Source organism: Pyrgilauda ruficollis, unplaced genomic scaffold (assembly GCF_017590135.1).
Source record: "Pyrgilauda ruficollis isolate IOZ18807 unplaced genomic scaffold, ASM1759013v1 scaffold109, whole genome shotgun sequence".
NCBI lineage: Eukaryota > Metazoa > Chordata > Aves > Passeriformes > Passeridae > Pyrgilauda > Pyrgilauda ruficollis.
Window position 1 is genome coordinate 363,212 of NW_024509099.1, and position 129,510 is coordinate 492,721.

Below are 129,510 nucleotides of genomic sequence, written 5' to 3' on the forward strand. Positions count from 1 at the left end.
CTTCCCTTACTCGGGTCTGGGCGCCTCGCCCCGGGCTCGTTCCCGCTTGGCGGCCTCGGGAAACCCGCGGGGGGCGGCCGGGAGCCGCGCTGGAATGGAGTCAGGAAGGCGGTCTGGCTTTGTTAGCCCCGGCCCTTTCCTCTCTCCCCCATGCGCTCCGGTGTGTGACCGCTCCGCTGGGCTACAGCAGCTCATCAGCGAAGTTCATAGGGAGCTGCCTCCCCCATTCCTTCTGTCCACAGGGACCCGCCTCCCCTATTCCTTCGCTGGTAGCGCCCGGCCGGAGGGGTCCCTCAGCCGCTTCCCGCTGCCCCGCAGCGAGGCGCCGGCCATGGGCGCTCCCCGCCAGGCCCGCTTGTGCTGGAGAGGGAGCGGGAGAAGGAGGGAGGTGATTTCTCCTCCGCTTCACCTTCCCTCACACCTCTCTTGGCGTGAAAGCGACGCGCCAGAACTGGCATTACTTTTGTGCTCAACTTTGCTTCACAGATCTCCTCGAGAAAAGTGACACTAAACTTCAGGCATATCAGCTGCGCTGCAGCAACTTCAGCTAAGCAGACTGCTTTGATTGCTTGTTCTTCGGTCTCTTTTTAAAAATAAAATGCTAACTCGAGAGCAAGAAAACAATTCTTAATTTAGGATGTGTGAGACTCATGGAAGTGACTAGCAGGGTGCGAAGGATTAAAATCTATGGACAATACGGCTCTTAAAAGTTGTCGTAAGTCGTGTTTGCTGACTGATGTGGAGCTAGTAAAATACTACCTTCATTTCCTGCTTGTGGTGCATATAACTGATGCAAATCAACAACCAGATTTGCACAGATAAGCATAATTTGCTTACCTATGTAGTCCTATGACAGTCAGTAAGAGTATTTGTATGAGTTACTATGAAACAACTGAATTCAAGGTTAAAAAGTATCCATTGAAACTCAAGGTTGTGAGACTATCATGAACATTCTGCTTGAATTCTGTAAGATGTGAGGTGTTTGTGAGCTCAGGTCAGTGACTTGTTTAATTGCCTAGGTTATTTGAGGTCAGAGTGTGCCCTGATTGCATTCACATTTTTATATCCCAGGCATTTATAGAGTTAGATACTTTCCTTTAGTCTCATCCAAGGTTCATATGCCTCCTTACATGTCTGATCAACCTCAGTTTCTGGCATGCCAGGACCATTTCAGGAGATGATGACTCTAATCAGAGTTGCAGAAAGATTTTTTTTTTTTCAAATATAAAGTTTGGCTTTTTCATTTATAAATAGAATGATTTATGTTTTTATTAAGTGTTTTAGATTAGAACTGTTTGTTTTACAATTATGATTACAGGTTATCAGTGGTATAACAAAGCTAAGAATTGCTTCAAGTGGATCACATGAAACCTTATGGGTTTTAATTTTTGCTTGTAAAACCAATATTGTTGATATGAAAAATACAAATTACTTTCTAGGTTGGCAGTGGTGTTCAATCAAAGAAAGAAAATTAAACAAGTAATAAAATGCTAACTTTTTTTTTTTTTTTTTTTTACAACGTAGAGGGTTTCTTCTCCTAGACGAACTCTTGTAAGTTTAGCAACCTAGTTAAAAAAGGAAATAAGAGAGAGCAAGAAAGGCACTGATGGGGAAAGTTCTTCTTCATGTATGTGTGTGTTACCTTCTTCTTGGGCCTCCTTTTCCTTGGCATACAAGCATTTGAGCAAGTAATTATTTTCAGGATCCTGCTGGCATTCGTGCTTGACACATATATGTAGTATTAACTTAAGCTGGTTTAGTATTAACTTTTCAGCAGCAGCAGTATGTGAAGAAGCCAACTAGGCTTAAAATGTTTGTCCTTCATTTTGCTTTCAGGGAGCTTTTACCATAGGCAACCTTTGCAGTCATCTACATTGCATGTGAGATGAATGTTTTAAATTGTCTTAGAAATCTTATTCTGCAGTCTCCCAAACTATTAAAAAAGCTGTTGAGTCTGGATGATGAGGTTTTCCAGCCCATGTGTTAACCAAAGGTTTCCATGTGCTTGAAACTGCCCCCTTGTTGGTCTTATGAATCAAAGGACTTAGCTTTTTGGAGAAATGGGGACTGATAGACAACAGGAAGTTTGAAGAAAAGTAATGCAAAACATTTGGTAGCTTTTTCCCCCGTGTCTTCCATACCTTAACATTCTTCTCAGTAGGGATGATGTTAAATATGGTTTAAATTAGCATCACTACTCTAAGTACTCACCTTTCTCATTTTCTCTCCATCTCCTTCTCCCCTCCTGCCCATGCACACCCCTCACTTTTTTCATGGTGGCTCCAGGCCTCATTGGTTCTCTCTAAGCCAGCTCAGGTGGCAAAATCTCTTGAGGTCCATTTTTCTAACAATAAATTGTGATGTAAAGAAGAACCAATGCCTTATTTCTCACATCTCATTCTTTTCCATAGGCTACCAGTGTGCTCTCAGCTTGTCTCAGCTTAACGTAGAGCTTCAGGTTTAGGATAGACTTTTTCCCATCCAAATGTGGCAGCAGGCAGCTGTATCCCAGTGAAAGCAACAGTTTATCACCAAGTCTGAACTCACGTAAGTGTGCTACTATGTTGCATCTTGGATGGCAGACAAGAAGAATGCAAGTGGGATCACTCAGATCAGTTTTTCTTGGCTTAAAAACACACATTGAACTAAATTTGGGCTGTTTGTACACTCATGCATCTTGTTTTGATGTTCTCCGTATGTATGACCTACCAGACTTGCCTCACAGTTGCTATTTTTTTTAAATGACAAGAATTAGAAATTTGGTCTTAGTAATAGGAAATCCAAATTTTTCCTATTTCCTTATTTCCTGATTTCCTTATATTTGGGGGTTTCTAAAATCAGTTTTCTACACCCAGTTTTAATGACTTTTGGGTTGCATGTTGGTGTGTTCTCTATTTTGATATACTTATGCCTTTTTCACATTATACTTAAAAGTACAATGAAATAATGAAAGTATAATGAAATAATGATTTCATTATTTTTGAGATCAAACTGTGTATATACAAATCTGTAGTTCAGAGGGATAGGTCAGAAATCTAAATTATGAGTGTTCATTGACAACAAAGCTAATAGTTATGTCCATTATATCTATTTCTTTCTTATTGCTACCTACCTGCCTGGCATAGGCTATCATCACCTTGTAACAACTTCCCTGGCCCTGGCTCTTTGGCCTGAATTGTGGTGGGAGGTTAGTGTCTTTGTCTTATTGTTCTTGCAGGCATATAATTGTGATTTTATTTTAAGGACCCAAATGCCTTCTTTTCCTGTTCTGTTCAGTATATTTCAGAAGGGGAATTTGTTGTCATTTTACTAATATGTTTAAATTATTCTAATGCTTTACAGGAACTTGATGTTTTAGATTGTAAGTGTTCAGATTGCCTTGAAAATATATATTCTTTTAAGGAAAGCCATATATCCAAAATCACTAAATTGCTGGTCATTTTTGTAACTGTGGCCTAATTTTCTGGTTTTTTAATTCTTGTACTCCTTTTTTATTATGTGAATTTATGTATTCCTTTATTTGTGTTTTTAGATAATATTGTATATTTATATTCCTATGTTATAATATGTATTAGAAGTACTTAAATATCACATCATCATATACGGTTTTTAGACATTGTAGGTTGTTTGTTCCACTTCATTTTCTCTTAGGTTCTTTCACATTTTCTGTTGATAAATTCCATTTCTATTATAAAAGTTAATTTATGTAAATATTTTCAAAGTGTTTTTTTTTTTTTTTCTTAATTTTTGGAGAGACTTCCCCCTCCACCCAGTTTAATAGTATTGTTACAAAAATAACCCCACCAAAATGAGGTGAAGTATACAGGAAGTTCTTTCACACAGACAAACCTTTTGTCTCAGATTGGAGTTAAATTGGCATTATTTACTGACACTGCTGAAATTAAAGGTACAGATGGCATTAAGACCTCTTACAGCTACTAAAGAACTATCATACATAAAAATGATGTGCTACATTTTAATCAGAGTACTGCTATTGCTTCTGCTTCTTGCTGTTGTTATGTCATGATATGCTATATCTCTTATGATTATGGATAAAAACCAAGTCCTTACTCACTTGGGTGTTTTTCAAAATGCACCAGTTTTGAGTGCCACTCCCACATCTTTAATTTAATGTCATTTTAAGATGAAATATAGTTCAAAATTATTGAGGAGCACTTCTGAAATTAAGATCCTTGCATTCATTATGAAGCCTTCTGCTGATGATAGAGTTTGTTCATTTTTTTAGCAGGAGTGCAGCTCAATATTTACTTTTACTTTCAAAGTTTTCGAACAATTATATTACAGTAGAAAACAGTGTAAAACAAAATGACATCTCTAGTAACAGCACAAGAGGACTAACTTCTAATCTGTTGAGTAAAGGAGAAAGGGAGGGGACATTTTAATTTTTTATGTACCAAAACCAGAATGGTCGGGTAAATTGAGCCTCAAAAATTGATTTCTGTTATTGTCAGAGAAATAAAATACCACTTTTCTTGTTGACAAAGATGCATAGTAAATCATGACTATAGCTCGCTGCAAATAGCTCTATACAGTGAGGTTAGCCAATGTATCTTATTCATTGATTGCCCATATTGCCTGTACAGTCACTTGTAATCTGCATTGAGTCACGTAGATGTGGAGATTCAGAACAAAAGGCAAGGTGGAGAACTCTTCCCAGCTCAGACCTCATCTGTCTAATCACTGATGACACAAACAGTCTGAATCTCTCGGCCCCGAGGACTTTGCCCTGGAGCAGGACACTAAAACAATATATATGAAGCTAACAAAAACAATATATATGAAGCCTATACTCTCAAAGCCAATGCATTGGTGCACATATGCATTGTTTCATCTGCTTTCCCATATTACTTCATCAAAATAATATATATAAAAAGCCACAGTCATGTATTTCTCTTATAACAGTCAAGCAGAAACTTCGCAGAGACTTCCTTCTTCAATTTGTAGTGTTTCTTCTGTTAAAATGTAAAGCATGTATCCAGTAAGAATGTATGTATCCATTTTTATGGCTACTGGTGTCGTGCCTTTTTTTTTTTTTTTCTTTTTTCTTTTTTTTTTAAGAAAAAAGAATTGTTTTTAGAACATTATATTCTCCCCTGTAGCCAGATTTATTATATTCAATTCCTTTAATGTTCTTTACAATGCAGCTCATAAGCTTGGCTTTTTAGGCTTTACTTCAGTATTCACAGCTGGCCCAAAGAGTACACCTAAAGACAATCATTTTGGAAAGCAAATGCCAAAAACAAATCAAAACAAATCCAAGTATCACTTTACTATACTTAAACACTCTGAGCTTTGGGTCATGGTTTTGCCATAGGTCTGGAGAATCAAATGAAATTTGTGGGATTTGACTGAGATTGTGACAAGGGTGTGTGTTGCTCAGTTTTCTGGTTTCTCTTTTTGAGGAAGTGAAACTGGTCCAGAAAATGTTGAACTTGTACTGCTTTTTCAGAGTAGAGTTCATGACAAATATGAGTCCCAAAATTTTCAAATCTAAAACTGGTAATTTAAAAATAAGCAATTTTATTTTTCAGAAGTTTATTGTCTTTAAGCAGGACTACTTAAAAGGAAAATAAGCTGTTGGTTTTTTTTGTCATCTTTAAGGGGAAATAGAGGAAGGAATAAAAAAGGGAAAAATATTTAGAAGATGACTTACTCTTTCCTTTTACAGGCATAAATATTTTTTTAAACTTATGAGGTAATATTATTTTTGCATTTTTTCTTCAGCCTGGTCCTGTTAGAATTATATGTGGACTAAGCATACAGCTGCAGCTAGAATTTTATTGAAAAATCTAAATATAAAAGTTTGTTGACATCATCATACTTACTTCATTAAACCATACAAAAGGACGCAAAGTGTAGATGCTGGCTCAGAATGCTCACAACAGAAGATTGTATTAAATTTGAAAATGTCTGAAAACCCTAGTAGCAGGTGTGCCTTGAAATTAATGTTCCACTTGCTGTGTAACAACTAATTGTTCCTTTTGGCTTTGAGTGTTGCAGCCATTTCCTTAGTTATGAAAAAAGAAGGTCAAAAGGGTTCTTTTCCGTCCTACTCTTAAGAACATCCTTTTTAAAACATGCATAAGAGCACAATAAATACTCAGTTCATGGGCAGAAGCATATTAAAAACCAACAAACAAACAAGCCTGTCCCTAAAATGGAGGTAGAGTTGCAGGAAGTCATTTCACAATACCAGCTGAGCAGTTCTTCTTGAGTCTTGATTGTCCTTCCCTTCCACTTCACAGAAGAGATCCACATTTATCCCAACACTGCAAAGCTCTGCCTGTGATGCCACGAGCAGTTTCCCTTGATTTCTGAACTCCTTCTGAATTCACCTAGATCCATGGCTCCTCCAGTATTCTCATTTCTCAGGTGCTTATCCTTCCACTCTTAGGTTAAGAATGACTCTGATATTTTTGTTTCTCAAGGTCTTATCATTAGAGGGTGTACCTGCAGCTGCAAGTTTTGACATAGTTTCTAAATTATTTTAATCCCTATTTTTTATATTTATAAAGCAAAGTAAAATAAATTTTAAAAGAAGAAAACTTTGGGCCGTATCAATCAAGCAATAAAATTCACAGCATTCTGGAAAAAAAATTACTATTGTTGAAGAAACAATGTTTAAATCTAGATGGCTTACAGAGGTACATATGGAACTTCTCACATTTAGGTCACAAGTTCAAACATGGTCTTCATTAGCTGCAAATTAAAACGATCAATAACTGACATCTGTTACATAGCCAATATGGAATGAGTTGCTTTCTGAAGTGGATGGCTCAAAAGACATAATTGGTGAACTTGTTTCTAAATGCACTCTAAACATGCACATTTAAAGATGTTTGTTCTCAAAAATTAGTAATTTTATCTCTCAGGAAGGAGTCAACAGTACCAACCTCTACAATTTGGCACAACACATTTGTTACTTCTGTAATTGCAACAAGTAAAATACTGATGTTAAGAGCTCTGTTGTACCTGCAATCTACTTTCTCAATGAAGTCAAAGTTTTCAATTACAGTTCTTTACATATGTGCTGATCTCTCAGTAGAAGTGAAGCAGATTGGCAATGCAGGGTGGAAAAACCCCTTGCCTGCACTAGGGGTCTATTTTCTATAGACCTCGGTCCCAAGTCAGATCACTATGAAATCCTGAAATGGCATTGTGTGCATTAGGAAACAGCCTACTGTGCTTCTACGTATAATTTTCAAAAACATCCCAAGAACATTTATGAAGATGTCTATGCAAGTATAGACCACACTGAGCCAGGTGAAATTTGGGCTATTTTACAGAAGTAAGTTTGTCAAATTCACCACATAAAGCACACTGAACATTTGAAAAATATGAGAACAAGATTCAGAAAAGGTGAAAAATTCTCATACAATGATTGGGTGTCTAGGTTGTTTTCAGTATGTAAAACAGTCAGGAAATACTCTGTGAGCTGATCTGCCTGCTACTTAGTGACCCAAGACAGAGTTGCAGTAGTAAGTGTATGATCTTTTGTATAATCCTTCTTTTCCACAAAAGCTTTTTGGATCCCTTAAGGATTTCACTGCTTTTTATTTATGAAGCAGTAAATTTTGTTAATGTTGATTATAGTGTAGCAAAACTCTTTTCAGTCATAATATTCTGTTCTACGTTAATGTAACTGGAGGCATCTTTTGGAAAACAATTGAAAGAAAGAATCAGTGACTTGGACATGCTGAAGATCATATCACAGCTTCCTTTCATGCAGGAACTTTCTAAAAGAAAAGAGCAGCGCTGCATATGCAGTGTGCTCTTCTAAAGCTGGAAATTATTACTGATGTAAATAACACAGCAGCATCTTCTTTCCACTGCATATGTAGTATACTTTAATGTGCATCTTACTACATGACAAAAATCAATGTTGGTAAACCGACCTCAAAGAATGACAGAATCCTAAACTCCAGGATTGAATTATTTCAGCTGAAACTGATAATTAAGGCTATTTTTTTAGGAAAAAAAGGAGGCCAATATGTTGGCTAAAAATGCTCATGATAGTGAATACACAAACACAGTCTCTTTTGTGGGTAAAAATCAGATTTTAGCTGGCTATCAAATTTTGCTGCAGAAAAGAAAATGCTTTGATGGAAGAAATGGCATTCTACTAAATAGCATGCATTTAGGGCAAATTCTCAAAGACGTGAAGGGCACTTAGATACATCAGTTAGGTGCCTCATGGATCTTCATGCCTTTGAAAAAACATCCTCTCTTGCTCTGTTAGGATTTTCTTAATGCAGAATTTCTTTTATGACTCATCTCTATCATTTCTTTGCTGTAAATAAAACATGGTCTTGGGTTTATAAATTTGTTGATAGGCAGCATGGAAAACATTAATTATTGTAAAGCTGAAGGATACTTAGCAAAAGTGAAGTGCATGAATTGAGAAATTTTGTTTGTAATTTGTTTGATTGATTTGTAAATTGTATTCAATGGCTGCAAAAAGTTCTATGCAATCTCACTATTTTCACACCAGAAAGGCCATTTTACCATACAGGAAAAATAACAAAATTTCTATTTTTCTCATCTGAAAAAAAAGAAAAAGACAGCGAAACAAAGATATTTAAGAACATATTATTTAGCACTAATATTAAGAAGTTATAGAACACATTGACAAATATAGAATACGACCTTTTTCATAATGATACCTATTTTTCATAAAAATAAGAAAATGCTTTAATACTGGTAACATGTAAGTATATACCTAGTGGGAGCAATTTTCATATGTAGATAAGATAGATCTTTACATATCAATCAGAATTTAATTTTTTATAGGTAAAAATTTGAAACCAAATCTTTATTCTGTGTGAATCCTTAGCAAAGTTGGTGCTCACTTCAGCATGACTGTGACTTCCTCACTCCTTGTTTAAATGCTAACTAGAATGGCAGTTTTATGTAAACTACTGAATGCTAAATAATTCCTGTAGCAATATGAAGACAAAATAATTGGGATTTCACTTTAAAACTTTTCAGCTTCAGATTCAGAAGTCACACTACTTCTCTTTTCTGTTATTAAAAACAAAATTAAAAACCAAAATTAGCTAAATGAAACATCAAAAGCAGATTAACAGAAGTGACTATTTTGGTTGTATTAGAAGAGGAAATCTCTCAAAATTGCTCTTGTAAAAGTGGTCTCTAAATTTTTGAGAACTGTTTTAATATTACTGATCATTACATCAAGTTATTGTTGGCTGTTGCTCATTCTTTGTTGTAGTGGTATCTATAAATATGTATTGTACAATTCTGCTTTTTCGTCCACAGCATTCAGGTTCAACACTGTAAGAGAAAAACTGACCTAAAATGTATAATTTGAATGGGATTTAATATACTCATTATCACCACGTTTTCTTTTAAGTGTATCTAATCTTAATCAAAGGCTTTTTTAGAACAGTATTATTACATTAATACTATTTTGCTTAGCAGGCAAACTTGAGATGCAAAAAAAGTTCAGTTAGTTTGATGAGACCCATGTGTCATTAAGATGTTTGGCAATTGACCACATTTCTCTCTTTTTAGTCTTCATTATCAAAACCCAGGCTAGTAATTTTCTACAATTTTTTTTCCAGTCTTACTGAATACAGAGAGAAGCTGTGTCTGATAATATGCAACATGTATGGCAGTCAGAAAGGGGAAACTTTTCAGATTTCTGTTAGTGATGAAGGCAGAATTTTAGGATTATCTGTTTAAGTGAAATGAAATGTAATTTTTTTTTATATTTTACAAAAATACTATTGTAACTGTGCCTTTATGGTGGAGTCTGTGGTGTAGAGTCTGCAGCACCTTCTTGAGCTTGCACTTGTCAGGCTGGGAGGAGGTCACGCTTCAGCCCTACATCAGGAGATGTGGTTAATTTAACTTCCAGCCCAATCCATCCTTTGTGTAATGCAAATCCAAGACCCATAAGCAAGGCTGTAATTTTGAAACTAGTTAGAATGCTGGGTGTGATTTGTCAAATACATTTCAATTGGTCAAATCCACAAACATCTCTTCATCCTCCATGCCAGGTATCAAGTCCCTGATACTTCCCTTGCACATAGTCAGATTATGCTGCTGCAGCATAATTGATTCTGCTGCTGCAGGATCAGCTCAATCCTTTATCCATACTTAGAGCCTGTCAGGGAAGGAGATGGGATAGTTTTTCAACAGTTCAACAAGCTGATCCAGCTCATAATGATGTATTTCCTAGGTCCAATACAAGGTTGAGAAGGAAAAGGCAAGTGCAGGACCACTGTACCCCAAAAGTCCATAGTCACACCAGGTCAGTGTGAGCTAAAACCACATCTTTAGTGCATGAGACCCCTGATTTACTGATACTACAATGTGAATAGGTAAGACAGCCGGAGGATGAGTGGAAGGCTTTGTGCTTTGACCAAAATTCAGTAGGACTGAAGCAGCAGCAGACAGCTTTTCAGAGTATTTTTTCAGCTGACTGTTGTTCTGGTTCTTGAACATATCTTCAGTTAAGAGCCCTAAAATATTTACAAGAAAAATCATACAAAGATTCTAGAAGGAAGGTCATTCATAAATATCAAAGTAATTACTCTAGATGACTCACTTTATGCCAGATGAAGATCCTCCTGGGAATGCCCAGTGATTTCAGATTTTCCAGTCTACTTGTGGCTGATCTTTGATGAAAAAAATGGATTAATTTCAGTGAAATTACAGTAATTGGTACTACCAAAAAGTCTGTTTCTAGCCAATCATTTACTAATTACTCACTGGTGCAACAGAAAGTGAAAGTATGCCTTGCCATGAAAACTTTCAGGTTACTGGCACACAAGATAATCACTATGGTGACTTTATTTCTGTGTAGCAATTCATACCGCTTTGCATATCACCACCCTGTGAGTAACTAGATTCTTCCGTACCATATTGTGACTATTTATATGCAGAGAGTTCTCACCAGCTCTCTAAGGACCCTCTTCATATCAAAGTTTAATTGGTATATGATAATTCACTGTTAGGTCTCTTAGCAAGATTGCCCTAAGCAAATAGGCAATGCATCTGAAAAGGGTCATTTTTCTCAAAGAAATTTAATAGAACATTACTTAGACTTTAACATTCATCTGATAATCAAGACATATTTCATTCTTCTTATTTTTAGATATCATTAATTCAAAGGGGAAACTTGGATGTTTTCTCCAGTCTGTAACTCTCTTACACAGATTCAAAAGACAAAAGCTGTATTGTCTGTTTCTAAGGAAAAACTGCTGGAGGCAGTTCTTTTGTTTTTCTAATGAACACCATATGAAAACAGGCATAGAATAACTATTTACTTACATGTAGTGGTCTTCTAGGATCTCTTACATGATCTACTTTCCTCATCATGACACTGGTCAATCTATTTACAAGACTAGTCTCTTTTTCCCTATTTTTTGCAATGTAGCAATTTGTTTATTATTTTGACTTGAGTTTTTAATGAGGCTGCTCTATTTAAGGGTGAATGATATTAAGTATAGTTTACCAGACTTGAGCACATCAAAGCACAATAGTATTTAGTTTTAAATGTTACGGAGTCAGTCTTGCTCATTTCCTTATTTCAAAGTTCAGATTTACTGTTCAATAACACCACAACTTTTATTGTTCCTGCTGCTAGAAGTTTCTCATTTGTCTGGTTAAGGATGATTTGGAGGGCATGTTGGAAGAGAAATTGATGTTTTTATAGGCTTTCCTGTATTAAACATTGATGGCTGGATGTGGTTTTGGTGATCAGCTATAATGATTTACATATTTGCTTTCCAGCCCAGCATTTTCTGCTGCATCAGTTCCATACCAGGCAGTTTGTGTATTTTCCTAAGCCTACTGACATAACAGCACCGGCCACGTTGTGAAATGTGTCGGACCTTGGCCTCCACCGCTCTGCTGCCAAACGGAGGGAAACAGTAGCTGTACACTGCGATACTGTTGGATGGGGTTTTTATCCCCTCCCCTGTGTATGCAGATACACACAATGAGTTGGATACAGCACTCTAAATAACAGCATTTCTTTGCAAACACAGTACAGGTACAGACATATATATTTCCCACATATATTAATTAAAATATTAAAATTAATATTTCCCTGTACAAATTATTTTCTTCTTGCTGCATCATTAATTTTCTCAGAGAAGAAAACCTGATCTACTCATTTTAGCAACTATAACTGTGTTTTATAATGAAAAGTAACTTTTAGAAAATATTTAGCTAATAAAATAGTTCCCTATATTAAACCTTGAGAAATAAGAATGCACAGTCCAGAAGAGACAGGCTGAACAAAAGCAAAAGTATAGAAACTGACTTGCAATTTTCCAGTTTCTCTGAAAGTTTCAGAGCAGCTAAATACTACTAAAGATATATAGCATTCATTCAGTGAAGAATGACCTGTAGAAAACATGCATCAAAAGCCAATAAAGCGAGGCAATGATTTATGTGCATCCCAGTATCAAAAGTGACTTTCAAAGGTAAGAGAGGTGTTCTGAAAAAATTATTGCCCCTGCTTGGAAAAAAAATATAAAAAAGCTTTTTTTGGAACCGATTATATTAAAGTGAAATGGATAACAAATATATCTGAAAGTAATTGCACAAATATTCAGTTCAAAGAAATCATAGGTCACTGGTAGGATCTGATGTGGTCAAAGGCTTTTTTCTTGTGAAAAGCTTTGTAATTAAAACCACAGTTTGTATGGGATAAATATCCTACAGGGTTTTTCAACTATAAATTGAGTTAAATACTTAATTTCTGTTAAATAAAAATACTGAGACACACCTAACACTATGAAATAAGAAATAGCACATTGTTGGAAGAGCATTGGCAGAAAAAACATTACAAGAAAGTTATTTTAAGTCTTGTTTCTCCCTACTTATACCTATTCTGTCTAAAACTGTAACTAATGGTGTGACATCTGGCAACCACATTACCTCAGGCTGTGACCTTGCCAGTTCTTACAAAATTGTGGGAAGTTTCACAGAGTAGGCATCAGGTTTGGATATTTTTTAACTGTCTAGAAGCACAGAATAAAATATAGATACAAGCTACTCAGATCTTTCATTTCTAAATAGCTATACCTGCTTGTGAGATCTCAACACATCACTGTGGATGTGCAGAGACACCAGGGGAGCCCCTGGGAGGCTCAGAGACCCTAGAATGCAGCCAAAAGAGTTTGGTAGTTAGATTTCGATCCATCAAAAAGAGAAGAACCTATGAAAAAAGAAATGAGAGCTTCTTGAGTGTGAATGATACATTTATAGAAAAAAATATAAATTTTAGAAAAATAGGTACAGGGGGGTCATGAAAGCAAAATAGAAAATTCAGAGCGTAGTCCTGTGTTCTTCTTTCTTCTTCATGTCTTCCATTTTCTGTGGTGATGTTAGCACTTGGAGATTAGTTCATAGTGAAAGTACACTTGTCTATAAAAGTAAATAGTATTAAGAAATAAAAGTAAATATGTTACACGTAATTTTTACTATAAAAGACACAGCCGCCCTGTGGGCGGGGGAGAGTGCACTTGACTGTCTTGCTGAGCAGACCTCAGCTGGACAGAGAGAAAACTTTGTAGATAAGAGATAATAAACAAGACTGAAAACCAAGAATCTGAGAGTCCAGACTCATCCTTTGCGATCGCAGCCGCTCAAAACCACCTTTCCCCGTGTCGGAGCAGAAACACATAACAGCAAACCCCAACACCTGCTTTCCTCACAACAGATTTCTTTCAGCTTTTGGTCAGAGCAGTTCTTAAGTCATTACAGGAAGACTACATTTTCCCAAATTAATTTATATCATCCAACTTAAAGAAATATATAGCAAAAGAGAGAGATGATTCTGCAAAATTGTAAAGTATTATCACAAAATTTTGTAGCCAGGAAACTTTGCAAAGTTGTGCATTTTTTCTATCTGTTTGAAAAGGATGCTGTTTTCATTACTAAAATGGTAATATTAAGAATTTAGGTGCATTGTTATCTGACCATGTTAAAAATCATATTTGTAGTTATAATCACAAATATTTTCTTTTCCACCTGCTGTCAAGATAGTAATGAAAAGAAGATAAACCAACATCCTCAGTCTACTTTCTGGCAGTGGTCACTTTCTGCTAGAATCTGATGCTCTTACAGAGTGAGTTTCTTTGTTCAGTCCCTGGAGAGCTTGTCACAGTATTTCCTCATTGCATGGAAATGATCACTGCAGAGCAGTTTTTCATTTCAGAGACCATCATGTTGCATTAAGCACTGTGAGGAGTAGTGTCTGGAGAAAGTCCATCAGTGTAAAAATGAAAGTTAGGAGGAACATTAACGTCAGACATGAGTAAGAAATCATTGGTTCCACAGAAAAAGGAAAGAAGTCTTGGCTGAGTTGGTAATCTCCAGCTACCCAGAGGCCATTTGTTCTCTCTGTTTATCAGATGGCCATTTCACAGGTTTGGTTGTTGTTTTTTTTTTGTTTTTGTTTTGTTTTTTTTAACAGAACTTCTCATGGCTTCTTTAAAATTGCCAGAGAAAATAGTTCTTTTGCTGAAGAAGCTTTCTTAATTTCTTGTTTGCCCCACTGATAAATCCTGTACCTCTGTACTTCCTCCAGTGTTGAGAACACAGCACCATGTTTTTTCTTCTGAAAATTTGTATAAGTAATTTAAGTAATATAAGTCTGTACTATGTTTGTCCTTTATCAAAGACATTATCTAAATGTTTAATCCTTCTACTCACATCATCACCCATTTTATTGAAAATTTCTGCCACAAACTGAAATTTTCAGTGCCCTTGTGTTTTTCTTTATATAAATTGGGTGAGAATAAACACTGAAACAAATAAAGCATTTCTCTTTGCTCCTTAGGATCACATATACAGGGAAGATAAGTCTTTAACAGAATTTACAATTCTCCATATTCAGAAAACCCACAGTTTCATCCAAGCATCCTTTTGGTAATGACTTTAATGTTCGGAAGCTACCAAAAAGCTTCCTCTATTTTTTGATATCTAAAAGCCCATTTAAGCTCTACATGCTACTTTTGCTGTAATCATAGGTCTGGGTTAAGAAGTTCTACACATTATGAAAGATGCAAGTTACTGAAATAATGTTCATATTTTGAAAGAATGTTCCACTTTCAGGTAATGCAAAAAAAGCATCAGAAATATGTGCACCTAGAAGCTGCATATTTCTTCAGAAGGCATGTATCTTAGCACAGAAGTTACCTTATATCTAGAACCATAAGCCATTCCTGGATCTATGGGATAATTGTACAAGATACGCAGAGAATGCTAGCACTGTGGCACTCCAGAAAAAACTACAGTGGCAAAGTAATATTCAGCATTCCTGCAAAAAATAGTTCTTAAATGAAAGTTAATAAGATGAGTTACTGTGGATACAGACTTCTCTGACTGCTGTGGTGGCTTGACCTTGGCAAGCTGCTCCGTGCCCATCAGCTCCTTTCTCACTCCCTCTCCTGGAGAGCACAGGAAGAGAAAATTAAATTAAAAAGTTTGTGGGCTGAGGAAAACACAGGGAGATTGCTTACCAATTACTGCTATGAGCAAAATAGACACAACTTGGTTATTATCAATTTCTTTTATTGCCTTATACCAATAGAGTAGAATTTTGAGAAAGAAAGACAAAATGAAAAACATCTACCCCTACCCCTTCCCCCTTCTTCCCAGGCTCAATTCCTTAAGTCCTCATTCCTCTAAGTCCTCCCCTGTTGCCAGAGGGGAGATCAGTACATGACAGCTCCTCGGCTGCTCCTCCTTCCTCCCACTCTTTCCCAGTTCCAGCATGGGTTCCCCATCATGTGACATAGTCCTTCAGGAGTTTCTGCAGCATGGGTCCTCTCCAATCTTCAGGAAGATATTGCTCCAGCATGGGTCCCCTACCCATGCTGCAGTTCCTGACAGGAGCCTGATGCTGTGTGGGATCTCTCAGCATCCTTCAGGGTATGGCTGTCTTCTGATGGGGGACATTATCCACGGGCTGCAGGAGGACAATCTGCATCACCACGGTATTCTTGGACTGCAGGGAATCTGACCTGGCACCTGGGACACATCTTCCCCTCCTTTTCTGACCTTGGTGTCTGCAGGGTTCTTTCTCTCACATTTTCTCTTCTCTCTCTCACAGCTGCTGTACAGCATCTTTAACTTTTCATTAAACACGCTTTCCTGGAGGAGTCACTGTCATGGCTGTGGGACTGAGCTGTGCCCTGTGGTGGGTGGGCTGCAGCCAGCTGCAACTGTGTGTGGTGTGGGGCAGCTCATGTTGTGTTCTCACAGAGGCTACCCCTGCAGCCCCCCAGCTGCCAAAACATGGGGACCTAAACCCAACATGATGCTTCAGTGCTCCCTTAGCTGAAAGCAAGCACAAGCTGGGGCCTGATGCACATGGGGGTCAGTGGCACACAAGTGAACAGGTCAGCAGTATGACTGAAACCTGAGGAGCACAGCCATTGGTGGTGTCAGCTCTGCAGGTCTCACATGAGTAATGAAAGCATGATACTTGATAAGGGACTCCTCAGTTTGGGCATGACCACCTTGGAATTTGGATAGTACTTGTGACCAGATTTGGAGGCATCTCTGAGCATCTCAGGTGAAAACAAGAGGAAGGACATGCAGATGTTCAACACCTGAAATTCAGACACAGGGAAAGTCAGGATAACCACTCACACTCGCTTTCATTTGGAGGTACTTACAAAAATATTGCCCTGGAAGAGGTGAAAAACAGCAACAGGAAAAAGGTTCAAGTCATAACACATCCATGGCTCCTGTAGGCCTCTTTGGGGTGGCAGAGAAGCAGCCAAAGGCTCATTCAGTCCAAGCTAGAGCATGAGCCAGCCTTTTGCCTCTAATCAGCTTGTTTTTCGTTCTGCATGTGTGAAATAACTCATGTCCCTCACCTGCCTCTCAGCACTATGGTGCAACTTTAATAAAAAGGACAACAAATTCATCCTGTGTGTCACACCCCTCACTATGATGCAAGTGCTCAAGTACCTGCTGGAAAACCTTGCCAAGGGAATCAGCGCCTGTGGTCCAGGTATCATTTCCATTATTAAACACTGATTTATTTAATGTCAGTATCAAATAGGATGCTAATAGCCAAAATTTGTCCAGTCATATTTAACATATTAAACAGAGGTAAGCTTCCCTGTTGTTATACTTAAATCCAAAGGATTAATCCATAAATTCAAAGTAAACGTAAAAGATTCTCAGAAAAATCAGCTTTCATATTGAGGGATCTAAATGCTGAACAGACTGGAGAAGTCCTCTCTCCCTTTGTCCAATCTACATTCTCTGTAAGAAAACAGGAAAAAAAAGGAATGCCCACATACCTTAGCAAATATAATAGAAAAAGCTAAGTCAAAGACCATGGCAAAATCTTTGTAATAGTAATGTACAAAATAAAGTCCAACACTATCCATGTGAAATAGAGATATCTGAATTTATTATATTAAATCAAAGATCTAATCTATATAATCATACAGATGATAAACAAAATGGTATTCTATTTCACTTATACAGGAAAAATAAGGACTTGATCAATCAAGTTACAATATATATATATGCAATCTAACAAGCCTTGATATTCAAACTTAATTTTTTATAACTGGTGATTCTTAACTAAATTTAGAATAATGGCCTGTAAAATCTTTAGGTTAAGCCAAAAAATTCTTGAAAAAAATTTCACCTATTTCAAGATACCTTAAAGGCAATGTATGAAAATGAAACAACGTTTTTTCTTCTATCAGCAAATCAAAAACCATAAATTCAGTGCAGTTCACCAACAAATCCACAAATTTTTGAAAATCCAAATAATCTTTAGATTTGTTCTAAATTTTAAGTGACTCAGTCAAATTTGGTGCTAAGTAGATTAAAATTTTCTTTTCCTCAGTATTGATACGCTTTGATAATTACGGTTATGTCACTGACTATTTCCTCTGATGTTCAAATTCTATAAACTGCAACCAGCTGGCTATGCTTTCAGTAATAGTGTTTCAATTAATATCAATTCAAACTAAAAAGTATTTTCCCAAAACTGGTCTGTAGAAGTTCCTATAACAATTTTGTCCCTTTTTTTTTTGTTGTTTCCTATTTTAAAATCTCAGTTGAGACAGAGGTTCCAAGTTAGAGCAGATCTTGGTTGCAACTTGCACCAATGTAACCAAGTTTTGAGAAAATGGCTTACAGAACAAACAAAGATATAAAGAATCAAGTGTTCTCCATGTAACAGTGGTCTAACAATAGTTTCACTTTATGTGTAGAGCTTTTGTTTCTGTATCTGGGAACAGCATATGGGCAATTCCTCTTACCCTCGGAGGTCAGATTCCATTATATCTGACCTCCACATTACAAATTAGCAAACAAAGCCATTTGTGAGCCTTCACTGCTTGTTACTGTTATTCATGCAAATCTGCTGCAATGTGCCATTTAGGACAGTCCTTGTTGTAGCCCAACAACACCACGATCTATGCCAATGGCCAGCAGACTGAGATACAAAGAAAGAAACAAGAAGTTAGCATTGATTTTTTCCAGCTGTCCGCACCTGCTGGTGTTAACAGCAGAAGTATCTAAAAATAAAAGAGCCAGTCGTTGGTGAAGGAATGAGGGTCTTGCCCCCAAGAAACAACAGAGAGAGGCCTGCAGAGAAAAAGGAGGAAAAGGTGTGAATTCAGTTTATCAGGAGGTTCAGAGCTGTTAAAGCCCCAGGTTGGGGGGGAAGAAAAGAAAAAAGATAAGTTGACATTGAGAAGCAGGTATATTTCAATTCATCCTTCTTAGATGCTAATTCATGTTGTTTTTTTTTTTTTTTTTTTTTTGTAAGGCATACTTAAAGACAATTACATATGATCAAAATAACAGCATTGATTGCTTTTTATTTAGAGTATCTTATTTTAGGTATTTTTGGTTCAAATGCTGTAAAATCCCAGGATCTTCAGAAAAGGTATGTGCTATGCCATGAAGATGCCCATTTAAGCTATATTAAATTGGGGTAAGCATGTAGGGGGATGCTAGTTGTTTTGGAGTTAACCTGAAATAGCAAAATTTTAAGCATGGTTATTATATCCAATTAAATGGAAAATCTGTAGTAGGGGGAGTCAGACTACATTAACTCCTCTTTTTGATGATAACAAAGTGGCCTTTACTAGAGAGTGTAAAAAACAGTCACGTAACAGCCAAGAGATGGGTTGTTTGATCTTGCAAATTCCTTCTGTACAAAATTTACATAATTTTCTGTGACTCAGCAGTTGTTTATCAAATAGCTTTCATTACATAGAACTTCATAAATTCTGAGCCAAGCATCTTTGTAGTATTTATCCCTTCAAGTTTGACTTTAAATTATGGACATTTCCATGTAAAAGAAAAATTAATCTATTTTATGTTGTTAATCATAAAGAGAAAAATTCCAAAATTTGATGGCACTTTGGTGTGTGTGTGTGGGACATGGACTATTTTTACATAACAAATCAGTTACATAATCTGTAAGGAAACAAAGGAAGATAACCACATTTCTGTTTTCCTGGCTGTTCCTGTCCCCAAGTTTTAATGTTTTTCTCTATATGTGTTTGGGAATTACTATATGTAATATGTAGCACCAGTTTCCTTACTGCCAGTGTTTTTATGTCTTCTTCTTCTTTGCTGGAAAAGTTTAAGGTAAAAATCAATGGGAACTTTTTCCTGTTTCAGTTATATAAATGTAGTTCAGTATAGTCCTTGGGATTTACTATTTAGGACCTTCCTGTGTATTTAGGATTTCCAATGGAGATTTTACAAATCATAAAACTACAGGAATTTTAGAGTATTTATTTCTATGTAAAAAAATAAGAAAAGGAAGAACAAACACTGGGACTTCTGATTTTTAAAATATGTAATAAACAATTAGTAATATACGGAAGTATATTATTATAAATATGATTGATCATATATTTATCTCCTTTTCCTCTTTCTTATGTTTAATGGCCAGCCCTTCCAGTGTTTCAAGTCACAGACCCAGTAATTTCAGTGACGCATGGGGATAAACCCATCCACACAACTGTAAACCTGCCTCAGTGTTTTGGCAAAATATATGTCTATAAAAGTATTGTATTTCACACCTGCATTGAGGGCCTCTATCCCAGCCAAGGGTCAGACCTTCTTTAAAAATTTTACCTTCTTTAAAAATTTGATCTGTATGCAAATAAAATAGCAATTTAGGCACGGACATTGTTTATCTGTTTTAGTTGTAATTAGATAGCCCACAATTCCTAAGAGGATATTTTATTTTTTCTCTAATTGTGATAATATTATAGCCAAACTACAAGTTATAATTGTGTAACTTACTACTATACAATATAGTATATCTGAAAATCCAAAGTACCTTGTTGTATCTTTTTACATTTTACAAGACTTTTTTCCAGGCCATTTGCCAGGAACAAGCACTAAAATGCATCCTGAAATGCTGCACTGTTCATTGTAGCCGTTCTGATACACTGCTGAGCTAAACGATCTCTAATATCAATACCTTTTCTTTCCAAAACTAGTCACATCCGGGCACCTAAGAGTGTTTACTTCATCTGGGCCAGTATTTTTTTTTTTTTTTTGAAGTTATGAACGATTTTCTCAAACAAGGAAGTTCTATTAATATAAGTTTACAGGCAAGAAGCCCATGTCTATGTTCTTCTCTGACTCATCTGTTATCAAAAGAATGAGCGTCAGCTTTAGAAAACTCTATTTTACAACTGCAGCCTGAAACTTCAAAACTGTTTAGAATCTTTCAAAGTCAAAAATTTGCAATGTTAACAACTCAGATTAAACAAAGACTAACACAGAGAGAAAAATCCACTAGCTGTATTTGTGTCATGGAAAGACACAAAGACAGGATTTATCATACCTGATCAATATCCATGTGAACACCCTATCTAAACCTGGTAATCTATTTAAAGCTTTGCCCAGTGTGGGATGCTTCATCTAAAGAGGAAGTCTCACTACTCTCTCAAATTCCAAGTGAATTGTGTAATGCTGTTGAAAGCTTAGGAGATGCAAGTATTTCCTAAATTGACCAAATACTGAGCTGAGCCCTGAGGCTTCCCTTAAAGCTCAGGAGTCTGCCTGAGACCATAGTCAGGATGTGGTTCCCTGGCAGGCCCTCAGTACTTGCTCCCTGTCAAATACACAGCCAACACCTGTATTTGACTCTTCTCAACCAACTTAAAGCAGAGGGAACTACTAAAACAATTCCTTTAAAAAAGTAAAAACTAGAGACAGGAAGCTTTTAATGAAAAGCCAGACCTAAGGCTGGAGGACAAGCAGAGTGCTGCTAGTATAAAGCACCTGTGACTCTGTGTCTGCACACTGAAAGTTTTACTTAAATGTCTTTCACACTTGAGGATAAAGTCTGTTCTAGAAAGGGACATTTTAGTGCTGCTGGATGAGATAGCTTGCTGTGCTAACTATGAAAACTGTCACATCCATAACAAATAACTTGTGATGAAATATTTAAGTAACAGGATCGTTTTGGATTTCTAGTGGCACTCTTTCAGAGAGCACACAAGGATGCATAGATAAAAAAGTCAGTGGAATTTCTTCAGTAGTGAATTACTGTTCATTTTCTCAGAAAGAATTGTAAATGTAGCTGTATATTTTATTGTAATATATCATTTTATCTTAGAAGTAGCAGAACAGCTGGGGTTATCCCAGTGTCACCCTATTTAGCTCTACTTTTTGAAGCTGCTGATTGTCAAACAATTTCAGCATGAATGTTTATCATATAAGGCCTCAGATCTGGAGAACATTTTCTAAATGAATTGTAAAATATTGCTTAAATTATTTCTGACTTGATCTGAATAAAATATAAACCAGAAATATTTTGGGACTGAGTTGTACTGAGGGATATTTTTCTCCCTCTGTTCTGAGTCCTAGCATTTTGATATGAGGATTTGACAGTTTTATTTTTCTGAAAGGCCAGCAAAATGATAAAGAGGAAAACTGAGATCCTAAGAACAAAAAACTAGGTTCTTTTTGAAAAATAACCAATATACACCTTAGGCTGGTAAGCGATTTGCAATGATGTAAGTGGGCTTGCATTTTTATGTACTACAGCTTGAAAAGCACCTTGATTAATCCTGATTTTCTTTAGAGACAGAAAAGCTTTTAGAAACTGATGTTTTAAGAAAATGAATAAAAAGGGATACATATAGAAATTGCACAGGGGAAGAAGGTTTGAGACAAACAACATGTTACCCAGTGATAAATATATAGAGGGTGTTAGAATCAGAGTCTGTTGTCTGTCAGGAATGAAAATGTAAGCATGTAAAACGGAATGCAGAGAAAAAGATTTATCTTTACTAAGAATATAAAAAGTAAAAAAAAAAATTATTTCAGAATATTTACAGAAGTCAAACAGTTGAAATAGGCTAAATAAAACCTTCATAAATACTAGAGAGTACATTTTTCTCTTTAATGCAAAAACGATCTGGAAGACTTTCTAGACTTTAATTCATTTGTAATTTGTAGATGTGGATATTGAAAAACTGCCTAGCAACACTGAGTGTCCAGTCCCTTATTTTTAACAGGATTGAAACATCTAGCTCTGTTAACTTATGAACCCTCTGAGCCCTAATCCATCATATGGTGTTTAAAACGTGGCTGTGTGATAAGACATCTATTAACCAAATAAAGGTTGATAATGATCCCTTTGTTTCTGAGTATCTTCAGATGTGACTGTGTGTTTAAAATGCGGCTGTGTGATAAGACATCTATAACCAAATAGAGGTTGATAATGATCCCTTTGTTTCTGAGTATCTTCAGATGTGACTGCTAAATCATGTTTCTACCTTTGCACACCTGAGTCTCCCATTTTCCCAAGTTGTGCTTCTGCTGTACTTCAGTCCTCAGCGCAAAGAAAAGCAGTCTTGTCCTGCCTTGAAAGTCCTTTGTGTAGTGGCTTGGTTGCCCAGAGGGGTGCCTTACATCTCTCAGTTTTTAGAACATTACCTTTAAAAAACATAACCAACAAGATAAAATGAAACAAAAAATTAAATTTTTTTAATTAAAGCCTGTTTTCATTAGTTGGCATGCACTGAAAACCACATGTCAGCTGGTGGGTGTGTATAAACACAGTGGTGAGGCTGCAGCTGGTCTTCAGACAGAAATAATGCTGCTGCTGAAGCAGAGCAGGATCATGTCATTTTGGAGTGTACAACCTATCAAGCAGTAATTTGGGGCTAGATTGCAGTTTTGACCTCATGCTAGCAGTGAGGAAGATGAGTTGTATGCTAATAGCAGTTCCTAGCACTGCTCCCTGTTGTGCTGGGAGTGCACACACAGCAGCTGCTGCTGCCCTCCCCAGAGCTGTGCACATCCTGTCCCACACCAGCCCATCTCTGCTGACATCTGGGTACAAACAGCATCATTGCTTGAACCGTGTCGAGGCTGCCGCCTGCCATTAATCAAATTTCTGTCATCACTTTTGTCAGGTCCTGATGAAACAGATGAAGTTCTGAACAGAGCAAAATAAGGAAACAGAAGAATATGCTATCCTTCTTCATTCCTCTGCATATATTTTTGGAGAAATGCTAGCCAACAGCTTGTCATTTCACTGAGACATAGCTGTGCAGTGATACAGCTTTCAGACAGTTAAATGGGCAGCTTGCATCTAAAACAGAATTCTGGGAAGAACAATCTGAAACCAAACCTCTCACTTTGAAGCATCACCACCTAAGTGTTATTTAATCCATAAATAGTGAGGTGATATGAACGCACAGCCATCCTTCTACTAAAGTGAGAGCCAGCAATAGACCCCTGACTTGTGAGAATTACAAGACCGAGATGAGATCTAAGAAAGTGTGGCTCATATTGGACAAACAATTATCTAGCACTAGTCCCAGAGAATCTACACTCTGCTTTCTGAAAGGGTCACACAGCTAAAATGGATTCTTAGTGAAATTAGTTATTTTGTAATTGTAGAGCTAATTAATTTGTAAAGAGAGACCTGTTGGCACTGGAAACAATATTCACATTCATCAGATACAGCCTTCTTATTAAAAGAGCTGTTGAAGTACTTTAGGCTGGCTGAACCTCTCTACACCTGCCTAATCCAGGTGTCTTCCATTGTCTATGGAAAATATTTGCCTAGCGGAAACGAGATAATTTCAAGGCATGTTTTTTTGACAAATGTCTCTCTTAGAGATAAGTATACATCTGCTTCCTTCTGCTGATGCCTTAATTTTAGCTTTTATATTTTTCAGATTCTGTACTGCTTTAGTGCATAGTTCTGAGCTTCATATTAAGGGACAGTAAGCTCTCTTCATAGAGTTGGTAGACAAAATAATTCCTTTTCTAGCTTGGGACCAAGGACAACTGACCCAAATCTCAGGCCCAAGAGCATAAACAATGTAGACTGAAGAGAGAAAAAAAGGAAGGATGGGACTTCATAAGCTAAAGCTATAATTGGACAATTAACTCCAATATGCTAATGGACCAGAACTTATAAAAGTCTGAGGCCTCATGACTGGTTGTCCATTTTGTGACCATTTTGGTTCATCTTGGGTGTAGCCCTGGCTGGGGTCTTGTACTGCCCAAGGTGTATCCATTGAGGTCTTTTAATAAATACCTACTTTAACTCTGTCTAGTCTCTGTTCCAGGTCAGCCTTCACAAGGCATCACAGGCAGTGAACAAAGCAATAGAAAAATACTGGGATACTCTTTCATCTGCTCCTGACATTAGCAATGGGAAGGTATATATAGCTAGGTGGCCCTTCTGCTACATCCTAAATTCAATATACAGGAATTAAATCACTAAAAAAACCACAACCAAGAAAAAACCCAAACCAAAAACCAAATTAAAACTAAAAAACAATGAGACAAAAAACCTTCAAAAATATCATCATGTAATAAAATGCAGATTTCTGTTTCATAAAGTGAAGAAGAGAAACATTGTCTAACATAAACAGTGCTAGCTCTCCCAGCAGCCACCATTACATTATTCATTAAAATGTCAGTGTATTCTTCCTCACTAAATATAGGGGTTTGGAACATTTAAATACTACCTGTAAACATAATGACTTTTCTATGAAAAAATTAAAGTTAAAACATCATATAGTTTTATCACTGTTTCATCCCAATATGCATATTTTACATGAAATTTGCTACTAGTTATAGACGAATGTGTGAACTAAGATGGTAAAGAATTCAGTACTGAATAAAAATATTTTTAGCCCAGCATGTGTCATATAGCTCGTATCTTTAGGATACTATTAATAAAGTGTTCCTATATGAAACAAAAAAAGGCATTGGTAAAGACTGAAAAAACATTTTTTTTTTTCATTTACACTTTGAAAACCAATTCATTGATAATAGCAGAAAGCTTTCCACATTTTCCTGCTCATGAATACTTCAGATTATTAAGATCCCTTAAAAGTGCCTATATTTGAAAAGAAATCCTTGGGCGATGCATGCCATCAGACAATTGACTCCTTTAGGCAGCCCTTGCAAAATTAGAGTTAAAAGAAGGTGCAAATCAGAGACAGGTGAAGACAGACTTAGTGGAAATATTTTCCTTATATTACTTATACAGACATGTACACACAAATAATAATAAAATTAAAATAAATATATGTATAAGCCTATAGGGCTGATGAAACACAAGTGCGAGGTTAGTTTTGCCTTTTTAAGCAGCATTGATAACAAAGCTTCAGTGTTCTAACATATGACCTCTTCTTCACTCAGTGCAACTGAAGTTTCTGTGGTTTACATTTGTCATGTTAACCTGGTGAAATTATGATCAGAAAAAAAGTAAAAATGACAGGTTGGCAGCTCTGCTGGCTGTCATTCTATCAATGTCTCATTTATTCTCTCAGGCTACACATGCCAGTACAGTAACAGAGTGCATTCAGCTACCTGCAAATGAGCCCATTTCCCCCCTGCTCCCTGTCATTCATTGCCTACTGCCACTGAAGACTGCAGACACTTCCTCTTGCTAATAATCAGCTCTGTGGCTAATTCTGGAGGCAGAATACAGTCCATCCAGCTCATTGCTTGGCAGCTATTCTGACTTAGCTGTGTGACATTAGCTAAAACTTATTTTTGTCAGTTCACTAAGAAAATATCACTAGGTGAAGGCATACATATGGTACATTTTCAAACTGACTTCTGAAAAACATTCTCTGGATATTTGGAAAAATGCCTGTTTTAAAGACAGAACTGAAGATTAGTACAGAAAATAGGTTTTCTGCATACACTCTACAAGTGCTGCAGGTGAACTTGAGTATGATGCTTTTGCAAAAGTGCTTGCAGGATCAAAAAAAAAAATCTAAGAGTTGCCACTCAAAACATGCAAGAAGACAGTCTTCAATTTTAGCAATTCAAAGGGAGATATGAGGCTGAGTAGGAAAACATGTACCGAATACAACTGAATGACAATTATATAAAACAAAGTAGATCAATTTACAGATGAAATCATCAGCAACAAATATCTTTAAGATCTGTAGTCATTAAAAAATGTACATATTTTTCCAAGACTGTTTAGTTGTCTTAACAAGCTCTGAAAGCTTGCCAAGAAATTGAGAAGTCTCACATTGTTCATCTTACTGTCCAAGAACATTCAGGCAATTACAGCTCTTGCAGATGTCATGATGTCAGATTTGTGGGCAATGACAAGCCACGTGATTTTCTGCTGCCTTCACAAACACCAACTGATCAACGTGCAGTATTAATCTCCAAAAGTTACTGTGCCTATATAAAAGCATGCAGTAACAAATGAAACAGCAACAATACTTAGAGTCTGTCAAAGAATGGTATTGCAATATATCTAGAGTCCAAGAACCAGTTTCAAAGCCTAGGAAAATCACATGAGAAATTTAGAAATCAAATCTGTGTTAGGGAAAATATTTATAAGTCTATAAAAAGTTCTTAAAAATAAGTGTAAATCTGCAATCTGTGCATATACCACTTCAAAACAGTGTTTAAGATAGAAATACAAATATTTTTATAATTTTCATGATCTTGATTTTTTGCAGAAATTTTTTGCAGTATATTTATTTTGAATTGATCAAGAGATGAGAGCATCCAACTCCACTGTCAAATATTTCAACAGATAACTATTTTGTTTTCAACAGTTTTTCAACAGCTAGAAAAGTTGAGAACACAAAGTACATAAATTCAATTGCATCTTCAGTCACTGCTGTTTAAGTATTACTTTTGAGAAATTGTATCCTACTCAAGCCAAGACACAATTTACACTACAATAGTTGCTTCAGTAATTTTCTCCTTCTTGTCATTTCTGCCTGATGTGAATCTACAGTGTTTGAAGCATGCAAGCCCCATGCATGTAGAGAAGGCCACCACTCTTGTGTGATGAGAAGCATAATTTTAAGAAATGTGGTAGATTCTTGAAAAGACAAAAATTTGGTGGAAACAGAATCTCATTTCCTCTTTCTTTGGCACCATTTTTGGTTATTTATTAGCTCTAAAGGAAGAAAACATTGGAGAAAAGCAATAAATGTGATGGCACTCTTTTTCTTCTGAAGTTAAAAACACAGAATAATAGCCAAGCTTGTGAAAATGACTAGGTGGCTGTGATGTGTAGGGTAATGACATGAGTTTGCAAAACTCACTTTCTGAAGTAAATAGAGAGTATTACTTATCTTGCGGATACTATTATTGCTAATTAACAGTGACAACATTCAAAATTATATTGAGCTTTATTAATGTCAACCAAAGCTTTTACAAATCCATAAATTAATGATACAAAATGACTCCATAAGTATTTTAAGAAATTATTTCCTGTTTTGACTGAGTCTTGGTAATTTAATTACAGTTACATCAGAATAAAAACAAAATGTCATAATGTGGGCTAAAATGTGAATATCTTCCAAATCCAAAACCTTATTACTTAAATGTTTTTATCCTTTGCAATGATGTACAGCATTAGTATTAGTAGAAAAGAGTAACCTCCATGAAAACTTTAGTTCTCAAGAATATACTGTTTCCCAGAACAGTAGAGCATCTTCAGATGTTTAATATTTTCCAAACAATAAACTACAGAAGCAGGTCCCTTTAGAATAAACTGTCTTTATGAACAAGTGCAGTAAACCATGTGGTAAACTACATAAAAGTAGTAGAGAAGTGCCCTGATACAAACTAAAATGTTAGATGTTTTAATAACATCAAATATTTTATCAGCTGTTTATTAATTTCAAATGACATAACCATAAACTTGTCCATAAAAAGGAAAATATATGCGGCATTTATGTGCCCTGAACCAAAAATCCTGTGCAATGCACTGTGCCCTCAAGTGAAGCAAAGAAGTTATGTACACTAGGCATTGCATGGCCAGCTCTTTCTGTGAAGTGGATGCAGATTCAATTCATGGCTGTTTAATCCAGCCTTTTAATTTTGGGGAAAAAAACCCCAAACCCAAAACATGCCCATGTGCGGTTTAATTTGGCTTTATATTTTGGAGGGAACATACCTACTACCTGTGAAAAGGTAATTAAAAATCAGATGAGAGTAAGAAATGCCTTTCCAGGGGGCACTGATCTTGTTGCCCCCGGGTGATGACCACAGCCACTGCTGGGGTAGAGCTGCTTTCTCCTGTCTGAGTGCCCTGTCCTGCCCAAAGATCACAACCCCTGCCTTGGTGGGTCAGTGGGCACATCCCTGCCTGTGCTTCCCAAGTCCATGGGCCTGTTCTCCGTTAATTTGCCTAATCTGTTGTTTTTGGCTTTCCTGTTATTATCTGCATTGACAACCTCCTCTGCCAACAAATTCTGCAAGTTCATCACCTGTAAAAATATGTTTTTATAGGTTTTAAACAAACACCATGGAAGAAAGATTTTCTCACTTAGGTTTCTTGAAGGCCTTTTGTTTTGCAGTTCATGGTAGACATTTACATTGATATTGACTGATTCACCAAATACAATAATCTGTATTAAAATAAATTATCTAGCTATTATTTAGATGCAACTGTTTTTTCTGCAGTTCTCTATAAGTCAATTGCATATCTGCATATGCAATTTAGCACAGAAGATATATCCAGTTAAACGGAAAATTAAATAGGAAAACAGAGAAATTAGAAAGTCTCACTAGGGAAGAAAATATAAACAATAAATTAATAATATCATTAATGAGCTTCCAAATTTGCATCTGCTCTGCTGTAAATACAAACATTTGTGACACATATTTTGGTTTGGTATTTTGTACCTGATTTAGAAGCAGTGAAAATCAGAAATTTACATTAAAGTACCTGTTGAGATCATGTCACAAACTTTAAGATAATGCAATAATTACATGCTATTCCTGGCTGCAGAAAGCACACACAAAAAAAAAAATAAATGGTTTATATATGCGTCTTCACTGGCATTAAAAGAAAATCTTTACAAAATTGCTATCATCCTACTGATTTAGAATACAAATTTCAGGAACGTGGTAGTCAGTTAAAGCAATAAACACACAGCTACTTGTATATGTGCAGGCTGTCTTTACTGTGCATGTGCAATAGGTCCACTACAGCCTGCACAGATAGATAACTAATAGTTGGGGGTTTGTTTGTTTGTTTGTGCTTTTCTTGTTGGGGTTTTTTATGTGGTTTTTTTTTTTTTTAATTTCAGTTACTGATGTATTTTTTTGCCAACAGTAGGTAGTGAACAGAAAAGGATGAGAAAGCTTGGGTATGAGCAAGCAAGGTAGGCCTTCAGGGCAAGAAAGGATACTTTTAAATGGACTCAAACAAACTGAGTCAGATGAAGAAAAGATGAACATACAAGGATAATTTTCTTATGTGGGGAAGATCTCAACTCTCTTGTCCATTTCTATCTCCTTTCATTCCCAATACTCTGATCTCTGCTTTCTCTCCTTCCTTTTGGCAATCTTCTTTCAGCTGGCACGTCACAAGGTTAATTTTAACTATAGCAGTCAGTGATGTTCGGGCATCGTAGTCCCTATTTAGAGTTACTATCAGAGAGGTACTGGGAATTTATGGGTTTTTTTTGCATCTGACATGCCCTGATGTTTCTTTGACTGGTTGCTGCTCCTTGAGATAGGTGAATAGCCAGACAGCAGGAAATTCCCAGAGAATTGGAAGTTGCAACAGTTAAGCTCACAAGTACAATAAAGATATTATCACTAATGGTATCGAGGCCCTGTCAGATAGATAGAGTCTTTGATATGTTGATCTTCAGAGAACTTTTGGAATGTAAAAGGACAGAAGTCAGAGCAGTAAAGAAGGAAAAATATGTTATGAATAGACAGCTTTGAAAAAAGGATGTAGAGATAATAAGACTTCATCCTGTAATGAATGAGTCACAGAAATAATAAATAAAAAGAAGACTAAAACCTTCTTAAAAAAAAACTCAGAAAAAGTTTTTTCAAGCTCCTCTCTCTGTATGACATTTGAAATAAGGGAAATTTAAAATTACAGCACATCTTGTATTGAAAGTGCTAAGAGATAGCTTTTGTAAAATAACCTCTACAAAACTGTGAGAATTACAAAACCGTCTTCATTTGTGCACCTGCAGTTACATGCTAAAATGCCATGCACATAGACACACAGCAATATCCACTGCTTGTCCACCTTTCATCAGTTTATTGGGATGGAACCCACCTAACACACAGGATATAAAAAAGAAAAAAAAAAGTTATTTGAATTATAGAAACCAAGCTTGTGAGGAGTCAGGAGTAGGCAGCTCTTTAAAGTTCATCTTATTCAGAGTGCAGTAAGGAAGGAACAAGGGACAATGTAAATGAGATCAGTGACTAATTTTCCCAGTGGTGGAACTCCTACACATTTTAACTGCAGATCGGTAAGAATATACTTGGAAGAAAAGATACCCATGTTAAATAATGCCAATGGAGAGGAAAAAGTCCAACTGGCTTCAGAAGCAGCCATGGGAATATACAAGCTAAAGGGAACAAGCAAGTAAGATGGAAAGCAGAACTGCTCGCGTTAGTCCAAAACAAGAGATGCAGACACAGAGGGAGTCAGTGCTCCCAGTAATGAGAGACTAATCTTCCCCTTTAGGTTGTCTTATAATGCCAGCAATAATTATTGAGCCCATACACCACTTCTTTTCGTTTTTAATATACAGTAAACTTTTTTGTCTCCACGTGTGTTTTAGTTAGTATTTTATGGAGACATACACTTTTCCCTTAATATATCACTCTTCTATTTCTAAAAATTAAAATATTCAAATTGAATATAAGTCTTGAGCCATGATAGCATAAAATGTATTGCACCAGCTGATGCAGCAGTCCCCTGGATCAGTTTTGGGTAAACAATCATCTCTTTTCTGGTCTAAAACAAGAGCAGCGGAACTGAAGCTGCTTTTCAAGGTTAGGAATACTTCTTAAACATTAACCTAATTAGGCCATCATTTAAGAAAATCTGACCAAAATGGACACAATTAGAGTGCAGAAGTATATTGGCAATGGAGAGTGTATGTCTCTTCCATGAAACGCTTCTGTAGCCACTAACACCAACACTGAAGACAGGGTAAGAAAACTTTTGTTCAATATAGATTGACCATATTTAAAGAGGTGAGAAGGACTCAGATTGAACACTCCCATAAAGGTGAACGATGTAGCTTCTCCTCCTGAAGAATTTTTTTTTTTATTTTGGGAAATGCCTGCTTCCTTAATTCTTTCTTCTTGCTGCAGAAATGAGATACAAATCCACTTTATTATTATCACAAGTATCACACGGGGTCACATAAAGTTCCCACCAGTCCTATTTGGGGAAATGTGAGTAGCCTAGTGTGCATCTGGTTAGAGCTCTTAATTTTTCATTGAACAAGTGTATCATGCACAGCTAAAAGGAATTTTTACTCAGTAAGTGACGCTTCTCATGTAATTGCTCTTGATAGATCCATGCGAGTTCAGCCTCCTGTGCTAAACAAACCCCTGTTGCAGCAACAACAGTACATTTGTAATTAGTTCAATAAACCTTTGTTATACTGTTCTACAGACAGAAATACTGTCCTGCAAAATGATGGACGGTTTTGAGTTGCAATTAAGAATTTAGCAAAATCTTGATAGGGCAGATGGAGGACATTAATATGAATTTACTGTGAAAGAGTAGCACAGTGATGGCGACCACATAGAGAAAGAATTAGCCATAAACTGAGCTGGCAGTGATACATATCCTTTGGAAAGCATTTGCATGTGCTGCACTGCACCTTTACATTTTTATTGGGTGGTGGTAAAAATGTAGCTTCTTGTGCAATACATGGTATAACTCCTCCCTGGTAACTATTATAAGGCCATCTTCTTTTGTGAACCTGCAGTTATGTGCAAAAAAATTCACCAGCAAAAAAATTCACACAACATGTATCATTTGTCCAGCTATCATCAATTTATTTTTTCCACTTATGATGGCAAGCACGAATTTTCAAAAATTTTATCTACCCTCAGATCAGGTGACCAACAATGTACCATCCATCTTTAGTATGTGCTTAAGAAACTCCTTGTGAAATAGCCTCGCATTATAGACAAAGCAATGTAGTCCTAGAGTCTAGGTTACATACAAAACAAAACCCAAACCCTCCTACTTCACCCCCTCATTGCTTTGCTTTTACTATTTCCAGAGTGCTGGCAGACATATCAAAGTGACATCAGCAAACACTCCATTATCACTATAAATGTAAATTGTAAAACAGAACAATGATTTGGGTTGGAGGGGACCTTAAATACCATCTAGTCCCAACCCCACTGCCATGGGCAGGGCACCTTCTGCTAGAACAGGTTCCTCAAAGCCCCATCCAGCCTGTCCTGGAACATTTCCAGGGATGGGACATCCACATCATCTCCGGGCAACCTGTTCCAGTGTCTCACCACCCTCACAGTAAAGAATTCCTTCCTCACATTTAATATAAACCCACCATCTTTCAGTTTGAAGTCATTCTCCCTTTTCCCGTCACTACACGCCCTTGCAAAAAGTCCCTCGCCACCTTTCTAGTTGTCTCCCTTCCGTACTGGGATGAATAAATCATCCCCTGGCGGAGCTCCAGGCTGTCCTCTCATCCTGTCACTCGTTAGTCGCCTGAGAGCAGAGGCCGATCCCACCTGACTGCACTCCCGCAGGAAGGCGCAGATACTCGGAACTTTAGGTCCTGCTGCCGCCCCCCGCCGCCATCCCGGCCCGCGGGCGCGGCGCGGGGCTTCATGGGAGCTGTAGTTCTCTGTGCTCCCGCCGGCGGGCCACTGGGCGATGAGAGTTCCCGGCGTGCTTCGCGCGCAGCGCCGGGCGGCGGGCTCCGGGCGGAAGTGGGCGGACTACATTTCCCGAGGTGCTCCGCGGGCGCCTCCAGCCGGGCGGGCGGCGGGTCGGCGCGGCGGTTGAATGCGGCGGGCGGAGCGGCGCGATGGAGCTGTCGGCGCTCGTCAGGAAGCTCGGTAATGGCTCCGCTCCCTCCCGGGCCCGCAGCCTTCGTGGAAAGCGAAACTGTGGCACGGCACCGCTCTGCGGGAGCCCGGCCGCGCCTGCCCGGCCTCCGCCGCCCCTCTGCCTGCTGCTGTTCCTCTTCGCCCCCCGCGGCAGGCGTGGAGGGGGCGGCGGCGCTGCCCTAGGGGGGCATGCTTCCATAAGGAAATGCCAAGGGCTTCCCCTTCAGACACGGTCCTCTCGATTCAGTGCGCTTGGGTGGTTTTTTGTTCTGTTGGAGCTTTCCGTACCCACAACATAACTCTGGTAGGGGTTCCGGTACCAGGTTAGATCAGTAGAGGCGCGTTTGGCACCGGATTGTAGCAGTGTACCTTATAATGTCTCACCGCTTTATAATCACGCGAACACACTTGATGAGGTTGTTGTTGGTGAGTGCTAATCGTATTTGTCTTCCTGGTAGGCATAATTCTGGCAGCTTGTAAACCGGCTTTCTTTCACTGCATCTCTGGCAGCATTAAGTTTCTCCAAATAAGAAAAAAGTTACGTCAAATAATTTTATTGGTTTCTTAATCACTTTTTTTTTTTTTTTTTTGGGCAGGTCATGAACTGACAGAGATAAGAGAGCGATCTTTGAAGACTATTCTGTTTAAACTAGACCACAACTTGATTTCCTATGCTGATCTGATCCACGAAAAAGCGCTTTTTCGGAACCTTTTGGAGTGGTTCAATTTCCCAGTTGTACCAATAAAAGAGGAAGTACTAAATTTTGTCAACAGTTTGATCAAGGTATGACATATTAGCATTCATTTATTTTTAAACTGTATGTTTTTAGAAGGCTGAAGCTAAATAAAGCTGAATAATACTTGACTTTGTAGCTCCACGTAACGAGATTTTTAGAGTATTTTACAAAGACAGGAATAATAAAGCCATTGTGTGTATACCAAAAGTAAAACAATTTCAGTGACTTCAAATGGGTGAGAGAGCTGAGAAAAATCTTTTTTTCTAGGTTTCTGCTTCAGTTTCTCAGCTTCTTCAGTTTCTCCTCTAGTGCTTCCTTTTTAACTTGGAGCGTGATTTGCAGCTAAGTATTTGCATTGTTCCTGGAAAGTAAAGATTTGAACATTGTTGCAACTAATTTGAGAAAATGTTACAGAAACTTCAGATAGCTCAGATTTTTACATTCTCGTGTTCTAATCACTGAACTGCAACTATGCAGAGCTAAAAAACAACCCATTCTTGATACTGAAGGATGGATGTCAGGGTTTAACTCCAGCCAGCAGCCAAGCTCCACACAGCTGCTTGCTTACACTTTACCAGTGACATTGGGGAGAGAATGGGATTGGTGAAAGGCAGAAGACTCATGGATTGAGACAAAGGTGGTTTCATATGAAAAGCAAAAGCTGCATGCACAAGCAAAGCAAAACAAGAGATTAATTCACCACTTCCCATGAGCAGGCGGGTGTTCAGCCATCTCCACGAGAGCACGGCACCCTCACATGTAATAGTGACTTAAGAAGTGACTCCAAATGTCCCCCCTTCCTCTTCATTTCACTCCCTTTACAGACTGAGCATGCTGTTGGAACTAGATGATCTTTAAGGTTGCTTCCAACCCAGGTCTTTATGTGATTCTGTGATATGGAATATCCCTCTGGTTGGTAGGGATCACCTGTCCTGGCTGTGTCTCCTCCCAAACTCCCCTGTACTCCCAGATCCCTTGCCAGGACAGCAGAAGAGCCTTTGGTTCTGTGTAAGCCTTGCTTAGCAGTAACAAAAATATCTCTTTATTATCAACCCTGGGTTCAGCACAAGTCCAAAACACATCCCTGTGCCAGCCACTGGGAAGAAAATGAACTCTACCTCAGCACAATGGTTTAAACAAATAAAGGCAAACTATAACTTAAGAATTTCAATTATTTTCTTTCTTCCCCCTGCTGCTCTCTATTCCCTGCCCCCATCCAGAGACCTTAAGACTCTTCAAACTAACTGTCAGTTATTTGTCTTAATGTAGCATCCACCTGCTGCCCAGAAAATGATTGGAATTGGTGCAGTGGAATTCTTCTCTCAGCTCCGCTCTGACGTCGATCCAAATTTGCAGGCCATAATTGATGGGATTGTGGATAGACTGTTCTTTCTTTCTTCTGAACTCCCTTCTACTTCTTCAGTGTGTTATCAAGCTCAGTCTCAGCCTTCAGCAGATCAACCAGGTAAATTACCTCTTTTGAACTGTATTTTATTTTATATTAAAATAAAGCAAATGAAAAGGCTATGAGAAGCTGATGTTTTCTGGCATAGTAGGTGAATTATTCCTGAGAGATCAGTGAAGTGTGTTTTAATCAGATTCTGCCAGAGACAGTGTGACCTTAGCTAAATCACCTGGCGGCATTCCTGTATTGGAATTCTGTATCCATTTCCTCAGTGTATACTATCTGTTTTCTATAATGTACAAAGAGCATGACACAACTTCCAAGGACAGCTTTATGGCAGCAAGTGTGTAGCAACTTCAAATAAATCTGTAATTTAGCCAGTATGCTATGCTGCTATTCTTTGTATAGTAGTCTCTATCTTTGGAAAGCAATTCAAATCCTGTGAGAAGAAAAAAGAAAAAGAAGAACCAATAGTTGATCCTAATAGAATGATTTTTGAAACTACAGTAGCTGTATGCTCTATGTACTTAGTATTGGATAACCATTTGTCGTAGAAGAATACCTAAACTTCCTTTAAAATGCCGCATTATGTGTGAAGTGTGCAGCGGCGGCGGCTGACCTTAAGGAACGTCCCGGCTAGCTGCGGCCAGCACCGCCGGCAGCACGGGGGCACTCTCCCGATCCGGGGCTCGGGAACAAACCAAATCGGCATATAACATAACAGACACAATATAACAGAAGTGCTATTGCTTGCATCTGTTACCTAGCTCATTACCTGTCTGTTACAATGATTTACATTTCCTCCTAGATGTGGTCTGACCCATTTGGTTCTCCTCTTCTGCCTTAAAAATTTTGGAAGAGAGATTGGAGGAGAAAATTACATATCATATTACATTACCTCCTGCTTATTGTGGGAAAGACAGTGCTGTTACACAGTGTGTGTAGCACTAATGACCACACCTCTGTCACCCATGCTGTGCAGTCACAGAGATAAAAGTAATTTTTTGGTGGTTTCTGCCACCTCTCTAATGCTTGGAGATTTAGTTCACTAGAACTATGTGCCTGGTGATTAATTTTTAATATTTTTCCTTCCTATGCCCACACAGGGGCAGATTTTTACTTAATGTTTCTACTGTATGGAGAATAATAGTCTTCTACATGTGCATTCTTAAATTATATCTTTCTGAAACTACTCAGTTGAAGTTATTTATACTGTAAATTGTATGCATGTATGGATGGAATAATCCTAATGCTTTCTAGCAGGAGTGTTGTATTTTTCTTTCTGTTTCAACTTCAGTTGCTGGAAAAAATTACTGTAAACTAATAACTTGGCATTATCTAGTTTGATCCTTTGAACCATATGTTATGGTCTGGAGAGATTGCTTTTCATGTTAACATTTCTTGTGTATCTTTTTATATACAAGAGTTTGCATATGAATGATACGGGGCAAAATACATTTATACAAGATGGCAACTTTCTAGGTGACCTAAGAAGACAGCTGTTAGGTAGAAAAAGTTTTTAAGTAATTAATTAAAAAAGTTAATTTTATTACTACAGAGGTAGATTAAAGGAAAGCCATTTATTTGGCTGCCAGTCCTCCATCAGGCAATACATTTTGTGTAATTGTTTTTGCTATTGTTTGGATGGTATGCTAGTTAGTGTGAAAAAATGGAGAAAAATGCACCCTTTACAGTTGCAGAATATGGTTATAAAAAAATAAACACTGTCACACTGTTTTTGCTCCATTTTTCTGATCATCTGAGACTCTTTTATCCTATTAAGGAAACTGATTTAAAACTCAAGGGCAAGAGAGAGGTAGTTAAGGAAAAGCATGAAAATAAATTGAGGGATTCTTTTGTGTGCATGCATTTTTTAAACTTACCCCTTTTTTCATTTTAGTTCTGCCTCAAGAGGAATTATTCACTGGATATTTTTGTCAAAGTAGAAGTCATCTGCCGCAGTTAGAAATATCTCCCAAAAGAACAGTTGGTATGTGTAGTTATAAAAGAATATGTTAATTACAGAAAGAGCTTAGAGTAGTAATTTAGATGGAATTCCATTACAAATATGGATGGCAAAATGGGCTCTTTTTCCTTTTGTTATTCCGTGAAATCTAACACTATACAAGGTACAATTATAATGCTTATAAAAATTACATTCATCTTAATAGATATTTCCCTTTTCTAGTAAATAGTGTAGCTCTTTGGAATATCTAAAGTACATTGGAAAGTGGTGCAATTTTAACAATAATTTAAATTGCCACTGTTTTCCAGATGATCTGCGTTTCATAATCAGAAGTGGCTTAAAGGATTAAGTACCTTTCATTTCAACAAAACATAGTCTGAAGTATCTTTCTACTTTTTAGAAACTGGTTTAGGTGCTAGGGGAATCTTTGCTTTGTATTTAAATGAAAACCAGTGTTATGCTTTGATTTTTTTTTTTTTTTTGTCAAATGATATGAAGTGTTTCACTGACAACCACAGACCAATAATATTTTGGCAAGTCTTTGCCTGTACCAGTATACTAGTAGCAGTTCACAGGAGAATTTCTTATTTAAAATACAGTATGGTGCTGAGATCTAGATTTTAAAATATGACTTTGCAGTTATTGTAGGTGAATCATCAGTTAAATTTTTAGAAGCGTATCAACTATCTTAGGAATTGCACAATAATTATTACAAACTTTTAAGTTAGCAATAGCTTTAAAGTTATTTTCTTTAAAAAGTTATTATGTGTCATAATTTTGTAAGAACAATAATTTCTACTGCTTGAAGAGTAAAACCATGAAGTGAATTTTCCATTTTTAGACATCATGGTAATGGATAAAATATTCTTTAGCAGCAGATAAAAAATTATAATTTGATTGAAAGCATGATGTGGCAGTTTAAGTATTCTTCCACTAATGCTGTGTTCATTATTTTCTAAAGGTTTCTTCCATAAACATATTTCATTTGGATTTGATATGACCTTAGTGGTGTTTTGGTATTTCTGAAAATTCTAAAAGCATTTGAGTTTGTGCAAGCCTATATTTACTAAAAGATATTTTGGTATAAGATAATATATATACTGTTTATAAGTTTTTTACTTTGCCTTAAATGTGTACAATATAATATTTCTATAAAATATATTCCAAGACATCCTCTCTGGTTTTTTTGCAGTGAAATGCTTGAAATTTTCCACCTTTCCTTGGCTAACTCTGACTTCCACAGATAGACATGTTCTTTCATCAAATGAAAGGTGCAGTAATAGAAACATTACAATTTCCTTGTAGTTTTTCATTTTCAGGAATAGTGGCTGTAAATTTCTGTCCCTCTGCATCATGAGGTTGTTCTTGTAAATGAACAATAATAAACCCGATGAGCTAGCTTTGATAAATGAACTGGGCTGAAGCTGGGCACCGTCACTCTCCATTTTTTCTGTTTAAATCAGTGTCTTTGGGTCTTTTGTTCATGATACTTTAGTCTGTATTTTGAATTTCTTAAGTGGATCAAAGATTTCTTTCAGCTAATAATAGAACAAGCTGAAATAAAATCGTTATTTACTTTACCCCCATGACCAGTTGGTAGGAAAATCCCCACTATCAGTAGCAGCTTTAGGCCAGTAAGTTCAGGTACAGGGCCTTATCCAGGCATTGAGTCATTCCAACTGTCTTTCTCCAGTGACTTTTTTTTTATTTTTAATTTAGAAAAAGTGCCCCAAGGGACAATTCTGTAGTTGGGATTCCTTATGAGTTGTTACAGAGCTCTGATAGATTTCTAGCATAGTTGTGTTTTTTTTTTTTTTTTGGGTTTTTTTTTTTTTGTGTGTTTATTTTTTCCTTTTGAAAGATTTCTGAAGCTGGAGAACCTGTTTAATGTTTAATTTCCTTTATGCCAGAGTAGAGAAGAGGAACACAGATTTGTAACACTGGACATATTTGATTTTTTACAGTGGTTTCAGAAACAGTGGTTTCTGAAACAATTGGAAAAAATGAAATAGCATATCCTAAAGATTCTTATAATTTACTAATATTCATCTTAGAGAATTATTATTACTAATATTCATCTTAGAGAATAAATTTCTCCCTTTTATGGAATTTCCCTCTTATGTAATGCAAGTGCTTTTAAGTTATACATGAACCTTAGTAATGAAAAAAACTTTCTTACTGGTATGAGTTATATTACTTGCTATATACCACTGAGATAATCACTAGCTTCACAGGGAATTTCCAGTACTTCTTATTTTAGTTTCAAATTCAGAATCAATAGTTATTTCTCTTTTGTAATCAAATTTTACTTGTGGGAATTGAGTTTGTTCTTTATTGTGTATAGGATTCATATAGCTAAGGAATAATTCAACTGAAAAAATGATATGACAATAGAATTACAGGGATTTCTTTTTCTTTGGATTCTTCAGTATTGTGATTATAACTTTCTTGTAAAGACTTGTTCAGGCTAATAATTGCTTGTTGGTTTTTATTTCATTTTAATACATATTTAAATATGAACTTGTAGCTCTTTGAGAAGTAACAACCAAAGTTTAATTTGGAGTACATGTGAGCTTCTTCAGGATGTGATTATGCAAGATTTTCCTGCAGAGATCTTCCTTCAAAGGCCAAAGATTGTACAGGCAAGAATTCACATAAAGTTTAAAATTTTTATTTGTATAAACTTTGCCAAGGATGAATTGATGCAAATGATTCAATTTGTTTCTAAGCAAAATAGTTAAACAGAAGTACCTTCATGCTAACTCCAGGTGCATAGGAAAGGGGACATTGGCTATGTATTGCGGTTTTAAAGTTTTTTGCTTGTAACAATATATATTGCTAATCACTAATGAAGTGTTTTCTGAAGTAATACTTTGTTTCTTCTGAATTAGATAAATTTGTGTGGCTGTTGTCTGCACACCCTCTAATGGGCTCCCATAATGAAAGTGGTGACTTTATTGGAAATATTATGTGAAACTTGGCTTCTTCTTTAGGCCTGGTGGTCTTGCATTCAGTAATGAAACAGTAATTGAGCCTATTTATTCTTTGCTGTGATTTTGAAAAACACTTGGAAACACTTTTGAACTATATTTAGTGTAAGACTTGGTGGCATGGTTGTTCATGACAATTATTAATATTGAGGTCTTGATGTTGGTGGTTTTGTCTTTTCAGAGCCTTTTGTCTCTTCTAAACTTGGCTTTTGGAGGAGATGGGAGACACCAGCTGGCTTTGCAGGCTGTGTCATGCTTGCAACAGCTCTGCATCTTTTTGAGAAGTAGGCTTAACTTCCATAGAGATCCAAGTTTTTCTTCCTCAGAGCAAGGTAGGTGTTTTTAAGTATTTGAGATACTGTTGTTTTTACTACAGATAAGATTGCCTAAAATGGCAGAAAAAAACCCAAACCAGAACCTTATAGCAAATGTGATCTTGTGAAATTGTTTTGGTGTTCAGTGCTATTAATATTAATTAAAAAAAAAATTTGAGTACTTGCATTGTTTTAAAGTACTTATTCAATTTTACTTTCATGTGATTCCCCATTCATCAACTTTTCCCAGAATCCAATTGTTTGTATGTCAGCAGGGAAGGGATTTTTAACTAAAATGAAATTAAATCTGTAAAATAAAAGTGGGCAAAGTTTCAAAAAAGCTTTCAAGCTATTAGTACTTAACAGTGTAGTTACTAATTTCATGAGCTATGTGAACTTGCTTTTTTTTTTCTTATGCTGATGGCTAAAAATAGTTTAATCATTGTTTTGAATTTTGCAGTCATGAGGTCTTCTTCACAATGCTCTTAATGCTTAACTGTTGTAGCTTTAATGGTCTAGATTACTTATAATGGTCTTCTTTTTTCTATTTTGTCATCTGAATTGAGTCAAAGCTTTGTTTCCATAAATTGGTAGTCTGGTTCTCTTCATAAGATTGCCCCTATATTTGGTGTCTTAATAAATGGTACTGGCTGCTAATTCAGTTATAACATCAAGTCCAATAGCCTTATCCAGACACTGTGTTTCCATTTTTAAAACTCAAGATTTATGATTCAGCTAGAATCTTCTGTGGTGTTTGCCTTGGAATTTGATTTCCGAACTCTGCTATTTGCCAGTGATCAGTTGTTCTAGGCCATCAGTATTTACATGGTGTTTTTTTCCATATCCTGCCTTAGTTACTTTTACTGTTTACTATGTAGTATCTTTCAGAATAATGGGATACTTCTAAGGGAAAATATGTTCTTTGTGTTACATAAAGGCACAGCTTCCCAGAATTCATCTATATCTTACTGTCAAGAAGCAAGAGGTGCTCCTCGTTCTCAGAATCCGTCACCTGGAAGCAGTAGTCCTCGGCCCTCTGTAATTGGACGGACGGTTCAGCGTCCTAGAGGAGATGGTCAAGATTGGGATGCAGTATCTTCTAGGTGAATGAAACAGGAAATAACTTACCCTTCAGTTAAAAACATTTTAATATAAGATTACATTATCAGCTCCTTTGTCAGTGTGTGGATTGTTGCAATGGTTTTGGTAACTTGTGAAGATTCAAATCATGTTTATGAATTAAACCTTTCATGAAGTGGTGTTCAGAATACATAAAAACACTGCTATGTTTTGTACCCAACCACCATTTTAAACAAATTCCTATCAACTGTTGTTGCTCGTGCATGTATTTGTAAGACACAGAAAAGCATTTATTCAGTCTATTGCTGGAAAGTCAGGGATTTTTCTTTTTTTCAGCAGATGACCTCATAAGTTCTTTTAAGTGGAATGGCCATCCTATAGGTAACAGTATTTAGTATTGTCAAAAATGCTATGCTATATAAAGATTTCTATTGAAGTCTTTAAAATTTGTTGTTAAACGTGACAACAAATTTCAGTTCTATAACATGTAAATATTTGACTCTTACATGAAATTATAAATTATCTGTGTACCCTCAAAATGTAGTTTTTGTGTGTGGTTTTGTGACTTGTCTTGGCCCAACTTAAAGACTTAAAGGTGCTGTTCAAAGTACCAATGTCTTCTAGAATGTGGGATTTTAAAAGTCCCTGTAAATCTGTGTGCTTGTTGGTAGTTCATTTGAGTCCCTGTGATGTATGGGCTTAGTGACTGAGTACCTCCTAGGTATTTAAATAGACTGTGATGAGAATAGCTCAATTGTAAATACATCTTGACAGTCATATTAAGAAGTTATTTTTATTGAAGCGTAATATATTAATTTTTATCATGTATCTAATATGGCACTGTCAATGAATTCCAGGCTTTATGCCTTCTAGACCCTGGCCATTTTCTGAAGCGGAACAGTTAACAGCTTAACAGCAGCTGGTGCATATTGTGCAAGAGAGAGTGATGGCCTGGCTGTCAGTCTAGAAATGAAAGCTGCATAAGAATAAGTACCTGTTCAGGCAGTGATGAGACTTCTAGAAACCAGGGAGTGCTAATAGGGTCATTTTATGAGCTGCTTATGACTGTACACCTTTATCTTCTTGCATCCTGTGTGCTACAGTAGAGCTGCTCACTGCCCACAAATCTCATTTCTTAACAAAAATTTAATTTAGCCATGTGGTAGCATAAAGAACAACATGATGTTGAATGGAAGATATGATAGAGAGAAATGACAGTAGTGTTGCTCTGACATTTCTGATTGTGATAAGGAAGAGCTTCTTTTAGTGAATCTTGTCTTTTTCTATGTAATTGTAATGTAAATTTGTTTATTTATTTGTATATTGTTATTCTATATGTAACTCTTCTTTTCCTTCTTCTTTAATCTTGAGACTCTTCAATCTGTCTGTTTGTCTGTTTCAAATTCTGCCTGGAAACTTAACCTTTCCTCTTCTGAATTGTTTTTGTGATTGATACCTCTCCTTCCTTTTCCTCTGGTAAGTGCAGCCAAACCCAAACTACATATTGGTGAACTCTTGTGTTTTGCTTGTAGTTTTCTGTTGACTTTCTTAATCAGTCAGCATTTAACTTCTTATAGACAGACATCTTTTACATTTAATTGGACAATAGAATGTAACACAGTCATGCCACAATTCAGTTTCTTCAGCTTGTTTAATGATAAAAAAGGGAACCAATCAAAAGCCACTTACAAGTCATACAGGTTTTTAAAGGAAATCAAGATTGCTAAACATTGTTTGGGATAAGAAAACTTTAAAAATATGTTCTGATTTTTATTAATTATAATGCTGATAGTGGAATTAGATTATTGTTGAAAACTAAAACAGTTATGAACTATATATTGTTCATAATATATGAACCATATATACTATATTTAATGATATATTCATATATCATAGATAAAGCATTTAATAATTTTAAAAATGTCTTTAATAGCATTCTGTATACTTTGTTGTATATACTTGATTACATTTAAGGGTTTCTTGGACAAGGAAATACTTCGTACTTTACAGTGGATAAGGTAGCCCTAAGGAGTAAACAGAGCTCATGCTTCATAATTTTCCTTCTAAGGATTCTAGAATGGTTTCAATATAGTGAGTATAATTCAGGCTGAAATTTGATTTATTAAGTTGTGTTGCTTCAAGCCACTGATAGATTTTTGTTCATCAAGAAAAAAAAAAAAGAATTTCAAATCAACTGATATTTCTCATGCAATATTGTGTCTGTTGAATGTGTATTTCTTCCAGTACAGAGTGCTAAGGGATTTTGAAGATGATTGTCAAAATATTTGGCATTCACTTGTGATGCTACCTATTCTGACATTTAAAAAAAACCAGCTAAACAAAATCTCCCTCTTCTTGCAACACTGGAAGATAGCAGAGAAAGTTTGGGATGGGAGGAAGGATATGCTTAAGGCAGGAGTAATGAAAATACTTAATGCTGTTTTTAACATCTCTACATATGTGTTTTCTCTTTGCAAGACTTAATTATATTTCTTTATTTTTTAATTTTTGTTTTAAGTGGAAACAGTACTCAAGCAAATGCAAACTCCAGAATCTCACTGCATTCCCCATTTGATGTAGGACATATTGACCTACCAGATACTGAAAATGAGGATACTTTGGAATTACAGATGAAGCAGCTTAGCCTTCCTCAGTTCTGTGTTTCCATCTTGGAAAATGCAATACCTCTTCTAAGAATAGGTGAGAAATTTTTGAGTTAAGTATTTAACTTGCATATCTTTCCCATCTTTAATACAAGATACTCTTAAAAAGTTGGTCAATGAGGTGACTACCTCAAACAAATAAGGCACAGATGACTACTGATGTACTGTGGCTAGTTGCAACAGGTCTTTACTAGGGACTTTGTTCAGGTCACAAAGCTTGAATCTTCTGACTGATTTCCACAATTGCTGCAGAAATTTTAAGTGTTTTTTACTGACAGTGGCAGGAAGTCAGTATATGGTGGAAAAAATGGTGTGTCAGGATAAAATGGCATTCAGGAAGATGGAAAAATAACCACTCTTAACCAAAGATGTTCTCCAAAGGATCTGTTCAAGCATAGAGTTTTCCTCCTGCTCAAGAAATAATAAACAAACATTCTAGTGAAAGGCTTGTTTTTATTCTTACAAATGCAGTAAAAAATGGTTTAAGGAACATAAGTAATGATAGTCTAATTGCAAATTTTAATTTATAGAGGTTCTAAATTGCAAAGCCCTTTTGGAGGACAATCTTTTTGCTCTGAGGTTGTCTAAAATCGTATTTAGCTGTAAAATGTAATATAATTGAAAAAAGGTATTGGTAAATGTGGTGAAGGTTTTAAATATAGGAGCTGGAAATGTGCATCTATGTATGACTAGGATACTAAAAGTTAGAGGCTTCTACTTATAAAAATTCTATGAAATGTGTATGAAAATTATTCAATTCTTTTTTTGTTATAAACCAACGAAAATGAATTAGAGTTTGGTTTCTCCCTTTCATAATAATGGTATTTAAATATTAATTAGTCACAAGCACATTCATGACTTCTAGCATCTTTTATTTATAATGTAAAACTGCAGAAAATATATTTTCTATCTTTTCCATTTCTGGTGCCTGTCATTTCAAATCTGCAGAGTTAAAAGTTTTTCTACATTTCAAGGTTCTTTCAATCTTATCATAGAATTACAATAGTTTTACTTTCTGGAAAGGTGGACCTGTCTTTGTTTATCTTCCCCTTAGGTTTTTTACACTTCTTTAACTCTCCTTGGTGATAGTTCTTCATTCTTCCACTGTGCTGTAATGAGGCACAGATTGTAAGGAAACTAATATTTTTATCCTGTTCCTGTTGATCTGAAAGCCTGTGATCTGAAGGCACACTGTGAGACAGTGTGATATTGTGAGACAGTAACACACAGTTTCTCATGTGGTTATATTTTTGGTTGTTATCTTTAGTAAAATCAACAGACATTTTAATGAACATTATTATCGACTTATATGGTATAGTGTAAATTTTAATCTAGATGTTTAAATTACTGGGTAAAGAAAAAAAACAGTAAGCTTCCTTTTCTTCCTTCCTTTTCTTTTGCAATATGATGTGTATTTTAGTTAAGCTTCAATTCTATTCTTTGTGGAATTGTTCATTGGAATTTTTCTTCCTTTGTGCTGATCTGCCTTGTAAGCAAAGTGATTGCAGAAATCAGTAGTGGTGTGGACTTGTTTTGGTTTTGTGGGGGTTGTTTTGGGGGTATTTTTTTTTTTGTTGTTAAAATTGAGAGATTTATTAATTTAAATTGGCCTAAAACCAATGGAAAACAGAACTTCTGTGAGATAAGTAAAACCAAGCTTTCAAAAAGGCTTTGTGCCATTTTCTGTCATTTCTCACCCAAAACAGATCACTGAAGCTACAAATTGCAAAAGCTGTGGTCATTATCACTACACATCTAGGCACATAGAGAGATAAAATTTTTTTCCTCTAGTTTATCAACAAGGCTTCTGCAGTGTGTAAAATTTACAAGAGATAGAAAAATCCACAAAGAAATAATTGTTTAATTATAACAAACAAGTACAGCTTTATCTTCTTTAAACAGATTTTGTTTAGAGGATTTTGAGGCATGCAGAATTTTTATCTTAGTTAAAAGATACATTGAAAATTCAATGCTGTTGTGTGAAATCCATCTATGACTTTAAATAGAAACATACCATCAACAAGTAACTAAGCCAACAGTTGCACTACATTGATTATTTAAGGGAAACTGTCACCGTATGGTTCCTTAAGATGTCAGACAGTTTTGGCATCTTCACTTGTGTGAGGTTGAAAATATTTGGTCTGGCTCCAGATATTCTGCCTTGTTCTTCACAAAACCTTCTAACTCCTCTGTTTTCTCATTATCTGGGTACATTAGGAGGAGGTTTATATTTGTAGTAAATGTAGGCTGTAGATTTCTAAGCTCAGGCCAAGTTTCTTTGTGGCCACATATTCAAGCTTAAAATTTTACAAAGCATAAAAGTTACTAATGGACCAGATTAGCCTTGTTATTAAGAGACATTCAGAAGAAGAAATGAAAATTAATAAATACCAGCCTACAAGCAAAGGGGAAACTGTTACAGAGAATTGTGCAAGTAGCTCAAGTGGGTATTCATCTCTATGTCTTTTAAAAGATCTCAAACAAAATAATCGGTGAAGAAAGGCACTCCTATACCAAAAATGCAGGTCAATGGGAATAGGTAATATATACAGAAGATTTGTAACACTGCTGTCTGGCTGGGGGCAATTAGTGACTTTATTATGAACTTCAAAAAAGTCTGTAATCAGATTTACAGCTGTAGTAAAGTTCATGATTATTTTCTTAAATAATTTTGCTATAGGTTTTAAGGAAGTTCAGGTTTTTTCTAAGTATACAATTGCTTTAATCTATTGTGCCTTTTGCTGGTTGTTGTCTTCTCTGATTCAGAGCTATTAGTTGTTGAGGACAGTTAGCATTAGTTTTGTAGAAGCATACAGGAAAATTAAAATACCAGAATTTTGTATGAGTAATAATCTCTTGTTTATTTGCAGTGGTGTCTTCTGAATATCAAAACATAATATTTTGTCTATATTTGAATTTATCCTTTCATTTGTGTTTGTAGGCAGTAGAAGAGTGACAATGGAAGTTCTTGAATTGCTTCTGGAAGACATGTCCCTTATTGGTGATGCTATTTCTGAAAATGTTTGGGAAGATGACAGCCTTTTTGCATTGGAATTGGTAAGATTCTTCAGGTTTTGATCAGCCATATTTGTCTCCTTTGTTAAGCTTCTGACATTTTCTGCGATGATTTGTATATCTAAGCTTCTGCTGAGCTGTGTATTTGAAAATTTTAAGTAGTTTATTACTAGTTCTATTGATGACATTTTTTAAAATGTAAGTTCTTTTACCAGACAATATGTGGAGTTTCACTTCAAGCAGCCATTGAGAGAAACATGTAGGGGAGGGAAACTGAGGGAAAAGCAGTGACTACAAATGCTGGACACCAATTTGATGTACATAACAACTTTCCCTTTCTTTACTCCTTATAAACTATCTGTTTAAAATTAGAGAGATGTTCAGATCCAAGACTGGAATTCTAAGATACGTGCTATCCATTTCTTACAAAGGAGCTATAGATCCCTGCACAAATTTCAGGTATCTTAAAAATGTTGCTTAGCTGGGAAAGAAAGGAGAGGCCTTTTTGGCCCAGTGGAGATTCAAAGTATTAAGGTTCTGTTGACTAAATATTTTAAGTTGCTGAGCACAGCTGAGAGTTGTTATATACATTAATTATAAAACTAGTGAAAACAGATAAAATTATTATCACTTGCTTTTTTGAAGACGAGTGAAAGGTGAAGCATAAGCTAGCATGGCTCAGTCATGTAACAAACACACCAGAGTTGCAGACTGAAAATTGTCTAAAGACTTGAATTAAATGTACTGTTAAACGCACTTGGCTTGTTAGAATTCATGAAAATACTACTGAATAAGAAACAATAACAGCTGCAATATTAATTAATTAAAATATTGCTTTAGGCTTTCGTATTCTCTATTTTATAATTGTTAGTATTTAAATTTATAGGACCTATTAGTGAATGAGATTTTTTTTCTTTTATTTTAATCTTCCAATCTGTGAAAATCTGTTATAATTGATCAACATCACATCAGTGCTGAGGATTCCTTGCAGAACATTTAATCTCAGAAGCTTAATATCTCTTCATCTACTTGTTTTATGATCTGAATCAGTATATTTCATTACTTATGAACATGTCAAACTACAGTAGAATATATTATATATATACCATACTGATTATTATTAGTAGGATAATGTTTGTTTCCAGGCTACTAATAAACAAACCCCTGCAAATAAGGTAGGTAATGGTGCACAGTTATATTGATTTTTTTTTTTTTTTTAATGGGGGGGAGGAAGAAAAAAGTTTTGCTTTTTCCTTTGAAAATCAGTGGGGATAAAAAACTCTTTGATGTTTTCAAAGCTACTGTGAATTGGTTTGGGGAGGTTTTTTTTTTTGTTTGTTTTTTTTTTTTTTTTTTTTTGTTTTTTTTTTGAATTTTAAGGTAAAGCTTTATTAGCGGGTTCAAACCAGGACTTAATATTTCCTTATTAAGACTGAACTTCAGGTAAAATTTCAGAAGGTAAAATGTGTAGTGAGCAGAAGTAAAGGTGGTGGGGGAAGAGAGAAAAGTGGGAGAGAAAAGGGAAAGGAGCAACCAGAAATGGGTAATTACTGGCCAAAGTATTGAGAACTAACAGTGAAAGTAGACTGAGGTCTAGGACTAATGCGTAGGTGACAAAAACTTTGCTATGTATTTTGCAGCATTTATGCAATTTTAGCTTATGTGGCATAATTGTGCTGATGATACTGCAGGTGCTGTGTAAACACTGTAAATAAACAGTGATGATTCATTTTTTTCTAATTATTGTATTTCTGATTTTGTTTTCAGAAAGACAAATTGCTTCTGGTCTTGGGTTTGCTTGGAGAAACTATATTATATCACAAAAGCAATATAAGTGCAGAACAGCCCAAGGTGATGCTGGTGCATCACAGAATGGCATTTATTAGTATTTCACTCTTCACTGTTAGATTGCTCCAAGTACTTCTCCCTGTAGAAAAGGTATGTCATCACTAATTATGAGTGATTGTCTCTTGATTTTGCATTTTAAGAGGGCAGCAAGAGATACATCTCAGGGATGAATACTGAGAAAATAGGCCCTTGAACAGAAAAATAAATCCAATTTGCACTGGGTGATGTATGATCACAGATGGCAATTTTGTCTGTTCTTCATTTACCAGTGTATTCTGCAGATTACAAATCTTAAAAAAAAAAAAAAACCAAAAAAAAACGCCAGAGCATTTTTAATGCAGTTTTTAAATGAAATTTGAAATTCAGTATTCTTTTTCTTCCTGTAGTGTTTTTTTTCTGATATGATGTATGGTTTGCAAGGCTCTGCTGCCCCCTGCTTGTTTGTAGCATGCATGCAAGTAAGAGTAGGATTATGTAACAGGTAAAATAATCACTCTTATTCTAATGGAATGTAGTAATCAATTACATTTTGTAAATTGGAGTGATTTTAGTCGTTCTTTGCTTCCAGTACTCTTTTAAAATTCTGTTGTACCTCTTGGGGTTTCGGTTTTTTTTTTTTTTTTTTTGGTTGTTTTTTTTTGGTTTTGTTTTGTTTTAGTGTGGAGGGGATTTTTTTGTTTATTTCAGTTGGGAAGGTCTGATGAAGTTTTTGTGTGATGGAAAGTGTTAGATGTTTAAACCTGAATCGGTTTTAATTTTGGACCAGTTTTTAGTGGAATGTAGCTTTTCCTAAATATTAGTCCATTGGATTAGAACATTTCAGTTACTGGGGGTTTGTCACAAATATTAAGTCTTGTACCTGAAAATAAGTGTAGATGTACTAATCTAATGACTTTTCACGGTTTTTGTCTTTTATGTTCTTGTGTGCCTAATGCAAAGTTTCCATTCTGTGTAGAACAAAGTTACTGTGTTTGAGGTCAAAATTTAAGTTGGAAGCATGTTCACTTTTAATTAAAAATAAAAGAAAAAACCCAAAGCAACAAGAAAAATCCCAATCCTTAGTTTGTAATATGACCATGTTGAATTGTGGACAGCTTTTTAAATACAGAAATAATTGTGGTTTGTGTACTCTCTGCCATCTCGTGGTCAGACAGTGAATTGACTCTGGGCAGCAGTGTGCCGTGCCTGGATCATACACAACTTCCGTGACTGGTTGCAGGTCTGATATTAGGAGTGACAGCTAAATAACTATCACTTTTAATGAAGAAAAAATAATTCTTCATATAAAACTCATTTAATGAAATGTGTTTTCTAAATTTTCAGTAGCAGCAGTAATGATTGTATTTGTTGAGTGACTGCAAGTGGTATTGTTGGTTTTACTGTATTTTCAGGCTGTTATTCTGACAGTTGCTTTCTTTTTCAAAGGCGAGTAAAGTTACACAAAAGAGTTTGCTGAATGCTTTGTTCCTTCTCTCACTGGATATGTCATTCTCCTTGGAATACCCAAGCGTACACGAATCCGTTGCAGCCTATCTGGAGCAGATGAGTACTGAGAACTACAGTATTTATAAACAAGTTTCAGAAGCTGCATATTCAATTGAATGCACTTGTAGCTTTATGGTTGAAGCTCATAAGGAGGTGTGAAACTTTATTATATAAAATATTTCCTCTAGGCAAATTTCTTTCCTCACTTTCTTTTCTCTCTAGTAAAAATTAAAGTCTAACATAGCAGAGGAAGTTCCCCAATATGAGTATTCTGTATGATACTAGGTGTAGTTAATTTATATTTGTTTTCATTAATACTAGTCATGATGTTGGTAAAAAATCTTATCTGAAGTAAAAACAAAGAAATAAACAATTAGAAATTGGAAGAAGGCACAGGACCTCTTATGAGCAAAGAAAGGAGCAGCAAATACTCTGCTTATTATATACATATACCTGTATATCAATATATATCTTTATATATAATATGTATTTATATATTCATTATTTTATATCTATTAAAATATATACTGTGGGTTCATGTGTGTTGTTCAGGAGTTAAATATATAGTTCAGAAAATTTTAAATCCCCACTACTTTGGCAATTGCAGCTTTAGTAAACAACTACTAGACTGGCTGAGGTTTGTGTTTTTCTTTGTTATGAAGACAACGGCTTTATTAAGAGATTCTAGCACAGTACTGAAATATACTTCTCAATTATCCAAATGGATAAGCAATTTTGCACAATGCTGGTTCTATTGATACTAATATAGGTGAATATCATACAGAATAAAAATATAGTGCTGTCTTAAATCAGAGTTAATCTATCCTTTGTCTAGTCAAGTTCTGAAGTTAATAGAAGCATTACTTTGCTCATAAAATGCTCTTTACAATGAAATTAACTCCATCAAATTTAAATGGCTCATGTTTAATGTATTTCGTTACCAAATATGATGAAGACATATGCACTTAAATTTTTAAAAAAATCTAACTTGCTTATTAATAGTGATATGTTAAAAGTTTAATAGTTAAATCTTTTATTATATTCTTCTCACATAAAATGCATATTGATAAAAAAATATTGATTTGAATAGTGTTAAAGTGTTCATGCTTTAGACACATTATTCCTACTGAGTTTAATTGAAGTTTATTGGGACTCAGCAGCTGAAGGGCTTTCAGCTCCCCAGAACAGGTTGTAAATTTTTTTTTTTGTTGAAATGTTTTGGATTAGTTAATTATAAACTCTGGGAAAGACTGGACAAAAACCTACTTAGTATTCAATTATGATAAATTTGAAAATATTATGCAGTAATATTTGATACTTTAAATTTTACTAATTTTGTTAGTTTCATTCTTTTTCTTCATTTTATTTCACAGGGGGACAAGAATCTTTCTGAATTACTAGAACTGGCAGATCAGGCTTTGAGTAGTCTACCCTTCCACCTACACTTTCCCTTGCTTCAAGAATGCATTCACATATGCTCGAATATGTAAGTATATTACTATTTAAAACTCTGCTTGAGAAAATGTTTTTTTTTTTTTTTTTTTTGTGGAAAAGGTTTCTCAAGTAGGAACTCATTTCTTTATTCCTTGTAGGAACAATTATTTTCTTTTAGCCGTTGAACAGACCGCTTTGTGCCATTCTGTGGATTTCTTGAAAACTGAATTTTAGTTCCGAAAAAGTTAACTATATTCTATGTGATTTATAAGGAAGCAGTCTTAAACACTTAGACTTGCCTTTCAGATTTCTTGAAAATCCTTTGTCCTGAGTATATGTGTATAATTGACTTTTATTTTTCTTTCGGAAATCCTAAAGGACTTTCTTTATTCAAGATGCTTTATATTACAACATGGCATCTAATTTATTAAATAGCATATTTTTATTGCTTTTACGATTTTTCCATGTCTCTAGTTAGAGAATAAGTTACTTTATGGTGCCTGAAAAAGTTATTGAAGAACAAAAATTTAATTATATACTGATTCAGAACTTGACTTTAGGGATGTTTTTCAAAGGAGACTACATTTAAGAGCTTTCATTTAATTGTTCTAAATGATGAAATGTAAAAATGTTTTTCAATGTTCTAATGCTTTTAGAATTTATCATCGTTTGGTTGATGTTTCAGGCAATAGGAAATTCAATTTTTAACTAATACCAATTCCCATCATGATAGTGAGATGGACTTTAACCTCTATAATGAAAAAATTCTAAAAGCACAGGTGTTTTTTATAATCATATATATGATCAAAGGTATCTACTGAAACTCAATAGAATTTTATGTTTTCAGATGGACATCAATTTTTTTAGGCTCTTAATTTTGATCAGAGAGTTTTGAAAAACTATGGTCTTTGATTACCTACACGTTTAAAAGAATAAAAATATACAAACACAAAGATCGATACTATGATTTTGGCAAATGTGTTGTCATCTCTGAACTTTTTACTGTTTTCCAGAATGTATACCATTACAGGAAGTATTTTTCAGAGATTATCCTGAAATTTAACAAGAAAATTTTTGTAGGAATCTTTAGGTACTGTAAAATAAATTGGTTTAATTAACTATTTTTTATTTTTAGTTGGAAGTCTGCTGAAGCCAACTCATTGCTTCAGGTGGAGGGTCAGAAGTTGCTTCTCCATCTATTGTCTCATCCTTTGTTGAATATAAAAGCTGAAGCCTATCACTGCTGTTTGGAAGTGGTTAAGGTTTGAATTAATGCTTACTTAACACTCTTGGTGTTGCACTCAATAATGGATGTTGTATGGTTTTGTCATTAGAAGCATTTTTAATACAAATTCTCTTTACTGTGCTATATGCTGAAAAATCAGCATAGGCCTGGGCTTGCAGTTTGCTGTTACATTCTTGATATTAAATCTACTTGGTTAGGTTAGACTTCAGGTACTGCACTTAAAAATGATACGTAAAGAACAGGTAAATCCTTTTATATACTAAAATACTCCTAATGTTGTTTGTATTTTGTTTTCTTTGGATTTTTTTCCCTGTTGTGGAGCCGTGTTGTGTGTGTTTTGGGTTTTTTTACATGGGTGTTTTGTCATGGCCTTAGTTTTTTGTAATGATAGCCCAAGGGATAAAGAGCATGAACTTCCTGAAAGTATGGCTGTACTCTGTGCTGGGAAATGGCAGTGTCATATTTATCGGGTCATTTTAGGTATTCAGTAATATTGGCTCAAAAAATAAAAATAATTTTTGTATTTTCATATAATACTTGATTGGAACTTTTATTTTTTATTATGGACATAATCTGTACCTGGTGTGCTTGTAGCACAATCCACTAATGTATTGATATGCTGGAACTAGTCTCTCTGAAAAAAACCCTTATCTCTGCTGAATGACACTTGTCTCTTTTTGCAAGATTTTTACCAGCCTGTTTTAGGTTTTTCTTATTGTAATGTAATGCCAAACATTGTCTTATTTAGTGCAATATACAAGTTTTAAAATTTATTTTCATAATTATTCAAAATAAAGCCAAAATTATTTTCTATTTCTTAGTCTTGTGTAGTAACAGGAATTTTCAATCAGTGATCCAAACAGATTGTGTTTTTTCCAGGGCTGTCATGTTTAGCTTTCAAAACTAGTCCTCCAAAGGGCATGGAAAAAGTGTTTTACTGCATGACAACTTTGGTCTGTCTATAAAACAAGATGTGGTAGTGGAGACTGACTTGAATTTTTAAACTAACCAACTTTATTTTCACTGAAGGACTGTCTAGGTATCCATAATATTGCGAAGCCCGTGCCTTCAGTCTGCCAGGGAGTACATTTTCTTCTGCACCCTAAAGTGTTGTATGAAATCTGCACATTTGGCCTTCAGGAAGATAAGAATGAGGTACGGTGTTTGCTAGCTGCATTTGTAAGTTGGTGTGCATGCAGAGTAGGTGTTGATATTCTCCATAGTGGTCTAATGCTTACTTGAAGTTTTGACCAAATATGGTTTCTTGCATACAGGAAAGCTATGCAAATAGTAAGGTTGTAGTAAATGGAAGGATTTTTTATACAATTAATTCAGAGACAAGATAATACTATGTGCATAGGATGCTAGTAACTGTAATAAAGACTAATGAAAAATGAAATAAGATACCTTTTTTTTTACTTTTTTTTCCTGTAATATTGAGCCCTAGTAAAATGTATGTATGATGAAAAAGTATGTATGGTACTTCACATTTACGGGAAACATGAACTTTGAAGTCTCAAGTTTTGTAAAAGTGGGGTAACCTCTGAACTGGCTGAGGAACAAAAAGACACTTTAAATCTGCAAGTCTTTGCTATATAATTGTATTTCACCACCACAAACATCTGTGTTTAAATATAGTTACCGGAGTATTACAGAATTGTTCTATAATGTAGGATAGGACCAAATTTCCATTGGGTTAACTTATATGTATGACTGCTTAACATGTGTCCACTAGCCTATAGAGCTAAGTAGGGAGTTGTGAGAGGACATAAAGTTACTTGTGTTTTTCATAACACCTCCTTTATAGCTGATCAATAACATCCCTACAGTCAGCAAGGACACTGACTAACAAATTATTTATATATTTTTAGCTTCTCTTCTGGAATGAGACTTTTCTTTAAATTCAGTATTAGGCACAGTTCCATTTAAAAGTGATTTTTTTAGATGTGAGCATTTTAAAGAGAGAAATAAAATGTCTTTGAGAATGTGCTATATGTTTATGCCTTGAATGTAATTTATCTTTTGCAAGGAAAGCATTTATTTTGGCTACTCTATTGGATATGTTATTAAAAAGACTGAGAGTTTTCTGTATTAGTGGTTGTTCAAGCAAAAGAAATAGATTTCAATTGATGCAGAATTTAAGAAATCAGAGATAGTGCCTATTTACAAATTTGTCACATTCTGTTTCCTACCTTATAGTGCATTTTTATTATATTTCTAACAAAATAGATGAAGGACATTGTATCCAAGTATCTTTTTAATTTATATTACTTCTTGCTGTATAACTGCTGCTTAAGTGTTCATAAAGTATCAGTTTAATCTTTTAGGCATGTGACATTGAGAAAAAAATTGACAAAAACCTTGTATTTCAAGTTTGGCTTGATATTTGCTATATGGTTCTGTAAAGCCAGTCTTTCTCTAAAGATAGGCTAGAGTGATATTATTAAAGGCTGTCCTTGTTGCCTGGGGTGAGAGCTTTTTTAGCTCTGGCATAAAATGTAGGGTTTTAGCTGCTGAAGATAGGTGTTTTCACACTATGTAGGGAAGAGTTAATTATGATAAGCTGGGCTTTTTTCCTATGTTCCCATTGCATTAATAATTTTAGCTTGTAAATACTCTAATATTACATGTTATGTAGATTATATACTGGATACGTTAATGCAGTGTAAGTGCTGTATCATACAGCTTTTTTGGTTTTGATAGAGAACTTTAGATTAATTATGATACAGCTTGAAATATTCGGTAGCCTCCTTAGTTTGACTCTTTGCCTCAGGAAAGTGAAATGGCCACATAACACATAACTTAAAGCCACATAATGGCTTTAAGTCTCTTGTCTTTCTGTACCTTCAGAAGCATATAATAGACCAGGAATAAAATGCCTCAGAAAGGCAAGGTCAGGAAAGAAGAGAAACAGAATTGCTTTTACCTGCAGGATAGAGGGACCAACAGGTGTAGAAGTTTTAAGTAATGATTTATTTTATTTCAGAAAATACAAACCAGAGTTCTAAGGAGAAAATAATTATGTGCTGTTGAGGCAGAACTATTTGTGTGTTTTCTCTTGGAGGCTTTTCAAACAACTTAATATGTAGTTGAACTGGCAATTAAGTGTAGTATTCTGCAGTAAACATTTTTTGTCTTTGAGATGTTTTTGTATAACATTTCCAATTACAGCATTGACAAATTGACTTAGACACATTGGTGGTTGCATTAGTGGATTGGTTTTTTTCTTATTGAGCAGGTGAACTCTACAGCCAAGGCCATTCTGATACATCTGTTGCAAGGACGGTTAATGATGGAAGTAATGACTTGGAACAAGTTTATTGAGGCCCTCTGTCCTGTAATTCCTGTTTTACAGGTACTTCTAAGTGTTTTAATCTGAATTTGATGTATGCAATCACATATATCAGGTTAAATAACAGATAGAAGTAGCAGATGGAAAATAGATAAACAGTAGCATACATACAGATTTGTTCTATCAGGTGTCAATTGGAGAAATATTTTATAGGTGTCCTAGCCTGGTATTACTTGTGCATGAAATTTGAAATATTGTAGCACAAATAGCCAGTACTGACTGGGGTTTAAAAGTTTTGAAGATATAAGTGGATAATGCAATGACAGATTAAAGCATTCATAATTACTGGAATGTCTCCCATGTCTTAAATTTGAAAACTGTAGCTCCTCTGTAATAGTTTTCTGATCAAATACACACTCAAAAAATAGCAATCAGCCTAAACTATTTTTTTATTGGTTTTTGATGTTTTTTTTCCAATATTATAGAAGTATCCCTTGAACCTTAGTTTTCATGTTTCCAACAGCGTACAAATTTAATTTTCATTATTTTTATTCTCAGCTTGATCTGAATGGAACTTTTACCTTTCTCAGTTGGATTTTCAGCGTGATTACTTCATCTGGATTCTTTACTGTTCTTTTACTAGTACTTGAAATTTCCTTAGTGTGGTCTGCTCTTAGTCTTCCAGATTAGATATTTTGCTGCATTTGCTTGGTATCTGTTTTTTTGCTTTATTTCTCTCTTAGCTAATAAATTCAAGTATACCTTTTGTCTTCATTTTCTCCAAAAAATCACACTCAATATTTATACCTCCTTACTTGTTTCCCTGCTGTGTGTTCATTAATTGCCTGCGCCTCGGTATTGCCCTATTTTGCAAAGGTAGCTTATATAACTTTTCTCTGTATGCAAGTTGCACAAAAATCAAGGCAAAAATGAGGAGAAATTGCAAATAAGATGGGCCGTGAAATAGATGGCTAAGAAAGAAAAATATGTAGAGGAAATACACTGAGAACTTAAAGGAGAAGGGAGAAGGGTTATTTCAGAGCTTTCTCAACCAGTCATTAGAACTTTTTTATGTTACCTGCATATATATTTTACATGTGATTGACATTCAAGATTAAATAGTTGGGGATATAATATAAGATGTAGGCTAAACATGTGAGAAATGTTTGTGAGTAGAATTTCCCTCTATTCTGTAGCCTGTAGTGGCTTTGTACAATAGATACCACAGTAGGGTATACCAGAGGTCTGTGTTTACCAGATGCATATAAAATGCATTGTATTTTGCTCTACTTTTAAAACGTTTGTAATATCACTACTTGATATAGCTGATTCCCTTTTGTCTGTGTGCGAAAACGCTTTGATCAAGATCTGAAAATAGGTAGAATTTAATGTTTTAAAATAATTTTCTTGTAGGGACTAAATTTTATTTATGGGAATGGAAACTGGCTTTATAGAGCAGAATCATGTTAACAGCTTGAAGGGTGAAGATTTGGTTCAAAGCACCTCCGACCAATGTAAAGAAATTTTTACTTTAATTTATATACAAGATGATTTATTAATTTTTTTTTCACAGAGAAATATTAATCCGCAGAATTTGAATGTTTTCTTAAAAATAGCTGCATAGTTGTTTTTTTTTTTTTTTTATGCTGCTCTTTCCACCCTCTCCCTTAGCCCCTAAAATGGAATTAATTACCTTGTCTAATTTGCTAAGTTAATAAGTGGATTTTTTTCCAGTAATTCTGGAAATTTCTGTTTGCTGTTTGTTTCACTTAGGGTTATGCTGACACGAAAGATACTTTAGGTAAATGCATCCTCTCTTTGAGCGAAACAACCACTGACAAAGGAGAGGGCATTCTCCCGGGAACTCCCAGACTACAGGCTGCTCTGCGCCTTCTCTTCTCAAAAAAGCAGCAGTGAGTAATGCTCTGGAGTGTTTCAGCACATCATCTCATCTTGATGACAACAGTGTCTTCTCCAAAACGTTGATTTGAAAGGTTGATTAATGAATTCTGAATTTGGTACTTCCACCCCATATTAACTTTTAAAATGAATTAATTTCTAACTAGACAGCTCAAATTTTCCAGTATGAGTGCTTTATATATTTATTTTAAGTATTTGTTCATTTAGAGTTCGTTCTGTGGCTGCAAAACATTTAGCATTCCATGTTCTTAGTGAAGAAGGGGCAAACCTGAAACGCCCGTGCCTGGATGGTAATGTCCTTTCCAGCATTTCAAACTTATTTATTATAGAGGGAGCTATGGAGCTAAAATTGGATGATAAAATGAACTCAATAATTAAGGTTAGTAAACTCTCTAATTTTGCTCTTCTACCTGTTCAGTCTCTGAGTTTCCACTTTGAGAAGGTTGCAATGTTTCATACAAATTGCCTTGTTTCATAAAAAGAAATCTGTTGATGTATTCTTTCTGTGTGCACTGAAACAGTAGTTCTTATGCTACCATTTGCAACACTAAGAAAAAAATCGTTCCTTTTTTTGTTCTCTGCAGGAATGATTTGATTGCAGAGAACACAGGCTTAGTCTGTTCATAGCAATTTCATTCTGCATGGATAGATTTTTTTCATATATTTTTTTCCCACAAAAATAATTTTTACTAAAACAGGCGCAAATAATTTTTAATATGAAATATTTTAAAACAGATTGCAAACTTATATGTTTACTTGATTGCAAACTTGTGTTTACTTAATATTGCTGCTGTTGCAAAGTTTGAAGCAAATCATGAGTGTATGACTCAAGGGAATGCCTCTCTTTTTTTCTTTCTGATTTCTCATCTCCCTTCCATTCTCCTTTCTTCCTTCCCCTCAATACTTTCTGATTAACAATATGATAAGCAAGTGCTTAGATGCTTGACTCTACTGCCATTAAAAAGTCAGTCCCCTTTACAGACTTAAAAGCATGTTCTAGCATTTCTGCATAGTGTTAAGATTTCTGTAGTCCTACATAAATTAGCCATTATTTGTTAGAATTCTGCAGCTATGATGCACTAGAAACTGTTTGGTTTTCATATTCCACAGATGTTATTAGAGATTTGTTGCAAAAAGATTGTAACCTAATACATTCCTCTTACATTTATATAGGATTTAATCAAATACAGTCTAATAAAGAATTAAGATATTTTTCTTTTCTACTTCCTGTTAGGAAATTTGGCTGGTATCTTTGTTTCATGGTAGCATCATCGATGCAAATCTAATATTGTTTTACTTTTAGGCAGAAACTGTTGAAAAGCTGTATGACATTTTGACTTCTGATGCTGTTGACCTAGTTTTACGGAAGTCTGCAGCTGAGCAGCTGGTTGTTATTTTAGAAGGTAAAATTCTTCTGACAATTTGTGTTCATGTGCTGGTCATTTGTGAGCTTGAAGTTTTGCTAGGTTGTCTGTATGCTTGTGCTAAGGGTCCTCTTTGTAATTTTTATTTTGTGAATTTTGGTAAAAAAAAGTTGTTGAATTACAATGCAAGTAAGCAATCTTAGAGCATTATTTCACTTCGTGCATAACTCTGGTGCATAACTGTGGAGTTTCAAACCTTTATATACTCAAACTCTAATTCAGTCATGTTTTCTTCAAGGAATTTGGATTCTAATGAGAGTATATAAGTTCTTTACAGTGGGAAGGTGAAATCTTAGATAATATTAAAAATACTATCAGAAAAATTGCCACAAAAATGGGGAAGTGTATCTCCTTTGTCTCATAAAACATATGTAGTTATGACTGCAAAAATTTTCAGATGTTTCAAATTTGAAACAAAGCATAGGATGAAATTGTGAAGGAAAAAATGCAGTTTTGTCAGGACAAATTGCATTTGAAGGATCACTTTTTATTAAAAACAAACATTTTATTCAAAAACAAACCAATCCAACCAATTCAAATGTCATACCTTTCTGCAGTTTATGTTGTTGAATCTTCTTAAACCAACTACTCTAAAGGGTAATATCAGTGGAAAATACTCTCATGGTGATTAAGTAAATACCATTTTCAATTCCATATTAAACTGTTAAAGTCTTTTGAAATATTTGAAGTGACATCCTTGTTTGACTAAAATTGAGTTGCAGTGGGATACCTGTAATTTTTCAACATAAAATTCTTGTAACATATTTGAGAATCTGGTGTTCAAGGGGCTACTATAGTCGTCAACATAAAATTCTTGTGGGAATTTATGTAACATATTTGAGAATCTGGTGTTCAAGGGGCTACTATAGTCAGGTAAAAATACTTTGAGAAGACTTGCCTTGCTAGAGATCTGTATTACTGTTGATTGATTGGCAATATTAGAAACTTATTATAGATAGCAAGAGTTTGGAATCTTATTAAACAATATTAATATTAACCATTTTGATATTAAATGCATGCAGAACCAGTCATTCTTGTTATCTTCTGCTTTTCCTACAGATACCAAAATGCATGACATTCTGAAAAAGTTAGGTGTGATAGAAAAGATATTGGCCTACCTTAATGAGTGTGTACACGTGGATGGCAAGGTAAAAGTATTGTTAGAGGTTCTTCTGCAAGCATTGCACAGCATGACAGTCGTAGAGTCTGCCTTTTTCTGCACTTGCAACACTGGTCTTCATGCATTAACACAGCACTTAATGCAAGTGTTCAATAACAATTATAATTAAAATATGTATTTTGTTCTCATTTTGATAATGCTAAGATTCTTTTAATGAGAGAAGATTGGTTTCCCTACCTGTGAGAAAAGATTTCGTGAGAGTTGTGTATGGTGAGGTTCCGGAATGAACCAAAACTTCCCTGAAAGCTTTCTCAGTAGAGTACAAAATGTTTAATGATCATTAAAAAGCAAAATGTTATGTATAATAGTCTCTAAACTTAAATTCTGAAGCAAATTGTAATTAAAAGTGAGATGTAATTTTATGATGTGCTATTGTAAACGTGTCAGATTGAATTTCAGGTATAAATAATTTTCTGACGAATAAAAGATCACTTCACCAGGGAGGGTCTCTTGGCATAGATGATGGTGCTTTCTGTTTTTGTAATATGTGGGTAATCTGATGCTTGATTTTTTTTTTTTTTTTTTCTGGAATTCATTCCTTGAAATCATTTCATGCAAGCACATTTAAGCTAGAAAGTGCTCAACGTGACTTGGGTGGATAAAGATTTTTGGTTTTCTTGCATAGTATTGTTACTGCATTCCAGCAGTCCAAACCTTGAGTTTTTTTAAGAAACCATGAGAATTTTCGTGTAGTAATGACTTTTTTTTCTAAAAATGTTCTAGAGAAAAGAGCTGCTTGAGGTTTAATGGGATTTTTTTTTTTTTTTTGGTCAAACTAATGAAAGTTACTTTTTCAGAAATAGCAGATTTTTCCCCCAGATTATCAGTATCTAAGATTATGTCTATAGCATTAAAGAATGTCTTGTCCAATTTACGATCTCTTGTATAGAAGTATTTCAGTAAACTGTTCTAATGCAGTTGAAGAAATTGAAATACTGGGTTCCTCAGGTTTCTGAATATCCGGTTGGTTTTTTTATGTCAGTATTATAGTATCTTCTTTAGAAAGAGAAGCAATGAAACTGTTGTTTTGATTTGGGTAGTGAGTAGGTATTACTCAATAATAAAGAAGGACAAGCATGGGAAATATATTGCCCTGAGCAGATTCTTCATAATCAAGTAAGGGTCTGGGATGAACTTTATAAAGGGCTAAAAATATTATTTTAAAGTTTAATTTAATCCAGGAAGGGCTCAGGCAACAACTCGTTAGTGCCTATGTCATTTGGACACTATCCTGAGGGAATTTAGTCCAGATCCTTGGTTCTCCCCTTGAATGATTTTTAAAAATTTCAGAGTCAATATCAAGGAAAATTCAACAAAAAATCTTACATGTTCTTAGAAAAGTGGCCACTGAGAAAAGAAAATGAAAGAAGTAGTAGAAATAAAAGTCAGCATCTAAATAAGTCTTTATATATAACTAGATACTAGATAAGTAGGGGCTTTCATTCTTGTGGAACGAAAATAAAATTTATTTGTTGATGCTGTTTACAAAACAGATTTTAAAGGCAGAAACTCATAGGCAAAGTAATAATACTGTGAAAGAAATACTCCCTTCTCATTCTTAGGAGCTGTGACTTTGGTTGTATTTTTGGCCATTCATTGGTACTTTAACTTTTAGCAAACTGCTTTCCATTCTTATGATCTGACAAGCTGGGATCCAGAAAATTAGGGTGATATAATAAACTATTTACATTTTTTTAAAATAAATAAATTTAGATTGTTGCAAATACTTGATTTTTTTTAAATCCTTCAGCTTACATATATCCTTTTAAAAATTCTGTAATTTGAAAGCAAATGTTATAATTATGTTATGAATCCAGAGACCAATAAAATTACCATCAATTAATAATAAAATGAATCAACAAGTAAAAAATTTTTCTAAGAATATGCGGTTGTCATCTAGCTGAAATGTGCTTGTCTAAGTAAGTTCTAGACTTCTCTTTTACAAATAATGGAATATATTGCTTAATAGTGGGACAGTATTAGTCTATGTTAAGTGCATCATAATAAATTTTACTGATAGTTTTATTTATTTAATCTTTTTCTCTGTTCCTGCAGCTTATGGAATCCATAGTGGTACCGTGTCTGACACTCCTACGCAAAATTGTGTGTGCCGACCCAGTTGTTCGCCTGTCCCTAGCACAGCAACCTTCTCTACTGCTTTTGCTATTCAGAGGTGAGAACTGTATTTCCACTGTAATACCCCTGTCAAAAGATGGTTTATGTTTCATAAAATACCTTCTTAAGAACTTTGGATCACTTCATGATATCATATTCTGATATTTAAAAGATAAATCACTGTGTGCTAGTTTTCCCATGTTGTGGCATGTGTTGAAGGTGTTGACAGGAAACTGTGGAAAGCAGTTGCTTTTAACTACTTTTCTTCTATGTATTATTAGGTATCAGTTTTTTCCTAACATATCTTTAAATATCTTTATTTTATTCAGTTTCCCTGATACTCCAAAGTGATCGTGCTGTTTTAACTGAAACCACAGTATTGCTTTGTCTTCTGTTGTTTGATGAAGTAGCAAGAACAGAAACATGGTATGAAAATCCACTTATTTAATAGCATATTGTAGAAAAATTTAAGTATTTAATAGAAATAAATTTTTATATCTCTCCAGACAAGTTATGCCCCAAACTTTTATAGATCCAAAATTGCGTGTTTGTAGTCCAGATTGTTTCGATAATTGGGTTACATGCTCTGGAGGCCTACATGGTACAGTTTTGCACTACGAATACCTTAGTGTAAATTTTAAGTTTATTTTTAAAAACCCTTGATTGGTCTGTAGTGCATCTTTTCCATTAATCAAAACTACAAAAATCAAATAGCTAGCTGTAGATGTGTTTTTTTTAGCTTAATTAGAATTCTTCTATTTACTTTAGCTTTTAAGTGTAGCAGTTGTCTTTAAAGCAACAGACCTCAGCTTATGATATTTTATTTAAAACCTGCATGTACATGAAAAATATGCTTTTAGAATTCATACACGTGAAATATACTGAAAATACTTGTAATGTGTGGTTTTTCCTCTTAAGAGAAAAAAGGAAACAAGTATGTGGAGTTTTTAATGTACAGTATATCTGCAATAAGTATTCCATTATGTGTGTGATTTCAGAAATATCTTAATGTTGGATAATCTTGACAAAATGTTGTTTATTAATACAAATTATTCACCAATGGGTTAGTAAAGATCTAGCTAAATGGAGAAATAATAAGGAAATAACATATGTAGCATTAGGAGAAAATCAAATCTTAAAATAGAGCATAATAACTATGACTTAATCTCTTGCAGGGCTGATGGCATAGCCAGTAATAATGCTGAGGTACCTGCCTTCAGTTTACCTGTTGCTGTTGTTAGAAGGTACGTGTGGGTGCTGGCTGCTTCGTTGGTTCATTGGTTTTGATTGTTTTACAGTTAACTGCTGACTTCCATTTGCTGTCCTACCTGAAGTATGGAAGTGACAGAATGAAGGGGAACCTTGATCAAAGCATTTTTATGATGATGACATCAGCGTTTTTAAATAGGGATTTTTTTCTCCATGCCTTTGTTCTCTGTAAAAAAGCTTCAAGAACTTTATTTGCAAACTTACAAGCTGGTTGTAATAAAGCACTTAATTTAAAAATGAGCAGACAAAAAAAAACTCTCACCAACCACTTTCAAAAAAACTGTTGTTATTTGTGTATTTTTAGGTATCATCTCCCAGTCAGGATCACTGCTCATCATGTAGTTAGCCCTAATACTGTTGTGGTGCCATTGTCTTCTGAGTGCTTGGCTATGAAACCTGTGGCAGATATGCTTAAAACAGCTTGGAATCTCTCATGGTACCATGGGATTGAAAACCTACTGCAGCTGGTAAATTATGAGAAGGAAACAGAAAGGTGAGCCATTTTATCTTTCAAGTCCCAATATATCTCAATTAAGTTAGTGTTTCATGAAGTTTAAATAGGTTTTCAACTTCAAACAGCAGTTCAAGCTGTTACTTGTTTGAGAACGCTGTCATTTAAACGTAAAGGATTGCATCCCAAGAGCATGAAGGTATGTTGTCACAGCTAATGTTTTACCTAAATTGCATTTTTACATGAAGTCTAGAGCTTGATCTAACTTTTATTGATAGTCGGGCTAATTCCAAACAATTTTAAATGAGCTCTGTGGCTGTTTTTCTTTACAGTCATTAGGGTTTCTTACGGAACTGACTCTCTTTTTTTACTATTTAGACCCCCAGCTGTAAAGTTGCATGACTTTCTCTTGGTTTTCTTGAAGGATTACATTTCAAATAAATATTCTTAATGGTAGTACTAAGAATTATTATTTAGGTATAATTTTTCCAAAGAACTCAAAACATCTCATGATGTACATGTGATGGTGTTGTTTTTGGTTTTGTTTTAGTTTTTTTGTTTGGTTTGGTTTTTTCGAAGGTTTAGTGAAGAAAGAATTGGCTAACAAAAATAATGTTTTAAGCCAATTTCGCTTTTGTCTTCTCAGTTAATCAGGAAGGGGAAGAAGCCAACACTCTCTGAAACAGTTTGTCAAAATGCTGACAGTTAATAACTTTTCTCTATGCCTTTTCAGATTTTTAGACTCTCTAAAACTTTCCTCAGAAGACATTCTTATATTGAAAATAACTCACACAAACCATGGACTGCAGGATTGTCTTAGTTTGATCATTCAGGCAGCATCCCACAGGGATGTTAGAACTGCTCTCACTAGGCTTAGCTTCTATGTCCTGAATGACAGACTTGCATTAAAATGCAGTTCTGGGCCTTGTGGAACCACTTTGAAAAGCTTTGTTTGGCAGAAAGCAATGAACAGGTAAGCTATTGACTACAAGAATGCATTAAAGGTTGTTGTACTAAGTGGTAACATTTCTATTTTTTGTGTTTTAAATTTAGGGAATTGATTGTCAGCTCATCTCTGATTCTGATATATATACATATATGTATATATATACACAAACATGTCTATCATATGTCTATATATTTATATATTATATATCTGTATATCTATATCTGGGCTGACAGGAGCCTTAGGCAGTTCAACAAGGGGTAGTGCAGAATCCTGCACCTGGGGAGGAAGGAGCAAGCCCATGCCCCTGGGGTGAACCAAGCTGGAAAGCCACTTTGCAGAGAAGTATCTGAGGGTCCTGGTGGGACACCAAGCTGGAAATGAACCAGCATTTTGTCTTTGCAGTAAAAAAAGCAAATGTTATCCTGGGCTGCTTTAGGAGGAGTGTTAGCAGCAAGTTGAGGCAGGTGATCCTTCTGTTCTATTCAGCGCTGGTCTGGAGCTCTGGGTCCAGTTTTGGACTTGCCAGTATAAGACAGAATCATATGGAGCACACATACTGGAGAGAATCCAATGAAGAACCACAAAGATCATGAAAGACTGGAATATCTTTCTTTTGAGTAAAGGATGAGAGTGCTTGGACTGATAAATAACTTTTCTGGAGGAAAGAATACTCCACAGGAAAGAATGAGGTTCTTATCAGTGTGTACGAGTACCAGAAGAGAAGGTGGGGCCAGGCTCTTTCCAGTGGTGTCAAGTGAGAGAAGGAATGGCCACAAACTGAAACACAAGATGATCCCTGTGAATATCAGGAAACACTATTTTACTGTGAAGGTGACCAAACACAGACACAGATTGCCCAGAGAGATTGTAGCATCTCTATCCTTGGAGTTACTCAAAAGCTTCCTGGACCCAGTCCTGAGCAACCAGCTGCACATGTCCCTTCGTAAGCAGGGTGGCATGACCAGGGGACTCCTGCAAGTCCCTTCCAATCTCAAAGATTATGTGATCTAGCAATTTACATACACAAAAACATCAAATACTTCAAATAAGGACTATTTGAAATACATAGGTAAGCTTTGCTATTATTACCAAATGCTAGTATTTGATAGATAATTAACTTTTTATTTCCTGTACGTGACCCAGCTCAGATTTCTCTACAGTTTATGAAACAGAATTCCATTATTACCATATACAAATAGATTTTAAAGTATGCATAACTATTTTGCATAACAGTAATATTAACAGTATATTGTATATATTTGTGTCATTGGCTAATACAATGCCATATTTGCTATATGTGTAATATACATATTTACTCCATATAATTTAACATTTGCAGGTGACTTCAGTCCTATTAGCCTGAGATTTTAAATGCTCTTTTAAAAAGGTACAAGTATGAAAGCTTTTATTTGTATTGCAGGTTTCTACAAGTGCTTCCAGCTTCAGTGGAGGATGAAAAGCTTTTGGTAGACGTCCTAAGATTTTTAAACAAGTTGCTTAGAGAGCAGAAATCAAATCTGGAGTCAGACCATCTAAAGTGGATCTTGAAATCATTGCTTAAAAATGTAAGAATGGGGTTCTTATATATACTTATATGATTTGATTGACCATATAACTGTACTTGCACACACATGTGTGCACCTACAGAGCTGCATGAGAGTATGCTTAGCTACATAGCTGCAAATGTATTACCTCTGTAACATGGAAGAGCATCCATTGTCTTACAAAGGGTGTCCTGTGTTAGATACAGTCTGCATGCAATTGCATTTTCCCATCTGCAAATACAATGTAAGCATTTGTGGAAAAACGCTTGTAGACTTAATTTCAATTACTTATAGACTACAGGTACTTCAATTTATATCGCTGCTTGGGAAGCCTATACATTTTTTTTAGGTATGGCCCATTCGATACATTCATATAAAACCTTAAAGCCATTTGATATGAAGTCTTTCAAGCAGCTTAGAAGTCCAAACTGCAGCCTGAACTAATTTTGTTACTGTGTTTTGTTTTTTTGTGATCTATTTTTTATTGCTGGTTATACTTTGAGCTTTCTTTCATCCTTCATAATACACTGCCTTCTTAATGCCAGAATATTTGAAAGGCCTTAACACTAGATTATTTTATGGCATTTAGTAGATTCAAGTTAGTGGTATGATTTTAGTAATTATAGGAGTTTTTCACTAAACTTTGCAGTTACTTCTTAGTTAAGTAATCATGGAATTTCTGGTTTATAGTGTGTGTGGTTTGCAAGTTTTCAACAGAAAAAATGGCTTTAACAAAGGCATTAAAAGAGGATTTAAACAATGCATTATGTGACTGTATTTTTTTATTCTTTTCTTTTAGCAGCCAAAATCCCTTACGGACCTTCTGGTGCGACCAGAATCCCAAGTGCAGGATGAAGTGGATGAAACACAGGCTGCTGTCAGGCAACGACTGGATAAAGAACTCGTTCGTCTTTTTAACCTGTTGTTAGTTTGTTCCATGTCAGTGACTGACAGGTACAATGCAAATGGACTTGCCTCTGTGATTCTGACTGGCCGTCATAACACCTATTGCTGCTGAATTTTGGTCACAATTTGAATGTTGTTACATCATGGCTCAGTTGCTCTGAACCGTGAATATACACTCTTGAAATGAAAATCAACATCAGATATTCCTTTTGACAGTAAAATTAGGAAATTAACCAGGAAATGTGAAAGAGAATGTGCTAGTGATCACTTAGCAAACGGATAATTAAATTGATTACATGGAGAAGATGGGCTGTTTCCTTTTTGCTGCTGCAAATTTGCATGAGCAAATGGTAACTGCATTGATTTTGTAGCATGTATTTATAGTAAAGTAAAACATTGGAATATTTGAAATAGCAATAAATGTTTCTTTTCATTGAACTCCTTTTTGGCCTATTTGCAACAGCTACTTTTAGCATGAAGCTCCAACCTTTTTCTGTCAGTTGAGCAAACACAGAAATTAATTTACATTATTTTTTCTTCACATTTCTCATAAAACCTTTCCCACATTGAATCTCTCCACCCAAATGTATCCTAAGAGCTACTAAAATTTCAGTTTAAGGTAATATTTGGTTATTTAGTGTCACAATATACCTTTGTGAAAATACTTTAAAAATGTTATCTTTTTCATTATTTTCACTTGGTTGTTTTTTAAAAGTTTTGACAGCAGGGAAAGGGCATATTATAGAAATCCATGCTAGTTATGTATTTCACTCTCCTGTATTTTTTATCTACTTAATTCTAGATTTATTGTTTTTTGCAGGAAATGTTTTTAAACTTGTCTCTTGAATCAGAACAAACATAAGTGTAACAGGCCATACATTTAAGAGTTGGACTTGATAATCCTTGTTGGTCCCTTCCAACTTAGAATATTCTAGACACTGTGTGATTCTGGAACTACTGAGTTTTGCAGCTCTTCTCAATGTGTCATCCATTGTCCTCAATCTCTTGCTCTTTATTTAACATGCTCCTTAATAATGACATATATCTCATTTGTCTTTTTTTAGTTAAGCAACTTCATTGTAACCAGATGCAATATTTTCAGAACCAGGGAAAAGCTAGAAATGTCAAATCTGATTTCATATTACTCTTTGCTTAATGTAATATTAAGTAATTGAGATGCTGAGCCTCACAGGCTAACAGTAAGAAGAATGAGGCATTGGCCATTTTCAAAATTATTCTTTGTAACAGCTTCATATTGATGGGTCATCTGTTTTGTTTTTTACAATTAAACCAGAGAGGGCTTGGAACTTGCGGGCTCCTTCAGAACAGAGCTGGCTCTGAAGCTGCTTCAGTGCTTGAGGCTAACAGATGCACCACATTTTTATGGACTCCCATCACTGGAGAGAACATTGCAAGGAATGGTTCATGTTACTGCTCTTCCAGGCTGGAGTACTTATTCTGCAGCAGTTGAACCTATCACAATTTGTAAGAAGTATTTAACAGGTCTTCTTGAGGTGAGTAGCTTATGTTCTTACTTAGCTTTTGGTTTGAATGCAGGTAAAGAACTGTGTAACTAATGATACTATGCTTTTTACAATGTACTTTTAGTGAATGTCATCACTATAGCAATATAGGTGTGGGAAAGATGCCTTTTCCTGCTAAGTGAATAGGAATGATATGGAGACTAGACTGATGTGTATCTGTTCTGATATCTGTTCTGATCTGTTCTGTGTATTCTGAAGATTGGTTGTATTGCATGTGCTTTCATCATTGGTTTAAGAGGTAATACAAAGTGACTTAGTTTTAAGCAAGATAAAATATGTATGTGGTGTTTTTAATAACTGGAACTCCAGGAGGAAAAATCCAAGATAACTTCCCCCAGGCAAAATCCACATATGAAAGGTGGTCTGGGAGAAGATTAGCTTGTTGGGTAGGTTGTTAACACAGAGAAAGCAGAAAAGAGGTAATTCAAGCTGCTGCGGTTGTTTAAAAGACAAAATTTCTTTCTTATTTTTAGTGTTCTTCTATGTTTGTCAAGTCCGTGGATGTGGTAGACAGCTAGCTTTTGCTCCTAAAATGATATCTTTTGAAAACTCCAGTCTTCTTAAAAGGAAAAGCATAATGCTGACTTTCTGTTTGTTTAACACCTATTCAGTAATAAAATTCACTTTTAGAAGTTTTTAGTTCAAATACCAATACATCTGATGAAGAACAGATATGGTGTTTTAGGGGCCTTAACTTGCCCAGATTTCTTGAGTAGAAAGAAATAAGCATTTTAGATCTGTTTGATTAGATGAGCTCTGTCATTTGAAGTCTAGGATAAAAATGGCACTAAGGTTATAGATGTTGTCATGCAAAAGAAAGATTATTACTGGAAAAAAAAATAATAAATATTATGGCATGAAATCGACTTGTGATGCATATGCTCTTGTTCAGAAGAATTAGGCAGTTTTATTTGGCCTAAATATGAAAGTAAATGTGGGTTTCTTTTGGAGAAGAATGTGGAAAGTGGGTATAAAAAAACTTCTGTAGGCTGGGACACTGAAAGAAAGAGCAACAGCACAAATGCAGAGGTTTAAATCACTGTATTTTATGGAGGAAAGTAAATATAGAAGTGTATCTTCTAAGTTTATTATTTTTTAAAAAGTATTTTGGGGCATATTTTGTTGAAAACAGCATGCCTTTTAATATGCATGGTTACTTATTTGGTCAGACAGTTTATTTTATGTTAGGATTCACTGACCTTTATTTCTGTTTATTAGTATTTTGTATAGAAAGCTGATCAATTTCTTCAAATCACAACAAAATATATAAATGACACTTTCTCTTGAACACTGAATTTTGAAAAAAAAATTATTTTTAATTCCAGACATAGCTAAAGAAACCCTGGGTACAATAAATGAACTTCCAGGTCCATGAAAAGAAACTTTCAAGCTTCTATTCAACTTACAGCTTACTATTTTAAGCTTGATTGTATTCTTCATTTGAACAGAAAACCAAAAACCACAGATGCTCAGAAGTTTAAATACGTAGGAAACCATCAGATAATCAAATAACTCAGAAATAAAGAAATTCTTACAATTCAGCTAGAAATCTATCAACTTTTCATGGGTTTAAATAATGACTTAGTGTGTAAAACAGTTTGTACTCTGTGTGCAGTTTACCGTAAAGCTGTTATGAACTTGTACCCCTGCTCTTAGGTCATCTCATCATTTTATGTTGAGTGGGGGGGAAATGCCATGTCCTTCATGGGAAAAGGTGTGACAAAAAGCACAGTCCTTTGCTTGCTTCACTTATCTCACGAAATGATGGCTCAAGCCAACGATATGGTGAGTGCATTCCTGTTGTCCTTATCTCATCACTGGTGAGGGCTATGCAGAGAGATTTTTACTGCTGAAGTTCAATGATAAGTTTCTGTCATGGTTTAGGAATGGTACTCTCCAACTGAGTAGTCCTGCTAAAACCACACCACTGCTTACTCTTCCTTCCCCTCCAACTGGAAGAACAAGGACAAAAAAACCCCACATTGATCTCATTTGGTCTATAATCTTAGATAAATGTACAGGATAGAGCATAGTATAGAAAATGAAATTGTTTTGTAAATTATTTTGTGGATTTTGAAATGCCTTCTTTCAGAATAAGTATAATTTCCTTTTTCATAAAAAAAATGAAGCATTGGGATTTTCTATAGGATGAATAAATATAAGAATTTATAAGATCATTATTTCTTCAGCCTCACAGACAACAGGCTTTCTAACCTGTGTTTAAACATTCATGTACATTGAGCTTTCACAGTTGTGTGTGTGTATATATATGTATATATATGAAAAAATATGTATATACATGGAAAAAGGATTGCTAGATAAAAGGAGCGATCATTACATACTAGCAAAATACATATTGTGCTTTGTGTCCATGTACATGTTTGAGGGCTAGATTTGTCAGTTTAGTTATACAGCCTTTATCTTGAAGCAGTTGAAGCAAATTCAACAATTAAGTATTATTTAAAGAATTAAAATCCAGTCTTAGTAATATCTGTGATAGCCACAAATGAAAACCTTTCTTTATGATCAAGCACACATGTAACTAGTAACTGCTAACATGTAGCAGTATACCTACTTCTTCAATTTCCAGGTTTTTCTTTCTTCAGTTCTCTACTCCTTTTTCAAGATATTAGGTACTGAAAGAGTTTATTAAAATTGGAAGGGGACAGAGCTTTAAGTACACTGCAGGGAGACAGCAGCCTCCAAAGCCTTAGATCATAAATGCATAGATGAAGGTGTGGACTTGATTTTTTTAGTATCGTTGTTAGAGAGTAATATGCATAGTAGCATAATGATAAGTTTTATTTTCTTGTGTTTCTAAGTCATACTCTGTGTTTATGACAGTGTTACTGTTTAGACTGTACTAATAAATTTTAGTCTCAAAGAAATTTTAAAACCCGGCTGTTGTTTACAATCATGTGATTTAGTGTCAAATCCTTATGGAAAGAGAAATACAAAATTATCCTTCCTCTGCACAATTAGTGTTATACAAAACTGTTTTAGTAGTTGTTGGTAGCTCACACTGTTAGTACACTAGCATAGATTGAAAGATTTATAAAATAATTTCTTAATTTGTTTTCTGTTTGCTAATCAGGACTGGATATCTCTTTGGTCTTTGCCGTATGATAGTGGTGAAGAACAAGTTCTGTCTCATCTAGGCCTGGCATGGCTGGTTCCTTTATGGGTAGATAGAGATCCTGAGGTTTGTTACTGTGATATTAACTTCATATCTTATTTTTACCCCTAAGCATTTGAAAATTTTTGATTCATTAATGTATTTAATAGTAGAACTGCTGTTCCGAATTATTTAGAATGTTACTAACTGTATCCTAAATAGAAGTAATAATACAGTAGGGAGAGTGTTTCCATATAAACATCATCTAAGAAATCCTTCCTTATATCTACTGTCTTCTATGCTTTCATTAGTCACTCACTATCATGATTCATAGGCAGTTTTCCTTGTCATTGTTGTAACTTAGCTGCAAAGCAGAAACATTTACATGAACTAAAAATTCAGAGCAAATGTATTTAATGGGAATCTGTTAAATTATGTGAGTTTGCTAAATGGACCTATTTTCCATGTGATAAAATATGAAGAATATTAAAGACTATCTTTCTTAGTTTTGAATACTTAAAAGTAATTGTTTATTCACTTTTTAAATAAAAACAAAGTGAATTTAGTTTTGATTGTGAGTAGAAAGCAAGAGAAATACAGGAAAAGAGGTTGTCACTTTTGAAGTTATTCTCTTAAGCTCCAGATTCAGTTGATACAACTTAATAATAATAATAAAAAAGTATTGTTAATTACTGTAAGAAATACCACTTTCTGTTGTGCTTATGTGTACTAGGTCAGATTTACAGCACTTGGAATAGGATCAGCTCTTACATCTCTTGAAATAGGATGTATTGCTTTAGCAGAAAGCTGCCAGAATATTTCAGGAGGCCTGTGGGGAACAGTGATAAACATCCTTCTGGATCAATCTGAATGTAGCATGGTACGCAGGGAGGTATGTTTCTTGTGTCCTTCTGCTGTTGTAGATTGTCAAGTTCTTTTTGATTATGGTGAAAAAAGATTTTGTATTTTTTATCGTATATATCAATTATCTGATGCTGTTCAACATCTGCTGCTTTGTAAATTAAACACCACCTGATTAATATAAATGTTTAGCTGCTTATTTAGGAATTGCATAAGTAGGAGCAAATACAGATTAGTTATTTGAAAACAGAAATGACATAAACAATACAAGTGAACTCATAAAAACTGCTAAGGCTTACTCAGTAAGATAAATAGGTTGCTAAACCGTAACTAATCAGGCTGATTTTAATTGCTGCTTTGTAACATTTATGAATGCTTTGGTACAAACTCATCACCTGATCTGCAGTAAATATGTGTTCATTGCAGACATGAAGTAATCTAATTTGTCTAGGCACTAAGGTTTACTGGTGAGAACTGAAGGTCTGTACTATGGTAGAACAACACATAGAATTATATATTGATGAATTTAAGCTCTGTACATTTTATTTTCAATTTTTTTACAGCTCTAGTTGCAAGGTTTTCCTTCTGTTCTAATCAATAAGAAATAAAAGCTCTGACACTCGGTGACTTGTTTTTTTCCCAGCTCTACTGCTTAACTAATATTATTTTCCAAAGTAATTTTTGAAATTGTATCTCAAAATGGCTTTGATAATGTGTCCTTCATTATTTTATTTAACTCCAAATTATTGTCTCAATTATATTCTCTTAAGATGCATATCATTGACAAAAGATTGACAAAATATAAAAAAGGGATTTCAATGCATGCACAGACATGCAAAGTATGTGTAATATAATTAGAAAAACAAACATGCTGTGTATTTATAAAGAAAAATATTTGAAACATGTCTCTGTCCTAATGGGTTCATCACATTGTCCCAATTATTATTTAATAATTAAAAACCCAAGAACACAAGAACAATGGAGTGACTGATCATAAACAATTATCTAGGTTGTTCTGTTCAGGAGTTTTTTCCCCTAGTACTTGTAATGCTTGTTCTGTACAATTGACTGTACTGGAACAGTGATAAAAGTATTTTATAAATAAATTTGTTTCCTTGTGGTTTCTAGTCCATCTTTTCCTTGTCTTTTTTATATCAGCCTGCTCTTGTGCCATGCTCTAATGACATCTCTTGTAAGTGAAGTTTGAGGGCTTTGACGTTGTAATTATTTTTTCTCAACATGAACATGAGAATTCTGTGTATTTCAGCATATGTCTGAAGCAATATATAGACTGTACTCTTCAATCTGATGTGGTTTTTTGAAGTGTGATGGCTAGATGGCAATATTGTTGCTTTAATTTCTTTCAGGCTGCTTTTATTCTACAAAATCTACTTGTGATTCCAATCCCTACAGAAGACACTAAAGATTGTATTTGGCAAGTGAGTGACTATTATATTTGATAACAAAAGTCATAGTGTCCCAGAGAGATGTCATTTGATATGAAAAGTTGAGTCAGAATAACTATAAAATATGAACTTAAAAAATTACATGTCTAAGGTTACGTTTTGGAAAGAGAAGTGAATGAATAGACAAACTTCTCTCGGACTTTTGGCAAGCTCAGTAAAACAACCAAATTTAGATTAAATATATGTTGCATTTCATGAATGTAGTATCTTTGGGTTCCCAGGAAACTTGCTTACTTACATGGTATATCATTAATATTTTAGGATAGAAATTGATAATTTATTTTACTCACACTTGGGATGCAGGTAAAACATGATTTGAGGGGCATGAGGAAGAGGATTAAATTCTGTTAATGCGATGTTTATAAAATGTTTTGAAAGAAAGATGAAGCAGTTTGTCACTTAGGGCAATTTAAATGCTTTCTGAAGACAACCACTTGCTCAAAGCAAAGTGAACTAGACCAGGTTGCTCAGGGCTGTTTCGAGTTGGATTTTGAGTTTCTCCAAGAATGGAGACTCCACAGTCTCTCTGGGCAACTTGTTCTAATCTTTGACTACCCTCAGATAGAAAGTTTTTTTCTTAGGTTTAAATAGAATTTCCTGTATTTTTGTTTTTGCTCAATGCCTTTTCTTCTGTCACTGGATACCAGTGAGAGGAGTCTGTCTCTCTTTTCCTTCTCTTATCAGATATTTATTGAACTGATAAGATACCTTGGAAACCTTTCCAGTTGTGCTCTTGAGTCAGTCATCTTCTTTTACTCTCAGCAAGTCTGGTTCATTGTACATCAGGATACTTGGATCCTAGCTTGCAATTTTTAATTTTTTTGTAACCTTGATATCTGTTTTAATGTCTGTCTTGCTCCTTTCAGTGTGTGAGATTACTTATATTGGAACAGTGTATATTAGTTTTTGAAGAAATTTGCAGATGCAGCAATATTATTTTTAATATGTTCCTTTCTGCAAAATATCAAGTTAGTGCTGAAAGGCATTCCAGCTGTTTCACTATGATAAGTTATCTGTGATTCATCTGTACCCAAAATTGATCATGCTATTTCTTGAAGAGTTGAATTGTACAGAATGTCTCATCTTTTCTTTACAAGTAATCATAAAGGAAGACGTGGAAGCAATTTTACAAATCTGGCCCTTGTTTCAGTCTTACTACTTCTAATTTATCAATATAAATAGTAATTGTTTAAATTCATAATAGTAGGGGGTTAAAAAGGGCAGCCATTTTAACTTGTCAATATAAACTCTATTAAAAGATGCTTTTTAGTCTTTTATAAAAAAATTCAATTACTATGGTGAAGTGACAAAAATTGAATCCAGTTGCACAATTCTGGATGAATTCCAGTGCAATTAAAAGAAGCTTTGAGTCAATGTGATTCTTATTAAGAACTGCATTTAGTGGAAATTGCTCATCACTTAAAAAGTGTTCATGCTGAAAGATGTTATCAAACAACACTTCATGGTTACTGGTAAATTAAAACTGCTCAAAATAAAAACAACAATTAAAACTGTAACATACCACCAGGATAAAATTTTATATTTCAGAGTAACTTTTTTTCCCTTGCACTGAATAAGGTAATTTGTTTGTTTCCTTTAGTGCCAGGAAAAAAGGAGGGCTATTAAGTGGATCTTGGTGAATAGTAGGAATACTGTGCCATAGCCAAATTAGACCATTACCATTTTGGTAGGTAATGGTCCTACCAAATAGGACTGGAAAAAGAAATATAAATAGAATGTGTAGGCCAGTATCTTCGTAAGAATGTCTCTAGTGTTACTTTTGTCTAGTTGATCTGCTATATATTTCATTTTGCTATGTCATTTAAAAAATTTCCTACGCCACTCTTTAGTCATGAGTAAAGTCAACCTGTGTAAAGTCGCACTCTAAGAGTGCAGCAGACTGTGTTGTATAAAGATTGCTGAAGTCAGAGCACTCTGTCAATGTAATTGGTGAGTAACTCTTTCAAGGCCCCCATTTGTACTGTAAGGTATCTGACATGGCTTTTGAAACTGGCAAACAGTCCTGGGCAGTAAAATTTGGACTAAATTTATCAGTATTTCCTAAGTTTGCACTTGCCATAGTCAATATGGTCTAAGTCTATTGCTGACAGTGTATGAGTAGAGTTTTATAATGCATCATAAATAGTTTACTTGAAATGCTACATTCTGCCTCAAATTGTTCGTCATATTTCATTCTCCACTAGCTGGTGTAAAAGGCAAATAGTGAAAATAGTTTCTGTATTACAGAAACCAAAAAGAATGAGAGTAACAATCTAAAATTTTGGTGATAACTTATCTTGTAATACAAAATAGTATTACTGCTTCTACTGTATCTGGTTTTGGGTTTCATTTTTTTAAAATTGGGAGATAAACTTGTATTCAGTGTAAATGAAGGGATTGGGGGAGAGTCTCTTGAGGATAAATAGTGTTTTCAAATTACTTATTTTCAGTTGATCCAGCTCTGCTCTCTCCTGACTGCCAAAGAAAATATCTAATTAGCACTGAAATTTTTCTTTCTATAATTTCAACTAATTTATTTTTGAACTACTGCAGTATGCCCTCTAAGACTGCCTTTCTGAATGTAATTGATTTGAATTTCTGAGTTCTTCTGCCTTTGCTTTTCTAATTTTTATGGTCAGTCTAAACCAGATTATGTGTAGCATAATAAAACTTTTTGATTTTTTGTGTTAACTTGGAAAACACTGAAGAAACATTTAACAAAGGTAGTCAACTTAAAGGGTTTATTTGAAATATGACTAGAATCCATTATTTTAAGGTATAAATTCACTGCTCTAGGAAGTTTTCCCTGATGTCAGTATTTAAAAAGAAATAATTGAAAACCATACTTCAAAGAGAATTTTTTTTTTGATTATGTCTTGTTTTCTAAAGTAATCTTTTTTCATAGAAGATTGACATAGCTAGATGTAGCATAATGACTGTATACTTTAGGGAAGGATGATTTTTTCAGGATATTTAGTCTTATCTAAGTGTGCTTTTTGCCTAAGGAAAGCTTTTTCATTGCTTAATATCTGTAAGTAGAAATAAATGAGACATTGAAATTGTGAAGTGTACTGATACATTTACTGTCTTGTAGCCACTCATTTACAGATTTTCATAAGTTCTTACTTAACTGTTAGCACACTTCTCAGGAGATAAATATCTGTTTGATTTTGCTAAGTCATGACAGCTTTTGTAAAATATTACGATTTAGCTCAACATTACAAACTACATTTCATTTTTGGAATATTAGTTACAGCCTGTAAACCAGTGTGCACACATATACACAGCATTAGCCTTAGTTAGGGTGAGTTTTTCTGACAGTTTATTCTATGTAAAATATTTCTTTAAAGTAATGATGTCTGTGAATTTCATGTCTTCAGGGTCCTTGTGTACATGATGAAGAATCTGGCCTCTCTCAGACAGGAATACCTGCACTTAAAGCCCTTTTGTATCACTGCCAGTTCTATGAACATGTGAATCAGATGGTGAAACGCTGTTACCTAGGATGTTACATGTTCGATTTGAATTCTTACAAGGAAGACAAGCTCAGCGTTGAAAAAGGTGGTATTACTGGTAAGTGATGTTGATGTAATCTTCTGATATTTGAAACCTGCTTAAATAAAGTGCAGTTTTGAGTAACTTACCTCCAGTAATTCTTAATAAGAGGGGAACGGAACGTATATAAACGCTGCACTTAAATATGTTTTGAAGTCAAAAGATTGCTGTGAGGATTTAAGTAGATGCGTCTCTAGTTTAACATAGCTCAGAAGAAGTTCTGAGCTGTTATTTACATCTTCAGAAAGTTGAAAATGGAAAAGACGTAATTGGTTCTGCAGTAAATTTTCTTGCAAAATATTGGGGGTAAAATACTTTTAACAATTTCCACTTTATGACATCCAGTCAACTTTCATACAAGGAAAATTTGGAAAAAAGAAATACATTAACTTTCTTTAGAGACCTGTTTCTTGATGTGTTTAGCATCAAGGTTACATGAGTAGGAATGGACTCTAATAATCTGAATTAAGCTGCATTCTAAGACATTCAGGTATAATATAATTCCTAGACTGATGAAATGGAATAGTCAGATTGGATTTATTTGTATATTTTTAACTTGTATTCCCTTGGAATATCTCAGATCTAACTTTTATGTTTACTAATAATTTATTGAACAATATTTCTAAGGCTCACTATGATGCATAGTGGGAACACACTTCCTTGTTCAAATATATCTGATGATGATAAGTTTAATTTTTCAGAGACTTTATAACAGACCCAAAGAAAAGAAGCATGCTTAGTAACTAACTGAGAGAAATACCTCACCAGTACACAAAATTCCAGCCATAAAAATCCTCAATTTCTTCAGTGTCTGCTTTTTTTAATCTATGAGTGTAATTTTTCAATCCAACACATTTTACTGCTCCCATGGTCCTCTAATACGTGCCTTTTGGTAGTTCTGTTAGCTCCTGCAATATTGTATCTAAGAGTAACTCAAAATGTAGAATGGTACAACTTTTCAGTGAGCAATTGGGAAACATTTTATTCAGTCTTTGCAGGGCAAAGCCAGAAAATACAGTATTTTAGGAATAAGAAACAATATTTTTGTTCCTTTAGAAAGGGAAGAACAGGACCTAAACCTTATAGGGTTTTTTCCTATGTAGTTTTCTTACTTTCTTTTTATACATTTTTTAGGAATGTATAAAAGTCATCTGCAATGTAATGATAAAAATAAAATAGTTCAGTTTACTAATTACTGAGGATATATATGGGACATCTACTTTTGTGGGGCTTGCATTCACAAACTGTGTAGTCTGACTTTATTATTTTTTATTTTCTAAATATATGACAACTTTAAAAGTATTAATGGCAGATTTGTGCTATGCCATTTTTTGGTACTTTTTGCTCTAAAACAGATTTACAAAGTAATTCTACCTTTGTTATATTTATGAATATGGGTCCTTTTGAAACTATTTTTCTAAAAATGTGAATTTGAAGTTTTGTGAAGACAAACTTCAAATTTTCATTTTTAGAGAAATAGTTTCAAAAGGACCCATATTTTGAAGACAAGGACATCAGTTTACTATGTGTGTTCTTTGAGACCCTAGTATAGTACTTCAGCACTTATGTACTCTTGCATTTTAACTAAAATGAAATCTGAACTGTTTGAAATGACTGAAGGCTATGCAACTGCAGTTTCAATGAAGTGTAGTGTTTTCTAGACTACTTTATGTTGCACTGAAAATTTTTTATTTCTGTTTATTCAGGGAATTTGATGTGTAAGATTTCATAGATACCATGTGTGAAAACTTGTGTTCTGACATCTTCAGAAGGATAGCGGTGGTTGGTTATTTTTTCACTGAAACAGTCCTTTAGAAAGCTTGTTACAGCAATTTTGATTCTTTTTTTTTTTTTCCTCTACAGATTTTGATGATTCTCTCAGTCTTTGGAAGGCTCCACCTAGTCAGAGAAAATCTTCACATTCTCACTCAACATCTGAAACTATGGTAACTTGCAGAGTAATTATTAATTTAAATATAAAGTTGTTTGTGAACTGCTTTCAAGAAAATTAGCACTCTTAAAATTGTTAAAAAAAACTCCAGCAAAACTCAAAACCTGAAATCAATCAGAAATTAGCTGTGAAATTAAGTTGAAATTTACTCCAATGCAGCTTTAATATGCTGAAAAAACCCTTTTGTGATTCTTAACCTGAGCAAAAATAAATAAGGTAGCTTGTCTTGACTAGCTAAGTGCATAAGGTAGTACTGAATTCTGTAGCTTCCCACAACAAGACATATTCTCTTGAGATTACTCTGTAATTGGCTTTATTGACAAAATGCAGTTGTCTCCATTTCTAGTTGTCACTTCTGTTGCTTTTATCCAAATTGTTTTTCAGAGTGAACCTGTGTTTACACAACACAGCTACAGAACTGGATCAATCAAAGCCACATAAATATATTGGGTATTCTGTGCCATAATAAACTCTGGATTCTGAAAATGCTTTTGTAGAATTTACAAGTGGCACAAGTGCTTGCAGACATGGAAAACAGAAAGCGGATGGCTGCTTGAAAAATTTGTTTCTGACTATGGCAATAAAAAGCTGTACACATGTGCCATCTTTCAAGATGGCAAATGCAGAGGAGAAATTGAAAGACATTCTTTTCATTCCACAGTAGATTTGCAGTATCAGTTCAGGCTGTGGAGGAAACTTTTATAACATTCATTAGTTACCTGATAAAAATCATGTATTTTTCAGAGGCTGCAGTATAGATCCAATAAAATTGACATGTTGCACTGAAATTTATTTTTTAGTTTCATATTAAAAAAATTTCATTTATGAATGACCATTTAATCTATTACTGAAGCCAGAATATCATTGTTTAGAAGTTTCTTTTCTCTTAAACAGATGCATGCATGGAAATGACAAATGCTGATAAATCACAAAATCCTATATTTTTTTCTTGACAAAAATTTCTATGCTCAGTTTTCCTGTGGAACGTGGTAAAAGTAAAAACAGAAAAACCAGTATTGAAATTTTGTCTCAGAAGTATTACACAAGTACGATTTCCATGTTCTTTGATTCTCTCTTATAAATTTATTGCTGTCTAGTACTGATAATGTTATCTTCCATGTTTTTAATAATTGAGGAAAAAGTGCACTTTAGTTGTAAACTGATTTCTCATTTTCAGAAATTTTATTAATTAATTTCATTTTCATTAATGAAGACCAACAAGCCCCCAGCCCTTTATGGTTATTTTATACACAAATATTCAAATTTGAAGATCAAAACTAAAATAAATTAAAGTGCATGTAAACCAGGAAGTACCTGCAATCATGATTGCTCCTTAAAAAACCATTTACATAAGAATCTCATATTTTTTAAAAGCGGTTGTTCCCAGATCACTTTTTACTGAATAAATTGAATGCCACTTACTTAGAGGAGTGAAAGTTGACCAAATTTCATCTTGTTTTGTTCACATTACTTGAAGACAAAATTAAACTGCAGCAATTCTTATCAAGGCTTGGTGTCTAATCTACTTAAAATTGTGCTTGAGTTTTTATGAAGAATTGGACAAGTTCATAACATTAAATTTCTTCAGCTTCAGTAGTTAACAAAAAAGAAAAAAAATAATGTGGAATTTACTAGATCAAGTTAATGTATGATAATTATATATGTAAAGTGGCATCATAGTTTAACAGAAAGACTTAGCTCTACTATTCCATTCACCAGACACACAACTAATAATTAACAGTGGAAAGTACAGTGTAATACTAAGCTATACTAATTTATATCAGTCTTCCACATATTGTAGACTTCATGCTTTTTAAGATTAGGCTCTTACAGCTAACCTTGTGAGTTTTATACAAGTTTGTGTTTTGTGTTGTTTTCATTCTTTCCCTGACACCTATGAAGATGTCACACTAAGACTTTGATTGTCATTTCTGGATGTTAGTTTAATTTCCATTTATCCTTCATGGATTTTTTTAGCAACTGTAAACTTCTTTTTTTTATTAACTAAGTTTCTTACCTTTAAAAAAATGCTTGTCCTGGCATGCTGTATTGAAAATTTCCAGCCAAAAGATGTAGAGGTCTCATGTTCCAATGCCACTATTAATTGAGAAAAAAGGTGGATGAACATAACTTTGATGGAGGCTGATTGCAAACTGTATTTCAGAGGGCAGTTATCTGAAGTGTGTATCTAGTGAAGTTAGGAAATACTTCTGAAAATTCAAACTTGTCCTGAAATCTCAGGTATTTGTAATTTATTCCTACATAACTTCAAATTTGTGGGTCACAGTTTGGCCCAATTTCCGTTTTGATGTATGAATAAGGAAATATGTTTATGAAGGCATTACAAAAAGTTTGTAGAAGTTTATTGCTAAATGTTGGATGTTGATGGCGCCGGGAAGACACTGTTATTCCAAGCCCACGAGATGGCGTGCTTTCCCCATCACAGATGGAAAGGAATCTGCAGGTCTCACTGAAAGGACAAATGTGTTTTAGGTGCATGGTGCAGATTTGATGAAAACACCCACAAATACTTGAGAACGAGCAATCAAACCAAGTAGAATTTTTTCTATTGAAAACTCTTCTTTCATATTTTAATAACATTAAAAAAAATTGATCTAAATAGGTCCATATTGATTCCTACTGCTAACATTCTATTTTTCTCTGCTTCCAAATTTCATGTAACCAGTACTTTATTTGAGCTGTCTGCTATCATGAGCTGATTTTTTCATAGAGCCATATGACCATAACTGAAAGTTGCAACTAAATTACTTTTTGGCTTCATAGTTTTTCCTCCATCCCCAATTATTTTCCCCAAATTTGCAGAAAGAAAATTGAGAAAATTAAAAACAGAGTCAGAAATTTTGCAGAGACCATAAGTACCATAATTTTACCATAAGTAAAATTTTGTTCATTTTATAAAGAATAGTTGTGTGGGGATGAAATCAATGAATCATTGTAATAGAAAAAGACAGCAGAACTGGATTGTCTGTACTCTGTTAACTCATATGCACTGTATTTTGTGTCTTTAAGATCCTAGTGGATTACAGATTTTTGTCAAATTTGTTTTTATTTTTCTGTGAACTGAAATGTGGATACTGCAAAAAGGCCAGTTGTGAGATGATTAATAATCCTGGTCTTTTATAGAATAAGTAGTTTAAACATTAACTCAGGTTATCATTAGAAAAGACGAATCCTTACTCTTGTTTTAACCAACATGTTTGGTTTGTGTTTCGTGGATATGATAAGAGATCACCAATCTGCATGGAGATACCGACTTGCTTTACACTGCATAAATATGCTAGGGCTGTTCTGCGTCCAGGAAATCTTAGCAAAATGAGCAGTTATTTAAAAACTTGAGCTAAAAATGTTGTGGGCTAAAGAGCTACAGACATCTCCCAGACAGCTTTAAGTCATGGCTATTCTTTCCTATGAAATCTTCTTGCTGTTTTCTATGAAAATGTGTGCTTTATTTTCTGGAACTGTGGTTACCAGAGTGCTATACAGTTAAGTGATTTAAACGTTTGAAAAGGGAACTGAATAGAATTAATCACTGCAAGCCTATTAAAGCAATGCCAGAGGGATTTTTGTACTAGAGGTTAAGAAAAGACCTTTTATTCCTATCTAGTAGATAAATGGCAAAAGCCTCACATTTCTCCTGTATTTCCACTCTGACAAGTTTTGTATTCTTTTGAATTGGTTCTAATCTGCAGTTGTCATCTCCCTCTCCACACACACAGAATCTTTTCCCCTATTACACCCCCTTCCAAAGTTTCACTGTTAAGCAACGCAATGCTTCATTGCTCTCATGAACAATATGGTGGCAGTAGTAAATATCCTTTACTAAATACTGTGTGCCAAACTTCCAGGTCATCCTTATCAAAGGTGATTTATAGAAGTGGTAATATTTTTTTTTTCCCCTGGAAGGCAGAACAGTGTGGAAACAACTTCATTGTGTTACTGTGTGTTTTCTGTTATGACAGCAGAAAATTTTGGGGTTTAACGGATTTCCCACTGTGATGCAATTATCAATAAATGTTCCATTAGTGCAGGAAGATTTTATTTCTCTAACCAGCTTTTGCTGATTTTTTTTTTAATTCATTTTTTTAATATAACTGAGAATGATTTATTTTCTTGCCCAAAGTATTTAGAGAGTTGTAGAAGATAGAGGGAGAACAGTTGTATGAGGTAGCTGATACTTTTTACTAATATGAGAAAGGTAGTGTAATTCATAATAATACGTGTAAGATGACTGTCAATAGAGTTAAAGTCCTTTTAGGGTTTTACTTGTTTCTGAAGAACTGTATGGACTGTTAGAAATTACATTTTGGGTTTGTACTATTTAAGGAAAAGTGTTATAGTTTTTCTCACCTATTAGAATGCTTGGAATTGACGTATAGTGCTGAATAAATGCAGAATTGCCATGTGTCATGATAGATTAGCTTAATAGAAATAATGGATTTTAGTAATTATTTAAATTAGCAAGCACAGAACTTCAAGTAACTTTTTTAAATTGGCAAATATGCTTTTTAGTTGTGCAATCAAAATAGACTTTGAATTTCAATCACTCAGTACAGCTTGGTACTGCATTTTGATAACAAGAAAATAATTTAGCCAAGCATTGTCCATATGTGATCCAAACTCTATGTGTTTTGGACACTCTATGTGCTCTATATGCTTTATATTTTGGACACTCTGTGTGTTCACTCTATGAGCTCTGTGTGCTCCCTGTGTTTTGGACACACTCCCAGATCTTACTGTAGCTTGTTTTATGTGTTACAAAAATCCTCTTTCCTTGAGGAACAACTGAGCAGGCTTAAGAATAAAGACTCATGATTGTAGGATGAGCAATAGTGGGAGACCAGAGGAAAATGCAGGAGAAAAGGAAGTTACAATGTGGAGGTTGCAAGGATACAATAGCTAGGAACAGAGTGATCTGTGATTTCCTTCTCTGCACCCTTTTTGTCTGTTGCTTTTAACAGTCACTTTTAACATTTCCTTGGGTAAAAATATATTCCAGCTGTTGGAAACCTTTGCGATATTTCAGTCTTCCTTAGAAAGCTCACTGTGAGGAAAATTCTAATAACACCCTTCTTCAAGTTGTAATTCTGGGATTTCGTTGGATTCTCCAACATTCTATATTCTCTGCTTTGTATAGTGACACTCTTGAAGAAAATTGTCTGATGTGACTTTTCCATCTAGAAAATAAAAACCAGAAGTGAAAGAGTGACTTGACATGATAGTTACTTGTCCTGTGCTCTGAAACAAGTTGCAGGTCTTGCTGTGTCTCAAAAGCACATCATTGAGATGGATTCTGGGTCTTCTGATCTGAGGCTTGTGGTTTGAAACACCGTAGCAAGAGCATTAGGAACTTTTGAAAACACGCAAAATTCGTAATGTAAATAATGCAAAATGGGTAGGAGGAGCATGGTATTATGTCAGTAAAGTTATCTGCTGCCATTTAAATATCTTCTATCTTCACTATGAAATGAATAGATTTAAGGATCACAGGATTAAGGTTAAGAGACGTACCCAGAGTTGAAAAGACTCAGGGACATCAGCTTTGACTGATGACAAATGCACTTGTGATATTTTTATCTGAGTGTGTTCTGGTACAAAGGGACAAGTGCTGATGTTCTCAGTAGAGCAAATAGTCCATGAAAAATTTAAGTGCTTCAGTAATGTCTTTCTATCTTTATCCAAATGTAGGTTGAGTCAATTATATGGATGAAAAAGAAGGATGAAGAGAAGGAATTTCTAGTAACATGGGCATTGATCAGTTTTTGACTGAAATGTTTCAGACTGTTCATATTACCCATCTTTTAATAGTTTCAATTATTGGGTTTTTTATCATATATATACACACATAGTGGACAAAATCGAATTGAATTGATTTTGAACAGTAATATTTATATCGTATTTGATTTTGTTGATTATGATGGGTTGTTCCCCCTTCTCAAGCAGAATATAAAGAAATGACTAGTCTGTAAAGGCTGGAATCAACTAGTTTCTCTTTTTATGGCTTTCTAGATTCTGTCTGCATCACCATCACTGGGGAGTGTTACTGAGCTTCAGGCAACAGTTCCAAGTTCAGCCAGTTTTATTCCGGAAACTGTGGCTGATCGGCTTACGGCACAAGGTAACTCAAGCTTGAGTCCTGTACCTGATGCTAAATACGGTGTATTCACCTGTTCACATTTCAGTGTGTGTCCGTGCTCTACATTGTACAGCTTGCATGTTGCTGGAGCAGTTGATGCTTCGAGTAGTTGTTTTAGAAGACAAATATTAAATACTTCCTTTAATATGAAGTTTGACAGAAGCAAGTGAAAATGGTACTGCTTGAAATATTACTCAAGAGTTAGGTTCTCTTCCTGGCATCTAGTCATGCTTTCAACACATCAGTCATGGCAGAGCTGTCATATACATACATAGTATGTTTGCACACACATACACAAATATGTGTATATAATTCTCTTTAGATGTAGAAAGATAAAAACTAATATAATGTAAAACATATATTTATAATCATGTATGTAGAGAGAGCTGTGTACAAATAAAAGTATTTTTCTTTTAAATAAAAGACTGGTAATTTGTGTCTTTCCAAATTTGCTAGCTATCTCTATTTAATGCCTGGTAGAGGGAGAATTTTATTTGGGAACTATTTCCTGTATCTGATTTCATTTTTTTTCCTCCCCTTCATTCCTGAATATACAATTTAAATGTGGAGAGGACTTGGATGTTTTATGAAAAATACAAATAAACTTGGTTTATGTAACTGATGTAATTTAATCTTTTGGTTGTTTTGGTTTTTTTTTATTCAACATACTCTAGGTCAAAGTGATACAACCATAACAGAATCTCCAAGTCAACATGATTCTCCCATGTCCGCTGCCCTGTCTAAACAGCGTGCTGTAGTTACACCTGCCCTTTTGTCAGCTGTTTGCAGCCTTCTGCACAATCTGCTGGTTGTCATGCCAAAAGATACTGGAATTGCCCTTCAACAAACACATTTGCTAACAACTCTCAGCAGGTATGAGATCAATAACCGTTAAACTACAAACAAGGTGTAGCAATAGATGTTTAAAAAAATCTTCAAATGAGATCTTCCCATGTTTATTCCTAAAACTGTTAAACAAATTGATCACTTCCTGCTCCTGAAGTGTACAAATTTTTTTTAAAATAAAAAATACAATCAATTGAAGAAATGAATCAGAATTACTTTTTTTTTTTTTTTTTCAAAGACTAGATAGTCATATTGGTGATTCCATTTGTGGTGCATATCTTAAGACTACTGTGTTCTTCTCGTGATGTTTTAGGGTTTTGTCTGGTATTTGGAATTGCAGATCATTTCAACTCATTTTATGTTTTTCTTCTTTGGATTGTATCAAGTATTTTGAAGATGGGCCAAGGATTTTCACACTAAAAGAGAGTAAATAAAACTTGCCAGATTTGGATGATGGATCCCAGTATTTTACTTCCTTTTAAAAGGAGGAACCACTTCAAAGAAGTCTTCAGATTGTGTGCCATGTTTCCATTTCCATTGTAGGAAATTCTTTTGTATGTAAAAAATGCTTGGAAGTTGTGAAGTGTAGCATGAAAAATTAGTTCATCTTTTGGCAAAAGTTTTCAAGAGCATTTATAGTTGCTTTTCATAGTGCAATTAATGGAAAAAACTAAACACAGACAAACAAACATAAAACCCCAACAACCCTGGTGTGAATACAGCTAATATTATTGCAGAGCTGTTTATTCTTCTAGGGGAAAGAAAATAAGAAATCAAATAGAAAAAATTGATTTTTGCCAGTGCAGTAGCAGCTATTGGAATTTATATTAGTCTAGCTATTTTGAAACAACATACTGCTGCTATAGTTGCCATTGCACTAGACTTCCTTAAACTAGTGGAGTTTAGCAGTAAGTGCTTCTTACTTTATTTCTACTTGGTTTATTTATATTATTCTCTTCTATGCAATGTTAATAGAAGGTTTATTTACTAAACTATATTTTTAACCAATATATTTTGTTTTAGTCTTGTAAGTGCTAATCTGGTGGAAAGATGCATCTTGGAACTGAAAGCTCCATTGGGTCATCGATGTCATATAGAACATGTAAAAGCTCAGGTTAGAGAAGCATTTGTTACTTACTAATTTTTTTAAGTTTTGAATTTAATTATGCTAGTATAATTTATCTTCATTAACATAGTCCAGACACACTGTTATAGGCTATATTCATGTGAATCTGTGTGCTTTTGACAAAGCTTAAGTGAAAATAAACCATTTTATTCAATGTATAGAAGAATTAATTTCTTTGTTAGGACTATAATTGGAATGACCACACTGAAAATGAATTGTCTTTTAAAAGTGTAAGTTAAATTCAGCCATTGAAGAAATTATGTAATAGAATTTTTTGTATGTTACTTAAGTATGAGCCAGATATAGTTGCTGACACATTTGGATGTTTCTTGTCTGTAACAAACCTGGCTGCCATTCTTTGCCTCTGATCCTGCAGGCACTTACATAGCTCTCAGCTGATTTTGATGTATGCAAACCATATAAGGTTACTGCTGATAGAACTACCTTTTTATCAAATTTAACTCTGTAAATACAATGTAGAGAATATGGTGTTGCATGACACAGCCATTTCGTAGTTTCTGCTGCTCTGCAGATTCAGATTTACTTAGAAGTAAATTACTCTTCTAATTAAAGAAATGCGCTTCTGCAGAATACTTATGAGAATAAATAAATAAATGTTAGCTCCTGTTTCTAGGAAGACACTTGTATTCCTTAGTATTAATAACCATTTTTGTGTTTTTCTTTGTGACTTTCCAATGAGTATGTTGCTGTAAATGTAGTAAGATTCATGACTTTCTCACAAGGAACTTTTGCTTTGCTACTAGAAAATTGATTGCACACGTGTTTCCAGACTAGGGATTCTGTTTCATCTTCTATAGTAAAAATTAAGAGAAACATTTTAAATTCATGTCCTATTATTTAAATGGTGTATATTAAAACATTATGAATCAGTTAACATAATGTGAGTAAATTTACAATAATGTGGAAGGTGTAAATATTTGGCTTTATTTCATATCTTTCTACAAACATTTAACAGGTCTTGTTACTACTTCAGTACTTGTCATCTGTGTCCAGGCTTCTAAAATCATGTTTGTTGGTGGACTCTCAGCTTTTAAGCCAGGATGAACTGCTGAAACCTCTCTTGGGTAATACCTTCAGGATTCTCACCATACGTCCCAAAGATGGCTTAGGTAATGAAGTACTTTGTTTCCTTTATAACAAGACAGAGGCAGCTCTTCATTTAGGTACCACCTTGAGGTAAATGGACAGGTATGGTCAGGCTCAGCTTTCCAGGTTTGTGCACATTTGTAAATGTTTTGATTTTTCTGTGTTATCTTTGCAGATGCCGAGTTGACATCTGTACTTCATGAAACATGGGTAGACTCTTTCAGCCTTCTAGCTACATTACTGTGGAAAAGTGGCCAGATATCTTTTCCAGCTGTGACAGCAGCCCTTGCAAATCACTGTACAGCAGTAATTGGTAATGACTATTCCAGCATGGTTTTTTTTCCTAGCAACTAATAAACAAATAGACAAGAGAGTCATTGCTCTTTAGATGCTATTAAGTAATTGCTAATGAGATATCCACAATGAAAACCAATGTGTCCAGAGCTTGATTGACTTGCTTTGTTTTCTTCACAAGTATGGATGAATGATTTCAGTTGTAAACCTGAACCAAATGTGGCATTTGTTAAATGATCCATTAGCACTTCATTTTTTTCCCCTTCTTTCTTTTTAAATATCTTGCATAAAAGGAAAGCGAAGTTTTGAGAGGAGATGAGAGAGATAGAAATCCAAGGTTATTATACAGGAGTTTGTTTTTTGTATTTTAATTATTCTTACATTAGTTACTTGCGTAGTTAGGCAAGATTCAGTGACGTGCTTCAATACTGAAGTATGAACATAGTCCAGACAAGCTTGTGCCTGCTAAGAGATCTACTGAACTCAAATCCAATTGCAAATAAAGCAGCTAATGCATACTGTTTGTTTTATGATGTGAGCTGTTGATAAAATTAGGAGAGTTCAAAAAATTACTGGACACATGAATGATTTGAGTGAAATGGAGATTGCTTTTTTTGTTTTATAGTCAAATGAATGCAGAGCAACTGATTCATTCAACCATTATAAAACTCAAACTTTTCTTTCTTAGATTATTTTGAAGTCTTATAAGATGCATAGAATTTGTAGAATTCCTTGAACAGTGCACAGTATAACTGCTTCTGGGTTCATGTGCTTTCTTTGCTGAGTCTTTCTGTGTTCTAAAGTATACTTGAGCTTTATTCATAATGAAATGTAAAAATATTAATTTTTTTGTTTAACCTTTTAGATACCATTTCTGATTGTATTCATCTGTCTACCACATATCCTGCTTTATATGTGGCTAGTTTACAGTTCCTCTCTGTCCTTTTGAATGAGGAAGGAAGAAAACAGCTCCAGGATAAACAGAGTGTATGTCAAAATCTAACTATTAGCTTTCTTCTGGATCACACTGAAGAATGCCAGGCACCAGTAACTCAACTTACTGCTTTAATTATTCAGGTATTTAAAATTTGACAATGGGATTGCAGGATATGTTTTTGCATTTTTGATTCTTTTACTTCCTTTGTATTTAATCCTTCCCTTATTTACAGGTTGGTAGAAGTAAGCAAATTATATGTGAAATTTGTATCTTATTTGTTTTCCCTCCTACTTAGTTCTTTTATCCATTTTCTTTAATTTATGTGCAGTTTGTCACTGTAACAATCATAGTGATCTGTGATTAGAAGTGTAGGTTTTTTTTCTGAATGATGCAATGATGCACATTATATGAATGTCACTTATGATTTCTTTTGTTCTAAAGTCATTGTCTTACAACTATTTTTTAATAAGTATCTTAGTACTATTTTGCTATGCAAAGCATATTGTTTTGACATTTATTGGCCATATATTGGATGGTGCGACCAAAAGAATGCTTTCTTAGTATTCATCTCCTCTCTTCCTATGGATGCTGAATTCTTGTAGAATAACCTTACTCCTACCAAGACTTGTCCTGGTTTCTGTCACAAACTTTGTGCTCCTTTCCTGCTCTGTTGCAACACTGTGGCTCTGTTGTATCTATTGGGGCACGGTATTCTGTCCGCTGAGAACCTGCTGTCTTTCATGGAGGAAAAACTTCCCAATAGGGTCTTTCACTCTACAGGCCACATAACCAGAATTCTCTATGTCTTTGGCAACTAATTTCAGATAATTTCAGGGCACAGCGTTTTCCTGTGAGGACATGATTTTCAGGGACTCAAGCAAAACAGGGGCACTTTGTTCAAATCCCATAGTTTGCTGAATATCCTGTTGGGTTTTTGTATTAACGCTTGCATATGTGCCTGAAACAAAACTCCTTGGCTCTGGCACAAAAAGTATGCATGAGAGTATGTCTGATGAAGACATGTTGTAACACTGGTTTGTTTTCATACAAGTGTGCATAACTGTTTATCAATCTGTGCCAGCAAAAAGGGGACAAATCCTATGCTGAGAGCAGAAAAAGTTGATACAATGGAGAATGAACTGCAGCCAGGTCAATGAAAGGACATTAGACATAGTTTGAGTATTGTAAGAGACATCAGCTTTTAACATCCTTTTTCATTGTTCAGAGATGAAGACAGACATTGCATTTTGTTCATAAAAGAGTTCAAAAGTTAGCCTATGCTCTTTAGGTCCTTACAGGGCTGCTATGATCCCCCAAAAGGATAACAGAATTAGGAAAGAAACAGCTTCAGTTTCTTAGATCAAAGTACATATGTTTGTTTACACCCCATCGCAGTGATCGTTGAGAGGACAATGGAATAATAAGCCCATGGGATGTAAAGTAACCTATTGAAACAACAAACACTTAAACAAAGCCACCATTAAAAACGAAAAAACAACCCAAAAGATTTTGGACTTTATTCAGGAGAAGCACTTTTAAAGAGAAGCTGTCAAGCAAATAATTGGCTAACATAGAGAGGATGGGAGACTTTACAAACAAACAGTCATCTCAATTAATCATCCTAAATACATACAATCTACAGAATACCTGATATATGCAGTGGCAAATGCTAATTTAGTACCAGTGTACAGGTGTGAATATTAGTAGACCAGGTCTCAACTTGGAATTCATTATCACATATAAGAAATCTAGTAAGTGCACATGCTGACTTTGAAAGGCTTTGGTTGTTTTGTGTATGTAAATGTTATTCCTTGTGTACATGTGCTTAAGATCAGAAATAAAATTAAGAAGGAAATCATAACCTATATATAAACTCTCAAATTTTGGCCCTAACATTTTTTTTCCTAGATATAAAGCTTACAGTATAATAGACTGTGGTCTCCCCTGCAACTAACTTACAGTAGGTGAAGACTAACATAGCCAGATCTGCTGTGGATTTATGGGACATCTTAAATTTAATATGCAACAAAATAAAAAAAATAATTCAGTATCCATTCTCATTTTAATGCTTTTATTATAGTTTAAAACTATAGAATCTTTTGGCACAAGGCATTATAAATTTCTAGAGTTATTTTTTCCATTCAACTGGTAGTTAATCATTAATTAATTCTTAATTACTTGTGCTCCCTATGCTTGACATAATTTTTTTTTTCATTATGAACTGCAGTTCTTGATGGCAGAGTAAGAAAAAATGCATAGAAGAGCATGCTTCAAGAAAGAACAGAATTTTACTAGTGTTCGAGATAAAATGTAGAAAACAGTAAGATGAAATTAGAACTTTTGAAAAAGTTACAGATATAAGACAACTCATCTTAATTATTTGATCAGTTCTACTCTACCACATAATACTTAGAAGAGGTTGATAGGCAAACGTGTTTTGTATTACTGAAGTATTAATGAATACTAAGAAAAAGTAAAAACATTTAGCAATTTAATAGGGCAAAAGTCTTTGACTGGATAAGTCACAAAACCTACATCTTAGGCTATGCAGGATTACTGGAATTCAACAATTTTTTCTTTCCAGGCTTGTGTTAATTAATTTTAGCTTTTAAGCTTTTAAGTACTCAGACATCTAAATTTTTTAATTTGAAAAGAAACCATCACCCATCAGAACAGAAAAACAGTGAAGTTACTTCTAACATTCTTGTGTTGCTGTTAGATTTGAGATTTCACACCAGATCTAATAAGAACAGTTGTAGTCTAAATGTAAAGCTCTTTTTTGTTGGTTATAAATACAGAACCCAGTCCACGCTTCGGTGCTTTGATTTGGTGTCAGTTGTCCTTATCAATGTGGTGTTGGGATTTTTCTGGTTATTAACTTTCTATTCTTTATTCTTTGGCCTTCTCACCCTTGGTTACAGTGAACACTTCAAAAAATGATGATCTTAGAGCATACATTGATATTTTATTGCGTATGAAAATTTGAAAAAAATATTAGTTCATTAATACATGGTGTATGTAGAATTAAAATCTATGAGATCATGTGGATAGGTACTCATGAGATTTCTGTCTAAAATATTAAGATTTTCTTAAGATGTTGTATTTTTGGCTAGCTTCAAAATATGTTTTTATCTTTACTGAGATCCAGCAATTGTTCTTATTTTCCTATATTTTTCTGTTTGCAATGGATGGTGTTTTCTGTTATCTTGGATGTCAGAACTGGCATGGTTTTGTAGGGAAAATTCTGTAGTGAATAATATATGGAGCACAGAGTGCTCCTTGTCTTTCAACTATCTTGTTATATGATTCCAAATAAATATTCCTTTGAAAACAGAGATTATGCCTAGGTTATAGAATTGTGGTGATGCTCACAAAGACCTCACAACACTAAGACAAGCTACCATTTTTCACTGGTTAGTAAGAGTATCTAAGATAACTCTCAGTGATTTTTTTTTGAAGGAATTTCACTGTATTTAATCTCCTCATCATCACTGTGTAGAAAGAAAGTGAGATTGCACTAAAGGCATATCAGTGAATTGTCTGCAATACCAAGCCTATTCCTGAATATGAGAAAAATAATGGAATGCCAGGATTTAGAATCTAGGCCTTAGAAAAGTAGAATATTAAGAAAAGAATAAGAGGAGTGGGCTTAGGAGAAAAAAAAAAAGAAAGATTTAATTTAAAAAAATCAGTTTCAAAAAACCCTGGAACATTTCACTGCAGACTGACTATAAACATGAATATAGAGAGGGAGAACTCTATATAGGGATAGAGTTATAAATCATCCAAATGAAAATATAGACTCTGACAATATATTTATAGCTATGAATACTGCTTTTAACATGGTCACTTTTTAATTTCAGTAATGAAATTGCATTTCTGTAGGTCTGTGAAAGAAAATCTTCAAAGGATGTGCTGAAAGAAGTTGCTACAAATGCACTGTTGTCTCTGTTAGCTGTCAGTAAAAATGCCCAGAAATGTGCTTTGGAAGGTGAGCATGTCAAAATGTATGTTAAATTATATATTAATCCAATGCTTGCAGGTCTTTTACATATTACCTTGAGACTGTTTTTTTTTTTTTTTTTTTAAAGCAGAAGACCTAGGTTTCAATGGCAGGGGTTTTACCAGATTTTCACTAAGAAGTCTTACTAATAATTAAAGTTTCCAGCTGCAGATGAAATATTATGTTGTAGCCAGTTTAAAACCCTGTGGTAAAGTCACAGGTCTCTGTTGGAGTAAGAAGAGACCTGTTAGCTTTTTACCACTAATGGCATATTCATCCATTAGAAACTGGAGATTTTTCACTGGCAGTATCCTCCAATACTTTGGTAGGTGAAAGTATGCCCTGTGTTTTCAGTTGTGGCTGTACCTGAAATAAGAGACTTCTTTTTCTCAGCTTTGTTCTTCCCTGGTTCTTCGGTCCCATTTTACAGTTTAGGTAGGACTTTCTTCCCTTCACAGTAGTAAACCAGCTTCTAATCACAGGCTTCTTGTGCCCTCTAGAACATGGGAGAATGGAGAATTTGCATTTTTCATGCATCATGTGTTTTAGACCTTTTGATCTGGCCAAGTACAGTTTGTCTTGGGTGCTTTCCTGTAACTTTCATCTCTGTTTTTTCCACTCTGTAAACCTAACCTACACTGACATTGATAGCTTAGACAGATCCTACCCTACACTGACATTGATAGCTTAGACAGACCTGCTCAGTGTCTGATCCCTTTAGTAACAGAAAACTCAACTTCAGGTCTTACGCTTTCTGCTTTTTCCCAATGTATTGGTTCTGTACTCAGCCCTTACTTCAGTCAGGTTCTTCTGTTGATGACTTACTAGATCATCTAAGTTCCAGCTTCCTGTGAAGGCACTTCCACTGCCAGAAGTGCATCATTCTGTGCTACAGCAGCCGTGAAGTCATCCTTGCTGTTGTGCAACACAGACCTTAGAAAAGAGGAAGACAATTTCTGGGGCTCAAAGCAGTGTTCTAAAGATACATGTACCTCTAGTATCACCTGTTGAGCTCTTAAGGGATACTTTAAGTTAAATGCAAAGTCCTGCACCTCAAAAGGTACAAGCCCTTACAGCAATAGAGGCTGACTGGACCGCTGAAAAAAGGAGCTGGTAGGCAGCAAGCTGAGTATGAGAAGACTAACACCATCCTGGGCTGTATTAACAGGAACACGGCCATTAGATCAAGGGGAAAAGTTTCTTTCCTCTACTTTCCACTTGTGATTAAATCTCTAATAGTGCATCCAGTTTTGACCCAGTACAACAAATGTCAACAAACTGGAACAGAGGGCCCCAGATGGGCCATCAGAGTGGTTGTGTTCACTTGTCATTAGAGAAGAAGCTGAGGGAGCTAACTTATGTTCAACCTGGAGAAAAGAAGGTTTTGGGAGGACCTATGAGATTTTGAAGAAGTTGGAGATGAATTTCTTGGCAATGCATTGTATAGGAGGCAATGCATTGTATAGGAGGATGGAAAGAATGGGCATAAAGTGAAACATGATAGGCAAACTGCCTGTAAATAGATATTTGCCCTTTGAAGGGAGTAAAGCAGTGCTAGACATAGTGTGCTGTCTCTTGTCTTTGGACATTTTCAAGACCCAGCAGGATAAAGCTGCAGGCAAACCTTGCCTGCTTAGAGCTTGCTCTGCTTTGAGAAGAAGGTTGGGTATATGACCTCTGGAGGCCGTCTCTTCCCACTTGAATTGTCCCATTATTATGGAATCATAGAGTGCATTGGAAAGGGCCTTTAAAGACCATCTAGGTCAACCCCCCTGCAGTAATCAGGGATAGCTTCAACTTTATCAGGTTACTCAGAGCCCTATCCAACCTGTTTCCAGGGGTAGGGCATCCACCACCTCTCTGGACAACCTGTTCCAGTGTTTCACCATCCTCATTGTAAAAAATTTCTTCCTCATATCTAGTCTATTTGTCCTCTTTTAGTTTAAAACCATTACCCCTTAAAACAGGCCCTGCTAAAATGTTTGTCCCCATCTTTCTTAAGCTTTTAAGTGGAAGGCTGCAACCAGGTCTTTCATCAGCATTCTCTTCTCCAAGCTGAACAATCCCAACCCTGTCCTCATAGATGTATTAGATCCTTTATTGTGATCTGCCTCTGGACCTGCTCCAACAGCTGTTTTCTCTGCTGGGGACCCCAGAGCTGGATGCAGTGTTCCAGGTAGGGTCTCACCAGAGCAGAGCAGAGGGGCATAATCTCCTCCCTTTGCCTTGCTGGCCCTGCTGCTTTGAATGCAGTCCATGATTTGCTTGGCCTTCTAGACTGTGAGGTCTTATTGTCTGGCCATGTCCAACCTTTCATTCACCAGCACCCTAATTACATCTTGTCAGGGCTGTTCTCAATCATTTTATCCCCCAATCTGTATTGATACCTGGGATTGTCCCAACCCAAGTGCAGCACCTTGCACATGACCTTGTTGAACGTCGTGAGGTCCATCTGGACCTTAAGCTTGCCCAGGTCCTCTGGCTGGCATCTGAGATCTCAGTTGTGTCAATTGCACTCAGTTTGGTGTCACCTGCAAATTTACTGCAGGTGCACTCAATCCCACGATGGTATTGATGAAGGTATTAAACAGTATTGGTCGCAATATGGGATCCCTGAGGGACACCACTTGTCACCACTCTCCATCTGGACATTGATCCATTGACTGCTACCCTCTAGGTGTGACCATCTAACCAATTCCTCCTCCATTATCCAGTCTATCTGTCAATTACGTAACTCTCCCGTTTGGAAGGATGTTGTAAAGGACCGTATCAAAATCCTTACAGAAGTCCAGACAGATGATAGCTGTAGCTCTTACCTTCTCCACTTACGTTGTCACTCCATCGTCTTATAATGACTTAAAGAATAGATCCAAAGAAAAGAGCCTAACTCAACATTTTGCCCTTTAAGTCACCTGAACAGTTGCTTTCCTTTGTCTCACCACAGATGCAGCAAATCTGCTGTTGTTAGGGAAAGGTTGGATGAAATAAATGGATGTCCTAAGCTCTTGAAGTTTCACACTTCTAAGGAGCATTGTGGAAGATATCCTGAAGAGTTATGAGTTATTATCCTCCCCACCCATATCATCTTCTCCTCTCAATCTTACCAGTCATTCCTTTGGGCATTCCTCTGATGGGACTTCGTTGCCAGAGAACTCAAATGTATTCTTGCTTCTTGAGAGCATTCAACTAGATGCGCTTCATCTCAGAAAACATTTGCTACTTCCTGATAACAAGCAGATCATTGCTGAAAGATACTTTGGTTTTTAATAAAACATTTTTGATTTGAATGTAATTATAAATGTTACTGGTTTTTGTCTTCCAGCTGACCTGATAGACAGCTGTATAGAAAACATGAAGCACATTCATGCACAGCTGAATTTGGATTCCCTAAAGCCTGGGAAAGCACAGAGAAAAAAGGTAGCTATAAAAACTAGAACATGATAGGATAAGGCACTTCCTAGCTTTCTTTTGTTTGTTTGTTTTCTTGGGGCAGATACTGCTTGTATGTGTCACGGATGAGACAAAGTAAATGACAGCTTGTGGTGGATCCAGATATTGGAGCTTCTGTAGAATTCAATGATTTTAGAACTTTTACCAACTTAATTATCTCACACGGTCTGCCACCTAGAGGTCTCACTAGGTCTCATCTACCTTTTCCAACACAGAGATGACTGCTACTTCAGTAATGTTAGGCAGAAAATCACCTCAGTTCATACTTCGCATCTGCCTGGTCTTGGTTGTTCATTGGACAAAGTCCCTGGGCATGTCCTGGTCGTTTTTCTCCAGGCCTCTCTCTGGTCCTCAGGATCTTTTCCCATTTGCCAGATTGTTCCTCCAGCCAGGATCTTCACATTCTTCTTTTTGGGCCCATTTCTTTCTGTGAGGGACAGTCTCTTTTCAGGAATCCTTCTTTTTTCCACTAACTTTTCTTTCCAGAACTTCAAGCTTCTGTTTGCCCAAACTCAGTAATCTACATGTGAAGTACAACATGATCAGCATCTGAATTACTGGTTTTGTCTCATGTCTTTTCATGAATTGGAGGATTTGGGCCTTCCCGCTTTTAGTCTAGGTTATCAGAATTAGCAGCTAGTCCATCCTGGCTGAAAGCAGGAAATGGCAGGCTGATTGATAGTGCAAAATTCATTTTCAGACATCCACTCACATACACATCTCATCCTTTTGTAATCTGTTGTGCTTGTAATTTATGATATTTGTCTTATAGCAATATCAGAGTATTGTTTTCGAACTTAGTTGGACTTTCAGTCTTGACTTTATGGCCCTGTCTAATCCAGCTAATATTTTCCGTCTTGTTTCCACAATAATATTTTTTTGTTTTCTTAAGTTGTTTTTTTCAGTGTCTTTCAACCAGTGCTAGCTATTTTGGTTTTGTCTGTTCTTATATCAATCTCCTTCCCATCCCAAAACTAGTTCCATTCTGCTTGTGCATGTAAATCATAGCTTTTGTACTTTTCTATTATCTGGCTTTCAGTTTTGGTTTGTTTTTTTTCTCTTCTTTGAACTTGGTCTGAACATCTCAGTTTCTTGTCATCAGATTCAGTTGTCCCTGTTTTTTTAACTTCTTGTCAATTTTGGGTCTTTTTAACCTCATACTTGTGGTCCTTCCACTGCCTACATTCCCAGTAGCTTCTCTCCATTCAGTTTTATTTATTTAGCCTTTTTTTTTCAACCTGCCTTCCAGTTCTTTCAGACTGTCATGTCACCCAAGTCTTCTTTACCACATTTAGATATAAATTGTGTCTTGCCATCATACAACATTTCATAAGATTTTTGTTGCAATCTACTTGTTTTCTGCCACTTTCATCTAAGGGAATTAATAAAATACCAGCAGTAACCTCTGCTGTCAAGTTTGATATCTTGTCCACTCCCTCATAAATCAGAAATTGCAGAAAACACCTTCCTGTAGGGTATTTCTGCATTTCTTAGTAGTATTTATTAATAGTATTTTAAGTAGTATTTTTCTCTGAGATTTTGATACAGACATTAGCCTTGATTTGTGAGAGTATGGAATTATGTTTTATGGCAATCAACTCTTAAAAAAAAATAGTTTGACCCTGAGATGTGAAGGCTATCATATTTTTTCTTGAGATCTCCTAAACACATTAATTTTCCCTTTTCAAGTGTTGGAGGCTGAAAGGTGTCCTGCCCTAGATATGTCCTATAAGGTTGAAGTCAGCTGGTTCTTTGCAGTTTTTGGGTTGAGGAGAAATTTAAAACTTGAATGAAATTGGAGGAAGGGAGCCTCTGAGAAAGTTCAGAAAAACAGATTATGTTTAATTGAAAATTCTTTGAAAGATTTGCAAAAGATTTTGTGACAGATTTCCTGCTGAGCTGGGACTGCAGGTTATGCATCATATATAAGTGTGCTCTTCATCATATGTGGCATATAATGACAGTTTCATGTGGGGGACACTGAGACATTGCTCTCATGGTAGATTTAGCTGATCATTCACAAAACTGCCCCTTTGCCCACTTCAGGGCACAACTCTCAGAGGAAAGTCATGACAGCTTCTTTTCTTTTTTTTCCTTTCTCTGCCTCTTAATTATTGGGGAAAAATGTGTTTTACCTAGCTTCATTCTCAGGTCAGCTGAGGTGTTTTACTTGATATTTCTTTTCTTTCACAATAATTAGCGTGATGCTAATAAAGAGCATGAAAAGTATTTAGAAGTAGTCAAGCTTTCAAAAAATCATGTCAAAATGTTATTGTAATAAAAAAGCAAGATATCCTAAAATAAATAAACAGTGTTATCAATGCAATCCATAACTTTTTCAACTTCCTAGAAGTTTGTACATTAAATATGAATTATAGTTTGTGGCATTTTAATGTTATTTTACTTATTAACTAAATTAATGCATACAGAATACCTTGAAAGAGTTCTTGTCTTAAGAGTCTTGCCTTAGTGTTAGCATTTTATTTGACTAGAGGTGAGACAAAGCAGTTATAAAATGTATTTGTAATAATGACTTGTATGTTTCTTCCGGACCTACTACACCTGACTTTCATTAACCTTTTTGCAGTAGGCTGTACTGCAGAGTACTTTATCTTTAAAAGTCATCAAATACATGATTTATGATGTATAAGCACATTATGATTTATAAGCATGCATTGTTTCTTCACCTTGTCTGAGATTAAGTATGAATCCTATTTTACATTTTTGTTTCTTTATGCTTGATAAGACAGGAATGGTATCCTGTGGTGAACAAGCTTGCTGGAATTTGGTAATCTTTCAGAAGTAGTTTAGTGTGTCATCCTTATAGGAGTTAGGTCAGCCATCACTGCCCTGTAGTGTCACAGCTCTGTCAAGAAGATAGATTATTTTGTTCACTTGTAACTTGAATCTTAAGGTAGCACCTCACTGTCCAAAGGTCTGTATTTATTTTTGTAATATTCTTATCAGGTTGGAAGTTATTTATAGCTTCTATATTTATGGTTAAGGATAGAAAATTAAGATCCTGGGAATATAAGGATGGATTGGCCTGGCCTGCTGTAGAGATCACAGAATATTCTGAGTTGGAAGGGTCTCCCAAGGATCATCAAATCCAGTTGTTAAATGAATAGTCTGTATAAAGGTCAAACCCACAACCTTAACATTATTAGCACTATGCTCAACTGAGCTCATCTCAGGGTCTGAAAGACAGAGCTAATTTAACCTTGTTTTTTTCCAAGGAAGAAAAATAAATGCTTCTAGGCAATGATTCATTTGACTTGTTTTAGACATGTGCTTTAGGATGGAACAAATACTCATGAAGGTTCCTCCTGTTCTTTATTAGTCGTAAGAGAAATGGAGCTCAACATTGCAGATTTCTGCATTTGGTCACATTGGTGCCCCTAGAAATAGTATCTGTGGCTTATAAAGAGAGATAAGGATAATAAGTTACTGGTTATAAATATCTTTAGTAAATGTGTTTGAAGATGAATTCTACGTGAAATCAGAAGAAAACTGCTGAGCAGATGTGACCCAAATGTTGATACCTTAGATTTGCACTTCTTCTTTTGAAGTATCTTTCCTCCTTTTACAAAATTCATTCTGGTCTTACACTGATGATGTTCAATTATTTTTCCCTGGATAGGAGGATAACCTTATCAAGGAGTTAAGGTGTTCAATGCAGCTCCTTAGAAACTGCCTCTTTCAAAATGAAGAATGCAAAGTAAGTATTCTTATACTGAAGTAATATGAGCACATTTAGTTACTGAATGAAGATATTTTTTTTTTCTACTTTGAAGTTATTTTCAAGCTGGCTAGATTTAAATTTGATATTAATGGCAAGAAATACTTCATATTTCATTATTATTCCCACTTCCTAAGAATACTTTACACATCTATTAGGAACTTAGTGTTCATATGGAAACATCATCTCCCAATGGTTTCAGATGGCTGTTATCTTTTATATCCACTTCTGCTTTTTGTATGTCAAATAATTCTAATTTTCAAAGCATACAACATGAAAAGTGGATGTGGAGAAAAGTGTGGGGCCACCAGGAAGGTGCATAGTGATACATTTCAGATCTTAGAAAGTTGCTTCCTCTCCTTACTTTTTTGCCTTTCTGAAAGACAAGAAAACCCCAAAATGACCCCAATGAAACAAGCAAAACCAAACAAAACCCAAAATCTAAAAAAAATTTGCTATGTTTTTCTTTATGTGACTTAAATTGTAGTAATCCTCCAAAACACAATTTGGTTTTCATATCCATTTTTTATAGAATCATGTTTCTTGCTCAGAATTTTGAATGCCTTTTCATTTTATTCTTGTTTTTTCTCTGTTCTTTTCAATTTCTTTTCAACTTCCATTCTGCCTACCTGTTTTTTCCATGGGGAGAATACTACATTACTTGTTTTCACTTTTTCCTATGTTTGTTCTTTCTGATCACTGCTTTTCCTCTTTCTTATTGCTGATAACATTTACAGGTTTATTTCCACTTTCACAGTTTAATTTTTCTTGGCATTGTGTTACTTGTGCTATTTATACAACTTGGGCTACTTTTAGCAAATGCAGCGGTAGAACTACAAGATTTCCTGAATTTCCAGGAGTACCCCTTTTCCAGGGAATGTATTAACATCCTTTTTGTATGCATAACACTTGGGCCTGAATAAGGCATCTGATTATTCCTTAAGTCTCCATAACTTGGTTGTGCCATAATCTCAGCTAAGATTATTGTGGAAAGTTTTTCTTCTTTTGATCAGGATCTGCAGAAAGAATTGCTTGGAGGATTGAAGGAGGTTGCTATTGATAACTGAAGATTTCTATCATTTGCTCTGTATACAACTGCACTCTTGTATTTCCATGTTTTTTGAGTTCCAATAATTACTTTAGAAGGAGTTGACTAAAACTTTAAAGAGCTCTTGAAAACGAACACTTGGAATGAATAAATCTTTTCTTTTGTTTGCATATCTTTCAGTAATTAAGATATGTGGTGGTTTTGACTAGTGTAGAGTTAAATTCATTAGGTTGAAATGATGGTGTCAGTTCTCCATACAGTCTTTTAAACCATAAGATGAAAATGTGGTTTTCTGATTCTATATTTCATTTTCAAAGGACTGATTGCATTTGAAATTCTTCCTCTTGTTGTAGATGGCAGCACTCAAAGCTCATCTTGTTCCTGTTCTGCATTCTCTGTGGCCGTGGTTTTTAGCAGATGATTCCTCAATGCAAATAGCTCTGCATTTGCTTTGTGTCTACACTGCAAACTATCCTGCAGGTATGAAAGTCATGCTGTGGTGGAATACATCAAAATATTTTACCAGAATAATTAAGACAGAAAAGCAAAATAAAGGGAAAAGAATGTTTATTGCTACCGTGCTAGGAAAGTGTAAAAGCACTGGTCCATCAAAGTCCATCAAGAGTTTTGATTTTATTACATTCCAAACTTTTGTTCAGATCTGGTTCAAGCTGTTGGATTTAGCAAGAGTAATTGTACTAAAGGATTAAATAGCATTTAATTCAAACCATTATGTTTGGAGGTTTTGCTGAATGTCCTGCCAAGCTGAGTAGTATATTATAGTACTATTCTAGAAATTCTTTAATAGAGAACAGTGTACCAGTACTTTGTATGGATTGTGCATCAGTCCTTATTGAGGACATTCTGGTTTTGAAATAGTCAATCAAATTCAATTTTGTATTAAATTTCTTCAATTTATTTATGCCTTGGACTCAGTAGCTTGCATTTGTATATTTGTCATAAGGAATCTCCTTTTCATGTGAGCAAACCTTTTATTTCCATTGATAATTATCTCCACTACTAGAAGCCTGAACTTTCTTCTAGCATAGATTTTTCTTTCCATATCCTGGTTATTTAGATTTAGCAAATCATAGATAATAATTTGCAGGTAGCTTGAAGAGACACAAATGTGTCTGTTCCTTTCTCCCTGTCAGGATACCATAACTATTAAAATAGTTAATGGTTTAAATATGACTTGCTTTAAGTTGATGTCTCCAGACCTTAAATGAATTTGCAATGGTTTTTTTTTAATAGAGAATTTTTTTTTAATATGGGCTGAAGAAAGGTGTATATTAGTCAGCTGCAGAGTCTAAAATAAAAATGTGCTGTCCTGTCCATCAAGCTGAAGTAACTCTAGGCTGCATTTTTATTTTCCTTGCTGATAAGAGCATGTGCTCGCTGATCAATCATGTTTTTTTCTTTCTGTTCAGAATAGCTAGCTTATTGAGGTGTCCCAAATTTACCTACTCTGAACTGGTTAACCACTCCTCCTCAGTATAGTCAGAGAAATGTATGTAAATATTTGTCACAGTTAAACATTGTCTCATTTTTGTTTACTTTTACCATGTAAGAGATTACCTGTTGTTGCTGATGGCCAGTGCCACTAAAAAAAAGACATATAAATGCCTTCTGTACAAATATAGATACCTGTATTAGATCGGTAACATAGCTGTTCCCTGCTGCTGTATTAATTCAAACTTGTAGCTCTGTAGCATAGGATTGTGCATTCTTCTGTTGTACAATGTAATGACAGCTGCAGACAGCACTTACATTTCTCAGAAAAATATTCTAAGAAACTTATATTAATCCTTTCAGATTATACAGAGACCTCTTTTTCTGAGCCAGTTTCAGAGAATCCCTTCAGATTCAACCTCCAAATAATTGTATAATTAGGTATATTGTTCCGGTTTTTAAGGAGAGTTTCTGAGACGGAGCAATGGCTTCTATTTAATAGCAGAATCACCTCTTACATTCTAGAACAATAGAACAGTAGATGCCTATTCCAGTAAAGTGCTACATTCAGGCACAATTCTATTCATAGCATGTCTGATTGACTTCATTGGGGTTCAAAGAAAACAAAAATCATTTGGAAAGTTCCATCTCAATGTTTGAGCAGTTGCACAGTTCTTTCTATAGATTTTTCTTTTAAATATATATCTGTATTTCTAATATGATAAATGTCTCATTGCTTTAAGGTTGTACTTCACTTTGTTGGGCCAGTGGTGGGCAATCATCACTTCCATCTGGACGAAGTGCAGCTGGCAATTCGTTAATGCATTACATCTTGAAATTGGCTTCCTATGTGTCAAATGATAACAGCCCAGTTCAGCAGGTGGTCTTTTGTCTAATATCTAACCTTGCTCTGTCTCATGACTGTAAAGGCATTATTCAGAAGGTAAGTAAATGGTAGCCTGTACTTTAGCAATGGATGCAGTTTCCTTTTTAATAAACCCTCATATTTTAATATGGAATGTCCTATGATCATATAGACGTGCATCTGTGGGAATCAAATCCATTGTGTCTTCTCAGATGTGTTACTGTTCCCTAAGAGCAGAGTGTAATTCAGTTATCTTCATGGTCTGGACAATTTTTGATAGAGCTTTTTGTAACCTCTCTGTTTCAGTGGGTTGTAACATTTTTTTAATACCCATATATATTGATAACAATCACTAGTGGATCATGCAAGTGAGTATGCTGTAGAACAAACTGCACGTGAATGAACAAGAAATTAAACACTGTGTAAATCATTAGGTATGCTGTGGGAAACATAACCTTCGCAAAAGTTTTAGGAAAAAAGCAATAATTGGATGTTGGATAAAGATATTTTCTTATTACCCAAATGTTTGTAATGTCTTTTCCTTTTTATATATTTTGTTAATAGAATGATCCTTACTCTGTTTTATGAAATGTGCTTTGAAAAATCTGTTTCCCTTAAACTTTGATCATTTAAGTAAATTCAGACCTTGAGAAAAGAAGACAGACCATGTAGAAATTCAACTGTAGTACTGACGTGATAAGATGAGCTAACACAGCAGAAATTATAAAAAGTGTGCTTGTTTCTAGCATCTTTTATAGCAATTTATTAATTGCAAAAATTTCTTTTGTTTTTTTTTTTTTTCATTAACAATGTTCTGTTTTTGGACCTAATTACCTGTTAGAAATGCAGGGAGAAATAGATCTTTTTGTGATGCTAATTATGTAAAGCATGGTCATACCACTGCAAAGTGGCTAATACTCAAACTTTTTGATAGAAACAAGGAGTTTGGGATCTCTTCTGTAGTAGCTGTTGTATTCTGTGAATTATTTTTGTTTTTAGACTTTTTGGAGTTTCACTCTAGTGTGGTAGTACTTTCTTCTCTCTCTTGGGCTCTGCTTTCATAAGTGTAAGCAATGCTGTATAAGCAATTCCCTCTGTGAAAATTAAATTACCAATATTATATTCTCATAAAGAAAATCACAATGAGTTTGTATGCTGGATTGCTTGCTTTCAACCAGATGCTTGTATATATTGTCAAGATTCAGTGAGGCTGGGAATATTTAGTAAAGGACTTTTTCATTAGAGGAATTTATGTTAGAACGCCTCCCTCTTGCAACCAGGGAATTGATTTTCGTCTTCTCAATCTCCTTAAAGTGGAGGCAAAGCCTGAGATGGTGTACGTCATATCAATGTACAGTTCTTTTTCTTCAATGCTTACAAAAATAGAGGACATTCCTCTGGCTGGCAGTGAAGGGAGGAGTAGGGAGGAAGGAGTGGTGCTCTAGGTTCTTACGACTCACAACCAACTCGAGACATTTTATGGTACCTTTAACGTTTGTTACTAGCATGCAATAATAAGTAAGGAATCAAGAATACATTATCTAAGTAGTGCATTGATTCATTTAAAATGTCACTAGCTTATTTATGAGTAGAAACAATGAATGCAAAACAAAAAACTTATGTAGTGGTGGGAATTAGCCTTTAAATAAATATATTGCGTTGGATCAACTTTTATGTATCTATGCTGCATGAATTATTATAGAAGAAATGTATGCTACCATATTAACTTTTTAACCATGCAGCAGATTCTTTCATATGTAATTATTTTCAAAAATCCTTGGCTAATAATGGGTTGCCTTTAATGTCTAAATTTAACAATACTACTAGTGTCTGGTCAAGTATGTAGATTGGAACCTCAAACAACAGCAAACAAGCCATGGAATAAATTACTATAAATTCTAAAACCCTTTTTCTTCCTTCTAACAGAGTAACTTCCTGCAGAACTTTTTATCTCTTTCATTACCAAAAGGAAGTAATAAAAATTCTGGTAATGTATCTACTCTCTGGCTAAAGCTGCTACTGAACATATCTTTTGGAGAAGAAGGACAACAGATGATTATGAAGATAAATGGCTTTTTAGACCAGATCATTGAAATGTGTAAATACAAGCACAAGAGCAGCCAACATCTAGCACTTCTTATTCTACATAACATATGTTTTAGTCCAGCTAATAAACCAAAGATATTAGGTAATGGTAAGTATCTGAAGGGTATGCAAACTGTTGTTCCCTGAGAATATCATGGCTTCCAGAAGACTGTATTTTCATGGCAGTTTAGGTTACTGACCAAGAACTCAATGTTGTATTTTAGAAGAGCATTTTTTATAGAAATTAATTTTTAGAAGTAATTACAAAATACATATTTTGGCAGAGAGACAATTACAGTAATTCATAATAAAAGGAAAAACAAATAATTCTCAAGAAAATCAAGATTCATTGTTAGGCAGATAATTTGGATATAATAACAGATTATGAATGAAGGGATTTTTGCAGTTTTCTCAGACAGCTAGTTTTTCAGGGAGGGTTAAAGGATTCTTTGTATCAGTCAGTTTGAAATAACTGAAGTTCCTATCTTTCAGTTGGACAAAACTTTCTTAGCTTGTGCAAATCATGAATGTTGAGACAAACCATTTTATGTCCTGTCATGTACAGAAAATGTTTACGATAGTGATAAAATTGTCATAGCATATATATTTAATGTAACAATATGTTCAGAACTTTTTTCTTGGCTGTTTGTAGAAGATATGTTTCTTTCCCTCATTTAATTGCACAGAGAATGCTCCTGTCTTTGTTTCAAACTCTCAGCAGGTTTTCCATAGTGTCCAGGCTTTTTATTTTTCCTAAGATGTAGATTTACTGCCTTAATTAAATATACATTATTTAGTTACATAATCTATGAATTTTTGTTGTGACGTGAAGAAGCAAAGTGGAAGAGTTTGGCTTCAGAACAATGCTAGAAAATTAAGGCACCTACGGGGGGGTGGTAAATATTTCTCATTGGTTGCAAATCATCTGCATAATAAGTATGAAGGGAAATAGAAACATCTTAATATCCATCCTGATGTGGTTCTAATTGTGGCTACTGGGAGTTATAAAACAGTTTCACAGCTTACTTAGTCCCTAAGCATAGCTGATAGCTATACATAATGTTCATGTTTTATTACTGGTGGCTTAACTTTTTAGCATTACTTGGTTTTGTTTTGCTATATTGTTTTTAACACTTCTTTCAACATACTGTGTTGATTTTATGAGCATATTGAAATTTAATCGATAATAAAGTTTCTGTAATTCCTCTGCCGTACCAGTACTTGTCATAAAAATAAGTATACTCCAAGCATCAATCTACTGAGGCATGTAAATATATTTACATTGCTCTTGATTATTTTCTAGATGCATTTGGTTTCATGTATTTTATTTGTCTCATTAGATCAAGCAATTGCAGTACTGTCTGACTGTTTAGAAAGTAACAGTCCTGCTGTTCAGAGAATAGGAGCAGCTTCGCTTTGGGCTTTGCTTCACAACTATCAGAAGGTTAGTATTTAAGAAATCTGTGAAAAAACTGTAATGTTATACTTTTATGTTGTAAACAATACAGTAATCTCTAAGTAAATAATAATAAAGTTTACAATAGTCATTCTGTTTTATTTTAATCACTTAGCTGCTGAGGCTGGGAGATTAAACAATGTGGTATAGAAGCAGTTTGTCCTTTGTAATTTGTGACTACTTATATAAATGTGGTTTAAATGGTGATACAGTTTATATTAACTCTAAAAATTCTTACATCTCATGCTCTGATGAACTATTGCAGTTTTTTTTTGCTGTTAAGGTGTGATCATGTGGGCAAGAAAGCTCATTGTGTGTGTGTGTGTGTGTGCTACAGGCAAAAGGAATCTTGAAGAATCCATCCATAAGAAGAAGAATAGATGAAGCTCATTCTTCAGTGAAGAAAAGTAGGTCTTACTTCTACCTAACACCGATTTTTAATTTTTCCATCATTAAAGCATTTCAATTTATAACATCACAGTAAGTTTTTGTTATGCTACAAGTTTTTGAAAGGATACTTTTGTCCCTAAAATCACAATTAGCAATGTGGCTTATGGTTAGGCATCTTATAAATAGAGATGGAGAAAAATGCCTTAGGTGAAGACCTGGGGTAATTACCAAGGTTAGTTTTGAAGCATAGGTCTGATCATGCTTGCAATAAAAAGCCTTTTTGCAATACAGTTCTGTGAATCGTCAAATCTTAAATTTAGTGATAAGAAAAATTGTTCTTTTAGCAATGATTTTGCCTAACCATTCTCAGCCTCAGGGTGTAGAGCCACACAGAGAAGGGATCAGAACAGAGCATTGTTCCCACATTAAAATATTCTGGCATGGGTTAGTGGCATTATGAAAGCTTCAGGTTTTTGCTTAAGTAACTGAACATAACTCTTGTTTGAATGGCTGCAATACAATAGGATCAGCTGAAGAACACTCAGTATGGAAGGTGCTCAAACAATGATCTGGAGCTTCAGTAGCTAATAATGGGTTTATTGATTGTTAGCCACATCAAGGTAGTCTAATCTTGAAAGGACATGATAATGTCTTTTTAAGCTAATGAGCTTTCCTACTAATTTAAATTGTTCTATGGATGTACTCAAATAGGTTTATTGATTAAGGGCTTTATAATACAAGGTTTCCATAGTATTTGCATAACATATTTGCCACAAACTTTCTCTCTACATTGACCATTGCTGGTATCCTAATAAAGGAGGAGGTATATTTTTGATAGAATATCTCATCATTTTTCCTGTGCTGTCACCCAAATTCATTAGTTTTGTGAATGTACTGTTGTTTCAAACTCAGCCTTTACTAAGTCAATCCTTAAACATAAGAATACAACATTTCATATGCTGACAATATGTTATGAAATTTGTATTGTTCCTTATAGCAGAACTACCATGGATCAGAGACTTTTCTACCTTGTTGAATCAACAAAGTAGAAATATGTACTTTATACATACAATTTACTTTTTACCTTTTATAGACTCATAACATTAATCCCCATTTGTTTATGTACTGCTATAGAACATGATAAGTCCACAACTGAACTATTGATTTTTAATTCAATAAAAATTTACATATCAAAATAAGGGATATAAAAGATTTTATGCAACTGTCATTGTTGCAGTTTACAGTTGTGTAATATATCATCAATATTGTCACTAAAACATTCCTGCATTTAGGGTCTTAACTAGTCTGTGCTTATAAAGTTTTGATCACTTAACAGTGATAACTGGGCTAAAATGGTAGATTGCTATTCTGAGTACACGTGGGGAAATATTTCAACATGGCTATTGTTATTTTACATTTCCTGCTTTGTCGTACCCAAGGGTAAAACCAAAACAGACTTTGCAGCATAAAGTAAAAGTATTTGATTTGCTACTCATTAATACAGAGGTTAAGGTCGTAAACCAGCATGAATTCTTGCAAGGCATTTAATGCAATCTTTGGAAAAGTAATGTTGTATTAAGAATCAACTAGAAATTCACATCTTGGATTTTTTTTTTCCTTTCAGGTTCTCCCCAGCCAGAAGAAAATGAACTACATGCCTACCATGTAAAATGCTTAGAGAATATAGTGCAGCTTCTTGATTGTTAATGGTCATCAGTCGACTTCTCATGTTGAAATTGAATAGCTTGTTCTATGAGAGCCTGAAATTTGAAGAAAGCACTTCTGATTCACAGATTTGTGGCAGCAGCAGATTTGCTGTGGAAGAAATTGATGAAGCCTTTGAGGAAGGAGTTCATCTCTTTGAACCAAAGAAATTGCACTGTTTCTGGTTCAAACTGTTTGTACTGTAGTCCCAATGGGAAATTATAATTATGCTACTATGTAAAGTATGTACACAGAAGAAGGAATGTACCAGGGAAAAAATTTGAAAAATGAGTACTTTTCTTAAATTATGCATTGAAATTGTTACTGCAAAGTATTAGAATTTCTGGTTTGGATTGTTCTTAATAAAGGAGTTTTTAACTGAGATCAGCATTTGTTGTGAGTGAAGTGGAATTTTTAAGATTGCAGGTGTACACTGTGATGCTCAGATGCAAAAACTGAAAATGTTGGCAACTGTGGTGTGTTACACATATTAGATGCAGAACAGCAAGATATGTGTTGTGGTTTTGAAGATGATTTCCGTTCAAATTGCTGGATGCTTTTTAAGATGCTAACAATTGAAAAAGAGCTCTCACTTGCTGATATTAGAGATGACAGTTATTTTAACACAGCAGTTTATTCAGGATACGAGGTGTTTGCATCCATTTTAGTTACATTGCAATAATGTAGAAAATATTTGAGTCAAAATCCTTGGTTTCTAAAGACTTTGAATCTTTTGCTTGGGGCAAATTCTTCCCTTCCCTCTCATTATCCGGGCCTGTGTTGCCTTTGAAGTGCTACTATGTAACTATTGCTCTAAGTTTTTCAGTATTCTATGCTGACCGAGTTTGAGAAAAAAAATACATTGCTGTCTGAGCACAACTTTTTCTGGCCGTGCTTCTGGAGTATCTAACAGGGTGTTTTAATTTCCCTCAACACATAAAGCTTTTATTTTATGTCAGAGTCAGGTAGAAGTGAGCTAATTCAAAGCAAAACCCAAATAACATCTCTAAGAATTGTAGCAAGGCCACGTCTACCTGTAATTAGTATTTTCTTAACCAGGTGTTGAAAGTATTTTCTGTTGACAGAGGGGATTTCGGTTTATTTGTTTAGCAGTGCTTGTAAATTATGTGTGACTTGATATAATTCAGCTGACCATAAGTGTGATGCTTATGGCTAGGTTAAGTCATAACTAGAAATGTAATTATTGGCTGATCTCCCATTCCTCCACCAAACAAAGAGCAAGGATGGACCACCAATAACTTGATTCTTTTCAACTTACTGTATTGTGTAATTACTGTATTTTGCAAAGCAGTTGTTAAATGCTGTCATGCTCATCCCATGGTATTTATTGCAGAACACTCAGCTGCAGGGCAGGAGACAGCTCTGCAAGTCAGCATTTGCTGACTGGGCTTGGAAGTTTGAGGTCTCTTCCCCTCAGATTACCAAGTGCTGACTCTCTTCAGAGACTTATGTTTCAGCATACTCACCCCAGTGATCTTTCTCATAAATCAGTCACTAAGTCAAAATGCAGATTGTTTGCCATTTTTTCTGTTTCAAAAGGACAAAAAATGACAGCACTCAATGCCAAATGAATTCTAATGGAAGTTACCACTCCTGCAAGGATGGCAAGATCTCATTCAAAGCATAGAAATACACATGGATCTCATGAGGAGAATGAGGGCTGCAGTTTCGTGACTTCCATGAAGTGCAAGTACAATATAATAAGGCCATAGAATATCTGGATGCTTGTTTTCTATTAAACATTTCTATTTTACTAAGCTGTGCTTGTTCTTGAAGAGTCTATTTATATTGAAAAATCTGGGCAAATTGCTAATATATTTGTTGTTACAGTAAGCCTCAGTGCTGTGCTTATCCCAAAATGAGTTATTTTCTCAGTATTCTGCAACACTTTACAGTTGTGGGAAGCAATTGTAGCAATGTCATAAGTAAATACTTATGTTTGGTGTTGCTATTCTGGAAAATCAAAACAATTTTTGAACTCTAAGGGCTAAAGTCTATATTCATATTTTAAATAAGCTTTTCTCCTTCAAGATTAAGGAAAGGGCTTTATGTCATTATTTAAAGGACAGCATTTCCTTCCATCATGTTTTCCCTTGAAAACTGGGAACATAGAGTGGCTGCATCCTGCCTTCCTGCAGGTTAACAGAGTGAGTTATAAAATATAAATGACTCTATATTTCCTGTTCACTGACACTTAGACTGCCATAAATAGCCTCACAATAACCTTTATTCTTAATGAATTTAATGAAAAAACATTTACATATTTAGATTTTTTTTCACAGTTCATTTCCAAATTTTGGAGGTCATCCATCTATCTTGAAGGATGGGGTATTTGTCATGTTTGTGTTTTCAAAGAAAATTAAAATCTTAAATACCTTCAATTTCTAAGAACATAAAATAATTTTTTACCTTACAGAGGAAAGTGCAATTGAAGTGGAGATGGATTTCCTGAATAAGCTACAGAGTTTAAAAGGTAATATTCAACTTTCATCTAGTTTCCCTAATAAAAGGCACAACCATGCAAGCTAGGAGTCTCTTGAAAATCCTTATCCAGGAGAATTCAATTACCATTTGCACTAACTGCAGATATATCGTGCTCTTACTTGGCTGCTTTATCTTTTATGATAAGCTTGTAATCAAGAAAGAAGTTATTAAATTCAAAAGAGGTAAGTGCATAAAATCCACTAATAATGAGGCTTTCAGATTCTTTTTTAAGATGGATGTGTCATCTAGTGCATGTTCAAAACTTTCACAGAAATAATTTTCACTTAAGTGGAATAATATTGTAGGTTAAGCTTAAATAATTTCATTTTGATTGTGTGTGTTCATGCAAATAGAGACATTTAGTCATGACTTACTGATGAAGTTTTCAAACCTTTGAGTAATAGGTTTTCAAACCTACTTTAAAATCCTCTGGAAAAATACTTCATTTATGAGAAAGGGACTATTTTTTGCTCTTCTAGCAATTTTGACGTATGGATTCTTCTCACTCAGCAACTACACATCCCTGGATGATGTTTTTCATTGATTCCCCTCCATACCAAACTTGCAAATTACAGCAATTATGGGCTTGTGGCAGCAGTACTAGCCAGACTGGGGAGGGGAGTTTTCTGTACTTGAGACTTCAGCGCAGCTTTTTTAAAGAATTTCTCTTCACAGTAAATAAAAGCTGCTTTGACAGCTTCTCAAATCTGCTTTTCTTTCAGAGAAATGTTTTAATGTCTTCTAGGGGAGAAAAAAATGGTTAGCAGCCGCACAAAAGTTGCTGTCCATTGGGGAATCTGGGGGCACTCCACACTTCACTTGAGGTTTCTTATGGTTATGCAAAAAACAAAGTGATTACTTCAGCTCTCCAAGATGGCTCCTAAAGTAATCACTTACACCTCCCCTGCTGAGGTAGCAGTTGTACTGCCATTGCTTTAGGATAGAGAAGCACTTGTGGTAAATACAATTTCACAACACTGCAGTCCTTGTAGGCTCCTCTCTTGCTTCCTGGGCTGCCCTGTGGAAGATGTGCATTCTACATTTATCACCTCATCATCATCATCATCATCATCTTTTTGTGATTACCTAACTTCATTCAGGAATTCTGTGTGGCCTCTGAGCATTCCTAAGACCTGGTTAGTCTCCCTGTGTTGTAACCCATAAGGGTTTGGTTTCAGGACTGAAGGTCAGTGTGTGCCCTCTGGCCTCAGTTCCAGCTATTCTTGGGCACGTCTTTATTTTTATAACTGGTATTTTAGGTGCTGAACATTAGGTAGTAGGGATTTTATGATTAAGTTTGGTATTCAGGGTATGTTCCCCTCCGCTCCTCCTCCAATCAGCCACCACAATCTTTAAAAAACAAATAAAGACAAAATGGAAAAACTGGTTGCATTTTCACTGGAAGAGGAGAATTCTTACAGTATCCGCTTTCATGCATCCAAAATGGAGTGTCAGTCTGTGTTGAATTTCAGTCAACCTATAGGTTTAGGCTCACAAATGTCCTCATTCCTCATAAGCAAAACACATAGACCTGCTTTGAATGGTCAGTCAGGATGTTTTGTCATCATTCCAGCTTCTTGATTGCTTGCCAACAGGCCTATAATATAAATTTGTATGTTTTTAGATGTCAGTCCTTAGCATTTACTACGTACATGTAAGTCTTTGCTGAGCAGAGCACAGGATGGCAATTCCCTGTGCTTCACATACCGTAGGTAATATGTTATTTAGCTCACATGTGACCTGCAAATTTCCCCTGTTGTTGCAGATATTTCTTTAAAAACTCAATTTCAGTAATGCTTCCTAATTAAGAATGTCTTCAGAATACTGACCTGGAGTTGAAATACAAATGAGGTCAGCAGCAACAGGGGGAATGCATTTAAACCCGAATATTCTCCCTCACCAAAATATCCTTCACTAACTGTAAGTGGCAGTGCAGAGCTTCAGAGAGATAGAGCAGAACAGGAGATTGAGAGGATGTCCTCAGCCTGTGGCCCGCTCTTAAACATACTGGGAGTTGAAAGGATCACCTATGTTTTAGACCCAGGGGATAATTAAATGCATGTTTTTGAGAACTTTCTGGCCAATCTAGATATGTCTGCTAACTGAGTTTAACAACAAAGTAATAGTTTCTCAGTTTATTTTCTGTGTTATGCTGCATCACAGGCTGCCACTGACTTCAGACACCAGTTAGTTATCTGAAGAAAAAAAACCCCAACAAAACAAACAAATGAGCCCAAAAATAACTCCTTTGAGAGAATACAGTTGTCATCTGTATTAACATGTAGGTGGGTTGAGAAAGAATCACTCCCAACTGGGGCAACACCAATCAACATGCAAGCATCAGCATAGTAGCGTTCATCATATAATTACAAGCTTAAAGTCTTGTAGGCAAGCTCAAAGTAATTACACTCTGAGGTGGATTTCACTAAATCAGGATAAGGAAAATTGTCTTTCTTCTTAGTTTCCATTCTAGGACTCTGTAGCTGAGGATTTGCAGAAGGACTTTCTCGCATTGCTATGGCAGCTGGAGAGTGAGTCACTCCTTCTCAGCCAGAGTTTTTCTTGCCCATTAGGATATTTTTCCAGAAAGATGTCTTTCACAGTTGAGTAACAGTACCTGAATAAAAACTTTTAGTTGCTTCCAATTAAAACTACTTTATCTGAACTTCAGAGGCTTCCTGAATCTCGAGTTTGGTGAATGGAGGTTGGACTGCATGATCTTCAGAGGTCTCTTCCAACCCTAACAATTTCATAATTCTGTGAGTCCTGTAGATCTACTACAGGCTTTAGTGCCTATATGATTAAATGCTCTACAGTTTCAAAGTTTTTCATAAATGACTAATAACTGTCCCCTGTGAAGGGCTAACACAAACTTCTTTTGCAGGTAGCAGCAGTGTTACTGGAATTCTCATTTTTTCTGAAAGTTTTGGTGTGATTTTTCATCTGTTTGTGTAAATTAAGACATCAGCTGCTCATTAGTCTACAGCTCAGGAGACTTCCTTACAACCTCTGGTGTTGTTGCTTCATGCCTGCAAGATGTACTGTTTCCAGCATTAAAAATAAGTTTAAAAAAGGAATATTAAATTTACTTGCTTGCTGGTTTCTGACCTAATAACTGCTACTCTGGAGTGAAAAATCTTGCATTGTTCAAAATTATTCTGCAATAATTAAAGGTTGGCAAAGCATCCCTGAAAAAAAAATACTTATTAATACAAGAGAAGGAGTGGAGCCATACAGCAGGAAGTTGCCAGCAGCTGGCACAGCCTGTGGGGAGCTTTTGGGGCTCTGTGCTGCCTGTGGCTATCTCTCTGTCTCAGGAGATTTATTGGAGAAAAATTCTCTCTGCTCACTTTGGGTGTTTGTTGACAGTAATTTGCCATTTTATTGTTTCTATTTATTACATTTATTGTATAATGACAGCAATCCTCCCTCTCCATTTTGAATAAAATATTTTTACATAGTTTTATGAGGCAACATGATTGAGGTGTCACAGAAACACCTTAAATACTGTTCTTAAAGCTAACTTTCTTAGCAACAGAAATTTGCCTACTGTAAAAATAAAATGATAGAAAAATTGTAGGACAGCAATGGATTATAAGGATTTGTATTCTTCTATGAGTATTACTGAGTTTCTGTGTGATTAAACATGCAGTTCAACATTGTGAGGTTTCTCCAACATACTTTTCAAAATATAGTATGACAAACAGTGAGTGTGGATTTTTTTTTTTTTTTGAAGTAACAACAACTGATTTTAAGAAGAAAATGACCATAAAAATCAATAGAAAAATCTAATTTTAGGTGGTGTTCAACTAGGTCCAGCAGGGGAAAAGTTATTGTATGGACAAAGTCACTAGGGAATATAGCAGGAATTGAGGTCAAAATGTAATCACCCAGAACACAGCTCTTCGGGGTGGATTATTTTATTCTCTCTCTGAACTGAAATACCTTTTAATGGTAACAAATCTCCTTATCCTGTGCAGGAAGTGTATTTGCCATAATGTATTAGAAGAAAGATCCTTAACAGCCTACGCACTTTTTCATCTAATTATCAAAAATGTTCTGTGCTTTCCCTCCAACATGCTGGAAAATTACTTTATTTTCAGTTAGAGACAAAATGGCCACTTGGAAGGAGTGGTAGGTGGTAAGTGCTAAACAAAGGGTTTGAAATCTAACTAAAACTGAACATTTAAAGAAACAGAAAAGAAGAAGGGAGACAAAGAGAGAAAAAAAAAAAACCAACAACCTAAGAGATGTTCCACGGCTGCTGTTCTAGAAACTTTTGTTGGCTCTTTTTCTAAGAATAACAGTTTTGTGTAACCACTTGAATGTTGCATTTTTTTATGCCAATGTGGTTATAGTAAGTTAAGGTGTTTTGTTTTGTTTTTTTTTTTTTAATACCAGTGTAACATTATCAATAGTGACATTCTTACAAATGTACCACAAAGAGGTGACTTCCATGTGTGTGCTCAACTTCTCATACATGAATGAAACAGCGAGCCAGGCTGGCTCCTCATGGCTGATTCTGTCTTGTCATCAGTGCATGTTATTGCTGCATTCCAAAGGAGTTCATTTCTTCATACAGAAATACCCCCTCCCCCACCAGAAGAAGTACAATCTATGTTTTGGTGAAGTTATTGGAAATTCTTACTTGGCAATGTTGAGGGTAAGGTTTTTTTAGTTTCATTTAATTTTGATTCCTGGGATTTTCCTTGCATATATCAGTACACCAACCATGACAGCCTTTTTTTCAAATGCAGCAGAAGGTCATGTAAGTGTCAGAAATTTCTGTTAGCAGAAGTAATTAATACTGTCAAAATCCTTTCAGAAAAACAAACTGAGCTATTTAAGATGCTTTTAATGCTACCCGTCCTGTACAAAGAATGACTAATATCAGAATGAAAGAAATTTGTGTTTTTGTTCTCAGAAGCACGTATTCACCATTTGCTGAATTCATTCAGCAGCCATTTTCTATATATTATTTTATATGTATATATTTGAAGCAGTAGAATTTCTACTTCAGTGAAAGTGGGACACATATGTATTTGTCTCCGGCTTGGTAAAAAATGCAGTTGATTCAGTTGTGTAAAAAAAGGTCCATGGAGACTGAGAAATAATGTCCAGGAAATATCATTTACTGTTATCTACAACAGAAACAACAAAAAACAGCGCACAAAACTTTCAATCCCAGGAATCCAGGAACAAAATTCAGCTATAAAAATACGCTGCATCTTTCATTTTATGTTTTGAAAAATAATAAAACAAAATAGTAATTCAATATAGCCACGTTTCCCATTGCAAAAAAATATGGTTTGCAATGGATAGAAACACTGATGCAAGTAAGCTGAAAAATGCAATTTTGATCTTGGACCTCTGGATCTGGGATGTTAATGTGAATAAACCAAAACCTGAATTTATGTGGATGACAGCCCACCATGTGCATGAAGAGCCTTCTCCCATAAGATATTTAGGAATTAACTGCCTGCTAAGTCAAGATCTCTGGTTATTTCTGATCAAACTAAATGCAGACAACCAGCTCTTTAAAACTATCCTAGCAAGGTTTACCTCAGATAATCTGTTGAAATTTCTGTCTGTCTAATGCATCAGATTATTCTGGTAAGCCTTTGAACACTCACACATCATAAATTCAGATCACTACCTTTAAAAAAAATCTCTTTCACATTAACAAAAAATAACAAAAAATCCACTAAAAACAGAATGTTGAAATTGTACAAAAAGAAATATCTGCAATTTTGCCACTTTGAGCGATTGAAAATCACAGAATCACAGAAACATTTAGGCTGGAAAATGCCTCCAAATCATCAAGTGCAACCTCTGACCACCACCCCGTCAATTAGACCACAGCAAGTAAGTGCCACATCCAGCCAGTTCTTGAACACTTCCAGAGACTCCACCACTTCCTTGGGCAGTCTGTTCCAATGCTTAACTCCAAAGATTTTTTTAAAGATTTTCCAAGAAGAAATTCTTCGTGATATCCAACCTGAACCTCCCCTGGTGTAGTTTGGGGCCATGTCCTCTCGTCTTGCGTCTTGTTACCTGGGAGAAGGGGCCGCCCCCCACCTGGCTACACCCTCCTTTCAGGCAGTTGTAGGGAGTGATAAGGTCTCCCCTGAGCCTCCTTTTCTCCAGGCTAAACACCCCAGCTCCCTCAGCCTCTCCTTGTTTGGTTTAGACTCTAGAAGTCCTGTGCTGTATTTAAACTGGCAGGAGCTTCGCACATGATTTTGACTAAGGGGAGTTCAATTCAACCATCAAAATAAGAACATAATATTTGTCTGATGGCACCAACAATATGTTAGGATAGTTATGTTGGGATAGTTGAGGAGCATTTTTTGAGCAGATATGCTACTTCACAGGCATTCTATGATTCCTATGGATCGTAGATGTAATTTTTAAAAAATGTGTTCCAGATCAGTGCCTCTTGTTATGAACATGCCAGTGAAACAAAAGATCTACGCAGTCACAGTAATTCAGCTTTAAAGTTAAATCTGCCTAAAATAACTTGTACTGATTTTTCAAGGGGTGCTCTGTAGCCCTGTAGACATAATTAAACTTTCACCTTCTTAGAAATCGGTGAACAAAATTACAGGCTAAATTTTGGAAAATCAAGAAAAATCTCTGATATTCCTTCTCAAAACTGAAGACACTAATTGAGAATATGACTCATCACAGCTTTATGTCAGTATAAATATCATTGATTTCTTTGGAACTACATTAGCATAAAACAGATGTAGTGTGTTGCAGTGGATAAGGCAGGAGTTTATGGCACAAGGAGTTTATGGCACAATTATGCTACTTCTACTAAAACAAATGATTGCAGCAGATATTCCTTGGCTCTGTTTATTCACAGTTGACTGTGATACCTTTCTTGTAAAAGCTCTACTGTTTTGTTTGGCTTTGTCTAAACAAATGAAGTTCTGCAAAGCAACAATATGCATAAGAAATATATGTTCTGAATTTTAGTAGGAAAGAGAATTTTACTTGAGGAATGCTATTTAGCAGTGTTTTGGGGGTGGAAAGGTAAAGAAAAGCCCAAACTAATGCCAAAAATATCCAGTTTCATTCATAACAATAGAACAGAATTTTAATTTCTTCTTTAGATTTTGGTTATTTTTTCATTTCATTGCATATGAAAAGATTTGGTAGGATATAGTTGTTTTTACATACTTTCTGTGTCATTCTTAATCCCTTTCCAAGGTTTAGACTGGGCAGCATTTAGTTCATGATTCATTCAAAAGTTTGCTAGCAAATGGTTTTTGGTTTTCTGTTTTGAATATCTCCAAGCAGGACAGTTTTAAGAGAAGAGTTCACTTGTTTGTTCTGAAGAATGCCTTTTTACAAGGGGCAGTTTGAGTGATTGGGTTTGTACCTTTTCCAACATTTAAAGCCAGTAAACTGTTCCAAGATCAAAAAGTGGAAAAGAAAGAAGTGGCCATGCATTCTGACAGGGCATTTGTCTGGAAACCAGGATATTTGTGCTTGGCATTTGGTGTTTGGGGTGGTCTTATTTGCTTTTCGTTTTCTCTGTGTGTGTGGTTTTTTTGTGTGTAGAGGGGAGATTTTAGAATTGTCTGCTTGAGTTGATCTTGGAGGGGAGATGAGCACTATCAGAAAATTAATAACTGTCACTTTGCTGTTTACCAAGCTTTTTCCCAATAAAGGGCTTAAGAAAAAGAAGATGCATGAGACAACTTTGCTACAAAGGTAACTTGTCAGGTCCTGGATGCATCAACAAAAAAGGGTTAAATATGCCATATAGGAAAGATGCATTGTTTGCTCTCTTTAACTTTCTGGCTTGATTTTGAAGGCCATTTAAAAACTCCTAAGCTTCTTTGCCTTATAAAAGTTTGAGGTCTTTCTTGGAGAAATTTCTGAGCTGAAAACATCCTATAATTAAGGATAGCCTCAACCTTAAGTGAACTGCCTCTGCAGGAAGTTTTCACATTCAGGCTGTGTTTGAGGGCATTGTTTAGGAAACAGCTCTGTAAGCCTCTGCCAGAAAGAGAAAAAAAAATCCAGCAACACTCATTTCCTTAAACAGACTTTTAACAGGGTTTTTTAGCAGCATGATGGGCATAGAAAGAAGTGTTGAACTAGGAAAAGAATAATTCAGGAAAAATAATAGGTGTACGAGGATAGTTGTACTCTGAAAGAGAAATTTCCATTTCCTGCAACAAAACCAGATTTTTGTGAGAACCTTGAAGCCTTTCTGCTTTGATTTTTCTTTCATTAAAATAAAACTTTCATGTCTTTGCAAAAAAACATCACTTTTTGCAAACTAATAAAATGAGAGATTTCAGCAGGAATACAAAAATTCAAGTTAAAGTAATAAACATAGTCAACTACGCAGAATTAGTACATTAAATACTTTGAACCCAAATGTACTTTACTTTCTTTGGTGAATTAGGTTTTTTCATGTTTTTCAAATGTTTTCTTTCATGTTACTACTGGATATAAATGCTTAGACTACTTGACAATATATTTCGAATACAAATCCAGTACTGTCTCTTTATTACCTAAAAAAAGAAGAATTCATAAAATATTTCTAAGGAAATTTCTGATACCTTATTGACCTAATCAGTAGCAAACATTCACAGCCAAGAACACTGAACAGAAAAGGCTTAGATTGACGAAAAAAGTGTTGTGATAATTTTTAATATTAAGCAGTCATGTAAATAAAAATTAAACAAAATAAATTAAGTGGATAATTTATTTGGTTGATTTGTTGGGATTTTTTCTCCCTTTTTTAAGTAGATCAACTTGGCTTTGTTAATTGTCTTCATAAGTATCTTCACTTTTCTCTCCTATTTTTCATTTTTGTTTTATATAAATGCAGAGGAATAATCTGAATGGCTGCTTTAAGGGTTTTCCCGTCATGCTCAGACACATGAACTTCCCTCAAGTTTGACAAGTCCTCATAGGCAGACACTCCAGCCATGAACACATCAAAGGAATGTTCCTTACACGTTGAATTTGAAAATTCCATGAACTTTCTGATCTCCTACCAACACACCTTTCACTCGAGAATCAGTAGCAGTAGTGCTTTGTGGTGCTCAAAAATTGCTCAGCAATGGTGCTTCTTCCTCTGCTCAAATCAGAGGTTTATACCATTTGTACATCTCACCATTAGCCATCTGCCATTAAATGTATCTTTTACAGGTTCAGATGATGCCCATTGCACACATATAATCTCCCTGAAAAAGCTGTGAAAATGCTCTTCTCTTAGTGCCCTCTAACCTTGACGTCACAGTGCCATAGCTTAAACCTCATCTGGGAACCCATCCCCACACAGCCGCTTGCTCACTCCCCAGCCAGTGGGATCAGGGGGAGAATTGGAAGGGCAGAAAAGCTAGAAAACTTGTGGATTGAGATAAGAGAGTTTAATAGGAAAAGCAACAGCTGTGTATGTGAGCAAAGGAAACCACGGAGTCCATTCCCCACTTCCCACAGCAGCCACATTCAGCCATCTCCAGGTGCATTGGGTCTGGCTGAGATGGAAGCAGTTTTTCCATAGCAACCTCACAGTGCTCTGAGGGACTGATGGTGTCTCCACCCACCAAACCACTCCCTCTGGATAGATCTCTGGGTGTACTTGGAACTGTAAATTACACTGCTGTGGCAGGAACTCGAGATGACATAAAGGTGCTGCTATCGTCTGAGTGCTGCCTCAGACCGAGGGGAAGGTGCACTGTGAGCATTTGCACCTGAATGGCTCACCTCTCTTGTACACTTTTGCTATTAATATTGTTACTGCTACTCTTTGTTTTCTTATCTCATTGCTGGTTCCAGTAAACTGTTCTTATCTCAACCCGTGATCTTTACCTCTTGTGCCTCCAATTCTCCTCTAATTCTCCTCTCCAGCTCTATGCAGGGGAGAGAGGGATGAGAACCCTCATTCAAAAGAAATTGGAGAATACATTCCTAAACCACAACACTGACACATTGAGGTATTCAGTGTTATGTTAGGATGAATAGCCAAAAATATATGTCATTTTCCAGTTCCAAAAATGCAGAAGCATCAACATTTATTTAAGATTCCTAAATTCATACCCTCTTGCAAATTTTTTTGTTTGTTTGTTTGTTTGTTTGCTTGTTTTTTTGTGGTTTTTTTTTTTTTTTTTGGTTGAATTCATACCCTCTTGCAAATGTTTTTAGTTTTTTTTGTTTTTTTTTTTTTTTTTGGTTGAAGCATATTATCATAAAACTATGATTTATATAACATTACCTCTTGCAGCCCAGTATGTTTAGGAATAAAAAAAAATTATTGAGAAGTTGAGCAGGTAGATTCTATTTTCTTTACTTTTCTACATTTAGAAAAGTCTTTAAGATTCAATTTTTCCCTCTCTGGATCATCTTTATCAAGATATCCCCAAAAAGTGACCATAATTAATTTACAAATATTTTCTTTCTCTTTGTAGGAATGTTTAATGACCATTTAACTTATCCTTTGAGATAAAAAAATACATACTGAAGAATCCTATCCTTTATGTTACTGAATAAGACATGCCTATAGATTAATCCAGTTTGGGGTGCTTGATTGTTCAATTAAATTAGATGCAGAATAGGAAAAAGCAAACTGAATTATTGTGCCTTTACCCATCTGTACCACTCAGCCATCCCACTTAAAGGAGCAGAGAATCGTGCATGGAAAAAGAAGCATTTTTCTTGATGGTGGACCCTCATCCATAGAGAAAAAGGGATATCCCTTGTCACTGAATTTTTGCTCTGGATTAGTTAACCTGGCTTCTACAGGGTCAGAGCTAAACTACAGGGGTGCTCACAGCAGGTGTGAAATTGCTAAATCCTCCCTCCTCCCAGTCCACTCGCTTCATTACCTTCGCTGAAAAGTCATTGCAACTAAAGAGCCTTTTTGTCCTGGCCATTTTCCAGTTGGTCATATTTGCTGGTAAAGAGGTGGTAGCTGGGATGGTTCCCCTTCTGGCTGTCTCTTGCTTCGCTGCCCCACTCAAGGCCTTCCTTTCTGGTGGTAACAGCCTTCTGCAAGAATACTTGCCACTCTTTTTGCAGTATTGCTACAGGCCTATCTGTTAAATCTTAAATACTAATGAATCATTAAAAAGGGTATTAACATATTTGCTGGCCCTTTATGTGTGTCTTACTCTTCAGAGTTTTACAGCAATTTCTATTAAAAACCTCATTACAGAGATTATTGTGACATGCTTTGAAACAGCAACATTCATTACATATTATCTATGTATTGGAATTTGGGAAATTAATGCACCAGGAAATGAAATGACTCACCCAGGGTCTCTGAAGATGTATGTTCAATTCATGATTAAAATCCAAGCTTTAGATCTGCATTGTGTTTGCTGCACAATCTTTTTTGCCGTTTCTCTTTTTTTCTTTAAACCACATCAGTTTTTCGTTTAGATGGAAAATTCCATTGTGCTGCTTTTGTTGTCAAACAATAACTGGCATTTAGCCAATTATTTTAGTTAAATGTGGCTTGTCTGTGGGCATTCCCTCCCTCTACTTGGGGGTTCAAAGCACGGAGAGAAAATGGGATAACTGGGAAAGAAGAGCCAGGCTGTAGGGAAGGATGGGCAGAGAAATGGAGAGGCAGAGACCAAAGGACTGCTCAGGTGATGGAGTGACTGTGAGATGTGCTGCTGATGTTGTGAGCCTTGCATCCACAAATGATCAGTGTGACGTGGATTTTCCAGCCTTTCAGTTTGGGTGGGGTAGGGAGAAAAGAGGGTTAGAGGTAAGGGAGGAATGAAGAGAGGCTGTGAGGCAGCTGCACCTTGGGTTTCTCCATCCATTACCTGCTCTGGTGTGTCCACTGCCCAGGTGGGTAGTGTGGAGATGGTAGATATTTATTTTCACAGGCTACATCTTCTGTAAAAATATGATTCTTTATGTGTCTGCTTCCAAATTGTATGAGTGGAATCAACTCTCACAGTGCCTACAGCTTTCTGATTTGTGTCTTGCAGACGTGTTGCCCTTGTCTCTCCAGGGGACTTGTACTGGTGTCCAGAGGGGACTTCAATTGCAGCCTTTAGTGGGGAGACCCAGCAATGCCCTGGCTACAGGGTATTTTTTTAGCAGGTATGATGAGGGATCCTCTCCTTGGGGCCAGCTGCCCAAGAATTCTTGACATTTTCAGTAATTTTTTCTGTTGCAGAGCAAATAAATGTCCTTAGACATCAACATATCATCAATACTTAGTCATCATAAGGAGTTAGAAATTTATTTCTTAACTTCTGTTTTCCTTTCAGTGCCAGATGGAGAGAAATGAACAAGAAATTCAGAGCAATAAAATTGCAATTTTCTACATAGACAGATAAGTGAAGAATAATTTTCATTTAAGGGAATATGTCTTCATTTTGGAGATGTCCTGTATGTATCTTAGCTTTGCTTTGAGAAAACAGATGTGTGAAAAATTTCATTTGTAATAATAATCGTAAAGAAATTAACATATGCTTATATTTTTCATTCCACTTTAGATTTTGTGGAACACCACTCATCTGTAAAGTACTATATGCGCATGTATTATTGCATAAAGAATATTATTCAGGTTAGAGATGTACTTTCTTTCTTTTTTTTTTTTTTTTGCCTCTTCTGCAACTACAGTATGAGAACTGCTAGCCAGAAGGTTGAAGATTTAAAGATGGGATCCATATAGTTCCAGTGTAGCAGATTTAAAGGCTGTAATGCCACAGAACATTCAGGAATCTGACCAATTTAACTCATAAATCCTTTGAAATACAAAATCTGCAGTATAGTATCTGAAACTTCCAGTTTCCTGCTTTTCTTATCAGTAATGCTTCTGTGTTTCCTGAGACAAGCTAAATATAAGTTAATCTTTTGATCTGTTTGAAAAGATAACTTTGTCATGCAAATAAAATAAGACTCAGTCTCCAGTTCAATTCTCTTCCATTTAGATTTTTATGCTGAGCATCAGAGGGACCACTGACTATCTAGGTGTACCTTGTGAATCCAGATTTTGGATTGTCCATGAAATTTCAATGGCTCAATTAAAATGTAAGTAAGTAATACTCTTAGGAAATAGAAAGCTACTCAAAAAATTTGTGTCCTGTCCCAGACAGGACAGGACAGGTCCAAGACAAGAAAGTCTTGTGTCCAAGACTTTCTTAATCCTCAAAGCCTGCACTTCTGTGAAGTTCCAGTACTTGAGGAAATTCCCAAAATATTGAAGTAACTGCAATAAAAACAATACACAAATGAAGAAACAAAGTCAGTAACAATTTTAATGAGGGGGTGGATGTGTTAAAAATAATTTGGAAAATTAAGCTCAGGCTTTTAACAAAATATTTTGCATAAAATATTTTTCTGTACTTAAACAATTTTTTTTATTTGTAACATATCTAGTGAATCTGTGAGTGTGGTGAGGCACAGGAGTAGTTCTCCCTGAAAAGTTGTGGATGTCCCATCCCTGTAAACATTCAAAGACAGGTTCGATGGGGCTCTAAGCAACCTGGTCTATTGGAAGGTGTCCCTGCCCATGGCAAGTGGATCGGAACTAGATGGTCTTTAAGGTCCCTTCCAGCCCAAACCATTGTATGATTCTGTGATTCTATGGTTCCATTAATTCAAAGTATACCACTTCCTCATAAAACAAAACCCCAGTCCTGTTTAGAGGAAGAGAGTACCTGCAACAATTTAATTTACCTGCAACAGTGAACATGATTTCCCACACAGGGGAAAATAGAAAATCACTAGAAAAAGCAAATAAAATCACAACGAAAGAAAAAGGAAAAAAAAAAATCAAGGTTTATTGACATCTCACACTGAAATTCAGATTTCTTCTTCCTCCCAGGGTTGCTCTCTGTAAGAAGAAAATTTTTAAAATACTTGAAATTTCTGTGAAAATTGTTTCAGATAACAGAAAGAAAATAATCATGTCAGCTTAAGAGATTGAGAAGAGTATAAGTTTTTTTTTCTAAATTTTGACAAGAAGACACATTACTAATAATGTATTTATATAAGTATATTAACTTTTATTTATTTCTAAAAATAAGTAAATTCAGGTACTACAGCTTTTTGAGTTAAAAAGTTGTATAGAGTAGAATTTTCTTGTTCATCATTTGGTGGATTCTGTTTGTTGGTAAGGTGAAGTAGAAATAAGTGCCCCTGTAAGAATGTGAAATTACAGTGGCAAAAGGGAATAATTGGAAAAATTGAAAATCATAGAGTCATTTAGGTTGGAAAAGAACTGTATGTTGTATCATCCTAAAAGATGCCTAGTGTTATACAGATACATGTATTCACATTCTGATTCCAGTCAGGTTGTTGCATTGTGGAAGGTGTTTTGAGCAGCTGTGGTGATGAGTCCTTCTCTAGCTTGTGTAGGCTATTATTCACCTGAAATATTAACTTCTGTTGTCAGCTTTTGTTCAAATTGCACTTATTTATTCATTAGAGAATTTTAATGGGTTGATTCAAGCTTACTTTTGACTTCAAATTAGTCATATTATTCCAATTTCAAGCAGCTCCATGAAAATGTGGTTTGCCGAAGTGCAAAAATACTTGCAGCTGTCCCAGGAAAAATCCATTAAAAATGTAAGAGTGAGGCTTGTTTTGACAAATTTCAACATGAGTCATGAATACTAAGGATTCTTACACCTTTGAACATGAATTTTCAAGCTGCATAATTTTGATCCCAAAATAATGCCTCATGACATATTATCACAAATAAATCCTCAGACCTTAAGGTGTTACTTTTTATAACTAGTCACCGACTTATGACCTATAGAAACTGTCTTATCTTCTCTTTAGATGTTTTTAATCCCTGAATAATAGATAAAGGTTGAACTGTGGTGTCTGAAAAAAACCAGTTCATTTTGGATACATAGCATGGAAAAAATCTGTTTTTTTCTGGTGATAAGCCCTGAAGACCCATGCTTCATCAGTTATTATAGTATCCAAGCATATTGCAATAGATTCATTGGTAATGAAAACTTTATTCTGAGATTGAATTTGGTGGAAATTTAGACAACTTCTGATGCAACTGCACTGCATCAGAACTCCAACTTGGTGTTTCTCAGAATGTGAAAGTAAAAAGCACAAGGTGTTTTTCATATTCCAAAAGTGAAAATATCCTGTTAGAGGGGCACTAGATGTACAGAGGTTGAATAAAATCATGTCACACTGTAGTCACTGGTTCCATGTTCTTTGAAAGGGACTACACAGTTCTTTTTATTATTCGCTTGCAGCTTTGTGGAAGTAAGGTTGCTTTCTTATTCTTAGTTAGCATCTTTTGGTTTTTTATCGTATCACAATAGA

The 129,510-nt window shown here is 35.2% G+C and overlaps 1 protein-coding gene across 1 annotated transcript; it reads left to right on the forward strand.

Annotated features, from left to right (window-relative positions):
• The first annotated feature begins 33,279 nt into the window (after positions 1-33,279).
• On the forward strand, positions 33,280-112,091 carry RTTN (rotatin). Its single transcript, XM_041472828.1, has 49 exons — positions 33,280-33,348; positions 33,936-34,123; positions 35,346-35,541; positions 37,382-37,471; positions 38,640-38,718; positions 39,975-40,089; positions 40,619-40,769; positions 41,689-41,854; positions 44,350-44,531; positions 47,436-47,551; positions 49,277-49,447; positions 50,783-50,995; positions 52,216-52,328; positions 53,412-53,538; positions 54,552-54,677; positions 56,761-56,877; positions 58,588-58,727; positions 58,942-59,113; positions 60,038-60,137; positions 61,218-61,306; positions 63,394-63,511; positions 63,783-63,879; positions 64,629-64,697; positions 65,027-65,215; positions 65,907-66,146; positions 67,543-67,687; positions 68,466-68,620; positions 69,867-70,086; positions 71,773-71,901; positions 73,211-73,318; positions 73,965-74,123; positions 75,460-75,531; positions 78,939-79,131; positions 80,977-81,059; positions 87,092-87,200; positions 87,893-88,091; positions 89,088-89,178; positions 90,167-90,320; positions 90,473-90,610; positions 91,457-91,668; positions 95,414-95,519; positions 98,854-98,948; positions 102,622-102,699; positions 104,122-104,248; positions 105,964-106,163; positions 108,012-108,279; positions 109,511-109,614; positions 109,964-110,033; positions 111,641-112,091. The coding sequence occupies exons 1-49, from the start codon at positions 33,318-33,320 to the stop codon at positions 111,721-111,723; spliced, it is 6,693 nt and encodes a 2,230-aa protein (XP_041328762.1). The 5' UTR covers positions 33,280-33,317; the 3' UTR covers positions 111,724-112,091.
• Positions 112,092-129,510: the final 17,419 nt, after the last annotated feature.

Bases quoted from the DNA above. Each gene is read 5' to 3' on its own strand.
- RTTN (XM_041472828.1), top strand. From the start codon at position 33,318: ATGGAGCTGTCGGCGCTCGTCAGGAAGCTCG. The intron at 63,880-64,628 runs GTATGAAAATCC...AATCTCTTGCAG, and splicing joins GTAGCAAGAACAGAAACATG to GGCTGATGGCATAGCCAGTA. The intron at 87,201-87,892 runs GTAACTCAAGCT...AACATACTCTAG, and splicing joins TGATCGGCTTACGGCACAAG to GTCAAAGTGATACAACCATA.